Genomic DNA, 144179 nt, shown 5'->3' with positions numbered 1-144179 from the left:
ACTTCAAGGCAGAGTACAAAGTAAATCCTTCCAAAGTGTACCACCTCACACTTCTCCGGGTTGAACTCCATCTGCCACTTCTTAGCCCACTTCTGCAACCTATCAATGTCTCTCTGCAATCTTTGACAATCCTCTACACTATCTACAACACCACCAACCTTTGTGTCATCTGCAAACTTGCCAACCCACCCTTCTACCCCCACATCCAGGTCCTTAATAAAAATCACAAAAAGTAGAGGTCCCAGAACCCATCCTTGTGGGACACCACTAGTCACAACCCTCCAATCCGAATGTACTCCCTCCACCACAACCCTCTGCCTTCTGCAGGCAAGCCAATTCTGAATCCACCTGGCCAAACTTCCCTGGATCCCATGCCTTCTGACTTTCTGAATAAGCTTACCGTGTGAAACCTTGTCAAATGCCTTACTAAAATCCATATAGATCACATCCACTGCACTACCCTTATCTATATACCTGGTCACCTCCTCAAAGAACTCTATCAGGCTCGTTAGACATGATCTGCCCTTTACAAAGCCATGCTGACTGTCCCTGATCAGACCATGATTCTCTAAATGCCCATATATCCTATCTCTAAGAATCTTTTCCAACAGCTTTCCCACCACAAATGTAAGGCTCACTGGTCTATAATTACCTGGACTATCCCTACTACTTTTGAACAAGGGGACAACATTCGCCTCCCTCCAATCCTCCGGTACCATTCCCGTAGACAACGAGGACATAAAGATCCTAGCCAGAGGCTCAGCAATCTCTTCCCTTGCCTCATGGAGCAGCCTGGGGAATATTCCATCAGGTCCCAGGGACTTGTCCGTCCTAATGTATTTTAACAACTCCAACACCTCCTCTTCCTTAATATCAACATGCTCCAGAACATCAACCTCACTCATATTGTCCTTGCCGTCACCAAGTTCCCTCTCAGTGGTGAATACCGAAGAGAAGTATTCATTGAGAACCTCGCTCACTTTCACAGCCTCCAGGCACATCTTCCCACCTTTATCTCTAATCGGTCCTACCTTCACTCTTGTCATCCTTTTGTTCTTCACATCACTGAAGAATGCCTTGGGGTTTTCCTTTACCCAACTCACCAATGCCTTCTCATGCCCCCTTCTTCCTCTTCTCAGCCCCTTCTTAAGTTCCTTTCTTGCTTCCCTATATTCCTCAATAGACCCACCTGATCCTTGCTTCCTAAACTTCATGTACGCTGCCTTCTTCCACCTGACTAGATTTTCCACCTCACTTGTCACCCATGGTTCCTTCACCCTACCATTCTCGGATCTTCCTCACTGGGACAAATTTATCCCTAACATCCTGCAAGAGATCTCTAAACATCAACCACATGTCCATAGTACATTTCCCTGCAAAAACATCATCCCATTTCACACCCGCAAGTTCTAGCCTTATAGCCTCATAATTTGCCCTTCCCCAATTAAAAATTTTCCTGTCCTCTCTAACTCTATCCTTTTCCATGATAATGCTGAAGGCCAGGGAGTGGTGGTCACTGTCCCCCAGATGTTCACCCACTGAGAGATCTGTGACCTGACCCCGTTCGTTACCTAATACTAGATCTAGTATGACAATCCCCCAGTCAGCCTGTCAACATACTGTGACAGGAATCCATCCTGGACACACTTAAGCTTTGCCCCGTCCAAACCTTTGGAACTAATCAGGTGCCAATCAATATTAGGGAAGTTAAATTCACCTATGATAACCACCCTGTTATTTTCACACCTTTCCAAAATCTGCCTCCCAATCTGCTCCTCGGTATCTCTGCTGCTACCAGGGGGCCTATAGAGTACTCCCAATAGAGTAACTGCTCCCTTCCTGTTCCTGACTTCCACCCATACTGACTCAAAAGAGGATCCTGGTACGTTACCCACCCTTTCTATAGCTGTATTAGTATCCCTGACCAGTAATGCCACCCCTCCTCCTCTTTCCCCCCTCTCTATCCCTTTTAAAGCACTGAAATCCAGGAATATTGAGAATCCATTTCTGCCCTGGTGCCAGCCAAGTCTCTGTAATGGCCACTACATCATAATTCCATGCATGTATCCAAGCTCTCAGTTCATCACCTTTGTTCCTGATGCTTCTTGCATCTTTACACACTTTACACACTTTAGCCCTTCTACATTCCTACCTTAACACCCTTTATTCTGCTTCTCTTTCCTCAAAGCCTCTCTATGTTAGATCTGGCTTTACTCCATGCACTTCTTTCACTGCTCTATCACTCCGGATTCCATCCCCCTTGCAAATTAGTTTAAACCCTCCAGAACCATGGTAGCAAACCTATTCAATATTTCATAATATATTTTGCTTACACGTCGCAGTGCATTGAACAGTGTCACTCATTTTTCACTTGCTGCTTCCAGACACCTGACATCTCTTGGCTTTAACCAGCCTGTCAACATCAGGGACCAGTTTCTGGGCAATTGTGATTTTCATGTCATTTAGAAGTCTGTGTGTCAGCTGCTAGTGCAGTTTGGATTTGTTAATGTTCATTATGGAGAATGCCTGCTCACAGAGATCTGTTGTCCCAAATATGCGAAGGATTTTTGAGGCAAAGTCTGTCATCTTGGGGTACATCAGTCCCAAGTATTGATAGAATGAGTCTAGGCCCACAGTCTCAAATTTATATTTCAAAGCCGAGTTACACTGAATTTCAATTAGTTCCATTTGGAATTCCTCTGGCACAACTGATGCTGCGTTGATGGCAAAGGCGAGCAAAATAGTGAGAATTCCTTCTCGAGATGAGTGAATACTTGGAAACGATTCTGAAACTCACTCTTCAGCCATGATATTTTGTCCTCGTACCTGTCCATGTTGTCACTATTCCCATGAGCGACACGCACAGACTGCAAAGAGGGGAAATGAGCTGGGTTGCTCTGGGATAGTTGCATCTCCCACAAGCCTAATTTAATTTGAAAGGCACGAGTGCTGTCGTAGTATTCCGAAACAATTTTGTTGCGGCCTTGCATGTTAACATTAAGCACATTTAAGTGCTCTGTTGTATCCACCAAAAATGCAAGATTATGAAGCCAGTCTGGGTAATCCAACTCTGCCACTGGCTTCCCTTTCTCGTTCATGAGTAGTCCAATTTCCGCACGTAATTGAAAAAAACGTTTGAACACAACCCCTCTGCTCAACCAGCGGACTTCAGTGTGGTAGGGCAGGCCGTGTCCGGTATTACTTTCAGACAAAAGAGTGTCAAATTGCCAATGGTTGAGTCCCTTGGCTCTAATAAAATTAACTGTTTTGATTACTACATCCATGACATTGTCTATTTTCAGGCTCCTGCTACATAACGCCTCTTGGTGTATTATACAATGAAAATTCCAGAACTTCTGCTCTGGATTCTCCATCTGAACTTTCTCTCGGAGTTTCACAACAACACCTGCCTTTTTCCCGACCATGGGCGGTGCGCCGTCTGTTGCCACGCTGACAGCGTGGATCCAGTCAACCCCCAGTCTGTCCAAGGCCTCGATGAGGCTGGAGAAAACGTCGTTCGCTGTTGTGGTGTTTGTCATGGGCACCATCTCCACAAACTCCTCGGTGACGGCCACAGATGCATCAACACCATGAATAAATACTCCCAATTGAGCTACATCAGCCACGTTGGTGCTCTCATCAATTGCAATAGAGAAGGCAATATATGACTTCACTTTGTCTTTTAGTTGACTGTTCAAATCTCCTGCAAGGTCCCAGATTCTCTCTGCCACAGTATTTCTTGACAAGCTGATATTACCAAAAGCCTGTCTCTTCTCAGGGCATACCAGCTCAGCCGCCGTCAGCATGCATGCTTTGATGAATTCCCCCTCTGAGTATGGCTTCAACGCAGCAGCTATTTTGTTGGCAATAATATAGCTGGCCCTGACAGCTCCATCACGAGTCTCTCGACTTTTGGTGAACACTGATTGCTGTTTATTCAGAGCTGTTTCAAGCTCGTTTAACTTTTGCGTTCTGAACCGTCCTGCGTACTTGTCATATTTTTCTCCGTGTGACATCTCATAGTGTCATCTGATATTACACTCTTTTGCCACAGCCACTTGTTGCGAGCATATCAGACACAAAGGTTTGCCGTTGACCTCAGAAGAAAAAACGATCTTTCCAATTATCGTTGAATATCCGACCCTCGATATCAACTTTTCTTGGAAAGCATTTTGAACCACAGCAGCAAACAGCCTCAGCCTTGCTACAGGTGTTACTTACCTGAGTACTCTGTGCGTTTATACTGTGTCTGATGATGTAAGTGGAGCCCTAGTGGTCTTCAGTGCAGGGTGGTAGGTGCTTATGCACAGCAGGTGGTTAACTGCCCCCTATTGTTTTCTAAGTACACACAACAAGCTGCCGGCGCAGCAGGCGGCACAGACAGCGGTGGGAGAGAGAGCGGCTGCCATACAGATACATAGTAAATGGTCGTGAATATACTTTTCTCCCCTCCCCCCCACCAAATCATCCCACAGGCCAGTAATTTGACACCCCTGCTTTACGTGAAATAAAAAGTCTACATCAATTCATTGGGATAGCATACAAAGCCATTTTTAAAAATATAAAATACTAGCATATTCTGGACTTTTTTGTGTATATTTCTTCAAGAGTACAGTAGTCTTACTTTCTCATCTTTTTACATGTAATTACTGAACCATGATTTAATTAAAACATCAAGGACAACAACACTACTTTTAACAACTGATCTACATAATTTACCTTGGTTAATTCAACTGAGGAATTAATAGACTAAATGTGCATCTTCATAAATTATAGTTTTGGTATATGAAAAGTTAAAAAGAATTAATTGGAAACGAAATACAATCATGCCACTGAGAGACTACATTTACAAATCAGTCAATGCATTACTTGTTTTTGTAATCAATATATCAAACATTATTTTAAAAACAAATCACTGATTTATGACAACTCAGAAGAAAAATCAAATGGATTAATTTGATTTGGAACTAAAAATAAAGTTAAAGTTAACAATACACTGAGAAGGTGTTGATTTTTTTTTATTTCATTGCCCAAGTACTTATTATTACTAATAAAAAAATCAATTTATTATGGTTAAATTTGAAACTGTTTCATCTTGATATGGTCTACTGGTTGCTTTTCAAAAAGCAATCAAACTGCAGTCAGCATAGACATACACTGATTAAATATCAAATGAGCAACCTCAGTCTAGGTAAAAATAACTTCAGTGCTTATGTCAAACCCAAAATTACTCATCTCTGTATTTGTCACAAGTCAATGGTGTTCTTCCAGCTTATGATAACAGACAAATGAATCACGAGGGTTCACCACTCTGTAGCTGGTGAACGTGTGATATTGAGACATTAAGTCATGGGTCCCAGCACCCCATTCCTGCTCATATAATATGGACTGAGAGTTGAAAATTAAACACCTGTTCATTTCGAGGGGAAAAATAATGTACTGACATAGCAAGTTTCACAACATGTGTGTAATTCAATGCATGATACTTTTGTTGGCTCTTACTGCTTTAGCTAATTCTCTGGCTTACAAATCCACATACTTGTTCTACTGCCATTCAGTCTATTCCTTGAATCTGATTACATCTAGACGCAGGTTGGGCCATTTGTAGTTTCAAATATCTAACTTGATTGTTGCTATCTCCGCCAATCTAACATCTGAAACTTACCCCTCATCCTGCCCCAACTACATCTTGTCCATCAATTCCCTTTCAAAGCAATACTTTAGCCCACCTATTAATTTCCCTAGTTTGCACCACTTCAGGAGGATCGAGGGTTAAGATAATCTGCAACTGCTTTTGTCACAATTAAATTTGTTCAATTTCATTTCCCGCCTACTCCATTGTAACCTCTTAAATGATCAGTTCAGATGCATTTCAAAGACTGAGACCATTCATGCACAATTTCTTGTTCTTTTTTGCAGCTCCAGTATTCCAACCACTATTCCCAATCCCTAGTCACACCAGTTTTGCTCCCTCCCCTCCCCAACCTTTAAAAAAAATCCATTTCTTGCTTGTAGATATTCCTATTTAACTCTAGGCTACTCAATTATCACTTAAGCACTAACAAAACACAAAGTACAACTATATCACAAGGTGCATCAAGAGAACTACAATTTTACTTGCTCTAGCTCCTAATTTTGAAGACTTCATCCAGACTTTTGATACTTCCATTCAATTTCTTCACTATTATAGTTAGTCTTAGAACTCTTTCCTCAAAGCATTATTTTCTCTCCTGTTTTTAATTCAAATTGCTCATTAGATATCTTAAATACTGCCATGATTACTTCTACAAATTCCAACAGTCTTACATCTTGTCCTGTAATGATCAGTCTTCCAATTTTGTGTACTCCCACCAAACGTTATGCAACTGACAATTGTCACTAGCCACCTTAACTTCATTTCTAACTGATCCCCCAAAACCTTCCTGCTCAATGTTGTCCATCTTCAAGTTACCACATCAGTCACTGCTCTCTTAAAACTCTCACTTTTCTACGCTTTCTGGACATTTTCTACATTAAATTCATATTAGCAAAAACAAGAAATACCTTTAAACAGGCTACTTTTTAGAATAGAGTGAGGTGGTGTCTTCTCAGTGCTATATACATGGGAGAGCAGAGAACTTAAAGTACAGTACTAATCATTTAATATTTTTAATGCTAGCTCAGGACTTGGAGCTCAGAATGCAAGTAGGAAATAGACAGAAAAATTTGGCACTTAATCAAATGATAATGAATATCGTCCATGACATGGCAGCTGATCAATACAAATTTCATTTCAGGGCATGTCCAGTATAAAGATGGGTGTTTGTATTATGTGCAAAGGCAACACGTACTATTATAAAATCTGAATGCAAGGCTTGCTAAATTTATGTTCAGGTTTCCCTTGAGATACACACAGGCTGCACTCGAGTTATGAATGTCCGACTTAAAGAAAACCCCATATACGAACAAGCTCCCATAATATTATTAAACTGAGAAGTCCAAAGTATATACATGTTTGTTTCAATAGAATGAGAAAACTAGTTTCCAAACCCTTACCCACGGATTGCACTCTCTCTGCAGCTATTATGCTTTATTCTATGCTATTGGAAGATAAATTCTACATTATATGAGGGATTGGAGCAGGGGGCAGGGATTCAGATTTCTGGATCATTGGGACATCTTTTAGGGCAGGAGTGATCTGTACAAAAAGGATGAGTTGCACTTGAATCCCAGGGGGACCAATATCCTGGCAGGGAGGTTTGCTAAGGCTATTGGGGAGAGGTTAAACTAGGATTGCTGGGGGGTGGGAACCAAACTGAAGAGACAGAGGAAGAGGCATTTGGCTCACAAATAGAGAAAGCTTGGTGACAGTGCGAGGGGGAGGATAGGGAGGTGATAGAGAAGGGATACGCTCAGATCGATGGTTTGAGATGCGTCTATTTTAATGCAAGGAGTATTATGAATAAATTGGATAAGCTTAAGAGCGTGGATCAGTACTTCGAGCTAAGATGATGTGGCCATTACAGAGACTTGGATGCCTCAGGGGCAGGAATGGTTACTTCAAGTGTCAGGCTTTAGATGTTTCAGAAAGGACAGGGAGGGAGGCAAAAGAAGTGGGGGCATGGCACTGCTGATCAGAGATAGTGTCATGGCTGCAGAAAAGGAGGAAGTCATGGAGGGATTATCTATGGAGTCTCTGTGGGTGGAAGTTAGAAACAGGAAGGAGTCAATAACTCTACTGGGAGTTGTCTTTTTTATAGACCACCCAATAGTAACAAGGACATCAAGGAACAGATAGGAAGACAGATCTGGAAAGGTGTAATGATAACAGGGTTGTCGTGGTGGGAGATTTTAATTTCCCCAAATATCGACTAGAGCGAGTGGTTTAGATGGCGTGGAGATTGTTAGGTGTGTTCAGAAAGGTTTCTTGACACAACAGATAGATAAGCCTACAAGAAGAGAGGCTGTACTTGATCTGGTATTGGGAAATGAACCTGGTCAGGTATCAGATCTCTCAGTGGGAGAGCATTTTGGAGATAGTGATCACAATTCTATTTCCTTTACCGTAGCATTGGAGAGGGATAGCAACAGACAAGTTTGGAAAGCGTTTAACTGGAGTAAGGGGAAATAGGAGGCTATCAGGCAGGAACTTGGAAGCATAAATTGGGAACAGATGTTCTCAGGGAAATGTACTTAAGAAATGTGGCAAATGTTCAGGGGATATTTGCATGGAGTTCTGCATAGGTATGTTCCAATGAGACAGGGAAAGTATGGTAGGGTACAAGAACCATGGTGTACAAAGGCTGTTGTAAATCTAGTCAAGAAGAAGAGCTTACGAAAGGTTCAGAAAACTAGGTAATGATAGAGATCTAGAAGGTTACAAGGCTAGCAGGAAGGAGCTTAAGAAAGAAATTAGGAGAGCCAGAAAGGGCTGTGAGAAGGCCTTGGCGGATAGGGATAAGGAAAACTCCAAGGCATTCTACAAGTATGTGAAGAACAAGAGGATAAGACGTGAGAGAATAGGACCAATCAAGTGTGACAGTGGGAAAGTGTGTATGGAACCGGAGGAGACAGCAGAGGTACTTAATGAATACTTTGTTTCAGTATTCACTAAGGAAAAGGATCTTGGCGATTGTAGGGATGACTTACAGTGGACTGAAAAGCTTGAGCATATAGATATTAAGAAAGAGGATGCACTTGGAGCTTTCGGAAAGCATCAAGTTGGATAAATCAAAAGCAGCGGACGTGATGTACCCCAGGCTACTTTGGGAGGCGAGGGAGGAGATTGTTGAGCCTCTGGCTATAATCTCTGCATTATCAATGGGGACGGGAGAGGTTCCCAAGGATTGGAGGGTTGCGGATGTTGTTCCATTATTCAAGAAAGGGAGTAGAGATAGCTCAGGAAATTATAGACCAGTGGGTCTTACTTCAGTAGTTGGTAAGTTGATGCAGAAGATACTGAGACACAGGATTTCTGAACATTTGGACAGGCATAATATGATTAGGAATAGTCAGCATGGCTTTGTCAAAAGCAGGTCATGCCTTATGAGCATGATTAAATTTTTTGAGGATGTGACTTAGCACATTGGTGGAGATAGAGCAGTAGATGTAGCGTATATGGACTTCAGCAAGGCATTTGACAAGGTACCCAATGCAAGGCTTATTGAGGAACTAAGGAGGCATGGGATCCAAGGGGACATTGCTTTGTGGATCCAGAACTGGCTTGCCCACAGAAGGCAAAGAGTGGTTGTAGACGAGTCATATTCTGCATGGAGGTCGGTCACCAGTGGTGTGCCTCAGGGATCTGTTCTGGGACCCCCACTATTTGTGATTTTTATAAATGACCTGGATGAGGAAGTGGAGGGATGGGTTAGTAAATCTGTTGATGACACAAAAGGTTGCGGGTGTTGTGGATAGTGTGGAGGGCTGTCAGAGGTTACAGCGGGACACTGACAGGAAGCAAAACTGGGCTGAGAAGTGGCAGATGGAGTCCAAACCAGATAAGTGTGAGGTGGTTCATTTTAGTAGGTCAAATATGTTGGTAGAATATCTTATTAATGGTAAGACTCTTGGCAGTGTGAAGGATCAGAGGGATCTTGGGGTCCGAGTCCATAGGACACTCAAAGCTGCTGCGCAGGTTGACTCTGTGGTTAAGAAAGCATGCAGTGCATTGGCCTTCATTAATCGTGGGACTGAGTTTAGAAGCCAAGAGGTAATGTTGCAGCTATATAGGACCCTTGTCAGACCCCACTTGGAGTACTGTGCTCAGTTCTGGTCACCTCACCACAGGAAGGATGTGGATGAGAGGTGACTTGATGGAGGTGTGTGTGTAAGATGACAAGAGGCATTGATCGCATGGATAGTCAGAGGCTTTTTCCCAGGGCTGAAATGGCTAGCATGAGGGGGCACAGTTTTAAGGTACTTGGAAGTAGGTACAGAAGAGATGTCAGGGGTAAGTTTAAAAAAAAACGCAGAGAGTGGCGAGTGCGTGGAATGGACTGCCGGTGACAGTGGTGGAGGCGGATATGATTGGGTCTTTTAAGAGACTCCTGGATAGGGTACATGGAGCTCAGAAAAATAGAGGGCTATGGGTAACCCTTGGAAATTTCTAAGGTAAGGACATGGTCGGCACAGCTTTGTGGGCCGAAGGGCCTGTACTGTGCTGTAGGGTTTCTGTGTTTCTATTATTTTATCTTGCTTGATCTGAATGTACTGTGTAATGATCTGATCTGTATACAAGACAAGCTTTTCACTGTACTTTAGCATATATGACAATAATAAACCAGTTCCAATATTTAGCAATTGTTCTTTCTTGAATTTTTAAATAAATGGCATAACACTGTGGAGGTATTGTTAGTATATTAAATGGCACTACAGACAAAATTGATGCCTGTGGAAAAAAAAGCTCAGTTGTCACCAGAATATGGACTGTAATTGTCACACTTGCAAATAAAATCCGCACAAAAATAGTCATGGCAAGCAATATCTTGGGGCCTAATTAGTTAACAGTATTAAAACTTGCAAGCTCAATATTCATTTCAAACATTTTTTTTTAAACATGTACTCCATATTCTAATAAATTCTTAATTGTATTCCATGATTAAGAAAGGATAAACATTTGTTGAATGCCTCATTTTCTTGAGAACAGTTGATAATTCTTGACTGTTTTAGGAGTCTCAACCTGGAAGATAGCCTCACTTGATTGTTGCTCTTTTAAGTAACTAAATCTGAAATACTATACTCCTTAAAGTTAGCAATGAAGTCTCATAAAGTCCACAATCTATTTGAATTCAAGCATATTTTCTCTAATTTCTTTGCTGAACCTTTGTCATAATAAAGGGACAATGCTAGATGGCTCTTTTTCTGATTGCAGCTCTGTCTCCTGTGGCATTTCACACAGATCAGTGCTGGTTCCTCTGTTGTCTAGAATATACATGTTAATGGTTTGGTGAAAATGTCAGTGATCTGATTACTTTGCAGATCACGCCAGTAAATGGAGTTGTGGACAGTGAGGAATGCTGTCTAAGGGTACAGCAGAGATATAGAATGGAAACTTGACTGGAGAAATGGCAGTTTGAACTTAAGATATCACCATCAGGCTCTTCAACCAAAGGGGATAACTTCACTCAACTTTACTTGGTCCATCATTGAAAGATTCCCCACAAATTATGGACTCACTTTCAAAGACTCTTCATCTCATGTTCTCAATATTTATTGCTTTCCTATTATTATTCTTTCTTTTAGTACTTGCACAGTTTGTTGCCTTTTGCATTCTAGTTGAACACCCAAATTGGCGTAGATTTTCATCAGTTCTGTTATAGTTATTATGCTATAGATTTGAGTATGCCCGCAAGGAAATGAATCTCAAGTGTTGTATATGCTGACATATGGTTCAATGGTATACAGTATACACCTGAAATTCTTACTCTTTGCAAACAGCCCAAAGAATGGACAACAGAAGAACATTCGAACTTCAAAGACCCCCCACCCCCTCCCACGCACAAGCATCAATCCTTCCTCTTCTCCCTCTACTCACTTATTCTAGCAGGAAGCATCAGTGCCCACCACTCAAGTAAGCAATAGCAAAGCCCCCAAAGAACCCATGATCTGCAGTCCAAAAAAAACTAACCCAGCACTTCGACATGCTTTGATAATACATTTACCTTGAACAAGCATTGCTGTTGCCTTTTTGGGAAGTCAAATGCAAGAGGAAAATATCAAGTACGTGGCAGGACCCTTAGGAGCAGCATTGATCTACAATCCAGCTTTGGAACTCCAGTTCATAGCAAGAGTGGGTAGGGTAGTAAAGGTGGCTATAGCATATTTGCTTTCATTCGAGATACTGGGTATAAAAGTTGGGAATTCATGCTGCAGCTGCATGAAACTTTGATCAGGCCACACTTGGAGTATCATGTGCAGTTCTAGTTCCCACACTACAGGGAGAATGTGGTGGTTTTAAAGGGTGCAGAAGTAGATATGGCCTAAATCGGAAAGTATTAACTAGAATGAGCAGCCAGATAAACTTGGATTGTTTCTCCTGCAGTGGCTGAGGGGTTGATCTAATAGCAGCATATAAAAATTGAGAGGCATAGGTAGGATAGATACCCAGAGTCTTTTTACAAGTGTGGAAATATCATATATGAAAGGGCATAGGTTTAAGATGAGGGGAAAAGTTAATGATTTGTAAGGCAAGCTTTTTTTAAAAAAAAGCACAAAAAGGTTGGTGCTTGGAAGATATTGCCGGATGAGATAGCAGAAGAAGATGCAATAGTAATGATCAAGAGACATTTAGACGTACATATGAACAGTCAGGGAATAGACAGATAAGCACCATGTGCAGGCAGATGGGATTAGTTTAGATTGGCATCATGGTTAGCCCAAACATGGTGGAATGAAGGACCAGCTCAGGTTCTGAACTGTATACATGAAGCTAAGCAATTATACAAATTCTAGAACAATTTGATTGATAGAAATCCTCATCCAATTTAAAGCTGAGTTGTGCACTGAGAGCCTTGACTAAATAGTAGAAGAGTTTAAACAGGTACTAAAATAAGAGAGGAACTTCAGATGCATAAAGTCTTCACCTGCTAGTATTGTTTGACACAAATTTAAGACCATTATTTCTTTAAAAAAACTAGCATGTTTAAACTACTCTTACAAGATTGCTTTTTATAGTGGATCTCAGTTTCAATAGTCTTCCCAACTCCTCCGACACAGATTTTAAGGTGCATTCCTAAAGTATTTTGAGTCTGAAAATCGTAGCACGAGTGTACATTATTTCCCATTACTTCACATAAGTAAACTGATTGTTTAATTTCACGTTTTTTCTGCTTTATTTTGACAGAAATATTCAGAAATCTTTTAAATGGAGAGACAAACAAGGGTATAACAATTAAGTACATTTTTGAATCAAATGAATCAAAAAAATATGTTCACTGATGTTCTAAGCTAGTGTTTAGAACCTCAGTCACACCAGGATCATTTCTTCAGACAATAATAAAGGGGTTGCTGGTCTTTTCTTATTAGAATCATTTTTATATGGATGTAAGAATTTTCACTAGAAGTTGCATATAAATGGAAGGATAAAACAAGAAACATACTAGCAACTAAATCTTGGTCCATTAAAAACAGACCAGCCGACATTGATGCATGAGGAATTCAAAATAATACTGAATTTTACAACCACACCGAGTTATGTGTGTAATATTACACTGACTTGTCTTTGTCTTTCACCAACACCCAAGCCTGTTCTGCTTTGTTAGGTATTCATGACTCCCCTCAAATCAACAAACTGCTTGAAATGGTCACAAATGTGCTGGGTCTTGCATATGATCTACCACCCCCACTGCTGCCATTTCTCTTAACAGTATCAACTCCATTTATTAACCATTGTATATTCTGCATTTGAAGGCTGAGTTTTTTTATATATGTAATCACATCTTTCCTTGTTCTGTTGCTTATAAGCTACTTGTCTACACTTTCAACTTTACCAAAAGTTTGGTCTGTGGAGGTTTGGAGTTCAACAGAGGTTAAACAAATGTCATGTGCATAAAGTTTTGTTCACCTGAGAAAATTACTTGAAAGAGATATGGGAGTAGGTGTCAAGGGCTAGAGACAATAGTTTCAGTGTTCAACTGAAAAATAAAACAATATTGCATCAGTTTAGCAGTCTAAAGATACATTTAGCAGAGGAAAAGTGGAGTTCAATGACTTGTTTATATACGTTAATGCTGACTTCCCTTCACTTTTCCTCCTTCAGTCTCTAAATACATCCAAAATGAAAAAATGTAGATGGAAGAGCAAGAAATAGCTTATTGGGATCTTGAGGCTACAAATGAGACAAAAGGGGAACAAAAAGGGTAATCCAACAGAGTTATATTATAGACAAAACTCACTGAGAAAGAATGATGTGGCCAGCAATGTCTAGGGATTCAGACAGACTACAAACAAAGAACTGTGTCATTTGTAAAACTATTTAGGGACAATTCAGAGAAGCAGCAGAAACATATGGGGAGATAAAAAAAGAGGCAGTGTGGTGAAACTGCTTGAAAAAGTATTTGCAAGCATAAAGTACAGGAGAAAGAACTTTGTTGGTCAGGTTAGGAACAAATGAGATCAAGGGAGAATGAGCTGGCTTAAAAAGACAATAGGACATGAGCAGGCACAAGGAGGAAAATGGAAGAACCTAAACCTAAGAAAGATGCACATTTGAAATAATTTTGTCATGATGAGCTAGGGGAAGGGCATGGGTAAAAATGGATAGGAAACAGCATCACATTTACAAACATTAAGTTTTGGGCAGTTTTTGGCGGGAAGGTTGAAAGGGGAAGAATATCTCAAATACTTAGGTGAATTTGCGAGTGCTAAATACAATCAGAGTTATAAAGTGACAGAAATTATATGGTACAATAGATCACCATTCACCATTAGCAGATAATTTTTATTTTTATTAATGTATATAAATAACATTCTCCTGCAAATAAAGATGACAAATCTTTGTTAAAAACAAGATCTTTAAATGGCAGCTGCAACTTATCACACCCACCCTACACAGTAAACCGCCTAACCGCACAATATTGTGGGTATTTTAGATAGCATATTATAACTCACATTGAAAATTTTCATCTGTAACACAATCTTGTTGCTTACATTAAAGCAATGCTCAATAAGTTGCCATCTCTGTGCTGTGAACATTATGTTTTGGTGACATGGTACACAAACTGTAAATGGAATTTGAGAAGTTCCTGGAAAACAGCTAATGTTATTACTGAAAAGAGGTGGTGTTAAATGGAGAAGAACCCATATATAGAAGAAACACAGACAGGAATGTGTAAACCAATTCAAATTGGCTGAAACCTTTCACTTACTCTCACAATTGTACTCAAGAGCTGGAAAACAGTCACTCAAAACTGGACTGCCTCAGGAAAAAACTAGAATTGTAACTTTGAAAATCCATTTATGCAAGAATTCAAAAAGTTTTATTAAGCAAAAGAAAAAAAAATTTAAAAGAGTGCACGTCATCAATTTTACCATGTGGTGATTATTCTAGTTTGAATATTGAAAATTAAGTATTTAACAAATTCAATATACAAGTACTTGCTATTAACGAAAATAAAGTAATAAATGAAAAAGGACAATTAACCCAATAACAAGTATAGCAGTAGGGATCAGGTGAAGAGTGAGGCAGAATTCAATGCCATAATTAAACTTGTACTTGCTTTCAGACTATTGCAGCCATCAAGAAAATAAAAAACAAAGATGGGAAGATGATGACAGTGCAAGGTTCCCTGCCCCCATTCTAACATCTTGCCAAAGGGGTGAGAACGTCTTGTCTGGCTACATCATTGTGTGGTATGGAAGCTGCAAGTCATCGAACCACATGACTATACAGATGAAAGTAAAAAACTCTTCTCCCCCCCTATTTATGACATTTACCAGGAGCATTGTATATGAAGGGCCAGAAGCATTATTGAGGATCCCTACCACCCTACCCACAATCTTCTTCACCCATTACTGTCAGAAAGGAAGTACAGAAGCATCAGGACTTGGACTGTCAAACTGATCAACAGCTTCTTCCTCACCACTGAGGTCTCATTACTAGGACAGTGAGCTGTTCAGTGTTTACCTGTACTGCACACTTCACATGCATTTTGAATTAAATTTTATTAATTTATTTGTAGTAATAAATATGTGCTGTGTGTGATATATGTATTGTGGGTGCACCGTGGTCTGGAGGAACAATGTTTTGTTTGGTTGTACATATGCCAATCAATGTCTGTAACGCCATTGGTGTTTAGGGGAGCAATGATGGTCCTCTATCTCTGTTTGTACTATCGTACAGATATAGGATTCTTTGCTGCTGTTTCCATTACAATTTTTTTTGACCAGTCAGGGCTGTTAGCCTCGAGCTGAACCCCCAAACCTGGAGGACCAGCGGACCACTCTTAGTCTGGCCCCTACCCATTGATCTGTTTGGCATACATGTAGTCAGATTATAATAAACTTGAAAAAGTTGCCTTCTCATCAAAACTTTACACTGGCCATTTTAAAACTTTGTTAATGCATTTAGTGAACTGCCAATTAGTGAATTGGCTAACTGCAAATTAGTGAAAGGCTATTTCATGAAAGGAGCATTACTCTGTCAACTGTTTATTCATTTCCATAGATGCTGCCTGACCTGCTGAGTTCCTCCACCATTTTGTGTGTGTTTCCCTGGATATCCATCATCTGCAGTCTCTTGTATTTATGCATTACACTATTATTCCACAATTAAAGTTGGTCTTATACTTCAGTATTCTAGCCTGATTACAAAAGTAACCTACTTACCAATTGAAGAAAGATGCCAGAACAAAAGTCAACCAACACAGCAGAAAGACAAGTCGAGAACTGAACTGCAATGAAGTGAAATATACCGAACTTCAGTCACTACTTGCAACAAAGTATTGAACATGGATCTGATTTATTTTGGTAACTTTTACAGGATTAAAGCATTTAAAATTCTACCTAAGTTGTGCAACTGAAGTCCAATGCTCATCTATTTAAAGCAGGTATATATAAAAAAAATGAAACATCAAATGCTTCGAACTACAAGGCTTGAAAGAAAACTACACTCATGGGATTCACTACTAGATCAGAAGAAACATAAATGAAACTTTAGGCATAAAGCATATTAGAATTATGCAAAGTGGTAACTAATTGCAGGCAAGAATAATGTGGACTAAACCTTTTATTGTTCTCAAAAGATTCTATTAGTTTTTTGAGAATAAAATAATGAGAACAAATAAGGTTTAACCTTTTAAGGTGGCAGAATTACGTGGAGTTCAAACCCTTTCCCAAAACCAAAGCAGGTAACTTAGATTGTTGCTTCAATGCTGCACTGATAAAAGCTGTAATATCAGAGGCACTGTCTTTTTGACACACAACTTAAACCAAGCCTTGCTTGCCTCAGACAGAGAAAACAACCAACTTGTAAGGCCACTGTGGACAGGATTTTTCCCGTCTCACAACAATCAAAACCAATAATTCATTTAGATTGTTTTATGGGTTGGATTCTGCTGCACCAAATGTTATTTAGCTCCCTATGAGTGTGAGAGTGACTGTATTACCAGAGTTTCTTTTAAAGCAAGTGACACTAACTGGTTCTTCTTGTACTTTATGTTCTTTCCACAGCACATGCTATCCTACAAAGTGAATGTTAAAACTCAACAAAGATACTTAACACTTTTGTCATTCATAGGCATAAACTGCCCATTTAGTTTGGCTGCATTCTGCTACCAAATACCACTAAAATGTACAATTTTTTGGAAGTCAATTATTCTAGTATTTATTTAGGTCAAATCAGAATGACCTGCATAAATAAGAGCTTAAAAAGGCTAGCACGAGGAAATCTGCAGATGCTGGAACTTCAAGCAACACACATAAAAACTGCTGGTGAATGCAGCAGGCCAGGGAGCATCTATAGGAAGAGGTACAGTCGACATTAATCTCTTAGTAAATCTCATACTATCTCTTCCTTCAGTTAGTCCTGACAAAGGATCTCGAACTGAAACGTCGACTGTACCTCTTCCTATAGATGCTGCCTGGCCTGCTGCGTTCACCAGGAATTTTTGTGTGTGTTGCTTAAAAAGGCTAGTGCACATTTTAGAGTAAGAGAAAGATGGTGGGCTTAGACTAAGGAAACAGTGCAAAGGAGGGTACATATGAAAGAGAATATTTGTCTACATGTTAGAACTACAAGGTAGGGTCTACATGAAAGAATAGAATCTCTGGAATGAGCACATGTAGCATTTGAGAAGATGCCCAATGTAAACGCAAGAATAAGACAAAATATTCCATGACCAAAAATGCTCAAAAGCATCAAAAGAAGAAGATAAAAACTGATGAAGTGTGTAGAGGAGAAATGAAGACACTTTTACAAAGGCAGAGCTAAAAAAACACAAATATTAAGTCAGCTACTTGTTCTGCTTTCAGACGGTTAACAGCAACCTAAGTTTCCAAAAATTTAATACAACAATAGGTCTCACTAACATCACAAAATCACCCCAATAATCATTTAAAGTTCGGAGTTTATTTTAAACTGCTAGTAAATGAAGTACTGAATAGTGCAGCTATTAGAATAAGCATCTTTCACATTTAATTATAGTTTAGATTAAGAAAGCATCACCTTAAAAGTATGATTAAAATTGGAATTACACAGTATTATCGAAATTATTCTAATGCATAATTTATCAGGGATCTGTTAGCAATATTAGAAGTTTACTCATGCAATTAGAGCCCATCACATTTCCTCCATATTTCATGTGTGTAATACAAGGTGAAAACTATACAATTATAATCGTTAGCTCAAATTTTGTTTACAGAATTTAACAAATAACAATTTAACAGGTGGGATCTGAACCAAATGAACCTCTAAGGGTTTATGTAAACAAATCGTTAAATACTGCTTGAGAAATAGGAAAGGAAAGGTACGTCGCAACCGGAGTTTCTCCAGCTAGCGGACGATTTTCCTCCACGCCTCTCTGATGTAGTGGGGAATCGCGTACGAGGCAAGTTACAGCAGTGGTTTGCCATTGCCGTCTGCCAGGTGAGTTTCCAAAGAGATCACCAGCTCGTAACCCAGCAAGGATGGAAAGCATGCAGGGGAGCTGGCTGGCTGGATTCGAACCTGGGACCCTTCATCCCGAAGTCTGACGCTGATGCCACTATGCCACCATGAGAAATAAACCAATTAAATTATTCAACGTCTCGTTTCTCCAATATTACATTAGCTGAAAGTATACCAAGAAAGTGTAAAAATGTAACATACACATAGCAGAAAGCTAAATAACTCAAAAGGAAAAACCTTCAGGTTTTATACAATACAGTACTATTCCTCTCAGATACATGCCATTAATGGCTAGCTCCAGTGTATGTCAGTATGTTCCCGACATCTGTGCCTGTGTATTGCACGGAGGTCAAATCAGGTACTGAAAATATTGCTCTGCCCTGAGCTCAATCAGACCAAATGTCTGTAAACTACTGAACTGAAAGGAGACACACACAGCATGTCTGTATTTCAGCTTTATACCACATCTAGAACAGCCCTATTCTTTTGAGTGTGGTGGTAGACATTCACTGAATAGCTAAGATGATCATCTTTTTTTTAAATCGCCAAGATTTAAAGTAATATCTAATATGCAAATAATTTTGAGCTGCCTATTCATTTCTGAGTTAACTGACTGGAAACAAGTCATTACTACTTAAGATTGGCTATCCTATAGATGAGGGAAAAAGTGAAGGGTACCGGGAGGAGACATGGAGCAGGATGTGACAGTTGTTAGTTCACAGCTACTTCCATCTGTGAACAGCAGCACAATAGCAGTGAGACTTTTAATACAGGTGTGCGCCGCTTAATGTCCATTTGGACAACCTCCGATTGCATATACATCCATAGTCCCGATCGGAGAACGTGACATAGCGGACGTAACCAATCTCGTGCATCACGCGTCTCGAGTGTAGTAGTGTTATGTGTAAGTGTACAGTATACAGTTTTAGTGTAAGTTCTTGGCTATTTAGTCAATACAGGTATATTACAGTACTCCATATAGGTTTGCTAAGTTTTTAATATGGTGTTTGCACAACATCCAAATCACATAACATCCGATTTCACAGAACGTATCGTGGACGTTAAGCAATGCATACCTGTATATTAAAATGGCTGGCATGGAATTTATGAAGGATAAAAACGATAGCCCAGCAGCAACTCATTAAATCGTACGATTCATAACTTTCAGCAGAAAATTATTCTTATTTAAAAAAAACAAAGATTATAAATCACAAGTTATTGATCCAGTTTTCAATGGCAAGTAATTAACAGAAACATTGTTGACTTCATCTCTTACAAAATAATACAGGGAAATGACATCTAAGTTAAGATGAACCATGGGAAGACGTGCTCTATCCAATTTTCCAGTTGGTCATACTTCAGTAGGAAATGAGCACAAATGCTTCAAAATATGCAAAAACATCTTTTTAAAGTGTTATTTACAAGTGTAAAGCAAGGTGTGATTGGGTCCAGTTTCAAGTCAATTGCATTCATTCCAAATGTGGCATAATGAAAATAGTAAATAATTACAGCCCATTATTAATGATCTGCTAAAGTCAGTGCCACCACATTAAAACTTATTGCCAGTGGAGCTTCACTTACCAGAACTCCAGTCTAAAAAGCACACACTAATACCACGTGTATTTTGGCAGAAACGTGAAATTACACAGGATTAAATCTTTTCCCTAGAAAGAAAGAACACAAGGAGTTTAGTTAGTCTTGTACCTTTTGTAAAATTTATAATTATTTGAACCTTCTGACTAAAGTCCTAAATAGTATCAAATTTTATAACTGCAAAATGTACAAAACCATATTTTCACTGGGCTAAAATATTGAATGCATTCACTTAATGCGCAAAATAGAGTAAGCGACATCAAATGAAATGGGGGTCATTCTGATGGAGCAGGTTCTGGTTTTAAATAGCGAATTTCCAAGTGCACACACCAAAATTGATAAAATAGTAATGCAGATGCTCAGGCCCTACTGACTTACTAAACTTTGATTGGAGAGCCAGAATTCTAAGTGTTCACATGATCCCTGATTATAACCTTGCCTGCTTTTTTGGATCAGATCTTTACACCTTCACCTCAATAGCAAATAGAATATTGGAAAATACTAAGTTTTTTTTTCTTGTAATAAAATAATAGCCCAAAAGAAATTTGTCTCAAGTTCCCAGCACTAAATAGCTGTCGAGGTTATCTGCCAAAGTTAACAGAACTGAATACCAGGAAGGCAGTATAACTGAGCACTTGATACTCAAGTGATGGAAGATGATCGACCTGGAAGAGCTTTCTCCATAAATGCTGCTTGCCCTGCTGAGTATTTCCAGCAATTTTGATTTCTTTATTTCAGATTTCCAACTTTGGACAGCTTTTGCTCTCATAGCAAAAGGATTTTGTATTGCTGAGACTTTATAAGGCACTGGTCTGTCCATTTTTGAAATACAGTGAGCAGTTTTGGGCCCCATATCTCAGAAAGGACGTTGGAGAGGGTCCAGAGAAGTTCACAAGAAAGATCTCAGGAATGAAGGGTTAACTTATGAGGAGTACTTAATGGTTCTAGCTTGTACTTGCTGGTGTTTAGGAGAATGAGGGGGGGGATCTTAGTGAAAGATATCAAATATTGAAAGGCCTAGACTGGGGGTTCCGAACCTGGGATCCACAGATCCCTTTCTTAATGGTATTGGTCCATGGCATAAAAAAGTTGGGAACCCCTGGTCGAATGGAATGTGGAAAGGGCGTTTCCTAGGGCGGGGGAGTCAAAGACTAGACAGCATCCAAGGACATCACTTTAGAACAGATCAGAAGGAATTTCTTTGGCCAGAGGGAGGTGAATCTGTGGAATCCATTGCCACAGACAGCTGTGGAAGTCAAGTCATTGGATATATTTAAAGCAGAAGTTGATGGGCTCCTGATTTATAAGGGTGTCAAAGGTTACAGAGAGAAGGCAGGAGAATAGGGTTGGGGGGATAATAAATCAACATAACAGAATGGCAGAGCAGTCTCGATGTGCTGAGTGGCCCAATTCCGCTTCTATATCTAACGCTTTCAAGGCAAGTAAGATATTTGGAATCAGTTGCTAATAGGTTAGGGATTGACAATCAAAAACAAGCAGTATGTAATAAATAATGAGCTAAACAAGCAGCTTCTGACCAAATGATCAAAAAGCAAACATAGTATAAACATAGACTAAACGGGAATGGCATCACCAGCTGCCAAGTGACCTTTATACATCCTTAAAAACTGCAACATAACAATAACTTTGATTAAGTGCATTGCTTGAAGGAACATTGCTATTTGATGGTCATGTGCAATATGGTGGAATAATTGTATATTCCATCAAAAGGCAGTAAGGTATAAAGACTAAACCCCAACTACTACACTCACTGCTAATGAATCACACAAGTAATTGATTAACCCTCCTCCGGCCATAAAACTTAATACCAGGAATGCATCTGTATGTGTGACTTAAAGTAGGTGATGTCGCAGCTGCTAATAAACTGCATGTTATCATTTTACAAGTGAGGAGTGACTGTCTTTTTCCCCATTAAAGTTTTGCAAGATCCCTCACCAATGCAATTTAGTCTCGAATCATTGTTCATATTGAAATCAGACAAATCTCAATTTCTAACAACCAAAGCAGCTATTTTTAACATACGTTCTTGTTAAATATCAAAATAATTATCACATGATATTTTAAATCAATGATTTACTTATTATTGTTTTGCTTTTAGTAACACTGCATTGACTAATCTATTGCTTTAACGTGCAGTGGGGGAAAATAAGTATCCCAAGCAAGGATTTTTATGCAAATTTATAAAGGTCAAAGGAACAGACCCACAAGAAAAGCAAGTTTCAAATATTCTAGAACTTTATTTTCCTCACAAACCCTACACAAATTTTCAGGAATGGCCAAAGTTTTCCCCAGAGGACCAAAGGCAGTTTTATAAGCCCTAGTGCCACTCTAAGCAACAAACATCAAAGGTGATTTGGAAAAATTTAAGGATTTCATATGTCATCTAGTCACTGAATCTTTAAGGGCATCTCTTGTTAAAAAAATCTCAAGGTGGTGACAACAGAGCAAGAGATAGTGGGAAATGTGCTATGGAATTCTTTGCTGTTGAGCTCAAATTTCCTCAGACCCAGATCAAAATGGGATTTATAATACCAAGTTCCACAGGTGTAGGGGCCTGTGATATGAAAGAGAACATGGATTTCTGAATCATGGAATCACTAATGATACTACACTTTCAGCAGTCAGAACTATAGTTAATGGCATGCCTGTACCTTTGATTACTTGCATATATAAATGAATAAATTCAGGAGACCAGATGAATCAGTTTTCAAAAGGGCTTTTGAATGAAACTGCAGAAGACTTGGGCCAAAGTTATTGTCCCTTAGCTGTGTCTTTTCATGACATATTGCTAAAGTTTTGTGAGTTTTAATAAAAATATAGAATATGAATAGGCCAATCAGCTCCCCTCTATCATTTAACATGATCATGGTACCCTGTTTCAAACTTCTCCCTATACTAATGAATATAGGTACCTCCTTGAACATAGTTAATAACTTGGCCTTCAATGGTTGAGAATTCTATAGGTACAGCACTTTGGGGGAAAAAAAATCTCTATTCTAAGCGGCATTCCCCAAGTACTGAAGCTGTAACACCTGATTCTGGGCTCGCCAGCAATTGGAAATCTCCCCTTTGCATCTACTCTATCTAATCCCATCAGATTTTTTTTATGTGTGTTGCTTGAAATTCCAGCGTCTGCAGATCTCCTCGTGTTTGAGATTTTTTTTTCTATGAGCTCCCCTCTCACTCTACTACAGTGTATATAGGCATAAATAACCCAAATATCAATTTTGTAATTCCAAGGATCAGTCAGTGTGGCAAAACTCCATAATATTTTTGCCAAGGAAAGAACACACTCAAGTAATGAGATCAAAATAATGCACAAAATTCCAGATGGGTTCTCATGAAGACCCTAATACTCCAAGTCATCCTTGTTCAATTCCTTCTGAAATAAATGCCAATATTCCATTTGCCTTTCCAACTACTTGCTGCATCAAGGAGGCTTGTTTTTAAAGGACTGGAGTCTAGTAGCACTTTTCCATTCCCTAACCTATCATCATTCAGATAATTTCTTTCTGCTTTTAGAACCAAGGTGAATAACTTCATCCATGTTAAGCTGCAACTGCCACACATTTGCCTACTCACCCAATTTATATAGATCACCAGAGTCTTCTTGCATCCTCTCACAGCTCACATTCCACCCAGCTCTGTGCCATTCACATACTTGGAAATATCACATTAAATTCGCTCATCCAAATAACTGATACATCCTTTTGACAGGTGGGCCCCAAGCATTGATCCCTACATGTCTCCACAATGACTGACTACCACCCAGAAAAGAGATCTGTATTCCCTAGAAGCTTCTTTCCCTCTGCCATCCAATTTCAGAAAGGTGAGCGATTAGTGATGATGAGGTGAGCAATTTTGCTTTGCTTATGAGTTATTGATCAGCCACCCATTTTCACAAGAGATTCTTCAGATGCTTGACACATAGAAAATGCTGGAGGAACTCAGCAGGTCAGGCAGCATCTATGGAAATGAATAAACAGCTGGTGTTTCCGGTTGAGACCCTTCTTCAGGACAGGAAACAAACAGGGAAGACGCCAGAATAAAAAGGTGGGGGGCAAGGGAAGGAAGACTAGCTAGGAAGGTGGCAGGTGAAGCCAGGTAGCTGGGGAAGGTAAAGGGCTGGAGAAAAACAGATCTGATAGGAGAGGAGAGAAAGGGAAGAAGGAAGGGCACCAGGAGGTGAAGAGAAGGTGTAAAAGCTGGAGTGGAGACTAGAAGGGGTAAAGGGGAAAAAAATACTGGAAGGAGGAATTGATGCTCATGACATCAGGTTGGAGACTACCTAGACAAAATATGAGGCATTGCTGCTCCGCTCTGACAGAGTGACCTCATCGTGGCGAAAGAGAGGGCCATGGATAGACATGTCGGAATGGGAATGGGGACAGGAATTAAAATGGTTGGCCACTTTCAAAGGAAAGCCTCATCCTGAGAACAGATGAGGCAGAGACAAAGGAACTGAGAAAAAGGAATAGCATTTTTTTAAATCAGGAGACAGGGTGGAAAGAGGTCTAGTCAAAATAGCTATGGGAACCAATAGTTTTATAAATGATGTTGGTAGGCAGTTTGTCTTCAGAGATGGAGATAGATCAAAAAAGGGGTTAAGGGTGTCAGAAATAGACTGCAAATTTGAGGGCAGGGTGGAAGTTAGAGGAAAAGTTGTTGAAATTGACGAGCTCAGCATGGGAGCACAAAGCAGCACCAGTGCAGTTGTCAATGTAGCACAGGAAGAGCTGGGGAGCATTATCAGGGAAAGCTTGGAACACGGACTGTTCTATGTAGCCAATGAAACATAGGCAAGTGGGGAGCTTTAAGGCCTTCTTGATGGGGGATAAAAGTATGCGGGTACTGGACATTCATGGTGAAAATCAGGCAGTCAAGGCCAGGAAACTGCAAACTGTTGAGGAGATGGACAGCATGTGAACTGTTGCTGATTCATTTTGTACTTTTTAAAAAAAGGATTTGATGTATGTCAAAATTGGATACTCCAAAAAAGATATACTGGCTACATTCAGTTGAATAAATGATCTAATTTTTTTTTATTCTGCATGTCCTAGAGATTTTCCTGCTTGTAAACAGAAAATGATATTTTTTTCCACAAGCAAAATAAATCAGAGATCAATCACCTGTTATAGGCATGGGAAGACAAATCATTCATGCAATTATGCTACTGATTTCACACATGCTGCAAATGGTAGAAAAACAGTGAAGGGCCAAACCAATCTGAAGAATTAAATCAATCGATCTCAAACAAGTGACATCAAGGATTTTAGTTTACCCAATTGCGGGCGGGTGGGGAGAAAAGTAGAATTAATGGTTGAAATTCAGTATCTAAAGCCGCAGTGGCAAGTGGGGACGATCTCCTCCATCTGATGTCTTCAATAGAACCACAGAACCCAGTTTACTGTAACAATATTTTCGTGTCGGCTCATTAAAAAGACGCACGTTAACATTGGTGGGGTGCGGCTACACAATAGGCTGGAGAGGGGCGCCGGCGGCTGACAAACTTTTTATTTATCGGAGAAGGGGAAGCTGCCTGGAAGGCCGCGTATTCCAACGCCCTCCTCTCCCACTCCTCATCCCCACCCCCATGTGGCGGGGACCGACCGAGAAAGACGTGCGGACAGGATGCGACGCCACACACTGACCCCTAGCGCCCAGCCCGACGACCCCAGCCCACCGCCACGCAAATCCCAGGCAGTTTTCATCCCGACACGGCCCGGGAGGACAACCACACCTCCAGCAGTCGGCCGGCCGCCAACCGAGACCGTTATCTTCCGACGTCTCCTCCCCAGCAGGGCACATCAAACCACCGGCTAACCGTTGCGCCACTCCTCACCCCTCCCCCTCCCCGATCAAAGGCCCGAGGGCTGACAGGCGGGCGCTGAGCGCCGCCGCCGCCGGGCCTGGCTCCTCCCGCCCCCCTCGCTCGCTCATTCACCAGCAGTGCCGCGGCTCCCACTCTCTCGGCCTCGCCGCTCCCTCCGGCTCGTGTCCGTTTCGAACGCGCGGATCCGTGAATCGTGCAGCACGGCTGGGGGGAATCGTCTGGCACCACACGTCACAATGCACTGGACTCCTCAGCCAACAGAACGGCGCGGTGAGACTGCCGGACGACCCACCCACCCCGTGAACATTCCAGCGGGCGAGGCACGTGAGGGGCGGCAGCTCGGTTTGCGGGAGAGTCGCAGGTCGCCGGGGCTAATTCCCCTATACCCCAGGACAAAGGGACAGCAATTGAACACCCCCACCTTTTACACGGGATATATTACAACTCAAAATTTCAGATGGTTTGTGCACTGGTTTCTCAGCAGTGTACTATATGTATGCTACGAAGGAACGAACACGTTTGATGATTTAATTTTACATCGAATGCAATAAATTTAATTCATCATAACTATTTTAGAAAGAAGGGGATTTAGAGAAAAAAACAAGTTACTGCAGATTACTCAAATCAACTTTCTACAAAACGACAATAAAATTCCACTTAAAATAATACAACTTAAGATGTAATTGTATAATATCCAATATTTACTCTCGGGTACATAAAGTTAATATCTCAATTTAGGGTAATTAGTTTAAAAAAACCGCAGTTACTGGAAATCTAAAATAGGTTCTGGATGTATTCAATAGGGCAGAGAAACAACGCTAATATTTCAGTTTGACACATCAGGATGATTTGTTGTACTTTCCAAACATTTTCACGGTAATTACTTAGCCCTCTTCATCATTACAACCACAATCAAGCCATTCAATCAGTTCTGATATCACTGGCATATGTGGTAAAACTAGTTGTTTTGCCGCAGTAGTGCAGTGTAATACATAAATACTAAAAATTACAGTCTGATTGTGGAGGCAAAGAAGCAGTTCCTGAATGTGTGTCTTTACACTCCTATAGACCCTCCAGGACGTTAGCAATGAGAAGAGGGCATGTTCTGGATGATGAGGGTCCTTAATGATGAATGCTGTCTTTCTGAGGCGTCGACTTTTGAAAACGTCCTAAATGCTGGGGAGCGCCTACGATAGAGCTGACTGAGCTTTTTCCGATCTTGTGCAGTGACCCCTCCGAACCAGACGGTGATGCAACTAGTTTAGATGCTCTACACAGTACATCCGTAGAAATTTGCTAGAGTCTTTAGTGACATATCAAATCTCCTCAACCTCTGAATGAAGTATAGCTGCTATCGCATCTTCTTTGTAATTAGACCATAAGACATAGGAGCAGAATTAGGCTATTCAGCCCCAGCCCATCGAGTCTGCTCCACTCATGATGATCCCGGATCTCACTCAACCCCATACACCTGCCTTCTTGCCTTATATTCTTTGATGCCCTGCCTGATCAGGAAACTACCAAGTTCCACCTTAAGCATACCCGTGTACTTGGCCTCCACCGCAGTCTGTGGCAGAGCATTCCGCAAATTCACCACTCTCTGGCTAAAAAAATCTTCCTAACCTCTATTCTAAAAGTTCACCCCTCTGGTTCTGGATACCCCCAGCACAGGAAATATCCTCTCCAGATCTACCCTATCTAGTCCTTTCAACATTCAGTAGGTTTCAATGAGATGGCCTGGCATTCTAAATTCCAGTGAGTACAGGCCCAAAACTGCCAAACGCTCCTCATATATTAACCCCTTCATTCCCGGAAACATCCTCGTGAACCTCCTCTGGACTCTCCCCAAAGACAACAGATCTTTTCTGAGATATGGGGCTCAAAACTATTGACAATACTCCAAGTGCAGCCTGACTAGTGTCTTATAAAATCTCAGCATTATCTCCTTGCTTTTATATTCTATTCACCTTGAAATAAAGGCCAACATTGCATTTGCTTTCTACACCACAGACTCAACCTGTAAATTAACCTTCTGGGAGTCTTGCACGATGACTCTTAAGTTCTTCTGCATCTCTGGTGTTTGAACCTTCTCCCCATTTAGATAATAGTCTGCACTATTGTTCCTTTCATCAAAATGCATTATCAAACATTTCCCAACGCTGTATTCCAACTGCCAGTTTTTTTGCACATTCTTCCATGTTGTCTAAGTCCTGCTGCAATCAAATTGCTTCATCACCACTTCCTATCCCTCCACCTATCATCGTATCATCCGCAAACATTGCCACAAAGCTAACACTTCCATTATCTAAATCATTGACAATATGAAAAGTAACGGTTCCAATACTGACCCCTGAGAAACACCACGAGCCACTGGCAGCCACCCACTCACTGCCTCCTTCCTGTCAGCCATTCGTCTATCCATGCCAGTATCTTTTCTGTAATGCCACAGGATTTTATCTTGTTAAGCAGCCTCATGTGTGGCACCTTATCAAATGCCTTCTGAAAATCCAAGTAAGTGACATCTACTACCTTTCCTTTGTCCACTCCATTTGCTACTTCCTCAAAGAATTCTAACAGATATGTCAGACATGATTTCTCTTCACAGAAACCATGATGAATTTGACTTATTTTGTCATTAGTCTCCAAGTATCCCAAAACCTCACCCTTCATAATAGATTCCAACACATTGCCAACTGCTGAGATTAGGCTAATTTATAATTTCCATTATTTTGCCTTCCTCCCTTCTTAAATAGTGTAGTGACATTTACAATCTTCCAGTCCTCTGGAACCATGCCAGAATCAAGTGATTCTTGAAAGATCATGACCAATGCATCCATTATCTCTTCAGCAACCTCTCTCAGGACTCTGGATGTAGTCCATCCGGTCCAGGTGACTTATCCACCTTAAGACCTTTGAGTTTGCCTACCACTTTTTCCTTTGTAATAGCAATGGCATTCATTTCTGCTCCCTGACACTCACAGACATTGATGAGTTTCTGGAGTTACAAGCATAACAGTGGTGATGAGTAAGCTTCAGAATTGAACCTGAGATGACTACCTACCTATTGAAGTGCAACATGTGTTTCTTTGGAAGGGGAGAAAAGAGTCGAGTTAAAGAAAAGGCAGAAAACAGTCAAAAGTAACAAGCAACATGTATGGGCACAGTTTGTAAAAAGTGAGTGTTAATAATTACAAATTTAAAAAGAGCAGAAATGGTTGGCTACATCATGGCCTGGCAAGGAAACACCAATGCCTTTAAATGGAAAATCTTACAAAAGGTAGTGGATTCGGCCCAGTATGTCATGGGTAAAGCCTTTCCAACCATTGAGCACATCTATATGAAATGCAGTTGTAGGAAAGCACCATCCATTATCATAGATCACCACCACCCAGGCCATGCTCTTTTCTCGCTGATGTTATCAGGTGTAAGGTACAGGAGCCTCAGGACTTGCACCACCAGCTTCAAGAACAGTTACTACCTCTCAACTATCAGGCTCTTGAACAAAAGGGGATAACTACACTCACTTGCCTATCCATTGAGATGTTCCCATAACCGATCTCAATGATCTCTGAGAATTCTTTATCTCATATTCTCATTATATATTGCTATTTATTTAGATTTGCGTTTGCAGTTTGTTGTCCTCTGCACTCTGATAGAACTTTCATTGATCCTGTTATAGTTACTATCCTATAGACGTGCTGAGTATGATAGCAGGAAAATGAATCTCAGCAACTCACACAAAATGCTGGAGGAACTCAGTAGGCCGGGGAGCATCTATGGAAAAAAGTACAGCCGACGTTTCAAGCCGAAACCCTTCAGCAGGAGTGAAGAGAAAAAAGCTGAAGTGTAGAGTTGAAAGCTGAAGGGAGGGGAGAAAGAAACACCAGGCGATAGGTGAAACTTGGAGGGGGAGGGATGAAGCAAAGAGCTAGGAAGTTAATTGGTGAAAGAGACAGACAGCCATGGAAGAAAGAAGAAAGGGGGAGGAGCACCAGTGGGAGGCAATGGGCCGGCAAGGAGATAACATGAGAGAGGGACAAGGGGATGGGAAATGGTGAAGGGGTGGGGGAGATAGAGGCATTACTGGAAGTCTGAGAAATCGATGGTCATGACATCAGTTTGGAGGCTACCCAAACAGAATATAAGGTGTTGTTCCTCCAACCTAAGTGTGGCGTTATCCCGGTACAGGAGGAGGCCATGGATGGGTATATCAGGATGGGAATGGGAAGTGGAATTAAAATGGGTGGCCGCTGGGAGATCTGGCTTGTTCTGGCGGACGGAGCACAGAAACTCGGCAAAGCAGTCTCCCAATCTACGTCGGGTCTCTACCGATATACGAAAGGCCACACGGGGAACACCTAACACAGTATGTGACTGCAACAGACTCACAGGTGAAGTGTCACCAAACAGTCCTTCCAGATGAGGTGAGATTTCAGCTGTGAGTCTGTTGGGGTCATATACTGGTTCAGTGCTCCAAGTGTGGCCTCTTGTATATTGGTGAGATCTGACATAGATTCATATATATATGAATTGAGATGGAGTTTATTCTATATTGAGTTGGAGTTTATTTCTAAGCAAGGAGGAGAGCAGTGTATATAATATTTCAGTAATATTTTAAATATATTGTTTGATTAAATATTCTTGTTTGTTTACATAATTCTATATGGACAATATGTAAGAAGTACGTGGATGATATATATCACAGTGACTGGCATTTCAATATATCTCACTACCTTGTTGTGCTGTATACATATTTGCTTCTATTACTCTACAGGAAAGAGTTCCACATTCTCACCACTCAATAGCTAATGTTTCTTAGCGATCCTGGTTCCATTCACATCAGTTTAAAAAAATGCTGCCATTGTAACTACTGTTCAAATGTTTTAAAGATAATTTATTCAAGAACCTTTCAATCTCTGCTTTAAATATAACCAATGACTTGGTCTCCACAGCCATCTGTGGGAATAAATTCCAATGATACCAAAAATTTACCACATTCTGGCTTAAGAAATTCCTCTTCATTTTTGTTCTAAAGAAATGTCCTTCTAGTCTGAGACTGTCCTAATGGTTCTAGACACTGCCACTATTGGAAACATCCTCTCCATGTCCATTCTATCTAGGCCTTTCAATATTCAGTAGGATTCAATGAGAAATGTGACAGAAAGCTAATCACTAATGGTGAGAGCCAGTGTTCATGTATGCCCAATTACATGGGATCAGAAATAAGAATGCCGATCCATTTATCATAACTGAATTTAAACAGGGGTTGGAAATTACATGCTACTATTAACCTAATCAATGTCAGCACAAACCAAGAAGTAAACTGGTGATTTGCTCAATAATAGACCTTTTACCATTATCTAGGATAACCTTCACCTGAACAGAAATGAATTAAACCCCAGCATTTAATTGTGTTTAGCTGGAGAACATTGTAACAGTGGAAAGCAACTAGAGATGTCATGGAATTGACCAAGGGGTCATCAGTGTACATGTGCAACCTGGTGTGTTTTTGGGTAATGGACTTTCATCTGTTCTGGACGTAACCTCAATTCAAGGATTCTCTCTTTCTTGCCATGAGAATATTCAGCCCACAGAGTCAATTATGGCTCTCACATTAATCCCATTCTCCCACACTTCCTTGTAATCTATTCTTTCTCACATGTTCATCAACTCCACCTTGATTTTACCCAATATCCACCAGTTAACCAATTAACCTACCAACCAGCATCTTTGTGGTATGGGAGTGCACCAGAGTATCTCTTGAAAATGCAGATTTTCACAGGATGTATGCACAAATTCCACAGTGACAGCATCAGAAGTCAGGATCGAACCTAGTTTGCTGGATTCACGCACAACAGCAGGGCCTGTTGCACCAGTATCACTTACATTTTCAACTAAACTTTGATTATCAGTCGTAATAACACCATGGAATTCATGGTCAAACCTTGTCTGATCACACTCTTAAATGTTAAGCATGCCATATTGCTGCTATTATTAATGGTTTTATAATCATTAATAAAATCAAACTCTCTGGTCCAGTTCAACAACTTTACCTGTGTGACCACTTTGCTTCTGGTGGGAATTTGATGAATGATGTGCCCCTTGTTTTGCCTTCATCCAATCCAATCTCCTTCCAACTATAAACTGCACCAGATTTGACTTCAATGCGCCCAATCCAATTGACAATAGTTTCTCGATCGTTCCATTTACTTTCTTAAATCCTAGTATTGTATTGGTGGAAGATATACAGCTTGTAGATCCAGTGATTCATGGTGCCTAACAACAAGCAAGTGGTAAATTACATCCCACTAGATTCCAATTCAGATTCAACTCAATATTTCCATAGCAATTTAGGTGGGATCAATGGAATGTGCTGCTTGAAAATTAAAGCTATCAGTGATTTATCTCAGTAAGACAATTTTTGCAATACCCAATGCAGTTAGCAATTTAGTTGCAGTTCACAAGGACTCCCATATAAATTTCGACTTTACAGTAATTTACTATTATTGCCTTCTACTTTTGCTCTCCCTTCTCATCTCTATTCTATTATATCGACACAGTGCTCCACCTGGTGCATGCTTTAGAAATAGCAAAAACTTTGAAATTAAACTCAAATATTTCAGACTGAGGTATTTCTTCGGATCAAGGATCAACTTTATTCACCATATATGTTTACATGTATGGGGAATCTATTATTTACTTATTTTATTTAGAAATTCAGTGTGGCAAAGTCCCTTCCGCCTAGCAACCCATCTATTTAACCCTTACTGGACTTGATGAGGTTTTTGGCGCGAAGTGCAACAAACAGCAATAAGATTCAAAAATTATAAAGAAAGAAGAATTATATAAAAATAAACAGAGGTTAAAGTATCAATATGGAATAAAATGTGTATAAATAGCAGCATTCATTTACAATGTAAGCGGCATTATAAAAAGTGGCTTAAAATGTTTATTGCAGTGCACTGCTCTGAAATAATAGATAGAGGAGGGTGAAGAGGGGCTAACTAGAATAAGCATTAGGTTGGAGGGAGATATTTGCTGTTCACTCATTTCTAATTGATAATTGGTACAGTGAAGATTTGGGACTGGGAAAAACTAGTAGTGGAATTTTTCCTTGTGGACAATGTTTTATATCAAAGCCATTAATTTCAGCTTATTATCTGAAAAGAATGTAGAAGAACCAGAATCAGATTTATTATCACTGATTTACTTGATATATTGCTTTGTGGCAGCAACAGTGAAGTAACTTTATTGAAATCGTCAAGATCCTGAGGAGATATTGACAGGATAGACAGAGATGGATCATGGGAAAAACTTGAATTACCAATTAAGATGGGGGTGAGGTGAGTTTTCTTTCCTCTCATAGAGTCATAAGTCTTTGAAATTCTTCTTCAAAGGGCAATACAAGCAGATTTGTTGTATAATGCACAAGTAGATAGTGTTTTGAGAAGCAAGGGAGTGAAAAGTTATAAAGATAGGGTGTATTTGTGTTTGAAATTACATTCAGATTGTCACGTACACAGTGACGGGGATAAAGAAACCAGCAGAAATAGAAACCACTTTGGAATCTAGTATTGCTATAAACTAATTACATTTATTAATAACTGCGCAATACAGTAAATATCAATGTAAATAAATCAAACAGGTTAGCAATGATTATATACATAAGTAAGTAAATCAGTAAGTGTGGAAATAGATATATGAAAAACCAAGCTTCGTTAAGTCTAGGGGTAAAAAGATACAGTCTTACGATGTTGAGTAAAGTTCAGTTCAGTTCAGTTTGTGGTATGTTCTTGAATAGCGATGGAGAGAGAGAGAGTGAGTTGAGTCTTCAGCTGAGCTGTTGCTGTCGATTTTCTCGTTGTCCTCCGAAATCCTTCACAAGTCACCGACTGTGACTTTAACCAGGGAGACTGGTTTTTCTGTGGTGGAGTTATCACTCCAGCAAGGGTTGACACATAGACAACTCCCCACCAGTCAACCCCTTCTCCTTTACTGGAAGAGCAATTTGGATCGATCCGCCTGATCGATCCTACAAAACCCACTTTCTCTGCAGGCACAACAATGCTCATTCAGTGTCCAGATCATGTGTCTGAGGTCTGTATCATCTGACCTCCTATTTATTTCACCAGGCTGAGCATTACCTGTCATTCAAAGAGTCTCTCCTTCCTTTGTCTGTAAAGGAATGCAAGCAGGCAACAAGTCCTTGGAAGTAACATCAATAATGTCCTGTTGGTCACTATAGCAACCTTCGAGCTGCTCAATTTTTGTCTGCAAAGTAAAACTCCAAAGTTAATTCCCGTGTCAGTTCAACCGTCAATCTTCGTCTCTCTCTCCTTTCCAAACAAACCATCAATGATGAATCTCTCTCTCTGTCTCTCTTCAAACAGTTAATAGGGGCACTCCTGGATCCCCTCACAAGATAGTGAAAGATAGTTCGTGATTAAGTCAACTCAAGTCTGTCATGTACACAAGTATACAGTGCCTTGAAAAAATATTCAGCTCCCAACTCTTTGTTCACATAAATTATTATTACAACCAGGGATTTTGATCAATTTAATTTATTTATGAATCACATGCTCCTTTTTTCACAGTAGAGCCCAACAAAAAAATGGAAAATTGTAAAGCATGAAAAACTAAAAATCCAAAAAAATGAAATGTCAGCGTTTCGAAAGTATTCATTTCCCTTTGCTCAGTACTTAGTTGAATAACCTTTTGCAGCTATTACAGCTATTATTTTTGGATAAGTTTCTATTAACTTTGCACAATGTAATGGAAAAGATTTGCCCATTCCTCCTTGGAAAGTTGCTCAAGCTGTGCCAAGTTAGTTGGGGAGCAGCAGGGACAGCAATCTTGAGGACATGCCAAAGATGTTCTATCAGGTTAAGGTGAGGACTCTGACTGGGCCACTCAAGGACATCAATTTTCTTCATTTGAAGCCACTCCATAGTTGCTCCAACAGTGTGCTATTGGTCATTGTCTTGCTGAAGGATGAACTTCCTCCCCAGATTAAGCTTTCTGGCAGAGGCTAACAGGTTTTTCTCCAGGATCTCTCTGTATTTAGCAGCAATCATTTTCCCTTCAATATTGATCAGATTTCCAGTCCCTTCTGATGAAAAACATTCCCACAGCATGATGATACCTCCACCACACTTTACAGTAGAAATGGTGTTACCTGACTAAAGCGCTGTATTAGATTTATGCCACTGCTAAAAAAAAAAGCATATCCTTGCTCATAAAAAACTTTGTAAAGTGTCGCTTAGAAGATACTGTAAAGATGTGGAAGGAGATCTTGTGGTCAGATGAAACGAAAGTGGAACATTTTGGGCTCAATACTAAGCAGTGCATGTGGTATAAATCTAATACTGCACATCAGCCAGGTAATACCATCCCTACTGTAAAGTATGGTGGAGGTAGATTCATGCTATTTGCCAGAAAGTTTGAAGTGTGGAGCAAGTTCGACTTTCAGCAGGACAAAATGACCTAAAGCACATTGCCAGAGCAACCATGGAGTGGCTTCAAATGAGGAGAAGTTGATGTCCTTAAGTGGCCCAGTCAGAGTCCTCACCTTAACCCGATCGATCATCTCTGGCAAGACCTCAAGATTGCTGTCCACCACTGTTCCTCAAATAACCTGGCACAGCTTGAGCGATTTTGCAAGGGGGAATAGGCAAATCTTGCTCCATGACATTGTGCAAAGTTAGTATAGACTTATCCAAAATGACTATTGGCTGTAATAGCTGTGAGAAGTGGTTCAACTAGGTACTCGGTATCCTTGCATGAGCATTGTTCAGGTTTATGCACAATATATTGAACAAATCACACTCCCTGTTAGTGAAATCTATGAAATTGTATGATGTCACAGTAAACATCACTGTTCAGTTGGCCAAACTGAAGAAAAATGAATACTTTTAGGAGTACAGTACATGCTTATTGTAGTCTTGAAGATTATTTGCTTTTAATTAATGTTGCCCTTAAAACTTGCCTATAATTTATGTTAATATACTGAGGAAAGGGAGATGAATACTTCTGAACTGCTGAAATTTCAGGTTTTGAATTTTTAGTTTTTCATGCTTTACAATTTCCCTATGTTTTTTGGCTCCACTGTGAAAAAACAGAACAAATGATTCATAAATAAAAATTCTCAGTTAAATTGATCAAAATTCCTGGTTGTGGTATTTATGTGAGTAAAGTGTTGGGAGCTGAATACTTTTTCAAAGCACAGGAGCAATGAACTTGCAACAGCACCACAGACGTTATAACATCATATAAGCAGCATTCAAAAGTAAAACAAATTGAACATAAATTATAAAAAAGTTTTACAGGCAACATTAATTAAAAGCAAATAATCTACCTTTCTTCAATTTGGCCAATTGAGAAGTGATGTCTACTGTGACATCTTACAATTTCATTGATTTCACAAACAGGGCATATTCTACAATTTGTTCAATTTATTATGCATAAATCTGAGCAATACTTGAGCAAGGATACCAAGATGCTGCTTTCCAATACTAATTAGCATGTGCAGTGTGCCACTAAATAAACTGTGATTCTATCTGAGCAACCGTGATGCAAATAAAGACCCAAATATCAAGTGAAACAATGCAATAAAAAATTGTATTTCCTGGAAAAGCACCAGTCTTTTGCTGCTCATTAGTATAACATGTATTTCACCCTGCCTACCAAATTGGTGCATTTCTGACTACTAAATCCAAGTAGTAATTTTCTGTGGATCTGGACTGTTGGAGTAAAGCTTTTAGCCTGGCTGGTATTCAAAGAAAAAACTTATTCAATTCACGATAGATACAGGAACCAGATGCACGTCAGCTCTGGCCCGGTTTGCATGATATAAAACTACATCTGTGTGAATTCCTGCAGCATCTGGTCACTCTGTGATCTCTGTTGCAGAGGTCAAGTTTATCACATCTTTCAAGAAAGTGTATCTCCACAAGGCGTCAGGTCCTGATGGTGTACCTAGTGGGGCTCTAAAAGTCTGTGCCAACCAACTGACTGGAGTGCTTAGGGACATCTTCAATTTCTCACTGCTGCAGCCAGAGGTTCCCAAGTTTTTCAAAGGGGTGACAATAATACGAGTCTCCTAGGAGAGCTGTGTCAGCTGCCTCAATGACTGGCGCCCAGTGGCACTCACATCTACTGTGATGAAGTGATTTGAGAGGTTGGTATGGCTAGAATCAACTCCTGCCTAAGAAGCAAGGACCTGAACCTGTTGCGGTTTCCCTATCAGCACAGTAAGTCTACAGCAGATGCAATCTCACTTGGCCTTAGTAATACCTACGTCAGGCTGTGGTTTATTGACAACAATTTAGCGTTCAACACAATCATATCCTCAGTTCTAATCAACAAGTTCCAAAACCTGGGCCTCTGCACCTCCCTCTGCAACTTCCTCACTGGGAAACCACAGTCTGTGCAGATCGGAAATAATATTTCCTCCTTGCTGACAGTCAACACTGGTCTGCCTCAAGGATGCATGCTTAGTCCACTGCTCTACTCTCTCTACGGCCACGATTGTATGGCCGGGTACAGCTCAAATGTCATCTATAAATTTGCTGCTGACACAAGTATTGTCGGCAAAATTTCAGACGGTGATGAAGATGTGTACAGGAGCAAGATAGATCAGTTGGCTGAGTGGTATCGCAGCAAAAAAACTTGCACTCAAGGTCAGTTAGGCCACATACCAGTCCTCATTGAGGGGTCAGAAGTGGAAAGGGTGAGCAGTTTCAACTTCCTGAGGACCAATATTTCTGAGGAGCTACCTTGGGCCCAACCTACTGATGTAATTACAAAGCATGACAACAGCTATATTTCATTAGGAGTTTGAGGAGAATTGGTATGTCACCAAAGGCACTCACAAACTTCTACAGATGTACCATGGAGAGCATTGTAACTAATTGTATCACCATGTGGAATGGAGGGGTCACTGCATAGGATTGCAAAAAGCTTCAGAAAGCACCATCATGGGCACTAGTCTCTCCAGCATCCAGGACAGCTTCAAAAGTCGATGCCTCAAAAGTCAGCAGTCGTCATTAAGGATTCCATCATCCAGGACATTGCCCTCTTCTCATTGCTACCATCAAGGAAGAGCTACAGGAGCCTGAAGACACACACTCAACATTTCAGGAACAGCCTCTTCCCCTTCACCATCAGATTTCTGAATGGACAGTGAACTCATGAACACTACCTCAGTATTCTTTCCTCTTTTTTTGCACTATTTAATTTATACCTTTAAATATGCTTATTGTAATTTAGCTTTTTATTATGTACTGCTACCACAAAACAGCAAATTTCACAACATATGCCAGTGATATTAAACCTGAGTCTGATCCTAGTGTAAATATTATTGATCTGAAAAATCTGACAGCAATAGTGAATAATTAGTTATGTTTCAATTCTGCATCAGTTCTTTATAACAGGTTGAGATATAGAACTAATTATGTTTCTTCTAATCAGAAAAGTTGGATGCTGAGTATCTTAATGGTTACCAGAATTAAAATATTGAACACATTATATATAAATAAATATAAGTAATACTTTAACATCATTGTTTCATATTCTCACTTAAAATCTAATGAAGTAAACCTGGTCCAGGTTGTGTTAAGATAGCTGTCCTGTCAGGATGTGCTTTATTCTGATTGTCAAAAGTTGCTTCGGTTGTGATTGGTTAGTTTAGCAGTTGCAGCTGCTTTTCTCATTGGATAGATGCCTGATGTCCAGTATCAAATACCCTGGGTATATAAAATTGCAAGTGGAAGGGACTCTCTCTCTTCTTCCTTTGTTTAAGTGAGACCATTGGGAAGGTAGGCTCTCTCTGTGCGCACTTTTAACTAAGTATAACCATATAACAATTACAGCATGGAAACAGGCCATCTCGGCCCTTCTAGTCTGTGCCGAACTCTTATCCTCACCTAGTCTCATCGACCTGCACTCAGCCCACAACTCTCCATTCCTTTCCTGTCCATATATCTATCCAATTTAACTTTAAATGACAACATCGAACCTGCCTCAACCACTTCTTCTGGAAGCTCGTTCCACACAGCTACCACTCTCTAAGTAAAGAAGTTCCCCTTCATGTTACCCCTAAACTTTTGCCGTTTAACTCTCAACTCATGTCCTCTTGTTTGAATCTCCCCCACTTTCAATGGAAAAAGCCTATCCATGTCAACTCTATCTATCCCCCTCATAATTTTAAATACCTCTATCAAGTCCCCCCTCAACCTTCTATGCTCCAAAGAATAAAGACCCAACTTGTTCAACCTTTTTCTGTAACTTAGGAGATGAAACCCAGGCAACATTCTAGTAAATCTCCTCTGTACTCTCTCAATTTTGTTGACATCTTTCCTATAATTCGGTGACCAGAACTGTACACAATATTCCAAATTTGGCCTTACCAATGCCTTGTACAATTTCAACATTCCATCCCAACTTCTATACTCAACTCTCTGATTTATAAAGGCCAGCATACCAAAAGCTTTCTTCACCACCCTATTCACATGAGATTCCACCTTCAGGGAACTATGCACCATTACTCCTAGATCCTTCTGTGCTACTGCATTCTTCAATGCCCTACCATTTACCATGTATGTCCTATTTTGATTACTCCTACCAAAATGTAGCACCTCACATTTATCAGCATTAAACTCCATCTGCCATCTTTCAGCCCACTCTTCTTAGTGGTCTAAATCTCTCTGCAAGCTTTGAAAACCTACTTCATTATCCACAACTCCACCTATCTTAGTATCATCTGCATACTTACTAATCCAATTTACAATCCCATCATCCAGATCATTAATATATATGACAAACAACATTGGACCCAGTACAGATCCCTGAGGCACACCACTAGACACTGTCCTCCAATCTGACAAACAGTTATCCACCACTACTCTCTGGCATCTCCCATCCAGCCACTGCTGAATCCATTTTACTACTTTGATATTAATATCTGACAATTGAACCTTCCTAACTAACCTTCCATGTGGAACCTTGTCAAGGGCCTTACTGAAGTCCATATAGACAACATCCACCGCTTTACCCTTGTCAACTTTCCTAGTAACCTCATCAAAAAATTCAATAAGATTTGTCAAACATGACCTTCCACGCACAAATCCATGTTGACTGTTCCTAATCAGACCCTGTCTATCCAGATAATTGTATATATATCTCTAAGAATACTTTCCGTCAATTTACCCACCATTGACGTCAAACTCACATGCCAATAATTGCTAGGTTTACTCTTAGGACCCTTTTTAAACAATGGAACAACATGAGCAATACGCCAATCCTCTGGCACCATCCCCGTTTGTAATGACATTTGAAATATTTCTGTCAGAGCCCCAGCTATTTCCACACTAACTTCACTCAAGGTCCCTAGGGAATATCCTGTCCGGACCCAGAGACTTATCCACTTTTATATTCCTTAAAAGCACCAGTACTTCCTCTTCTTTAATCATCATATTTTCCATAACTACCCTTCTTGTTTCCCATACCTTACACAATTCAATATCCTTCTACTTAGTGAATATCAAAGAAAAGAAATTGTTCAAAATCTCCCCCATCTCTTTTGGCTCCGCACATAGCTGTCCACTCTGATTCTCTAAGGAACCAATTTTATCCCTCACTATCCTTTTGCTATTAATATAACTGTAGAAACCCTTTGGATTTATTTTCACCTTACTTGCCAATGCAGCCTCATATCTTCTTTTAGCTTTTCTAATTTCTTTCTTAAGATTCTTTTTACATTCTTTATATTCCTCGAGCACCTCATTTACTCCAAGCTGCCTATATTTATTGTAGATTCCTCTCTTTTTCCGAACCAAGTTTCCAATATCCCTTGAAAACCATGGCTCTCTCAAACTCTTAACCTTTCCTTTCAACCTAACAGGAACATAAAGATTCTGTACCCTCAAAATTTCACCTTTAAATGACCTCCATTTCTCTATTACATCCTTCCCATAAAACAAATTGTCCCAATCCACTCCTTCTAAATCCTTTCGCATCTCCTCAAAGTTAGCCTTTCTCCAATCAAAAATCTCAACCCTGGGTCCAGTCCTATCCTTCTCCATAATTATATTGAAACTAATGGTATTGTGATCACCGGACCCGAATTGCTCCCCGACACATACCTCTGTCACCTGCCTATCTCATTCCCTAACAGGAGATCCAATACTGCCCCTTCTCTAGTTGGTACCTCTATGTATTGCTGCAAAAAACTATTCCGCACACATTTTACAAACTGCAAACCATCCATCCCTTTTACAGAATGGGCTTCCCAGTCAATGTGTGGAAAATTAAAATCTCCCACAATCACAACCTTGTGCTTACTACAAATACCTGCTATCTCCTTACAAATTTGCTCCTCGAATTCTCGCTCCCCATTAGGTGGTCTATAATACATCCCTATAAGCGTCACTACACCTTTCCCATTCCTCAATTCCACCCAAATAGCTTCCCTAGACGAGTCCTTTAATCTATCCTGCCAAAGCACTGCTGTTATATTTTCTCTGACAAGCAATGCAACACCTCTCCCTCTTGCCCCTCCGATTCTATCACACCTGAAGCAACGAAATCCAGGAATATTTAGTTGCCAATCACACCCCTCCTGCTACCATGTTTCACTAATAGCTACAACATCATATTTCCATGTTATCAATCCATACTCTAAGCTCATCCACCTTTCTTACAATGCTCCTAGCATTAAAATAGATGCACTTAAGAAACTCTCCACCTCTTGCTCTCTGTTTATCCCTAATGGACAAACTCCAAGGCAGAGTACAAAGTAAATGGCAGGATACTTGGCAGTGTGGAGAAGCAGAGGGATCTTGGGGTACATGTCCACAGATCCCTGAAAGTTGCCTCACATGTGGATAGCGTAGTTAAGAAAGCTTATGGGGTGTTAGCTTTCGTAAGTCGAGGGATAGAGTTTAAGAGTCGTGATGTAATGATGCAGTTCTATAAAACTCTGGTTAGGCCACACTTGGAGTATTGTGTCCAGTTCTGGTCACCTCACTATAGGAAGGATGTGGAAGCATTGTAAAGGGTACAGAGGAGATTTACCAGGATGCTGCCTGGTTTAGAGAGTATGGATTATTATCATAGATTAAGGGAGCTAGGGCTTTACTCTTTGGAGAGAAGGAGGATGAGAGGAGACATGATAGAGGTGTACAAGATAATAAGAGGAATAGATAGAGTGGATAGCCAGCGCCTCATCCCCAGGGCACCATTGCTCAATACAAGAGGACATGGCTTTAAGGTAAGGGGTGGGAAGTTCAAGGGGGATATTAGAGGAAGGTTTTTTACTTTGTGGTTGGAGTGGTTGGTGCGTGGAATGCACTGCCTGAGTCAGTGGTGGAGGCAGATACACTAGTGAAGTTTAAGAGACTACTAGACAGGTATATGGAGGAATCTAAGGTGGGGGCTTATATGGGAGGCAGGGTTTGAGGTTCAGCACAACATTGTGGGCCGAAAGGCCTGTACTGTGCTGTACTATTCTATGTTCTATGTTCTAATGGAGCAAACAACTTTATCTTTTTCTTCCTTCTCCCCTACATCTTCAGTCTGAGTGCTCCCGTTCTGTCCCCTACCTATCCTCCCTCACACACTGTCTACTAGCTTTCTCTATTTGTGAACTAACCTCCTCTCTCCTAGTCTCTTCAATTTGATTCCCATCCCCCAACCATTCTAGTGTAAAGTCTCCTCAGTAGCCTTCGCAAATCTCCCCGCTATGTTTGTTGAAAGTACACGTTTGTTTAATAGTCAGCTTTGTAGCGTCTGTAAGCTGGGGAACATGAATGTTTGGCAAACTTTTATTGTTTGTAAATAAATGACTAATATATCTATTCAAAGTCATTGCATTTCCTGTCTCACTTGCCAGACCAGCGAACCTGATTCAACAGTACATTTGGTGCTGTGAGCAGAGTATGGCTGCTTGAGGAGAAATGCATTTCTTTAAGAGGTTATTTAAAAGTGAGGACCCTCAGTATGAGAGATGCAGAGCCCCAGGTTGGACAGATAGTAGTGCGGGCTTTGGAAATCTCGCTAACTTACTGATGGGTTATGGGATGCCAGTAGATTGGTCAGGCCAGTTAGATTTCACTGGAGTTGAAATAGGACATCACATTGCTTCTATAATTAAATATTTCCCAAAAGAAAAGATAGCTGGCCGGGGAAGGGGGGGGGGGTGGTGGTATGCTTTCTGGCTTTTTTGCAGCAATTGTGAGACATCAGTATAAAATGATAGTGAGTCTTAAGAATGATTCTGAGCAAATCACTATTGGTAGCTGAGTAGGGCTACGAAGTTAGAAGATACGAATATATAGATAGCCTGTTGGCTAATGAAAGTACAGAATTTAAAGGCAGCTCGAAAGTCTAATTGGGAACCTAATCCCATTAAGGTTTGAGCCATGCTGAGACAGGGCGATGATCCCACTGCGGGGCGTTGGGAGATAGGGACATCTGGTTGGATGATGAAAATGAGGGAGAGAGAGTAGAGTAGAGTAGAGTAGACTCCTCAGTTTAATCTTTGAAATGAACGGTCTCTCCCTTGTGTATCCGAAACAGTACGGGCCAGGCCAGAAATTACGAGTTCCCACCGCCATGGGGGGAGGGGGGATCTATCCACAGTTTCTTCTTCTCGGGGGTGGGGGCGTGGGGAAGATGTTCAGGAATGTGTGGGGGATGGTGTAATGGACATCTTCAACACAACAGAGCTCAGAGAATTCTCGAAGGAATTAGCGAGTTTAGGGGTAGGTACAGACAGAAGGCTGGGGAGCTTTTGACCGCATGGTTATGGGATGAGAGGGTACTAGAGTGAGCCTATTAGAGAGGTGGCTACCTTAGGGAGCTTATTGTCCCAACACATGATCAATAACGCCTTGCTTCCCCTGAGCACAATGCATCACTATGAATTTGGGTAATGGCAGCAGTTAAACTGAGGCATCCCACTCTTGCTGAATGGAATTTTAGACCCCAAGTGGAATGGAGCACAATAGAGAAGGGTTCTAAAGTTCTACGCCGGTGGGCTCTTAGAATCAGAATCAGAATCGGGTTTATCATCACCGGCAGGTGACGTGAAATTTGTTAGCTTAGCAGCAGCAGTTCAATACAATACATAATCCAGCAGAGACAGAAAAAGATAGTAATAATAAATAAAACATAATAAAAAAAACAATAGATTATTAAAAATGTGTAAAAACAGAAATACTGTATATTAAAAAAGTGAGGTAGTGTCCAAAGCTTCAAAGTCCATTCAGGAATCGGATGGCAGAGGGGAAGAAGCTGTTCCTGTGTGCCTTCAGTCTTCTGTATCTCCTACCTGATGGTAACAGTGAGAAAAGGGCATGCCCTTGGTGCTGGAGGCCCTTAATAATGGACGCTGCTCTTCTGAGACACCGCTCCCCAAAGATGTCCTGGATACCTTGTAGGTTAGTGCCCAAGATGGAGATGACTAGATTTACAACCTTCTGCAGCTTCTTTCCGTCCTGTACAGTAGCCCCTCCGTACCACAGGGGTCCCCAACGTTTTTTGCACTGCGGACCGGTTTAATATCGACAATATGCTTGCGGACCGGCCGACCGGGGAGTAGGGGTGTTCAAGTAGGGTTAAACTCACCTTAACATGTCTTTTAGTTAGGGTTGCCAACTTTCTCATTCCCAAATAAGGGACAAAAGTAGCAGTCAAATCCCGGACACTTTACCCCAAAAAGACTACCATGACCATGAAGCCTTGCGCGGGCATCTGTGTGCGCATGCGTAACGTGCCGCGCGTACGTGCCGGTTTTTCTCCCAGAAATCGGTTTTGCCTTCATCTTCCCGATTATAGTGTACATACATTATTTCTACTTCATATAGGCTGTGTATTTATCATATAATTCCTGCTTTTACTATATGTTAGTTATTTATTTTCGGTTTTTTGTATGATATGTTAGGTTATTTTTGGGTCTGGGAACGCTCAAAAAATTTTCCCATATAAATTAATGGTAACTGCTTCTTCGCTTCATGCCACTTCGGCACGAAAGGTTTCATAGGAACGCTCTACCTTAGCGGGGAAAATACGGACAAACCAGTTTAGCCCAATATTCAGGATGTCCCGGCAAATACGGGGCAGTTGGCAACCCCATGTTCAAGTTCAACAGTGTGTGACAGGGAATGAGGAAAGGTGCAGCTGACTCATATCGTTTTCTCACGGCCCAGTAGCATATGCTTTGCGGCCAGGTGGTTGGGGACCGCTGCCATACCAGACAGTGATGCAGCTTGTCAGAAATGTTCTCCATGGTACAACTATAGAAATATACCACAATGGAGGTAGCCCACGAGAGAATGTTGAATAAACTTCTGGAATGGTGGGACACATGTTACAGGGGCAGTTTTCCCAATAAAAGGGGCAGTGCTGTCTTTAATAGCACCGAGTACATTAATTCAATTATTACAAGGCTTAGAGTATGTATATAGGCTGTGTAACCAAGTTAGATAAGCAGACAGGGAGTGGGGGATCCCTCATGTGTTGTAAAGATGTTCTTAGCATTGTTTAAAGCTGGGGTTCCAGGGGAGCAAGTAAATGTAGTTCCTATCCCCATCCTCTATACAATGTGGAGATACTGTCAGGAGGAGCAAGAAAAGGAGGCTGTTGAGGGGAATGGTCATTCTTCAAGTCCTCTGCAAGATAAGGGTTCCTTTTGGCCTCCGCCAGATTCTTCACATTCCATTCAGGGTTCCCTGCAAAGGATATCGGCTAACATTTGCCAGCAGTGGGAATCGGGGTGGTTAGTCTGTCATTGTTGTAGGGAAGGGTCATTCCACCTGCACCCATCTTGCCTGTAAATAGAGTGTGAATGATTTGAATATGGAAAATTGTAAGGTGTGGCCACAAGCGTCAGTTTGCTTTTATGTGTTTCTGGCAACGTTGCCTTTGAAAGATCCTGTGAATGTGTTGGCTCCCACTCAGTTGCTTTTTCCTCATTAGTTCTCTGAAAAGGACTGTTTCTCTGTGAGAAATTAACTGTTTTAAGTTTTTGCAGTTCCATAGGAAGTTTTAAAGAAGAGGAATACAACCTGGGCTTTGTGATTTGTGTATTGTGTTCTAATCTGTTACGTGCTTGTTGTGTTACTTGTTTCCCCATGGTTTTTGTAATTGGTTTTAGGGATGACTAATTTTTCATAGTGGCCATATGAAAGTTAAGTTGAAATTTGGGCAACTTTATTCCAGATATGAAATGCCCACATTTCAGAGGGAATTGAGCATTTGGGGGGCAATTCGTGTAACTCTGTTGTTTTTGTGTTTTCTAAATATCCAGTGATTGATCAGGAGCAAGTGCATTTGTATCTCCCTGCATTACAGAATGACAAAGTGGTGGATGCTAATTTCCTGTTATACATTCCTGTGGATGGCATTTGAATTTGCACATTGAACTAACGATTGCTGAATTTGTATGAATACTCCTTACTACATCACAGAAGGGATGCCACTGATATCAATCCTTTTGACGTCAAAGAAAGACTGTTGGGGGAAATTATCTGGCCTCTTAGGTTATGGCATTCTGTTTTGGGGGAGCTAGGAAGGGGTAGTCTATTCCAGCCAAACTCAACCCAGAGTATGGTAACAGACTCAAGGGACTTGAGCCTTAATAGCCCTGGTGGAGTGAGTACTTTAAGGGCTGATATTTTCCTATGCACCATTTGTCCTGACTCTTAAAGTGATTCCCCCACCTGACAGAGTGTTGGTGTAGGTGGTATGTTGAGTACAGGTAACAAGATGCAAGGCGGATGGTAAGTGTGAGCAGGAGCAATATTCATGGGACCACTGTGTCTATGGTGGTGTTATGAAGCTGGGCACTTACAAGATATGCAGTTCCTAGGCCTATAAATTGTTCCCACAGGGTTGTGTAGTTGATATGTAGTGCTATATGTATGCCACCCCAGTGCCCTGGATGAGCATCTTGCCCACACTGTTTGGTAAGAGGGCTATTACAGAGGAAGGATGTTTTAAATGATAGCTTTTCTCAGTATGGTGCAGCCAGACTGTCCCAAGAACTGATGCCTTGGATTACCTGCTCACAAAGGAAGGTGGCACTTGTACTGTTATCAGTGAAGAATGCTGCACCTACATTCCTGATGGGTTGGTGAACTTCACGCCACGGGTTGATTCCATCTTAGAGTCAGTGTATAAAATTAAGTGGGAGACCAGCTCATAGGCTATTACAGTCCCTTTTGGAGCATAGGGAGACTGGTGGACTACTATAGTATACTGGGAGGTGACTATTGGGTTTACAGTACTGGGTATTTTACTCGTGTTTTATGTATAGCTTAACTGTGGGTTTATGAGAGTCATATTAGTCTAAGGGTTGGATCAACATGTTTGCAGCTTTTGAGGGGTGGATTGTCCTGTGGGGTGTGCCTTATTCTGATAATCAAAAGCTGCTTCCGTTGTGATTGGGTAGTTTAGAAACTGCAGTTGCTTTTTCCATTGGATAGATGCCTGGTGTCCAGTTTCAAATATCCTGGGTATATAAAATTGCACATGGAAGGGATTTTCTCTCTTCTTCCTTTGTTTAAGGTGAGACCATTGGGAAGGTATGCTCTGCGCACACTTTTAACTAAGTATGTTTGTTGAATGTATGTTTTTTGAGTAGTCAGCTTTGTAATGTCTGTAAATTGGGGAACACAAACGTTTGGTTGAGTTTTTACTATTGGTAAATATATGACTAATATACCTGATCAAAGTCAGTGCATTTCCTGTCTCACTTGCCAGACCCGTGAACCTGACTCAACATTACAATAGCTACAGTTGATGTCACTAGCTATGAATTTAAGAATATTGCATATTTTGTTGCACATGAATAGATGACATCTACGGGGTGTCACCATTGTTAAGTAGATGTATGTACATCAGCAAAAAAGATACACGTCTAATGGAAGTGGTTACAGGATAACTACAAGAAATCAATGCCACTGTAAGTGGAAAGACTGTAACAAAGAATGAGGCTAGGTCATATTAGCGAAACCACCACGTTTTGAAATAAAGTATAAGTGGCATAATACAAGCTTGTAAATAAAAGTCAATAGATTTCAAATTCCAAAAGATCTTTGTACATAAATTGGATGTGATCTTTTCTTCCTCTTGGTCTTTTGGGATTGTTTTTAAATAAATTGTTGCTCATCATTGATATTCTATGTTCTAATAAGCAATCAGTATTCACAAGTGTAGATTACACCTTACAAGTGCAGGATAAAATTGACAAAAAATATGGCCAAGTTTTGTAAGCAAACTTAAATATTTTACATCTCTATGGCTTATCAAGATGAACAGAGCCTTTTTTTGGCCAGGCCACCAATGTTGGTATTAAGCATGTTGCTATTACACAAGATACTACAGGATATTACTTCTCTTCCCCAAACTGAGACGTTAGGTTTCTACTATCAGCCATTTAACTTGGTTGGAATCTTTTTGGAGCAGTAGGACAGTTACGGGACAGTTGTGCTGTAGGTGCATATCTATTCCAAATTTGATTCATGGCTGTACAGATTCAGTTGTGGACAGAATTTGAACTGAAGATCCGATTTCATCGGTGATCATGTCTAATTCTTTGCCCAACAACCCTCATCCTATTCTTTACTTTTTAGATCTACTGTATGCTTTTAACTATTATGGGATAGCTAATAATGCCCCAGATGCAAATATAGTTTGAGCTGATATGTAGTTGCTGAAGCATTTGAGTAGCAAAATTACAAATCATTTTAAACCATATTTATATGTTAATAAGTCTTAGCATGAAATGTTAGATGTATATAAAAAAGGAACATGTTCTAATAGTTAGAATTAGACCTGGAGCCACTTGTGACAAGAAAAAATTGTCTCACATCATTTGAGAATAGGGACATGGATGAATACACAAACTGAATGATGAATTCAGAAACTGAAGGTGAAGAGACTGTAGTGTAGAGGTCAGCTGGAGGAAGACCATAAGATGATTAAAACACAAAAATGACTCATATTTGTGGCTTTGGAAACTAGAAACCAAAATAAATCAGATGAATATGGATGACTTTGTGGGACAGGAAAGAAGCTGCAATATTTGAGGTAGTACAGAATTATCGTGTTGTTAATAAGAGGCTGCAATTGCCATTTTATTCTACATTACTGAATGAATTTCACTCAACCAATGGAAAATCAGTTGCTCTGCACAGTTCATTAACATCTTCATTTGGAGATCATCAAAGATTCTATAGAAAGATAATAGTTAAATCAGTGGCACACATGAAAAAGGGTTGTTCCAAAAAAAACTGCTGTGTTTTAGTGCATGAACAAATGAATAGCTGAAGCACAATCAAAGAGGATAACAATCACTTCTACTTCATTAGCATTATCAGGCCAAAACAAATTTTGACATGGACAACTGCAGTCATTTCATTTTTATATCGAAGTTTTCTTCATTTACAACATCTGTGTAAAATGGATGACAGCACCATTAGTATTTGACGTGTGTTTTGACAAATAATTTCACACAAAAACTGTATTATCTTTTCTTGAAGTTTCACTTTGTTTTATTTTCCAGTTTCATCTAAATAATACTTTCATTGATTGAAAGATTGCAAAGACAATATACTTTTTGTATTAAAATTGTACTATAATCACGACATAATCTTAAAAATCCTGAAGGCATTAAATATCTAGGAATGTAAAATATTTTAAAGAATGTGCTTGTACTGCAACATTGTAGGCTTATTGCACATGCCAATGAAATCATTAAAGCCATTATCATCTTCTGAACAGAGATATCAAGTTCCATATTATTTCAAGTATTTAGTCCTTTATACTCAATCTGGAGTTTAAAATTTATTCAAGTGGCAGAGGCTCAGACAGTACATAATTTAGCTTACGGAAAATTACCTTCTGATCTTTTCACATACAGCCCTGAAACATAAATTTGAAGTGAAATGTTTATGCTAATTTCTAATACAATTATATTTGCATAACATTTTGACTAGTTACAAGATCTATTTTCTGTTCTAATCTAATTAGTAAATGTTAACACTTGGTATAACCACAAACACAGTACAAACACTAACAGGATGAATATAGTTGTAGTAAATGAGCAATGTAGTAATGTTTTGTGTCATGTCAGTTGATTGAGGTTGACACTGGTATAAGTTATTTTAGAAACAGACAACATAAATGCAGACAGCACAAACTGTTGCCTTTTTGAAACAGTCTTATCTGAAACTACTATCAACCATTATTAATTTAGATTAGTATTCTTAGATTATTAAATAAGGTTTCTGAAAAAAACTATGTAAAAGTACAAATGGGTTAAGACAAAAACACAGTTTTTAAAATTCTGTCACATTGAACTCACTACAAACTGGATTGCTTGGTGCTTTTCTTCAATCATTTTGTGCTTTTACAATCCTTTGTTGAAGTAAACACATTCCAGTCCATGGCTGGTCTCCTTAACTTTTTCTTGAATATCATGCTCAAGATGGCTCACAGACATAGAGCTGTAAGAAATTAAAGACATCCTTAGACAGTTACAGTTTATAATTTCCATAGAATGCCAAAATGTCAATGAACAGCCAGGTATGTAAATTTTCATTCAGCATCATCTTGCTTTACACCCTTTCCTCCATCACTCAGCTAGTTGGAACAACAAATCCAATTCTTTTCGTTTCTATCCAGCCATAGTACCCAGATCACCTCAAGTACTTTATACCCTTTCACTCCCATGCTACTGTGTCAGTCTTGTCAAAACAACCCATTGCTGGTTCTTTCCTCTGTCTGTATTTACCAGCCTTCAGCAATCTCATTCAAAAACAGGATGGTGGTTTCCACTTGTGTGATACCCATATGACTTAATGACTACTACAACTATCACTTATCTTGTTATCGTCAACTTTCAGACTGCTTTCCAAAATCCATCACTGAATGAACAGAAAATTTCTTTACCCAAACACTGACAAGAACAAATTCATTTTCTTTGGCCTTCATCACAAACTCTCATTTGTAGCAGCTGACTATGCCTGTCCATAGTAACAGAAGCTGTAAAGGCAGTCTGTAGCCTTTGTGTTGAATTTGATCTTGGAATGAGCTTGCAATCACAAAACCAATGCCTTCTCCAGATTTACTTCCTGCCCTGTTTCACACTTACTTCAGCTGTTGTACTGAAACCCTTATCCATACTTCCAGAACCAATTATTTCAGTGAACTTCTGGCCAGTTTCTCAAGTTCTAGTCTTCATTTACTTGAAGATACCCAAAACTTTGCTGCTTGCATCCTAGTTTACATGAAGTTCTGCTGACCCATTATATTGTTGTTTAATGTTGGCTCCCATGACTAAAGACTTAGGCTATGTCCACACTACGCCGGATAATTTTGAAAACGAAGCCTTTTCTCTTCGTTTTGACCCTCTGTCCACACTAAAGCAGCGTTTTCATCCCCTGAAAACGGAGATTTTCAGAAACGGTCTCCAGAGTGAATACATCTGAAAACGCCTAATATCTGTTGTAGTGTGTAAGGGGTAAATGGAAAGATTTAAAAATGTTGTTATGACAATACCACAACAATAATGCTTTTTCTGCTTCTGCTTGGTACTGCGCAAGCACTGCCGTACGGCTGTTATAACGCACAGTTGGTGTGAACGGCGTGAGAGTTAAATTGTAAAGTGAGCTTTTTTGACTATTTAGAAACGCTGTCATGACGTGCTGGAACAGATGGCCGCAGCGCAGCATTTCGTTGTTTTCTTGAACGCAACCCTCCACATAACCTAACAATTTCAGAACAGACAGCAAAGAGACGAAGCCAGAAGAGTTAGAAATGTACTCACCAAATACTTTGACCCATTGCTTACTGAATGAATAAGTATACTCACTTTGCCCTGTTTTCTGTCCTTGCTTGTATGAAGGTGGCTTACCTACTTATGCAAGTACTTCTCTGACAATAGATGTGTAACAGCCTGATGTAACATTGTATGGAAATACAAGATAACACTGCTTTATTAACAAGGTGCTTTATTAATGCAACAGAGTTAGTCAATTTTTCAATGTTCGTCATCAGCCAGGTCATACTGTCTGTGAACTCCCTGTCAGTTGCCTCCATACGCTCCAGTATTTGTTTTTTTTTAGTTTTAAGTCCTCCTGCGTGAGAGCCAAGAGCAATCCCTTTAAAGTTTTTCTACTCTGTAACTGGACAAACGCGCACCAAGTATACCGTTTCCTCTTCGTTTGTTTTCTGTGTGTCCTGCGCATGCCCAGTAGGAGCAGATTCGCCCAAATATCCGACTAATGTGGACGGAGATATTTTGAAAAACACTTAGTGTGGACGCCTGTCGTTTTTACTCGAAACCGGTGTTTTCAAAATTATCCGGCGTAGTGTAGACGTAGCCTCAATTATAAAATTATTATTTTCTGATTTCTCCATAACTTTGGCCATGATTTTTCTACATTTGCTTTCTTCAGAATACAGTTTCATTGTCTTCACTACCGTGTTGATAATGTTATATTCTACTACTGAGAAGGCATTCCTTTCTGCTCAGATGGCATATAAATCTATGATTACTTATTAGGGAATTCACAGACTCAACAGTGGTGTTGATATTTAAGGTTATTACACTGGGAGACAAGGCTGGGCTTTCCCCTGTTCAAGATGCTTATTACCTTGCATTTCAGTCCTGACATTTGTCCAGAATTGAAGATAGCTGACTTGATCTGTTTTATTAACAAAAGATTTGTATATAGAGCTCAATGTTAGAAGCAATAAATTGTTCACTGTTTTATCAGGCCACCGGTGGAAAAAACTGTTGTTAGATACGTAATTGCAGATGTAAGACCCTAAGACAAAGGAGCAGAATTAGGCTATTCAGCCCACAGTGGCTAACTTATTATCCCCCTCAACCCCATTCTCCTGCCTTCTCCCTGTAAACTTTCATATCTGAATAATCAAGAACCTATCAACCTCTGCCTTATATATACCCAATCCTCAGGAACTCCTGCAGTGATGTATTGGAGCCATGATGGTTTTAATTGCCACAACCATCTTTATATCATATATGATTACAGCCTCTGGAGGAGTTATCTTTTGATCTTCTTTACTATGTAGTCAAATACAGTATAGGCTCTCAATCCTGACCTGAAGCGTACAAACTGTTTTGCCAGAATCTGAGCTTTGGAGTAGATTATTTGTGAATATTTAACACAACTGAAATACTGATAGTTAATTCATGGTCAGTATGTTCAAATATGGAAAATTACATCCAGAATTTTAAAACTGGAGATAAAGGAGAATTATTTTTTTTTAAAGAAGTACTTTTATGGAGCCTCGTGGTTGTTCCTCTCCGCGCCAAGTGGCACATCGGGTGGCAATCTTGCTGTTTCTTTAGCATTTGTCTGCTTTTTACAAGGCCAAGTTGCTAGCTTGATGGTCAACCCAGCACGGATGTAAACTGTGCAAGGAGCCAGCCAGATTCAAACCCCCAGGACCATTCACCCCGAAGTCCAGTGTGGATGCCACAACACTATTGGCTGGCGTTATAGAGCCATGACATGCAAGTTAAGACAACCATGGCTAAAGTAAATTAAATAAAGCATTAAATATTTTTTGACAAATAAGTGACACCAAAACAGAATTAAATTAAATAAAGTTGAGATTGTAATCTATTTTAAATTACTTTTTCCTGGTCATTTTGGTCTGGTTAAAATCTCAGGTTGTGCCCTGGGCAAGCCAATTCTCTGTATGAATTGAAAGCTTTATCTGAACAATTCCAGGTAATTGACAAAGGCAGAGATCAAAAGAATGCTAATGTATCAGATTAATAGAGAGTCTCTTTACCTCTTGATTAAAAGTAACAGTTAACTCAGAGGTGGACCACTGTAAAAATTTGCCAGGTATTACATAGGATAAAGGAACAGAATAACATGATGCAGATGAAACTTAATTAGAAAAATAAGTTTAAGGGTAATGTACACAAAAAATGCTGGTGAACGCAGCAGGCCAGGCAGCATCTATAGGAAGAGGTACAGTCGATGTTTCGGGCCGAGACCCTCCGTCAGGACTAACGGAAAGAAGAGATAGAAAGAGGTTTGAAAGTGGGAGGGGGAAGGGGGAGATCTAAAATGATAGACAACAGGAGGGGGAGGGATGGAGCTAAGAGCTGGAAAGTAGATTGGCAAAAGGGATAGGAGGCTGGAGAAGGGAGAGGATCATGGGACGGGAGGCCTAGGAAGAAAGAAAGGGGGAGAGGGGAAGCCCAGAGGATGGGCAAGGAGTATAGTGAGAAGAACAGAGGGAGGAGAGGGAGAGGGAGAGTATATCAATTAAAATGTGTGGCCACTGGTATACTGCGTCCGGTGCTCCCGATGTGGCCTTTTATATATTGGCAAGACCCGACGCAGACTGGGAGACCGCTTTGCTGAACATCCACGCTCTGTCCGCCAGAGAAAGCAGGATCTCCCAGTGGCCACACATTTTAATTCCACATCCCATTCCCATTCTGACATGTCTATCCACAGCCTCCTCTACTGTAAAGATGAAGCCACACTCAGGTTGGAGGAACAACACCTTATATTCCGTCTGGGTAGCCTCCAACCTGATGGCATGAACATCGACTTCTCTAACTTCCGCTAAGGCCCCACCTCCCCCTGGTACTCCATCTGTTACTTATTTTTATGCACACATTCTTTCTCTCACTCTCCTTTTTCTCCCTATGTCCCTCTGAATATACCTCTTGCCCATCCTCTGGGCCCCCCCCCCCCCGTCTTTCTTCCCGGACCTCCTGTCCCATGATCCTCTCGTATCTCCTTTTGCCCATCACCTGTCCAGCTCTTGGCTCTATCCCTCCCCCTCCTGTCTTCTCCTATCATTTTTGATCTCCCCCTCCCCCTCCAACTTTCAAATCCCTTACTCACTCTTCCTTCAGTTAGTCCTGACGAAGGGTCTCGGCCTGAAACGTCGACTGCACCTCTTCCTACAGATGCTGCCTGGCCTGCTGCGTTCACCAGCAACTTTGATGTGTGTTGCTTGAATTTCCAGCATCTGCAGAATTCCTGTTGTTTCCATAGATTCACCATTCCCTGGCCAAAGAAATTCCTCATGCTTTTCTAAATAGACGTCTCTCTATTCTGAGGCTGTGCCTTCAGGTCCTAGACTCTCCCACTATAGGAAATTCCTCTCCACATCTACTCTATATACATATTTCAATATTCAATAGGTTTCAATGAGATCCCCTCTCATTCTTCCAAACTCCAGTAAATACACACCCACAGACATCAAGTGCGCATTTGTTAACCCTTTCATTCCTGGAATCAATCTTATAAACCTCTGGACCCTCTCCAATGCCAGTATATCTTTTCTTAGATATGGGGCCCACAATAACCCCAGTGCAATCTGACCAATGCCTGACAAAGCCTCAGCATCATATTCTTATTTTGATATTCTAGGCTTCTTGAAATGAATGCTAACATTGCATTTGCCTTCCTTACCACTGACTCAGTCTGCAAGTTAACCTTTAGAAAATTCTGCACGAGTCCCTAGTCCACTTGTACCTCTGATATTTGAATTTTCTTCCCGTTTAGAAAAGTGTAGGCCTTTTTTTCCTTTTACTAAAGTTCAAGGCCATAGACTTATTTGACTATTCTCCTAATATGCTTACAACACCGTGTGTCCGACAGAGTGATCAGCAGCACTGGGGCTCCACAGGGGACTGTCTTGTCTCCCTTTCTCTTCACCATTTACACCTCGGACTTCAACTACTGCACAGAGTCTTGTCATCTTCAGAAGTTTTCTGATGACTCTGCTATAGTTGGATGCATCAGCAAGGGAGATGAGGCTGAGTACAGGGCTACGATAGGAAACTTTGTCACATGGTGTGGGCAGAATTATCTGCAGCTTAATATGAAAAAGACTAAGGAGCTGGTGGTAGACCTGAAGAGAGCTAAGGTACCGGTGACCCCTGTTTCCATCCAGGGGTCAGGGTGGACATGGTGGAGGATTACAAATCCCTGGGGATACGAATTGACAATAAACTGGACTGGTCAAAGAACACTGAGGCTGTCTACAAGAAGGGTCAGAACTGTCTCTATTTCCTGAGGAAACTGAGGTCCTTTAACATCTGCCGGACAATGCTGAGGATGTTCTACGAGTCTGCGGTGGCCAGTGCTATCATGTTTGCTGTTGTGTGCTGGGGCAGCAGGCTGAGGGTAGCAGACACCAACAGAATCAACAAACTCATTTGTAAGGCCAGTGATGTTGTAGGGATGGAACTGGACTCTCTGATGGTGGTGTCTGAAAAGAGGATGCTGTCCAAGTTGCATGCCATCTTGGACAATGTTTCCCATCCACTACATAATGCACTAGTTGGGCACAGGAGTACATTCAGCCAGAGACTCATTCCACCGAGGTGCAACACAGAGCGTCATAGGAAGTCATTCCTGCCTGTGGCCATCAAACTTTACAACTCCTCCCTTGGAGGGTCAGAAACCCTGAGCCAATAGGCTTGTCCTGGACTTACTTACTGGCATAATTTACATATTACTATTTAACTATTTATGGTTTTATTACTATTTATTATTTATGGTGCAACTGTAACGAAAACCAATATCCCCCGGGATCAATAAAGTATGACTATGACTATGAATATGTCCAAGTCATCATGCAGACTCCCCGCTTCCTCAACATTACCTGACCCTCCACCTATCTTTGTATTGTCTACAAATTTGATCACAAAGTCATCAATTCTGTCATCCAAATCATTAAAATTTAACATGAAAAGAGGTGGTCCCAACACTGACCCCGATGGAACACAAAACTACACCTGTGTGAATCCCTGATGCATCTGGTGACTGTGATCTCTGTCTTGGAGGCAGATGTCAGAACACCTTTCAAGAGGGCAAACACTCACAAGGCATGAGGCCCTGATGGTGTACCTGGCAGGGCTCTGATAATCTGTGCCAACCAATTTGCAGGAGTGTTCAAATACATCTTCAATCTCTCACTGTTGCAGTTGGAATTTCCCACCCCCTTCAAAAGGACAATTGCACCAGTGCCCAAGAACAGCAGGGTGAGTGGCCTCAACGACGATCACCCAGTGGGATTCACATCTGCTGTGCTGATGTCTTTTGAGAGGTTGATCATGGCTAGAATTAACTGCTGCCTAAGCAAGGACCTGGACCTGGACCTGGACCTGCTGTAATTTGCCTTTCACCACAATAGGTCTATGGCGGAAGCAAACTTGGCTTTGGATCACCTGGGTAATAGTAATAACTAAGCCAGGCTGCTGTTTTTTGACTCATTGCTTCCACGAAGGAGGAGCCTGAAGACACACACTCAACATTTCTGGAATAGCTCTTTCCCCATCACTAGCAGATTTTTGAATGACAATGAATCCATGAACACTCCGTCAGTATTTTTTTCCCTCTTTTTGCACTACTTATTTATTTTTTATATATACTTATTGTAATTTTTTGTTTTTTTACTATGTATGCAATGTACTACTACCAGAAAACAACAAATTTCATGACATATGTCAGTGATATTATATCTGATGCAACATAGACAAAATGCTGGAGGAATTCAGCAAGTTAGGCAGCATCAATGGAAGTGAATTAACAGTTGACGTTTCAGGCCGAGACTCTTCTTCAGGACTGAAGGGGAAAATGGCAGAATAAAAAGGTGAGGGGAGGGACATGAGGATAGCTAGAAGGTGATAGGTGAAGCCAGGTGGGTAGGAAACAAAGAACTGGAGATGGAGAGGAGAGTGAAGTATAGGAGAAAGGGAAGGAGGTGGAGCACCCACACGGCAGGTGAGAAATCAATATTCATGCCATCTGGTTGCAGGCTACCCAGATGGAATCTAAGGTGTTGTTCCTCCCCCCAGAGGGTGGCTTCATTGTGGCACAAGAAGAGGCCACGGACCAACATGTTGGAATGAGAATGGGAATAGGAATTAAAATGTTGGGCCACCGGGATGTCCCGTTTTTGGTGGATGGTGCTGAGGTGCTCCATGAAGCGGTCCCCCCCAATTTATGACGGGTCTCACCAATGTAGAAGAAGCCATTTCGGGAGCACCAGATACAACAGATGACCCCAGCAGATTCACAGGTGATGTTTTGCCTCACATGGAAAGACTGCTTGGGATCTTGAATGGAGCTGAGGGAGGAGGTGAATGGGCAGGTGCAGCACTTTGGCTACTTACAGGGATAAGTTCTGGGAAGGAGATTAGTGGGGAAGGATGAATAGATGTGTTTAATGGTAGGATCCCTTTGGACAAGGAGAAAGCTGTTCAATATGATGTGTCGGATCTGGAGGCTCATGGGTATAGTTTATATGGACAAGAGAAGCTCTATGTTAAGGCGGGAGGAAGATGGAGTGAGTGCAGATGTGTAGAAAATGGAGGAGATGCGGGTGAGAGCAGCAACAAAGGTGTGAGGGAGGGAAACCCGAAACCCCACTTTTGAAGAAGGAGGACCTGTCCTGGAATTTGGCCCATCGAGTCTGCTCCGCCATTTCATCACTTCCCTCTGAGCCCCAATCTCCTGATTTCTCCCTGTATCCCTTCATGCCCTGATTAATCAAAAATCTATCAATCTTTGCCTTGAATATACTCAATGACATGGCCTCCTGTGGCAACGAATTCCACAGATTCACCACCCTCTGGCTAAAAAAATTCCTCCTCATCTCCATTGTAGATAGATGCCCTGCCATTTGTGAGAGTAAGAGTTCGGCATGGACTAGAAGGGCCGAGATGGCCTGTTTCCGTGCTGCAATTGTTATATGGTTACGTGAAAGCCTCATCCTGGGAGCAGATACAGTGGAGACAAAGGAACTGAGAAAAGGGAATAAAATGGTTTTTTTTACAGGGGACAGGATGAGAAGAGGTATAGTCAAGATAGCCATGGGATTCGGTAGGTTTCTCAAGCATATCGGTCAACAGTTTGTCGCCAGAGACAGATTCCTCACGATCACAGTTATTAGTTATTAAATTGTTCTGAAGTGTAGCTACTTTGTAATGTAGGATCATAAAACCAGTCAGTTTATAATGAATGTAGGTAGCATTTGTTCGCATTAAAATGATAGATGTAGAATCCACTATTTCATCCCCTGACATGGTAAATATTAAGGTTCTAAAAACTGGGGGAACAGTCATTCGGAATTAAAGAAAATGGAGAAAGTACAAAAGACAAAGAAGCCAATTTAACAAAATTAAATTGAGAATTAGCTGTAAAATACATGTCAAAAGTTATGTGTAGACTGTACCTGTGTCAAGTTTTAACTGGTCTGGTGCAAGCCTACTAATGGCTAAATATATTGAATTCATTTTCTCATGTTTCCATGGTGGATCTCTGGACCACTAATCTAATGACATTACTACAATAATGGGCCTAACCAAGCTGGCCTCGCCTCATTGTTTGGATTTGCTACTCAAAGACCCTGCCTACTGTACTTGCCAGGTTTGGATATGAAGAGTCATATGAGCTGACACTCTGCCGCTGGGTGGCAAGTGCTCAATCAGCTTATAGCTGAGGCCCTGTTCTGAGAATGAGCTGCTACCTTTGACAAGGCTGGGAATGGAACTTCTCCATCCTATCACTTTATTATAATAGTTTTTAAATGTATGATAATCAGTGACATTTAGAAGTCAGTAATAACAGATCAAGAGATATATGTTTAATTATTTCTTCAACCTCCAGATCTGGAATCCCCATTAAAATGAATGGTGATTTATATCCTATGCCAGCTCTGTCTGGCCTAGGTTGTGGAGAAGGATTTCTGAGTATGGTGCCAGGGAATCACAGCACAAATGGGCTCTATGGTTTGATTCCAGATGAACAATACATGTACTTGTCAGTTTAACCCTGACTTAATAAGTGCAAGTCTAGGAATCACCTGCCTGGCAGCAGCTAAATGCTGGTGGATCCCATTGGAACTGCCATTTACAGCCAGCACAATTCTACATAGTTGGAACTCCAGTGTGCATGTTATGTTTACTAAATACAAGTTGCTATGGTTATAACTCCCCTATACTTAAATGACATTTTCCTAGCCCCAAATACTGCACACCATTTTATCAGTCCATTGATCAATGTGTTTCATACTTCTCTGGTGTATTTTAATCAGCTTGTTAGGTATTAATAATTCTGAAAAGCAAAACAGAGCTCCACCAAAACTTTTGATACCTTCACCAGAAAGCCAGAAGTTAAAACAAAATGGAGCAGAACCTAAGGAGAAAGTGACTCAGTCATGCAGCTGGTAGAGCATCTCTGCCTCACTGCTCTAGCGATCTGACCATGATTTTTATTGCTTCTACTGTACATTACTGAGACTTACCGACAGTCTTGGTAACCTGTCCATCCTTGTCAAACCCCACGTCAAAAACCTTGGTGTAATATTTGATTCCGCCTTTAAGTTTGACAAGCAAGTTAATGCAGTAGTGAAAGCCAGTTTTTTCCAGCTTTGTACTATTGCCAAAATCAAGTCCTTTCTCTCTTTCAAAGAACTCGAGAAAGTCATCCCCGCCCTTATATCCTCCCGCTTGGACTACTCCAACTTCCTGTATACTGGGATTAGTCAGTCATCCCTGTCACGCCTGCAACTGGTCCAGAAGGCCACAGCCAGGCTCCTAACAGGTGCCCGGAAGAGGGACCATATTACTTCTATCCTGGCCTCGCTCCACTGGCTACCAGTACAGTTTAGAATTGATTTTAAGGTTCTCCTCTTTGTTTTTAAAGCCCTAAATGGGCTGGCCCCCTCCTATATCGCAGACCTTCTAACCCTTTATTCTACTTCCAGGTCCCTCAGGTCGGCTGACTTGGGGTTCCTGGCTGTCCCATGATCTAAATTTAAGTTCGGGGTGACCGCGCCTTTGCTGTTGTAGCCCCTAGACATTCCCCTCCCTATCAGATCTGCCCCCTCCATTGAATCTTTTAAGTCCAGGCTCAAAACTTACTTTTATTCATTGGCATTTCAATCTTCCAGATGTGGCTGATCTTTGGCTTGTGCTTAGGCTCATGTGTTTTTTATTTTATGCCTATAAGCTGTGTGCCTTGTTGCTTATATCTGTGTTTCTTGTATTTGTGATTTTAGCTACCTGTTATGGTTTGTACAGCACTTTGGTCAACATGGGTTGTTTTCAAATGTGCTTTATAAATAAATTTGACTTGACTTGCAGATTGGTAAATTAACTGGCCAATGTAAGTTGCACCCAATGTATAGGTGAGTACAGTAAAATTTCAATAACCCCCTATCCAGCTGTTTACAAATTCTGATGGTTTGGCATCTAACTTACTGGGGCCTGAATTCCTGCATTCTCTGTCCAATTACCAATGTTCCATTTCCAAGCTTCCTTTAATCTTACTAGTTCCATTGTGAAATTTGTTATAATGATGTGCAAAAATATATTGAGGAATTCATCAAATCACATTTGATAATGTGGAAAATCTACTAGTCTGGCACTAAAGTCCTGAGCATGCTGGATTATTAAGTTTTATCTGTGTAGTGTTGATGGGAATAAGGGGAGAGTAAATTATAGGGTTAGTGTAACTGAACACTATTATCAACATGAACATGATGGGTTAAAAAGCTGTAAGATTTGAACTTCAACTCCTTACATTCATATAAAGATAAAATATCTATAACAGTTCTTAAGATGCAAAACCTTACCAAGCATGATACACACGAACTGGTTTCTTACCTTTTCTGTGGGAACAATGCACAACAAAGAGGCGTAGCAAATACTAAGCTGTAATAAGAAAGATAAACAAAAATTAAAATGGATAAAAAAACCTAAATATTTTGTACATATATTTCATGCACAATTAGCTTAACACTAATTCTACCTCAAAAAAAATTGGTTAAGATTTTTGATTACAATTGTATTTTTGAACATATTATTTAAATTTTTCAGAAAATGTTGTAACTATTGGGGCAAGATTTTACACAGGCACACTTACCACTACTACTTTAATGCTAACTTCAGAAATTGTTTTGCCATTTTATGGGAAGCTGGTCTGGCTGGGAAGTTCACCAAATGGCAACGTAAGAGAGGATACGACAGCAGTGGAGCGGATGAAAAAACAATCTAAAAGATAATCAACGGAGCTTTGTAGAAACCAGCAGAGGGCCAATCCATCACGGGTAAAGCCCTCTCCATTACTGAGCACCTCTACACAGAGGGCTGTCGCAGGAAAGCAGCATCCATCATCAAGAACCACCACCACCCAGGCCATGCTCTCATCTTACTGCTGCCACCAGGAAGGTGGTACAGGAGCCTCAGGTCCCACATCACCAGGTTCAGGAACAGTTATTACCCTGAACCTTTGGGCTCCTAAACCAGAGCAGATAACTTAACTCACCTCATCACTGAGCTGATTCCACAACATATGGACTCAACTTCAAGGGCTCTTCATCTCATGTTCTTGATAATTATTGCTTACTTCTCTACTTAGTTATTTATTTTCTGTTGTATTTGCACAGTTCTTTGTCTCTTGCACATTGATTGTTTGTCTGTCCTATTTGTGTGTGATCTTTTATTAGTTCTATTGTTTCTTGGATTTACTGTGTATGCCCGCAAGAAAACAAATTTTGGGCGCACACGATGACACATATGCATGTACTTTGATAATAAATTTACCTTGTACTTGTACTTTGAAATTGAGGAGACTGTCAAATGCATTGCTCAAAGGGTGGGTAATTGGAAATAAGGCTTTGATTTTTGGACTAACAGCATAAGTACTAGTTAATGAGGGAAGTACTCCATTAGGAAGAGCTCTGTTTAAATCAGGAGGTAATCAATACGTGTAGGGGTTTAAACTAAAAAGGTGGGTCTGGTAACATGATGGCAGGGTGGGAATTTGGAAGTAGCAATTGCTGCATTGATAGATGCAGGAAAAGTTTTAGACAAGGTGAAATCAAAAAATTTAACAAGTCAACGATATTGAACAGTATAGTTAAAGCACAGAAAAAAACCTTGCCAACCTGTTTAATGATCTGGGCAATACTAGGCAAGATACAATGTCAAAGTTATGACTCTTTATTTGTTATTATGCATTAATGAAAGAAGACCAAATTATGAGGGAAAATTGTAAAATGGTAATAATATAGGCAATTTACTGGAAGCACTTACATAACAATAGGCACATTAGGAGCACAAAATGTAGTCAAGGAGTTTGAGCTAACCAATTCTAAAGAAGAAATATTGCAGAGTCTTTGATATTTCAAAGATAGAAATCAAATGCAAAAGGGGGCAGCACTGCCAGAAAGAGCAGCATAAAAATGCTGTTAATGAAGGATATCACTCAGAACATCAGTAAGTGGGATTGATATGGAAGGGAAAAAGAATGATAAAGAACAGAAACATGCTGGAGTGGAGCTGTTGGGGAAATCTGTACAATAATATTATGTCCAAGAACACAGTCAAGAAACTAGGTGCCTGCTAAGAGTCATGAAATAGCACTTACTAAGCAACTCAAGGTATTCAGCAATTAAAAACATACAGTGAACATTTGTTTAATCTAATATACAGTTCAGTGATAGGATACTGGCTAAGATGGAGAAAAACTTCCAAGCTTGTCCTTGCTAGGGATGTCAAAGACAATTCTATAATTCTCTTTTCTCATCCCATTCAAGTTGAAGATGGTTAAGCAACCATTGAAATTGTGAGCAGCTGCAGGATATAAAAGTACATTTTATAGAATATGTGTCCTCAAGTTATTTAGAGAAATAGTCAGATTATTTAGTTTCAATTGGGTAGATATAAAAGTTTGAGAACACATACCACCATCATTATAAAACTCTTGAAAGGACCTCATACACTGAAGGTCAAGCCCTGATCTCTCAATTTACCTCAAGGACCACAATCAAGTTTAATATCACTGGCATATGTTATAAGATTTGTTGCTTTGCGGCAGCAGTATGTAACAATAAAAACTATAAATTACAATAAGTATATATAATAAAGTAAATAAAATTAGTACAAAAGAGAGGAAAAAATTACTGAGGTAGTGTTGGGTTCATTGTCCATTCAGAGATCTGATGGTGGAGGGGAAGAAGCTGTTCTTGAAACGTTGAGTCTGTGCCTTCAGGCTCTGTACCTCCTCCTTGATGGTATCAAATAGAAGAGGGCATGTACTGGGTGCTATGGGTCCTTCATGACGGATGCCAGATTTTTGAAGGATTGGAAGTGTCCTGGAAGCTGGAAAGGTTAGTGCCCATGATGGAGCCAGCTGAGGATCAGAAGCCTTTTCTGATCCTGTGCAGTGGCCCCTCCATGCCATAGTGATGCAACCCATTAGACTGCTCTCCACAGTATTTCAGTAAAAATTTGTGAATGTCTGGTGACATACCAATTCTCCTCAAACTCCTAATGGAATTTAGCTGCTGTAGTGCCTTCTTTGTAATTGCATCAATATGCTGGGCCGAGGATAGATCCTCAGAGATGCTGACATCCAGGTACTCGAAACTGCTCACCCTTTCCACTTCTGATCCCATGAGGAGGACTGGTGCATGTTCCCTTGACTTCATGTTGAGTGCAAGGTTAGTGCTGTGACACCACTCAACCAGTTGATCTATCTCATTCTTGTACACCTCCACATCACCATCTGAAGTTCTACCAACAATAGTTGTGTTGTTGTGTCACGTGATCGGCAACAATGAATTATTAATTGAGGCAGGTTTTATAAAAACACTTATTAAACTCTGCTCAACAATAGCGAAAAAATATTCAAATGACTAACTTAACTGGAAGTTAACTACTATACGGCAACTCTGGAACAGTTCTCGAAGGCACACACTCATGCATACAGGTCTTGATAAAGTCAATGACAACTATAGCGTATTCATTCTGACTCAGAGATGAATCCCTGAATAATGTCCAGTCCACCGCCTCAAAGCAGTCCTGCAAGCGTTCCCCTACCTCCCTTGATCGTACCTTCATGGTCCTCACTACTGATGCTGGCAATCTTTAATCTCTGCCTATACACTGGGAGTAGAAGTGCAGCCAGTTGATTGGACTTTCTGAAGTACGAGTGTGGGATGGCACAGTAAGCGTTTTTGATGGTGGTATAAGTGTGTTGGCTCCTCTGGCTCCACAGGTGATATGTTGGTGGTAGTTAAAACAAGAACATAAGAAATAGGAGCTGGAGTAGGCCATCTGGCCCATCCAGTCTGCTTGGCCATTCGATAAGATCATGGCAGATCGGACCATGGACTCATCTCCACCTACCTGTCTTTCCCCCCCAACCCTTAATTCCCCTACCATGCAAAAATCTATCCAAACTTGTCTTAAAAATATTTACTGAGGTGGCATCCACTGCTTCACTAGGCAGAGAATTCCGCAGCTTCACGATTCTTTGGGAAAAGCAGTTTCTCTTTATCTGTCCTAAATTTACTCCCTTGAATCTTCAGGCTACATCCCCTAAGTTCTAGTTTCACCTACCAGTGGAAACAACTATCCTGCCTCTATCTTATCTATCCTTTTCATAATTTTATATGTTTCTATACAACCTCCTCTCATTTTTCCGAATTCCAGCGAGTACCGTCTCAAGCGACTCAACTTCTCCTTATAGTCTAACCCCCTCATCTTTGGAATCAACCTGGCAAACTTCCTCTGCACCAACTCCAAATCCAGTATATCCTTCTTCAAGTAAGGGGACCAGAACTGCATGTAGTACTCTAGATGCTGCCTCACCCTGTACATTTATTTTTTAATCTCCCTACTCTTAAATTCAATCCCTGTAGCAATGAAGGCCAACATTCCATTTGTCTTCTTGATAGCCTGCTGCACCTGTAAACCAACCTTTTGTGATTCACGCACAAGCACTCCCAAGTCCCTCTGCACAGTAGCATGCTGCAATCTTTTACCATGAAATTCTGTTTTTCCTTCCAAAGTGGATGACCTCACATCTACCAACGTTGTACTCCATCTGCCAGACCCCCGCCCACTCACTTAACCTATCTGTATCTCTTTGCAGACTCTCTGTATCCTCTGCACAATTTGTTTTTTTCACTCAATTTAGTTTCATCAGCAAACTTAGATATACTACACTTTTCCAGATCATTAATGTATATCATGAACAAATGCAGGCCCAGCACAGACCCCTGTGGCACACCGCTCACCGCTGATCTTAGAAACGATGTGCTGAAACTGGAGATGGCTCAAAGGAGGTTCACAAAAATGATTCTAGGATTGAATGGCTTGTCATATGAAGAGCATTTGTGGCTCTGGGCCTGTATTCATTGGAATTCAGAAAAATGAGGTGTGACCTAATTGAAACCTATTGAATGATGAAAAGCCTTGATAGAGTGGATGTGGACAGGATGTTTCCTATGGGGAGAGAGTCTAAAACCAGAGGAAACAGCCTCAGAATAGAGAGGCATCCTTTTAAAATGGAGATGAGGAGGAATTTCTCTGGAAAGAGAGTGCTGGATCTGTGGAAATCATTGCCACAGGCAGCTGTGGAGGCCAACTCTTTATGTATACAGGTGTCCCCCGCTTTTCGAACATTTGCTTTACGAAACCTCACTGTTACACCCTGTTTTCGCTTTCAGAAGGTGTTTTCACTGTTACGAAAAAAATTAGCGCGCGATAAAAAATCAGCACGCAAAAAAATCAGCGTGTGATAAAAGGCAGCGCGTGCCCCGAGCAGCTGCTCTCTCCCGGATTTGGAACGACATTCTTGCTGGCATTGCTTAAACACATGCCTGTGAGCAGTCGTTTGCAAGATGAGTTCTATGGTATTGGCAAAGCCTAAAAGAGCTCGTAAGGGCGTTACACTTAGCGTAAAACTAGACATAATTAAGCATTTCGATCGTGGTGAACGAAGTAAGGACAAAATGAGTTTGGCTTGTGGAAGCTGACGAACATGATGTTGAAGAGGTTTTGGCGTCCCATCACCAAGAACTGACAGATGAAGAGCTGATGCAATTGGAAGAAAAAAGGATAACAATCGAAACCGAATGAGTCATGATAAAGTACGACTTTAATTTTGAAAGGGTACGTCGGTTTAGGGGATATTTGCAGGATGGTTTGAGTCCTTACAAAAAACTGTGTAATAGAAAAATGCGTGAGCCTCAGTAGTCAAGCAAGCCTTCCACATCAGCCACAGCAGACGACGAACCTCGACCTTCGACATCGAAGCGGGCAGAGATTTAAGATGACCTGCCTGCCCTAATGGAAACAGATGATGATGAGATGACACCCCAGTGTCCCACCACCCCAGCCCCCAGGCCACGGACAGATACCGATTCGCAGAGAATGCAACGGTAGCCGGGACGCACCCAGCATATCTTTAAGAAAAAAGCCGAAATAAACATGCTAATTAATTGCCACCGACATGTAATTGTCGGCCCAGATCAGAGACGACGCAATCGGAAATCGGCACTGATCTGGGCCGACAATTACGTGCTGGGCGGCACCTAATTAATTAGCATGTTTGTTTCGGCTTTTTTCTTAAAGACGTGCTGTGTGCCTCCCAGCTACCGCTGCACCCCTGCATGTTTTGCGGCAATGTATCGCTCGGCGGCCTGGAGAGTGGGGGCCATTGCACCACCCAAACTCCGACTCAGCCTAACACACCATCATCAGTGTGCTCGGCGCTGTCTTCCCAATTCTGGTAAGTGATACTACACTGTACATATATTATTTCTACTTTATATAGGCTGTGTATTTTTATGTGTTATTTGGTATGATTTGGCAGCTTCATAGCTTAAAGGTTACTGGAGAGTGCTTGCGCCGTGTTTTTGCCAACAGCGCTTGTGTGAGATTTTCTGCCGACGGCGCTTGTGTGAGATTTTCGCTCCAGAGAACAGTTCAGTAATGATTGTGGAAAAGTATTTCTACTTTATATAGGCTGTGTATTTATCATATCATTCCTGCTTTTACTATATGTTACTGTTATTTTAGGTTTTATGTGTTATTTGGCATGATTTGGTAGGTTATTTTTGGGTCTGCGAACGCTCAAAATTTCCCCATATAAATAAATAGTAATTGCTTCTTCGCTTTACGACATTTCAGCTTACGAACCATTTCATAGGAACGCTCTACCTTTGGATGGTGGGGGAAACCTGTATTTAAGGCAGAAGTTGATAGATTCTTGATTGGTCAGGGCATGAAGAGATACGGGGAGAAGGCATGAGATTGGGGCAAAGGGAAAAATTGGATCAGCCATGGTGAAATGGTAGAACAGACTCAATGGACCAAATGGCCTAATTCAACGCCTATATCTTATGGTCTTATGTACATCGTAACATTGAGACAAAATGAAATGCATCATTTTGCATCAGAGGATTGTACTGGGGGCAACCTGCAAGTGTCACCATGCTTCTGGCACAACACAGCACGCTCACAACTCACTATCTCTAACTTGTATGTCGTTGGAATGGGAGAGGAAATTAGAGCACCTGGAGGAAACCCAGGGGGTCATGGGGAGAACTTATATCTCCTTACAGACAGTGCAAGAATTGAACCCGTCTGTAGGGCATAACTTGATGACCCACTGCTTCCTGGAGTCCAGTAGTATGGTCTGGGGCAGGGGTTCTCAACCTGGGGTCAATGGACCCCTCGGTTAATGGTAAGGGCCCATGGCTTAAAAAGAGTTTGGTAACCCTGGTCTAGAGGCAGATGGACTTCAGGTGATGCACTAAGATAACCCTGCCATTATACCCTCCAAACAGGAATATGACTGTTGGGAAAGCTGAAGGATGGGGTTTTGTTGGTTGTAAAATCTGTTATTGCTCTCAATAGTCTTTTTGTCTTTGAATCTGGAAACACAAGAACTATTAAAATATGAAATGAGTTTCGGGTTATTTTAAAAGTATTAACAACAAACTAAAGCAAAATTGTTACCCTATAATTCCCCTTAAAACCAACAGGATCCTAGACATAGAATCCAGGAAGTGATTCAAAAGCATTATGCCGGGAAATCCCAGCAAGACTGGGCAATGGAGCAAACTGGAAGATTCATTTCAGAATTGCTATATTCTATAGAAATTGACTATCCTATAGATTTTAGTATGCCTGCAGGAAAATAAATCTCTAAGTTGTATATGGTGACATACAGGTACTTCAATAATGGAATTTACTTGAACTTAATACAAAACTTATTGTTCAAAATTTATTTTCATTTAGATTGGTGATGAGCCATGTAAAGTGGAAATGTTCTATTAAAAACTACTAATTGGTAAGGTTGGTCTTTATCTGCCTTCACTTTAGAACTAATACAGTTAGATATATAAAAGAGAGAGATTTTAGGATTCTTCTACTCACCAGATTCCTACCAAACCCACTTGAATTGGTGCACTCATCCAGGGGAATCGCTACAAAAATGAAGGGAACAAAAATCTTATAAATATTCAGACTGCAAATCCATTTAATTACCAATAATAGAAGAACAAGGTTGCTAACTTTTGTATTGTTGACATACTGTAGAATCAGAAAGAACAAGCATAAAATTATTACTGTTAAGATCACTTTTGAATTAACTGGTCAGTTAAAACAATATATGTAAATATACCGAGCAACACACATAAAAGTTGCTGGTGAATGCAACAGGCTAGGCAGCATCTCTAGGAAGAGGTACAGTCGACGTTTCGGGCCAAGACCTTTCATCAGGACTAACTGAAAGAAGAGCTAGCAAGAGATTTGGAAGTAGGAGGGGGAGGGGGAAGATCCAAAATGATAGGAGAAGACAGGAGGGGGGGGGGATGGAGCCAAGAGCTGGACAGTTGATTGGATATAAGAGGATCATGGGATGGGAGGCCTAAGGAGAAAGAAAGGGGGAGAGGGGAAGCCCAGAGGATGGGCAAGAAGTAGAGTGAGTGGGATCCCGTTGGAGGTGGCGGAAGTTACGGAGAATTATATGTTGGACCTGGAGGCTGGTGGGGTGGTAGGTGAGATATAAATATACCACTGCAGCCAAAGGGAAAGATTTTCTGAAATGCTTAATCTATCTTTTTCTTCATGTTCTCCCCTACCCTGAGGAAACTGTTGTTTCTTTCTTCAAGTATGATTAAAGGTCCCTATTTTATTCTGAGTATGTGTGTAAATATTTAGACAAATGGGCAGACTAATAAAATATGTTTCATGTGTATTTCACAACTCGGAAAAGATTTTTACAGAACTAGAAAAATGGAAAATCAAAAGAATCATGCTTTCCTTGGCTTTCTCATATGCAGACCAAGCATAGCATGATCATGCGACACACACAAAATGCTGGTGGAACGCAACAGGCCAGGCAGCATCTATAGGAAGAAGTACAGTCGACGTTTCGGGCCGAGACCCTTCGTCAGGACTAACTGAAAGAAGAGATAGTAAGAGATTTGGAAGTGGGAGGGGGAGGGGGAGATCCAAAATGATAGGAGAAGACAGGAAGGGGAGGGATGAAGCTAAGAGATGGAAAGTTGATTGACAAAAGGGATACAAGACTGGAGAAGGGAGAGGATCATGGGATGGGAGGCCTAGAGAGAAAGAAAGAGGGAGGGGAACACCAGAGGAAGATGGAGAGCAGGCAAGGAGTTACTGTGAGAGGGACAGAGAGAAAAAAGAGAGAGAGAAAAAAAGGGGGGGGGGGGTAAATAAATAAATAATAAGGGATGGGGTGAGAATGGGAGGAGGGGCATTAACAGAAGTTAGCGAAGTCAATGTTCATGCCATCAGGCTGGAGGCTACCCAGACGGAATATAAGGTGTTGTTCCTCCAACCTGAGTGTGGCTATATCTTGACAGTAGAGGAGGCCATGGATAGACATATCAAAATGAGAATGGGACGTGGAATTAAAATGTGTGGCAACTGGCATGATCATTTTGGCTGTCACAATATATGTTTTAATGGCTAGAAAATAATCTTAGGAAAAACAAAAAAATTATTGCTTCCAGTAATTGTATCTTTTATTGAAAAATCACCATTTTCTAACAAGCTAGGTCTGCATCATTGAGATGTAGCCACATTTCTCAATTGCCATGAAACTAACATGCTCTCTGCATCACAGAGTCATTATTTTGCTTCTTGATATGCTTCCTCCAAAGAAAACAAGAACTTCGCGGGCATTAGGCCATTGTGCGGGGCCTATCAGCAGCAGCAACTGAGCTCGACGAAGGAATGCTCCTTGCAGGTCAGATGCAGTTATTTAAAACGAGAGCTTCGCAGGTGTTAGTCCATTGTGCGGGGCCTATCAGCGGTGGCAACTGAGCTCGACAAACTAAATAGAAGTACAGAAGGGATAAGCAGCGCAGCCATCGTCGGGAGTAGGCCAGTAAGCAAGAGCAGAAGCGAAAGGCTTTGACTCATTAAGGCTTCAGTGAAAGTGGGCTTCGGCGAGGTAAGTGGGTAGGTAGTTTTTGGTTTTCCTTTGCATTTTTTTTGAGGAATAGAGAGCATGTTGGTAGGGTTAGTATTTTGCTCTGGGTGTCAGATACTTTATACTTTATTGTCGCCAAACAATTGATACTAGAGCGTACAATCATCATAGTGATATTTGATTCAGCTCCTCGTGCTCCCTGGAGTACAAATCAATAATAAATATTAAAAATTTAAATGATAAATCATAAATAGAAAAGGGAAAGTAAGGTAATGCAAAAAACTGAGAGGCAGGTCTGGATATTTGGAGGGTATGGCCCAGATCCGGGTCAGATGTGGGAATCCTGGGAATCTTCCAGTATCCCAGATGGCCACATCTGCACCAATGGCACCGAGATGTAGCTCCTGAGAGACCGTGTTAGGGATCTGGAGCTGTGGCTTGATGTCCTACAGCTTATTAGGGAGAGTGAACAGGAGATACAGAGGAGCTACAGGGAGTTAGTCACCTCAAGGCAGCAGGAGTTAGATAAGTGGATGATGGTCAGGGAAGTGAAGGGAAGAGCTCAAATAGTAGAGAACACCTCTGTGGCCACTCCCCCTCAGTAATCGTTATCTCATTTTGGATGCAGTTCGGGGGAATGACCAGATAGAAGACAACCATGGAGATTGGGTCTCTGGCACTGGGCCTGGTTCCATGGTGCAGAAAGGAAAGAGGAAGATGAGAAATGCAGTAATCATAAGGGATTCCATAGTGAGGGGAACAGACAGGAGGTTCTATCAGCCTGATAGTGATACCCGCATGGTGTGTTGCCTCCCAGGTGCCAGGGTTCGGGATGTCTCGGATCGGGTGCAGAGTATTCTTAAGAGAGAGGGTGAACAGCCAGAAGTCCTGGTACATGTTGGTACCAATGACATAGGTAGAAAAAGGGAGGAGGTCCTGAAGAGGGAACTCAGGAAGTTAGGTAGGAAGCTGAAAAGCAGGACCTCCAGGGTAGTAATCTCAGGATTGCTGCCTGTGCCACATTCTAGCGAGTGCAAGAATAGCATGATCAGGCATATTAATGTGTGGCTGAGAGACTGGTGTAGGGGGCAGGACTTCAGATTCCTGGGTCATTGGGGGAGGTACAACCTGTACAAAAAGGATGGGTTACACTTGAACCCAAAGGGGTCTAATATCCTAGCAGGCAGGCATAATAGAGCTGTTAGGGAGGGTTTAAACTAATTTGGCAGGGAGATGGGAACTGGAGTGATAGGGTTGAGGAAGGGGAAAACAGAACTAATTCAAAGATAGCCTGCAACAGAGATTATAGAAAGAACAGGTAGGAGATGAGGCATAATCACAGCCAGTAGCATGAGTTACAGAGCAATAGAGGTGTGGTGCTGTTAAAACAGAAAGCAACAAATACTGGACTGAAAGTGTTATACTTGAATGCATGCAGCATAAGGAATAGAATGGACAATCTCGAAATTCAGTTACAGATTGGCAAATATGATGTTGTGGCCATCTCTGAAACTTGGCTAAAGGATGGCTGCCATTGGGAGCTGAACGTCCAAGGACATACGGTGTTTCTGAAAGATAGGTTAGTAGGCAGAGGGGGTGTTGTGGCTCTGTGTATAAGAAATAATATTAAATCATTAGAAAGAGATGACATAAGATTGGAAGGTATAGAGTCACTATGGCTTGAGTTAAGAACTGGCAAGGGTAAAAGGACCCTAATGGCAGTTGTATACAGGCCTCCAAACAGCAGCCGGGATGTGGATTACAAATTATAGCAGGAGATAGAAAAGGCAGATCAGAAAGGCAATGTCATGATAATAGTCGGGGAGTTTAGCATGAAAGTGGATTGGGAAAACCAGGTCAGTACTGGACCTCTAGAAAGAGAGAATTTGTAGAATGTCTAAGGGATGGCTTTTTAGAACATCTTGTTGTTGAGCCCACTAGGGGATCAGCTGTGCTGGATTGGGTGTTGTGCAATGACCTGGAGGTGATAAGAGAGCTTAAGGTTAAGGAACCCTTAGGGAACAATAATCACAATAATGATCGAGTTCACATTGAAATTTGAGAGGGCAAAGATAAAATCCAATGTGTCAGTATTTCAGTGGAACAAAGGAAATTACAATGGCATGAGAGGGGAACTGGCCAAAGTTGACTGGAAAGGGACATTTGCAGGAAGGACAGCAGAGCAGCAATGGTTAGAGTTTCTGTGAAAAATAAGGGAAGTGCAAGACAGATATATTCCAAATAAGAAGAAATTTTCAAAAGGGAAGAAGGACACTAGAAGTCAGAGCCAGAGTAAAAGCAAAGAAGAGGGCATGCAAGGAAGCCAGAGCTAGTGGGAAGATAGAGGATTGGGAAGCTTTTAAAAACTTGCAGAAGGAAACTAAGAAGGTCATTAGGAAGGAAAAGATAAATTATGAAAGGAAGCTGGTGACTAATATCCAAGAAGATACTAAAAGCTTTTTTAAATATATAAAGGGTAAAAGAGAGTCGAGGGTAGATACAGGACCAACAGAAAATGACGCTGGAGATATTGTAATGAGAGATGCAGAAATCTTAACAGTGGAAGACATTTGCAGTGTACCAGACATTCAAGAGTGTCAGGGAAGTGAAGTTTGTGCAGTGAAAATTACAACTGAGAAGGTGCTCAGGAAGCTTAATGGTCTGAGGGTGGGCAAATCTCCTGGACCTGATGGAATGCACCCTCGGGTTCTGAAGGAAGGAGCTGGAGAGATTGCAGAGGCATTAATGATGATCTTTCAAGAATTGATAGATTCTGGCATTGTAGCGGATGACTAAAAAATTGAAGATGTTACTCTGCTATTTCAGAAGGGTGGGAGGCAGCAGAAAGGAAACTATAAACCTGTTTGCCTGACATCAGTGGTTGGGAAGTTGTTGGAATCGATTGTTAGGGATGAGATCATGGAGTACCTGGAGGCACATGATAAGATAGGCCAAAGCCATCATGGTTTCCTGAAAAGAAAATCCTGCCTGACAAACCTACTGCAATTCTTTGAGGAAATTATAAACAGGGTAGACAAAGGAGATGCAGTAGACATGGTGCACTTGGATTTTCAGAAGGCCTTTGACAAGGTGCCGTATATGAGGCTGCTTAGTAGCATGGGTGGAGTACTGGCTGGTCAGCAGAAAACAAGAGAATGGGAATAAAGGGATCCTATTCTGGCTGGCTGGCTGGCTGCTGGCTACCAGTGGAGTTCCACAGGGGATGGTGTTGGGACCACTGCTTTTTATTATGTATGTCAATGATTTGGACTATGGTATTAATGGATTTGTGGCTAAATTTGCCAATGACACAAAGATAGGTGGAGGAGTGGGTAGTGTTGAGGAAACAGGAAGCCTGCAGAGAGATTTAAATAGTTTAGAGGAATGAGCAAAGAAGTGGCAAATGAAATACAATATTGGAAAGTGTATAGTGATGCACTTTGGTGGAAGAAATAAACGGGTAGACTATTATTTAGATAGGGAGAGAATTCAAAATGAAGAGATGCAAAGGGACTTGGGAGTCCTTGTGCAAGATACCCTAAAGGTTAACCTCTAGGTTGAGTCAGTGATGAAAAAGGTAAGTGCAATGTTGGCATTCATTTCTGGAGGTAAAGAAGATAAGAGCAAGGATGTGATGTTGAGGCTCTATAAGGCAGTCATGAGACCATACTTGGAGTATTGTATGCAGTTTTGGGCTCCTTGTTTTAGAAAGGATATACTGACATTGGAGAGGGTTCAGAGAAGGTTCACAAGAATGATTCCAGGAATGAAAGGGTTACTGTATGAGGAACATCTGGCAGCTCTTGGGCTATATTCCCTGGAGTTCAGGAGGATGAGGGGGGAATCTCGTAGAAACATTCCGAATATTAAAAGGCCTGAACAGACTAGATATGGCAAAGTTATTTCCCATGGTAGGAGATTCTAGGACAAGAGGGCACGGCTTTAGGATTGAAGGACGTCCATTTAGAACAGAGAGGCGGAGAAATTACTTCAGTCCAAGGGTGGCAAATCTGTGGAATTTGTTGCCATGAGCGGCTGTGGAGGCCAAGTCATTGGGTTTATTTAAGGCAGAGATAGATAGGTTCTTGATTAGCCAGGGCATCAAAGGGTGAAGGCAGGGGAGTGGGGATGACTGGAAGAACTGGATCAGCCCATGATTGAATGGTGGAGCAGATTCAATGGGCCAAATGGCCTACTTCTGCTCCTATATCTTATGGTCTAAGATAATGCATTGCTAGCTGACTGCATAATTACATCAATGTGCACAGATCTGAATTTCCTTCAGCATGTATTTTTATCCTGCTCTTCTGTATCAATAAAATATGGACTTTTATCTCTCCCTTCAGAAGACCACCAATTTAGAGTTAAGCAAAACAAGAATTACAATTACATTAATTTAATCCATTGTATTGCATATCATCATGCTAGTAAAACATCTTTCTTTTCTCATTTTCATTTGGAAGTTGGGTTTTTAGGCACTCTAGGTTTAATTAGGCTCATAGTACCAGGTTCTAATAATTTTAAATTTATTTTCAAAATGGTTTCATCTGCATTGTACACACGATGGATTACATGAAACTTTTTTTAAAAAGATTTTAATTCATTATAAAATACTTCATGCATCTCCAGAGTAAAAAGCTAGTCTTGTATTGCGTAATGATTGATTCTTTCAAAGTAGCAGCAAACTAAATATTGATGAACATTGTAGAATGATAAATAGTAGTAAAGACAACTTCAAAAGAAACCTACCTTTAAAAAGGCTTTCCTTTCCAATGTATTCATTATAAATGGAGGGATAGCTAAAAATAATAATTAAAGAAAAGTCCATACACTACATTGTTCACAGTTTAAGACAGAACAAGCATTAAGTTTTAGCAACAACATGATTCAATATTATTTTGGATTTAAGTTTAACACAATAGTTGCGTATAAATGGTATGTAGCATTTCCAGCAAGTTGTTTGGCATGCTAAAAATAATTAGATTTTGTAGAATTTTACAACTGTTAAATATTTATGAAATGTAATAGTATGGTCAGGATAGCATTTGTTTTCCAGTGTTCACTTACCAGCTGAAAGCATTCATACCCTCATATTCCAACCATTAGGATGGGCTGAATCACAATAGCTCGCAAAACTATGTTAGGATGGGTATTTTGTTGATACTGTATATGCAGACTGCCAAGGGTAGATAAATTACCACTAACAATGAGCAAATGCAAAAGTAAAAACCGTATAGATTTAGGTCACTTGTTTCTTCATTCTCCCAAGTATCTTTGTAAATCTGTACGTGTGAGGCAACTTTCTGAATCAAGATGAATTAACCTCTCACTCAACGTCAGCAAAACTGAAGAGCTGAGTATTGACTATAGGAGGAGGAAACTCAAGTTAACAAAGCTCATGTCACATGCTGGTGATAATAAACCTGATTCTGATGGTCCATGAGCCAGTACTCATCAGGGGATCAGAGGTGGAGAGGGTCAGTAACTTTAAATTCCTTGGTATTATAATTTCAAAGGACCTGTTCTGAATCCAGCAATTTACAAAGAAAGCACGACAGTGCTTCTAATTTCTTAGAAGTCTGTGAAGATTCAGGATGTCATCCAGAACATTTACAAATTTCTATTTGCATTATTTTTATTTAGTGATACATGGCCTTTCGAGCCATGCCGCCCCAGCAATCCCAGCAAACCTGATTAACCCTGATCTAACCACAGGGCAATTTACAATGATTAATTAACCTACCCCCTCCAAGAGAGCAACGTTGGCTGGAATCAGGGTCCTATTGTTTGGCTTTTGATATGGTCACCATGCCAAACAGGCCAAATGGTAGAGGATAGACTAACAGTGGTCCACTAGTCCTCCAGATTTGGGGGTTCAGCTCAGGGCTAACAATCCTGACTGGTAAAACAAATTGTTACGGAAACAACAATGAAGAATCCTTCTACATCTGAGTGCAACAGTATTCCTGAGTGACAACCCGGGACTTGCATAATTTATAGCAGTGAAAATCGAGAGGAAGCCTCTGATATGATGAAGGAACACCGCCAGAGATGGAGGACCTTCATTGCTGCCCTGAACAATAGCGGTATAACAGAAAGTAAATAATTAACATTCCCAGTATATCTTTGGGAGAAAACTGGAGCACCTGGGAAAACCCACACATTCCACAGGACGGACATGCAGAGACTCCTTACAGAATGGCACCAGAATTGAACTCCAGGATGTCCCAAGTTGTAATAGCATTGTACTAATTGCTACACTAAATGCACTAAACTGGTCACAGCACCCAAGTGCCATTACTTAAAAAAGCACGGCAGTGCCTCTGTTTCCTTAGAAGATTGTGAAGATCTGGTACAACATCTAAAACTTTGACAAAATTCTATAGATGCACAGTGGAGAGTATCTGACTGCATGCATCATGGCTTGGTATGGAACATCAATGCATCTGAATGGAAAAGCCTATAAAAAGTAGGGGTTATGGCCCAGTCTATCACAAGTAAAGCACTCCCCACCATTGAATACATCTACAAAGAGTGCTATCGCAGGAAAACTGCATTTATTATCGACAACTCCCACTAGCCAGGCCATGCTCTCTTCTCACTGCTGCTATCAAGAAGGAAGTATTGGAGCTTTAGGTCCCACAACACCAAGTTCATGAACAGTTATTATCCCTCAACTATCAGGCTCCTGAACCAGAGTGGGATAGCTTCATGCATCCCAACACTGAACTGATTCCACAACCTATGGACTCACTTTCAAAGACTCTACATCTCATGTTCTCAATATTATTTTGTTTTTCAACTTTTGTATTTGCACAATTTGTTGTATTTTGTTAATGGGCTGTTTGATCATCTTTGTGTGCAGGTTTTCATTGACCCTAATGTGTTTCTTTGTATTTGCTGCAAATGTCCAAAAGAAAACGAACGTCAGAGTAGTACAAGGTGACATAAACAGCATGTACTTGGGTAATAAAATTTATTTTGAATCAATAATTATTCTTTTACTTTAACTGAATCTAACTCATGCTTAAATTGTGTCCTTCATTTTTGTGCAAATCTAGTGGTGCAATTGGAAAATAAACTTTTCTGAAAAGGGTTAAGATCTGGAAAGAAATACAAGACATACAATGGGAAGATAGATAACTAGCACTGCATTTTTCTTTGTAAGTTCTCGAAAGCTTAGATTCAAAATTTCATTAACTTTCCTTCCTAATTCCTTGGCCAGCTGGAGGCTGAGCTATGATTGACTCAATAGTTTCTGCTAATGCTTGACCAATCACTTTGTTAGTTTACATATTTCATTCTGATCGCTGATAAACCATTGTTTAACTGCTTTTATTTTACATTTATAGGCATCTCTGGGAAGTCATCCAGAAGTACATAATGTTAACGTTGTTTGATAATGCTCCCATGATGTACCTTATTATATTTTGCCATTTTATAAGTTATTCTTTGTTGTTATAATGGAGGCTAGACCCTACTGAGAGATTTTACTCTTATGCAAGATTAGATTTTTAAAACTGATTTATCAAACAGAACCACTAAGATATAACAACAGAATATACTGGAGTTTGAAAGACACACAAAGCTTGACCTCTTGAGTTGCAGCTGATTATAGTACTGTTCAGCCATTAGGAAATATTAAATCTATCAATGACCACTAAATATAATGGTGAGCAACATTTGAAAATATGAAATCCAGAAAAAACAAACAAGACTGAAAAATTCATTAACTTAAAATGTTGCTACTATTGGAAAAGAATTATACCATTAACTTCCAAATCAACACCTAATCCATATTTACCAGTGGGTTAAGTTACTATGACGTTTACTCACAATGCAAGTGAGGTATATTTCAAATAACAAACCATAACACTAAATATAAATACGTATCCTCATTGCCACAACACTGTGCAAATAACTAATAATAACAGAAAAAAAACAAAAATGTGTAGACCAGAGAACTCAAGAAGTCAGATTGTTAAAATTAATTGGTTTTAGTACTACTGACCCATGCCAGGAGCAGCCATAAGAATCCTAGAGATGATTACTTGTACGATAGCTTGTTGAGCAGCTTTTGCTGATTCTCCCAGTCGGTTGCCATTCTCATCTGTTATTGGTATTCCATGTTTTAATTCTCTATGGAATAAAAATACATTACTGCAATTTCCAGAATGTTCAGACTTTGTATTTCAAAATTTTAAAACAGCATTTATCTCCAAATGAGAGCTTTGTTTTGTTTTGCAACATAGTACCTAGTTTATCATTTATGTTTAAGAACCTATAGTGCAAATATAAAGCTTACACAAGTGCTTTTTCGCTGATGTCTCAACCTACAGTGCCTTGAAAAGTATTCAGCCCTCCCAACTATTTTCATATTTTACTCCCATTTTCTAAACTTAAGTTACATTGAAGTAGAATTTTTGAGCTAACATAAAAAAAATCAAGCATCATGTCAAGTTAAAAGAAAAATTCCAAAGCCTGTCAACAACTTACTAAAAATTAAAAACTGAAATGGTTTGAAAAAGTATTCATCCCCTTTTTAATTACTACACTAACCTTCCTCAGGTACAATACTTCATATCACCTTACCAACTCACCCAATTTGTTTTCAATGAATTCATAAGAATAAATCCACCCTCTCCCTGTAAGGTCCAACAGTATGGTAGATTTTCAATAGACCAAATCAAAATTAAGACAAAAAAGTATTCAAGACAAGTCATGGAAATGATAATAGTGAAGCATAAATCTGGGGACGGGTATGAAACCATCTTAAAGGCACAGAGCCCAGTGCAGTCCATCATGAAAAAGTGGAAAGAATATGAAAACATAGCCACACTGCCGAGGTCAAGCTGCCCCTCTAAACTTAGTCACCAGAGAACAATGACCTTTGTAAGAGGCTACTGTGATGCCAGAAGTCACTCTGTGTGAGCTGCAGAAGTCAGTAGCTGCAACTGGAGATAAAGTTCCTGGCTCCACCATCTCTAAGGCTTTGCAGAAAAAGGGTATTTATGGAAGTGTGGCAAGGAAGATGCCTGGCTAAAAAAAACACACACACACACACACACACCCTTGCCCGTAAAGACTTTGCAAAGCATCACTTAGAAGATACTGAAAAGATATGGAAAAAGGTCTTGTAACCGGATGAGACTAAAATGTAACTTTTTGGCCTCATTGCTAAGTGGTACATGTGGTGTAAACCTAATACTGCACATCAGCCAGATAACACCAGCCCTACTGTTAAGTAAGGTGGAGGCAGCATCATGCCATGGGGATGCTTTTCAGCAGCCAGGGCTGGAAATCTGGTCAAGATTGATGGGAAGATGAACGTTGCTAAATATGGAGAGATCCTGGATAAAACCCGTTAGCCTCTGCCACAGAGCTTAAACTGGGGAAGAAGTTAGTCTTTCAGCAGGACAGTGATCCAAAGCACACTGCCAGAGCAAACACAAAGTGGCTTCACATGAAGAAAATTGATGTCCTTGACTTTAACCCAATTGAACACCTCTGGCAAGACCTCAAGATTGCTGTCCACTGCCACTCTCCAACTAACCTGGCACAGCTTGAGCAATTTTGCTCCATCACATTATGCAAACCTATTACACAGACTTATCCAAAAAGCTGTAATAGCTGTGAGAGGTGGTTCAACTAAGAACGGAGCAAAGGGGGTGAATACTTTTGAACTGCTGACATTTGTGTTTTTGAATTTTTAGCTTTTCATGTTTTACAATTTTCACTTTTTTTGGCTCTACTGTGAAAAATGGAGCATGTGATTCATAAATAAAAATTCTCAGTTAAATTGATCAATATTCCTGGTTGTAATGATCACTTATGTGAACAAAGGGTTGGGGGGCAGGGGCTGAATACTTTATCAAAGCACTGTATTACCTGTATCTTTACTTACTGGAAATAGCTTATTTTTCAGCAATAAAAACCTATATAAACTTTTGTAACTTTTCAAAAATATCTAATTTTAATAATTTAGATTTTGAAAATTTACTACTCAATACTATACTTGTATCATTGCTTAAAATTAACCCCATAATCAGTATGTGGCCAAGATGGATTTTGGTAAATCAAACAATGCTTACAAGGTGCTGAAAAGTGCTTTCAGTATCTTAAATCACATTCATTTGAAAAATATATTTCCCTCCCACTTGTAAGGTAAATAAAGCTACACAATAAACAGGATGCAAGTATTTATTTTACAAAGGGGAAATACAGGTTTGAAACTTCACCCTTCCATCACATGGCCAACAACTGGAGGCTTAAAAGGGGCAAACATTAATTACAGAAGATCCTCCATGGATATCCCTCCTTCCCAGGGAACAGGCCTATTCTAAACAAAGGCCAGATTACTATTTACAAAATCTAATCTTTTGTAACATTCGCATTCTTTTACAGTATCAAAGGAGTCTTTGTCATTTTCTTTAACTTTTATTTTTCATTGGTTCTCCAGACACAAAATTACAAAAAGGTGAGTTAATTGCTCGGCTCCCATTATTCTGCTATTTCCTTATAAAAGTCGAGGAACTGTCCACAATTACTTAGACCATAAGACCGTTAAGACTCAGGAGCAGAATTTGGCCATTTAGCCCAGGCGAGTCTGCTCCACCATTCAATCATGGCTGATCCTTTTTGCCCCTCCTCAGTCCCACTCCCTGTAACCTTTTATGCCATGTCTAATCAAGAACCTATAAAGCTCTGCCTTAAATACACCCAACGACCTGGCCTCCTCAGCTGCCTGTGGCAATAAATTCCACAAATTCACCACCCACTGGCTAGAGAAATATCTCCACATCTCATTGAAATGCAACACCTGTGCTAACTGTCTACCACTGCAACAAAGCTGGGACTGAACACCATGTTGGATTAGAGTCTCAACTGTTATTCTGCTTTAAGGTTAGCTTTCTCTATGCTTGTTTAAACTTCTATATAATCGACTATTTACGTGTAATTATTCAGTGAAGTTTCAGTAATAATATAGTTGATTTGGTATTTTTCTAGAAGCTTCTCTGCAGCTTGTGTCATGCCACTGGACGTGATTATTTCATGGGTTACCTCTTATCAATGGAATGTCCTTCATCCCTTTAGTCTGAGCTAGTTTTTAAAATGTGAAATGACCACAACTTATTGTTATCTGTCTTTGTTGGTTCTTATAACACCTAATAAAATGGCTGTAACCACCAGGATTATGTCTGATTTTTGACTTCCAAAGAATCTCACGATCATAACATCACCAGATCCAACAACTATAATGATGCATTATGCTGTGCCACCACCAGAATGATTTCAATTTTAAATGTGTGCTTACAACTATAGAAAACCTTACCTCTGTCTCATCAAAGGAATGTTTATACAGTTGGCAGCAGCTACTGCAGCAAATGGAACAAAGCGTCCTATTAGAGGTGTCACACGCTGCACAGAATAAAAGGATTTTAATTATTTCTTTCACAAGAAAATCTACAGAGGTATCATTCCAAATCTTTAATAATTACATCTAAGTAAATATTACAAAAGTACCCCATATAAATAATTGTTACTAAATAACTGAATCTTCATCTCCTGAATAATTTTCCTCAGTTTTTTTAAACCACTCATTAAAAGATTAATTACTAAAGAAAACATATCCAGAACCCTGGAAGTCTTTATTTTCATATGGTAGTGATGAAAGGCTGAACTACATTAAGTCTTGCTGTGCAGTAGCACTAAATATTCTATCATGCAAACTATCGTCAGATTTTAGTAATTAATCTGAATCTACAGAGCCACAACAACCTTCTATTACATGTAAACACGAGGAATTCTGCAGATGCTGGAAATTCAAGCAACACACATCAAAGTTGCTGGTGAACGCAGCAGGCCAGGCAGCATCTCTTTTTTAAAAATAAGAAGTAGGCTTGGAGACGGAGAAGAAGAGTTCCGCATCATGGCAAACGCGGAACTCGCTGAGGTGTGGGCGAAGGGGGACAAAGGTGAGGCCCTGCGTTCACCAGCAACTTTGATGTGTGTTGCTTCTATTACATGTCATTAGTTCTAAGTAACCCAGATCTGAAATGCTTATATTAAGAGTTAAACAATTCTAAGAACTAAAGGAACAGAATGGATTTTACACTAATATTGTTTCTTGCATTGATACTCATGTGGTTAGAATGCAAATAAGACATGACAAGCATACTCTTTCCAGAGTAAAGGTCATCAATAGCATAGCCAATAGTTATTGACCACCCATACAGCAGTGGTGTACAGTTTCTGAATTTTCAAAATCTGGAGGACTGCAATCTTAAAGTTCCACAAATCAGGCTAGTGTGCATCTTGGAAGTTAATTTGACAAAGGTAGAATCCATTGCACCTGTTGGTTCTTTCTATCAAGATAGCAAATGTCATAGACTTGTGAGATGTAAAGAAGTGCACTATTGCAGCCACTGAATTCTGGTGGGGGAGCAAGTGAATGATTAAACTGTTGTTTTTAATATTTAGAGCAGACGAATTAGGAACCAATATAATAGCAGACTGTTTTTATTAGATTAATTCAAAGTCTGAATGATATTGGAGTGCCTTTCTTCAGAAGTGGAGATATTTCCATAATGCTTTTGAATTTCACCTGAAGAGGCTTTTGGGAGTTGGTAACCATCCCGCAACCATCCTTTAACGTGTTTTTGTAACTATAACATTTACGTGACCGGTTAAGTTTTTCATTGAGTGACAAGATTTTCATGACAAAATTCAGTGATAGCAATGCCTTTGAAAATAATGGGAGAAGCTAGGTTCCTTTGTAATTGACATGGTGGCTGGCACTTGTATGTCATTTACAATTCTCGCCTGTGTCTAGACTTCGCAGCATGCAGGCAGGAACTGTTTAATGTTGTGAATGTGTGAATGCAATCATTAGTGAATAGCCCTATTTCTGACATGAAGGGAAGATCAACGATGAAGCAGCTGGTTCATTTAGCATTGGACATCACCCTCAGGTGATGACAACCCGTGAATAAAATGAGGTATCTATCATAACCACCAATTGCTCCTTGTGCTTTGTATAACACCTATCATGATGATGTAGCTCTGCCAGTTCTAATAACTTCACTTCACTGTCTGAGGCTCCTAGGTACCACAATCGAATGTTTACTAATGCCAAAGAAAGTCACTTTACCTCTTGAAATTAGCTGATGGGGATGGAAGAGAGAGAGTGAATTGGATGTATAACATTTGTATTTCTTTCGTGCATAGAACATATCCAAGTTATTTTTCAATTGTTGGACACCTTTCAACATTTTAGTTACATTTCTACACCCCGTATAGTGGAAAACCAACTATAGAGTATGTCTTCATTACAAATGAATATTTTCAGCTGTTTTTCAAAATCTTTAGTCTATTTCGATCACCCCATAAAGCCTGAATTCTGTTAGCGCTTCAGTCTGAAGATTGTTTCAAATGTTTTAATGCTGACTTTTGCACTCAAGTCATTGTGAATAGGGAAATACAAAACAGCTTTCTCTAGTAGCTGTATAATTGCATAGGACCATTTACAAACCTTTGCAACAAGATTTCAGAACTTTAAATCAGTTAATTTTCCCATGACTGTGCTATCTATCAAGGAGAAACTTACATCTTTACAACAAGCACATTGTCCATCATGCATCATACGAGCTTCTCACTAAAGCAAAACTATTCTGCAGGGCTAAGGGGAAATTGTTCAATTAACATAATTTACAGTTCAGACTCAAGATCACCCCAACTTCAGTCATCAAGTTAATGACATGATACTGGAAAACCTGGACCACTTCCCGCACCTGTGGAGTCACCTCTGAACAAAGGGAAACATTTATAAACTAATTCACCATTGTCTTCAGTGTACCAGCACAGATCAAGACCACAAACCTGGCACAAAGCTCAGTCTACAATGGTCCTTACCATCACTTCAGTTTCTAGAAAGCAGGGACCTCAGAGCACTAGAGGAACACCATCAACATTGTCCCCACAAAATCCTTCCAATTTACTGGCAGTCCTTTGTTATCAACACTTGAATTCTGTGTGTTCTGAGGTGACTGATGGATTCACTGTGACTCACAGAATTTAGTACTCCTGCAACAGGTAGGTAGATAATTTGGAAAATGCTGCATTCCTTTATATACTGAACTTTTGTGTGCTCCTGATCTTCACATTTGATGTTTTCAATGTGATGCTGATTGCACCTTCTCCACTTCGAATGTGATGAATTAGTGATTCCCAAAAGTCCAAGGGAATATTGCATGTTTCCAGGAGACTTTGAGAACGTTCAATCTTGGAATTGTGCGTCTGTATCAGATATCTAATCCATACGACACTGCATAAAAATGACTGAATATTTATTAGGGATCAACAGTTGGGGCTTTAGCTTGGGATATGACATTGATCTTGTACCATTTATCCTGCCAGTGGATTCAGAAGATTTTGCAGAAATATCATTGATACATCTCTAGCGTGTATTCGTGCAAGGACTCCAAGGCTCAGAAACATAGGGATCACTGCTGTTTTGCAGACTATGAATTTTGTACTCTGCTTGAAATCTTGATCTTCATACACCTTTTTCCTCAGTTGACCTAGGTTCTGTTGGCACACTGGAGATGGTAATGAATTTCATCTCTGCCCTTTCTGAGAAGCAGCTTTCAAGATACAGAAAGTGGTCCACACTTTCCGGAGGCTTAAGATGGACCATTTAATTATTGGAGATATTGGAGATTCTTGTGATTGGAGTAAAAACCCATTATAAATGGAGGAAAGAGCACATTACCTGCTAAACACCCAATGTCCCCATCTAAGCAAGTGCTTCCAACCCCATCTGAGAGAAAATCTGCAGCCCTGCAATGATCTCATCATTAGTCTCGGAAGCCTTTAAGGGAATCAGTACCACAGTCACCTTACAGGACAACAATTCCAGAACTTGATTATGTAAAGTCAGTCCAATGATCATTGATTATGTACCTAATGACAGACTCCCAAAATAGACAAAGTATTCCGATCTTTGTCACAGCACATGATAAATGGGTAGAGAGAGTCAATGTTTCAATTATGTTCTCAAAGGCTCCTTGGAAAAACGTAACAGTCCCACTGACATCTGAAAATCCCCGGTCCATCACTGCTCAAATTCAAAAATATGAATTCATGAAGGACTTGAGGTTCAGTCACTGACCACATACAGAAGCCGAATGTGAGCAACATAAACAATGCATAACATCCCAAACTACCTATCATCCTCCAGCACCATCAGACACCTCCTACCGCACCTGTGGCAGAGTCCGTAGCACCCACAATGGCCTCATCAGCCACTTCAGAATGCACAGAACTGGATCAGAAGCAAGTCATCCTCGATCCAGAGAGACTGCCTGAGAAGACCACCAAGTAAACCTAGGATCATATTAGATATGATCAGCCAGCCAATGCTTTTATATCCTGAGTAGGTGATTTATCCCTTTGAAATCTATTATAGTTTTGAATATTAGTGTAAGAATTTTTATTCATTTATTTCAACTCTCCTTAAGGATGATGGTAATAATGCCCAGATTATTAAATGTCCAGTCATTTGCTGAGCTGGAGAAATGAAGGATATAGAGAGTGGTGGGCGACATAGAAAAGGGAGAGTACGGATGGTAAAAGGCAAAGGGAGTTTTGAGGGGTTCTCCGCCCAGCACCACCCCCTCGGGTAGTGCTTTATCATATCTTCACAAAAAATCAAGGAAAAGTGTTCACTACCATTTCAATATCCAATAATGAATAAAACATGCACGAATTCAAGTTAGTGATACCTTAGTTAGTGAATTAAGGCCAAGAGCTGTTGCTACTGCACCTGTTGTAGCAGAGACATAGGCTGCACCAAGCTGGCTGTAATTGAAGGAAGAATTAAAATAAGAACTAAATTTAAAGATTTTGAAAATAATAAAATTTAAGCACCATTAGCTGTGACAAAATACAGTTTTTAACATCAGCAATAATAAATTAATATGTTTTTACATATTACCTATAAATATGTATAAAGCTCATTTTTCTTTTTTTTAAAATTTTAATCAGCCAAAGCAATAACTTGGGATATCGGTAAATACTGAAACTGAAGCAAATCTGAGTGCAGTTATCACTTACCCTCCAGTTATTGGCGCATCTCCACTTCTGTTCGTATAGTTCACTATAGCATTAAAGGATTGATTAATCCACTGCCAGAATACCACTGCTGGAGTAGTCCTGAAGTCAAATTAGGTGAAAACATTTTATTACTGTTATCAGTAAATGTAACTGCCACAGTTTAGAAGCTTATCAAGTGCAGATCTTTCGATACCAATTTTAGTAGGATTACAATATTTTCTAAGCTATTTATAGTAAGTTTAAGTATTGATGCAAGTTTGATATACAATGTGAATAGCCAAAGGCTTTGGTTCTGGGAGGCAGCAGGAAGATGACTTAAATCAGAGACAGGATTTCTTCAAGCCTGAGAAAAGCACAATGGAATACTCCGAGAAAATGAGTTTTATAATCAGAACAAAACCTCAGAAAAGGAGTTGGACTGAAAGATGGGAAAATATATAGAAAATAGAAGGCGACTATAAGATAGTGAAAATCTAGTTTAGATAGAACAAAATCAGCAAAGGTGAAAATACACTGATGGAGACAGCAAATTATACATAAAGCTTCCCAGATCTGTAGGGTACTTTATGTACCAACCAGCCGCTCCTCATGTTCTATATACTTATATAAGGTCTGGAGCATAGTTTAGCATGTCTGTAATTTGCCTGTAGTAATTTGGTACAGTCTACCTGTTTTGAAATATTTCAATATTTCAAGAAGCCTATGTTTGACAGACTAAAAGATTTTGGTCATTTTATTACTTATTAAAAAAAGGAATCTTGCAAAACACTTATAATGTTTTTCTTTTACACCAACAGCCCAATTTGCAGCGTAATACTATAGAGAATTGGAAAGATTGTATTACAAGTATAAAGTCAATGATATTACTATCTCCCTTCAAAGCAAATGCTCCTTTTTAAAATGAGAACCTGAAACCCTCTAGTTAAAAGTCCAATCTCCAAGTTAAAACTCTTTAAAACTTCTTTACTTTCAAAATCTATAAGCTTTCCTCTCATTGTGGCAAATCAAATGAAAAAAAAAAGTACTCTGACTTTTTCTTAACAATCCATCTGATCACAGTCAACAGTAATATTTTGTGTACCAGTCTCTTCCTTCTGATATCCCCTTCATGCTTTTAAAATGGTTGCCTATTTATCCTCATTGACAGAAGGGACCAACAACTGCTTCAAAATTTATATTGGAACCAAACGATGGCAGTAAACATTGATGATAATATAAGCAGTTGGACTAAAATTCAAAGAGGAGTTAGACAGGGATGCGTTGCCTCACTGGAATTGTTTAATATCTATAGTGAAATGATTCTCAGAGAAATAGACCAAAATGGGATAAAAATTGGAGGTGTTAACATCAACAATACAAGATATGCAAACAATACCACCCTAATAGCAAGTGCTACAGAAGACCTACAAATCCTCCTAGACAAAGTAGTACAAACAAGTGCAGATTTTGGTCTAACCATCAATTGTAAAAAAAAACAAATGTACAGTAATATCAAAACATCAGGATACTCCCAACTGACAATTGTACATCGGTAACCAAGAGATTGAACAAAAGACCAGCTTTAATTACCTTGGTAGCTTTATATCACAAGATGCTGGAAGTAAAGTAGAAATAAAAAGAAGAATTGCCATTGCCAAAACCAACTTCCAAAAAATGAAACCCATTTTTACCAACAGACATATTTCTATGACAGCAAGGCTGAGGCTACTAAAATGTTACATCTGGTCAATCTTGCTGTAACACCCTTCCCCTATCCCAGTTTCACTCTGCCCCCTCCCCCACCCCTTTATCTTTCCCCTTACTGGTTCTTTACCTGGAACCTTCCAGCCTTCTCCTTCCCACCCTCCCCCCACCTTCTTTATAGGGCCTCTGCCCTTTCCCTCTTCAGTTCTGATGAAGGGTTCCGGCCCGAAACATTGACCGATCGTTTCCACGGATACTGCCCGACCTGCTGAGTTCCTCCAGCTTGTTGTGAGTGTTGCTTTGACTATAACACCAGAACTCCAAAGAAACTGAGAAGCAACAGAAATGTGGTTTCTTAGAAGAATGCTGAAAATATCATATAGATATAGGGTAACTAATGAGACAGTACTCCAACGTGCCCATGCAAAAAGATCTTTAATGAGAACATTAAATGAGAGGAAACTTAAATTCCTGGGCCATGTCATCAGAAAGGGAGAAATAGAATGCCTTACCTTACAAGGCCGTATACCTGGGAAACGTGGAAGAGGAAGGCAAAGAAGAAAATGTATGGACACTGAAAAGAAGTAACAGATCTAAGTGTGCGAGATATCATTGACGCTGCATGGGATCGTTCAATGTGGAAAGCCATGATTGCCCAAGCGTGTAACGCACAAGGCACACAAAGAAGATGATTTATCCTCAATTGCTCCTCCTGGTCCCAATTCCATTTCCTACCTGTCCCATGTAGATAGTATAACTCCTGTGATGGCTTCTCTTTCCTTGGATTCTGAAGATTAGTCATAAACCTGACATATTGATCCTACTTTCCTCTCTCCACAGATGTTCCAGACTGTTTCCAGCATTCTGTGATGTTAATTGGTTTAGCAGACATATTTCATAGTTGATAGGGTAGAGTATATGAATTATTACACATTTTTAAATCACAAGTTTAGGAAGTATAAAATACAAGGGCTTAACTAATTTGAGGACCTTTAAATCTACATGCTTTGGTAGTACTATTTACTTATTCTATAACATCCTATCTGTCGCGTTAAAAATTGCTAGGCCTTTCTTCCATGCAGGCTGTTGCTGCCCGATCAGATTCAAACACTAGAGTATCCACTTCAAAGTCTAGTGCTGATGCCACTACACCATTGGCTAGCCCTTTCACATTTTACTGCCTCATTTTCTAAATTTAAAATATATTGAAGAAGGATTTTTTGAGCTATTTTACAAAACATTGAGCATCATGCCAAATCAGAAGAAAAATTCCAAAACCTGTCAACAGTTTACTAAAAATTGAAAACCAAAATTGTGAGGCTGAAAGTGTATTAATTCGCTTCGTAATTACAATGCTAACTTTCCTCAGGTGCACTATATGTATTACCTTACCAACTCACCCAATTCGTTGATGTCAAAAATTGGAGAAAACCCTAACCCTAACCTTCCCCCCCCCCCACCCCCAATGAATTCATAATAAATACCCCCTCTCTCTTTAAGATCCAACAGTATGGTAAATTTTTAACAGACCAAACCAATATGAAAACAAAAGAATATTCAGGACAAGTCAGGGAAATGATATTGGAGAAGCACAAATCTGGATAAGGGAACAAGACCATCTCAAAGGCACTGAACATACCTCAGAGTTCAGTGTAGTTCATTTTGAAAAAGTGGAAAAAATATGAAACTACAGGCAGACTGCCCTTCTAAACTTAGTTGCTGAAGAATGGCATTTGAAAGAGGACACTGTGACACCACCAGTCACTCTGAGTAAGCTGCAGAAGTCAGTGACTGCAACTGGAGAATAAGTTTATGACTCCACAATCTCTAAGGATATTTATGGAAGAGTGGCAGGGAAGTAGTCCTGGCAAAAAAGCATATCCTTGCATATAAAGACTTTGGAAAGTGTCACTTGGAAGATACTGTAAAGATGTGGAAGGTGGTCTCCCTTCTTCTAAAGTGAAACATTTTGGCCTCAACAGTAAGCGGTACACCTGGCGCAAATCTAATACTGTACATCAGCCAGGTAACACCATCCCTACTGTATAGTGGAGATAGCATGATGCTACGGGGATGCTTTTCAGCAGCAGGGGCTGGAAACCTGGTCAGGATTGATGGGAAATGAATGCTGTTAAATACAGAAACGTCCTGGATAAAAACCTGCTCGTCTCTGCCAGAAAGCTTAAACTGGGGAGGAACTTCATCTCTCAGCAGGTCAAATACCCAAAGCACACTACCAGAGCAACCATGTGGTGCCCAGTCAGTCCTGACCTTAACCCAATTGAACATCTCTGGCAAGACCTCAAGATTGCTGTCCCCCACTGCTCCTCAGCTAACCTGACAAAGCTTAAGCAATTTTGCCAGGAGGAATGGGCAAATCATACTCCATCACGTTGTGCAGATCTAATAGGGACTTATCCAAAAAGACTACTGGCCATAATAGCTGTGAGAGGATGTTCAACTAAATACTGACCAAAGGGAGATGAATACTTTTGAAATGATGACATTTAAATTTTTGAATTTTTAGTTTTTAATGCTTCACAATTTTCACTTTTTTCTGGGCTCTATTGTGGAAAAAAGGAGGATATGATTCACAAATAAAAATGCTTAAGTTAAATTGATCACAATCCTTGATTGTAATACTCATTTATGTGAACAAAGGGTTGGGGGCTGAATACTTTTACAGGGCACTGTATATGCAGATATTAAAAATTACACAAATTATAATACCTCGCTCATGATCTTAACTCAGTTTCACTTGCACTTCACCTCCCTAGTCATTCAAGCTACTACAGAAATCCCATGTATTCAGAACCATCTTGCTTTCTTATGATTAATCTGGCCCTGGTGACTGTCTTCACTGGTTTCCGCATATCCTACTTCTCCCAGTGTGTTGAGCTTAAAATTCTCATGCATGTTCATCATTGGTTTCATTTCGCTTTAGTCTATTAAAAACCCAGATAACTTTCATTCTTCTCTGATCCTTGTCTTCAGTCCATTTACCATGTTTTTGAATTAACCATTATCACAAAATCCCTACAGAGTGACATTCATAATCCTGTCTCAGTCTCTTTACCTGTTCAATCATTACTCAGTAACACACCCTGAAATTCTGCTCAGGTATCACAAGCTTGTGATATTGCTTGCCTTGGAATATTTCCATATATAGAACTGTAAAATGTTCTGCCAAGACAAGAATAATATTATGACTTTAATAATATTATTCTATCCATTTGGTAAGATGTTTCCCCTCCATGCTATATCCATGGCACTTGGAGGTCATGCTATCTGTCACACTTATGAATTTAATTTTACACAGTAAATTGTGAGCAATAGTTACCTTTCAGTGCTTATTGCAACATAGAAATTGAAATTCAGTGAAAGAAAAATGCAACAAAAGACTGTAAAGTTAACCAGTCTATGCTGGTCTTTACTTTCCAAACAAGCTGTAATTTAGATCTTACATGATTGCCTAATTCCTCCTTCATATTCCTAAATATGGACACTAAGTTACACTGTGATTCTTCAAGGAACACCAATTCCTTATTTGGTAGTGTCCTTTATTGCCCTGTCTAACACCATACAACTATAGTTTCAGGTGTTCTCTTTAACCTCACCAAAGATGTGACCCTGCCTTTATCCAATTTCGCTGGACCAGTTACCTAAAATATTTAAGGCAAGGTTGACAAGTGACGAAAGGAATATTAGTTTCATAGACGTGAGATGGATGACACAAAGTCGGAACACAGGTTTACTAGATGGTCTAAAATATCAACTCTGCTTCTCTTCCAACAAATGCAACCAGACCTTTATTTATGTTATTATTTCTTTAATTAGAGTTACAGCCAGTAACAGGCCCTTTCAGCCAAATGAGCCTGCGCCACCCAATTACACCCATGTGACCAATTAACTTACTAACTTGTACGTCTTTGGAATATGGGGTGAAACTGGAGCAGACGGAGGAAACCCATGCAGTCATGGGGTGAACCTGTAAACTCCTTATAGGTAGCGGTGAGAAATGAACCCAGGTCTCTGGTGCTGTAATAGCATTTTGCTAACTGCTATGCTACCATGCTGCCCAATGCTAGTGATACTCACCTGGTAAGCATTTACAGCATCTCAAATTTTTGATAGTCAAATCCTTAATGATACTTGCTACTGTCACCCAGCTCAGCAATCCTGTCTGACCTCCGCTCAACAGAAACAGAGTAGGGAGAATGAAAAAGCCAACAAAAAGCAGAAAAGTATTCAAACAGTATAAAATGGAGGAGAACCTTTTGAGTAAAATGACCTTTTTGGAAAGATACTATACAATATAAGTGACAAACTATTTCCAGCACACTAATATGAAAAACATTATGGGAATTCCATGACTATTTGGAAAAAAGATTTGGAAAAAAGAGTACCCAAAGATTCCACTCTCCATGACATTTTAGAAAAGAAATTCACATTATTTATTTAAAATTTCCAAGAAATTTTAATGCCCATTTCTTTTTAAAAAACTCAATTGTAAACAGTCCAAAAGTACATTACTACAGAGGCATTAACTTGTTTGTTTAATCAATTGATTATGGACTTGTTTTTCCGCCACAGTTAATATTTCTCCAAATTAAATTGGCATGTTTTAGGCAACACACACAAAATGCTGGAGGAACTCAGCAGGCGGCCAGACAGCATCTATGGAAAAGAGTACAGCTGACTTTTCGGGCAGAGACCCTTTGTTAGGACTGTAAAAAAAAAAGATAAGGAGCATCTATCCTCTGTCCACCAAAAAAAGTGGGATCTCCCAGTGGCCACCTACTTTAATTCCACTTCCCATTCCGATATTCCAGTCCATGGCCTCTTCTACTGTTGCGATTAGGCCACTCAGGCTGGAGGAGGAGCAATATCTTGCATTCCGTCTGAGTAGCCTCCAACCTGATGGTGTGAATGTCAATTTACCAAACTTCCGATAATAACCCCCACCCCCACCTTCAGCATTTCCCATCCCCTTTTCGCTCTCTCACCTTATGTCCTTACTGGCCTACTACCTCCCTTTGGCGCACCTCCTCCTCTTCTTTCTTCCATGGACTTCTGTCCTCTACTATCAGATTCCCCCTTCTCCAGCCCTGCATCTATTTCACCAATCAGCTACCCAGCTCTTTGCTTCACTTCTCCCCCACAACCACCCCCCCGATTTAACCTATCACCTAATGATTCTTCCTCCCCTTCCCCAACTTTCATACTCTGACTCATCCTTTTTTTTTCTCCAGTCCTGATGAAGTGTCTCAGCCTGAAATGTCAACTGTACTCTTTTCTATAGATGCTGCCTAGCCTGCTGAGTTCCTCCAGCATTTTGTGTGCGTGTTGCTTGGACTTCCAGCATCTGCAGATTTTCTCGTGATTGTGAAAAAAACTGATTCCCGAGTCTGTCATGTTATCACATGCCTTCCCAAAAAAGAGGATTAAATAGCAAGAGGACAGGGAAATACATCTTTCCCAGATGCAAGCTGGTGGCAGTAAATGGCTTTCAGCAGTTGTGAAAAAAATGTAAGTCCTTAAATGTGAAGTCTTTTACTCACTTATAGAAAGTCATCATACATCCGGTAATTGTCATGTTCATTGGTACTTGAGCTGACATTCTACCGATAAGAATCATCTTTTCTCCCGTATCTGGATGAAATGCAGAATCGTAGATATACTTTGCTTTCCAAAGTTCATCTTCTGTAAGCCCAGGAGCTAAGATACCTTGTCTAACACAATATATTTAATGAATAAAATCTGCTTAAAATCATCCAAAGTAAACTCTCAAAAAATTACAAAAATATAGCTGAACATGATTTAGATGCCAAATGAAGCAGATACTCTTTTCTGTTTCCATGGTTCTAATTTTTTTTAAAGAGTAGTGACTAGAGCTGAAAAGTATTTTTTTTAAATTAACTACTGACATTTTCTAGTACCCTGAAAATAGCATGTAGTTTTTTTTTTCCAAACCATTGCACTTCATTGACTCCAGCTCAGTATTTAACATTATCATCCCCTCTAAACTAATTATTAAGCTCTAAAACCTTGGCCTCAATACCTCCTTGTGCAATTGGATTCTCTATTTCCTTACCCAGCCAGTTTGGATTGGCAACATCTTCCCCACAATCACCATCAGCAGAGGTGTACCACAAGGCTGTATGGTTAGCCCCCTGCTCTACTCACTTTATACTTATGGCAGTGATGCTAAGTACAGCTCCACTGCCACATTTAAGTTTTCTGATGACACCATTGTTATTGGCCGAAATCAATGGTGGTGATGAATCAGCATACAGCAGGGTGATTGAAAATCTTGTTGAAAGGTGCCAGAACAAAAAACTCTCACTCAATGCCAACAAAACCAAAGAACTGACGATTGACTACAGGAGGAAAAAAAATCAGGTGTCCTCATTTAGGGGATTGGAGGGTGTCAATAACTTTAAATTCCTTGGTGCTATCATATCAAAGGATCTGCCCTGATACCAGCATTATAAAGAAGGCATAGAAGTACCTCTATTTTCTTGGATTTAGTGTAGATTTGGCATGTCATCTACTGTAAAATTTTGACAAACTTCTATAGATGCACAGTGGGAGTATCCTTACTGGTTGCATCATGGACTGGTGTAAAAAAACACCAATGCCCAAGAATGGAAAAGCCTACAAAAAATGTTGGATGTTACAACCTATGGACTCACTTTCAAGGATTCTACAACTCCTGTTCTCAGTATTACCCATATGTTCACTAATATTAATCGTACTTTTTTGTATTTTCAGTTTGTCTTCTTCTGCACATCAGTTGTGCATCAGTCTTTGTTTTTGTGCAGTTTTAAAATTAATATTATTGTATTTCTTTATTCTTCTGTGAATGCCTGCAAGAAAATGAATCTCAGGGTGGTATATGGTGACATATTTGTACTTTGATAATAAATATACTTTGAACCACTCATCCTGACTTCAAGTTAAAATGGAGGTTGAGCAGTAATGTTCTTTGTTAGGTGGCAAAAGATTCTTAAGGCAATATATGTAAAATCAGAGGAAAGTTGAGAATTAGGAACTAGAATATACTGATTAAAAGTAATGTAAACAAATTCATGTATCATTTTAAAAAGGGAATTGTATATGTATTTGAAAAGGCAAACTTTTCAGGATTTGAGAAATAACAGAAGGGGAGTAATGAAATAAGTCCTTTAGAGCTAACTCTTGAAAGATGGCTTTGTGGCCAAGTTTGCGAATGATATGAAAATATGTGTAAGGGTAGGTAATACTGAGGAACACTCACAACACGCTGGAGGAACTCAGCAGGTTGGGCAGCATCAGTGGAAATGATCGGTCGACGTTTTGAGCCGGAACCCTTTGTCCTGATGAAGGGTTCCGGCCTGAAACATCAACTGATCTTTTCCACTGATGCTGCCCGACCTGCTGAGGTCCTCCAGCGTGTTGTGAGTGTTGCTTTGACCCCAGCATCTGCAGATTATTTTGTGTTTAGTATTGAGGAAGCAGATTAGGGTAATGAGCAGAGAAGTGGCAGTTGGAATAGTGTTGGGAAGTGCATAGTCACTTACTTCCGCAGAAGGAATAAAAGCATAGACTATTCTCTAAACGGAGAAGATTCAAAAATCCGAGGTGCAATAAACTTGGGAGTCCTCGTGCAGGATTCTATAAAGGTTAATCTGCAGGTTGAGTCCATGGTGAGGAAGGCATATGCAATGTGAGCATTCATTTCGAGAGGACCAGAATATAAAAGCAAGGATGTAATGCTGAGGCTTTATAAAGCACTGGTGAGGCCTCATTTAGAGTATTGTGGGCAGTTTTGGGCCCCTTATCCAAGAAAGGATGTGCTGGCATTGGAGAGGGTTCAGAGGAGGTTCACGAAAATGATTCTGGGATTGAAAGGCTTATCATATGAGGAGTGTATGAATGGCCTTTGGACCTGTACTTACTGGAATTTAGAAGAATGAAGGGAATATCTCATTGAAACCCTTCTAATGGTGAAAGGCCATTAGAGTGGATGTGGAGAGGATGTTTCCTGGTGGGGGACTCTAGGACCACAGAGCACAACGTGAAAATAGACAGATGTTCCTTTAGAATGGAGATGAGGAGGTATTTCTTTAGCCAGACGATGGTGGCGGTGGCTCTGGAAGCCAGGTCATTGGGTGTATTTAAGGCAGAGGTTAATAGGTTCTTGAATAATCAGGGCATGAAAAGTTACGGGGAGAAGGCAGGGATATGGGGTTGAGAGGGAAGTGGATCAGCCATGATGAAATGGTACTGCAGACTCAATGGGCCGATTGGCCTAATTCTGCTCCTACATCTTATAGTCTGACACTTGACTTTGCCGAACCTCTGAATTACTATCAAAAATCACAAGAGACTGAGCTTGCTACCATCTTCAACATAACATAAATTTATTAGTCTGCACATCAACTCAGAAAGCTTTTCAACGAGATTCAACACAAGATTATAATATTCTTTTGTTTGGTATGTCATTTTGATTGAGAGTTTTTCCAGTCACTAGTTAAGAAATACTGGAATTATATCTGGTGATTTATCAAGTCCAGGAATCAGAGATGACCTGCCCACAGACACACCTCAAAAAACCATCAATTGATTTGCTCTGGAAATACACTTCATGCTTGTTTTGCTGGAATTATACCTCCATTGTTAAGGAATGGATATTCAAATATGCCTGCCTGGGAAATCCACTTAGTGACTTTCAACCTTGCTCCTAACTGGGTATTGATCCCATTTGTTTTTAAATAAGGTACTAATAACTGATAGTGATGTCAATAGCTTTTACAGGTAAATAACTAATTACCTGGAAGTTTGAACTTAGAAATTCTTCCCCAGCTTTGTGGCTTGCTTATTTCATAAAATTTGCTGTATTCGGAGATAGCTTGTTCCCTAATATGTTTGTTTCCATGATTCGGAATACCAGCTACATTAAATGTTCTATTAAAAAGCATTTGGCATATAACAAACTGTTACAACATTGTTTAATTTTTAAATAAACAAAGTGAGATTGCAGGAATAATGAAAAAAAGCAGAATGCCATACCAAAACTCTGCTGTACAATACCTATAATCATGTATTATCTTTCTAGCATTCTCCAGACGGGTATTTGATAGGAGAATGTTCCTGGGGTCAGTAACTGTGAAGAAATGGTTTGCTCTCCCAGTAAAAGTACTCTGGTCCCATCGTGGTTCTTTAATATTGATATCCAATGGCAGTTTTTCAGTCATTTTACAACCTTTACAAAGGAAGCAACAAAGTTACTAGCTGGATATTTTTTTTCTTCAAACCAACTATATTTCAGTTCAACTACCAATATATGAAATGTCATTTTCTTTTAGAAATAATGCTCATCACATTACAATTTAATCTTGCAATTATACAACTAGGTGAAAACCACTTTAGTCCAGCTAATCCATGATCACGAATTTCCTGAGTGTGAGAAGTGCACTGATAGCTGGTTCAGAATGTTCTAAGGTTTAACATCTGTCAAAATTGTCAAATATTTTTATTTTACCTAGGTCTCTGATATTCAAACATCTGAAGTTAAAAATTACATTACTGAACAATTAGATTAAAACAGTAGAAGACTCAAAAGCAATTAAATTAAATTAACGTACAGTTGTCCCCCTCCTTCACAATAGTTCCTCTCTATTGAAATAAACTCCAATCACTTACTCCTGAGATGAGGCCATTAAGGTTTTATTCCTTGGGATGCAGACAGTATAGAATTTATCCAATTTATTTATTAATGAATTTATTTAATATTTATTCCTTTAAATATGGTTATACAATTTGTAAATTTCTCTTCAAATGTGTTCTCTTAATCCCTTTCCCCTGATAAATACTGAAAAAACAGGTTCTTTTAAGTGTTTGCTGCCAGGAATTTTTATCATGACCATCCAATTTTGAGCAGATTCAAATACTGACTTTCCTTCCATAATATATATACATCCTTGTAGAATAAATCAGTATTTTATTTGTTTCTCTTTGGCATCTGAAGCTTTTGAATCCTTTCCTAATCCTTGTATTCTTCCTCATCTTCCCCTCTTTTACATGTACTTAAGTATTCTTTTCCTTACTATGAACTCCCCCATAACACTATAGCCCCCATGTTCATCCATATACAAAATCCCACTTCCTTTTAGCTTGTACTGAAACTATGACAAAAAGATTGTACATTTTTTAAAACTAGGCTTTGCTAACATATTGTAAATGCTGTTCTTTGCTTTATTGTCCCAGGTTGCATTCTTATGCCCTCCCCCAAAATAAAATCAGCTTTAAGGCTCTTATCCTTATAATTTATCTTACTAAACCATGTTACTTTACAGTTCTTACATAATCCAACTTCATGTGGAAGCCTTTTGAGTCAACTCCTTATCAGAATACTATTAATGAACTGAAACTCAAATCACAGCTTATGGAGATCAAAGATGACCTGGGACTGAGGTCAGCTGGTGTTTACAGGATTCTCCGTGAATGCAGAGCAGTATACATCGACTAGATGGACACTCGGTAGAAACCCACATCATGGAGCACAGGAGGTATATCTGTTTGGGTTACCCATAGAAATCAGCAGTAGCTGAACATTGCATTCGCAATGCGCATAGGATTGACTTTGATGGCACTAAATTACTATGCCATGTCAATGGTTTTTGGGATTGCCTTGAAGAAGAAACCATTGAAATTAAACTAGAGGAAAAGAATTTTAACAAAGATGAAGGTCTTGTTCCAAGTAAGAACTGGAATTCGATTGTAAACAAGGTGGGAGAGTGAAAACTTGATTGGATGAGGTTGAACCTATCAGGATGGATGGAATACCACCAGAGTAGACATGCCCAGGAATCATCCCTGATGAAGATGGCGGAGTCTGACATCAAAACGTTGGTTATAATCGATACCTATACCCGATTGGATGCCTGAGAAGAGTTTATTTGTTATTGATCATACTTCCTACACATATCTATCTATAACAGAACGAGTTCCAGCACTGATTCATGTGGCATACTACTGGCCATAGCATTTCAATCATATTTACTTTTGCTTACTATGATAACAGTGTCCTCTTCAATTTTGCACTTTGAACAATATATATCTGCAGTGGTATGCAAAAGTTTGGGCACTCCTGGTCAAAATTTCTGTTACTGTGAATGGTTAAATGAGTAGTAGATGAACTGATCTCCAAAAGTCATAAAGTTAAAGATGAAACATTCTTTTCAACATTTTAAGCAAGATTAATGTATTATTTTTGTTTTGTTCAATTTTAGAGTGAAAGAAGGAGCACCATGCAAAAGATAGGGCCCCCAGGAGATCTGAGCTCTCAGATAACTTTTACCAAGGTCTCAGACCTTAATTAGCTTGTTAGGGCTATGGCTTGTTCACAGTCATCGTTAAGAAAGGCCAGGTGATGCAAATTTCAAAGCTTTATAAATACCCTGACTCCTCAAACCTTGTCCCGACAGTCAGCAGCCATGGGGTCCTCTAAGCAGCTGTCTAGCACTCTGAAAATTAAAATAAATGATGCCCACAAAGCAGGAGAAGGCTATAAAAAGATAGCAAAGCGGTTTCAGGTAGCCGTTTCCTAGTTCATAATGTAATTAAGAAATGGCAGTTAACAGGAACGGTAGAGGTCAAATTGAGGTGTGGAAGACCAAGAAAACTTTCCGAGAGAACTGCTCATAGGATTGCTAGAAAGGCAAATCAAAACCCCTGTTTGACTGCAAGAGACCTTCAGGAAGATTTAGCAGACTCTGGAGTGGTGGTGCTCTGTTCAACTGTGCAGTGACACCTGCACAAATACGACCTACATGGAAGAGTCATCAGAAGAAAACCTTTCCTGCGTCCTCACCACAAAATTCAGCGTCAGAAGTTGCAAAGGAACATCTAAACAAGCCTGATGCCTTTTAGAAACAAGTCCTTTGGACTGATGAAGTTAAAATAGAAATTTTTGGCCACAATAAGCAAAGGTATGTTTTGGGGAAAAAAGGGTGCACAATTTCATGAAAAGAACACCTCCCTAAATGTTAAGCACAGGGGTGGATCAATCATCCTTTGGGCTTGTGTTGCAGCCAGTGGCATGGGGAAGATTTCACTGGTAGAGGGAAGAATGAATTCAATTAAATACCAGCAAATTCTGGAAGCAAACATCACATCATCTGTAAAAAAGCTGAAGATGAAAAGAGGATGGCTTTTACAACAGGATAATGATCCTAAACACACCTCAAAATCCACAATGGACTACCTCAAGAGGCGCAAGCTGAAGGTTTTGCCGTGACCCTCACAGTCCCCTGACCTAAACATCATCGAAAATCTGTGGATAGACCTCAGAAGAGCAGTGCATGCAAGACGGCCCAAGAATCTCACAGAACCGGAAGCCTTTTGCAAGGAAGAATGGGCGAAAATCCCCCAAACAAGAATTGAAAGACTTTTAGCTGGCTACAGAAAGTGTTTACAAGCTGTGATACTTGCCAAAGGGGGGTGTTACTAAGTACTGACCATGCAGGGTGCTCAAACTTTTGCTTCGGGCCCTTATCCTTTTTTGTTATTTTGAAACTGTAAAAGATGGAAATAAAGAAGTGATCTTGCTTAAAGAAATGTGTCATCTTTAACTTTATGCCTTTTGGAAATCAGGTCATCTTTTACTCGCTTAGCTATTCACAGTAACAGAAATTTTGATCAGGGGTGCCCGAACTTTTGCATGCCACTGTATATTCTCCAGAAATATTTTAATGCACTTTTCAGATTACGTGCCCAAAAGAATCAGCAACAGAATGGTGCTGTGGAGCACTGCACTGAGTTATAAAGCAACTCACACACACAAATTATTTTTTAAGGTATTATGCACATTTTCATGTGGGTAGAAGGAAACCTAATGACATAGTTGATTAGAAATTTTGTTTAGATCCCTCTCTATACCTGATTTTGTTTCTTAATCTTCAAAGTAAGAAGGAAATTATCCCTAAACGGAATTAAGAATAGGAAATCTGGAGTTCCTAAGTTAAGAATTCCATACCCTGAACTGGCTGATCTTGAAAGGAAATGATGACGATGAACTGGTCTTAGTGAATTAGAGAAGAAATATCTAACATGAACTGTATCACACCTGGAAGAAATACAGCTCAGTTAAATTTGTAGATTGCACTAACAACAATCAATAATTGTGAAATTTCCTTTCAAGAGTGACTGAAGCACATACTTGATGCTTGGTCATCTGGACACATGTTGCACACTCAAAGTGACTACATCAATTAAAACAGCCATCTCTTGTAAAGCGTGCAATGTATTTTACTGTATGAGAACTACATTATTATTGGTACATCAAACCAATGGTGAGACAACTTCAGATCAATTGAATAAGGACTCAACAATTGGTGCTAAGGAATTAGGCACTAGAATGCACAATTTGCAGTTAACAATCACACACCAACTGGATGCCAGAGTCTTTTAGTTATGGCACATCTTAAGAGATGGCACCTGAAAAACAAGGTGCATGAATCTGATAGCCCTGAAGCATAGGGTAAACTCTGTCAAGTGAATATTCTCCCTTATGCATCACGGATAGCAGAAGAGCTCCAGCCTAGGAGTCCAACACACAAAACCTCATGGACATGATCATCTTGACTCTCATTGGCAATACAGTCCTTTCCCTGCTTCATGTATGTAGTTGGAAAAGGGGACACAGCTCACACAGGATATTCTTATTTCGTGTAAGTTCATATACAAAAAAATATTGTTCCTTAGTGAGGTTCAAAAGGAAGAATTAATCTTTGAACATTCTGGGCAGAAACTGCTTACTGCTTATTCTTCTCCTTGTCGTGGTGGAGAAGCTTGTGTGGTCCTGTGATCCCGAGAGCAATGCCGTCTGGCGCTATGCTCCTGGTAGGGTCACCCATGGCGGTAAGGTCGAGGGTGAGGTCCCTGACAAAGAACAATCCAACCAAGACCTCAACGGTGGAACAGGCGGACGAAGTTACTTTGAGCTCAACGGCTGTGAAGGGGGATGACGGATGCAACAAATCCATCAGCTCCAATCGTCGTGGTTTCCATGCCATTGGAATCAGCTGGTTGATTTGTGAAGTATCATGTGCTTCTTGGAGTGCAACATCAAGTACACATTAAACAAATACACGCACAGGCGTCTTCACTCTGTGGGCCATTTCTTCAGAACGAAGATCATCATCCTTGACCTCGAGGGATGGCCACGATGACAACTGCTTATTACACTGGACAACAAAGATTTTGCTTTCTGCAACACACACAGAATGCTAGAGGAACTCAGTAGGCTAGGCAGCAAATATGAAAAAAAGTACAGTCGACATTTCCAGCCGAGATGCTTCGGCAGGACTGGAGAAAAAATTATCACCATGAAATTTCCCTATCATGCATCATTGAAAATAAATCGCCTATATTTGTTATTTTAATTCATAATTCAAGTCAATTTGTAGGTCCACTAATCAAACAGGTTATCAATGACGGGTCATTCAAAGAACTTCTTGTGAGACCAGAGAAAATTGCATAGAAGGCATTCAAGGATGTTGTTGAAAAATTTTTGGCAACTAGAGCACCAAACTATGTGCAATTGGTTGACAACATGCTTTAAGCATACAAAACCATGACGTGCAACATGTCACTATGGACTCAATTTCTGCATTTCCTTTTAGACTTCTTCCTTACAAATCTTGGTGCTGGCAGTGACGAGTATAGTGAAAGGTTTCACTAGGACATTGTGGTCATGGAGAAATGGTATCAGGGCAATTGGAATCCATCAATGCTGGCTGATTATTGTCGTACATTTAATTGAGAAGCCTCAGCAGTGAGTACAAATGAACATTAACAAAATATTTTGAGCTTACCTGAACTATTGCAAAGCATCAGCACCGTTATGCAATTAAATACATTGTATTCAACAAAGGTTAATTTGTCCAAGTTCCTACGTGATACAAATAGTCTGAAATTATATCTGTGTTCAGCTTCAAGCTATCATAGACAAAAAATTTTGAGGAAGCAACAATTTCAAAAAAAAAATTGTCACCTGTTATTCTTGTGTCCATCACAGTCATAGAGCACTGTAACACAGAAGCAGGCCCTTCAGCCCATCTAATTCGTGCCAAATTATAAACCTGAGTAGTCCCATTGACCTGCATCTGGACTATAGCCCTCCCTACCTCTCCCATCCATGCACTTATCCAAACTTCTCTCCACTTCCAATCTTGGTGTCATCTGCAAACTTGCTGATTCATTTGTCCACAGTATCATCAAGGTCATTGACAAAGATGTGAAACAACAATGGATCCAGCACCGAACCCTGTAGCTCAACACTAGTCAACATGCCCTGTTTTTCAGGTCTGCATGTTTTCAGTACACGTGTTAAAAGAATTCAGTGGATAGACCAGCATCTGTTGTGTGTAGCCCAGGGATATAAGCACTACTGCTGTTCTCACTGAGGAAAGAAAAGCAGCTAGGCCAATTATGGTGGAATTTACCCAAAGTATAGATGGAAAAACAATATAAAAAAGATGATTTCTTGTGAAACAAGTTTAAAGGACGTTTGTTTTTGAAGCTATTTGTAGACAATTTTGAGGGAAAATCTAAGAAATAACCATATTCCACTTGCTGAATATTTAACATATACACCTTCCCTTTTTTTTTAAATATAATTTTAAAGTCAATGTGTAAACAAGGGTAAGGGATGATCATGTAAGTCAAGCACTGAGATGATCAGAGCCTAATGAGCATCAACAATGTTCTCTTTTTAATACTCTTAAAGAGGAAATGTACAAAGAATTCTTGTTTTCCTTTTAATTAACAAATACCAAAAAGCTTGTTATTTGACAACTGCAAACAATAAGATGCAGTGCTATGTGACTAACTGCAAATCTTTTCATAATTTCTATGCAGGATTTGGAATCAAAGTATGAAGTGATCTACAGCATTAAACTCTACATAAAACCATGTGGACAACATGTGCAACAAAAATTTACTGACCCAACTAGGATAAAAAATAAAACAATGCATATTTTTCATGTCAGAAATAGCAAAATAGGAAAGAGAAGTTTTAGAAAAAAATACAAATTTAGTTTTCCCTTCCAAAAAAATCTGATAATAATATACAGTGGATTTGGGCTAATTGGGACACATCAGGACCAGTAACTTGGCTCAATTAAGCAGCTGCCCCAATTAAACATTGTTTCATGGAAAGTTAAAAAGCTACATAAAAAAAAACAAACTATCTAACGAGTTTATTAGGTAGTTTACTGAGTAATTAATTAACTAGCTTAACTGAGTAAAAATTATGTATTAAACAAAATAATATCAAACTAGAACATTACCAATTTTACTACAGTACTATGAAACTGTGTATTAGTTCCTAATAGCAATCAGAGGATGTCATCCAGTGTAGACTACCGTGTTCTTTTGATTGATTGTAAACAAACACGTAGTGCAGGTAGTGGACTGCCCATCATACAATGGTTTCGATGATTGTATTCTCCAAGTCTTCATTTTTATCGTAACATTCAAGATGATTGTTGATACCTTCAAATTCTTCGTAGTTGCTAAACTGCTGAAGAAGTGGAATTATTTCATTTTCACTCCTGGCTGTTTCTGGCATCTCCAAGCCTGCATGCTTGAAACCACAGTGAGCAAAACAGCCCTGAATCCTCCCACTGTTTATTTCTTGCGAACGAACAGTGACAATAATCACTGCTTTCTGAACACAAGCACATGCAACTATGCTATTTTAAAAACTCTTCACTCTAAGCACAGTGTACTGTCTAACAGCCACACAAATGCACGCAACTGCTGCTAGTTAGAAACTGTTTGGCAACAGTCTCCTGTCCCAAATAAGTGGCTGCCGATTAATCGATGGTCCGATTAACTAGATCCTACTATACATCTCAAACTGGCTGTACTTTGTACAGCTGACCAAAAACAAGCTTTTTTTATCCTTCCAATAACTAACTGCTGGAAATAAGTTGCAAGAAACCCAAGTGCCTCACAAAAATGTTTTCATGCAATCAGCTACAATAAAGTCAGAATGTGTAATCTGAAGAGACACATCAATTACTTCCTTTTCTGTTTCATTGCAACATTTCCTTGTATTTGAACCACTAGGTCTTTTTACTTCTACATATGCTGCCTGACCTGCTGTTTCTTTGTTTTTATTTCCATTGTCTGTAGTTTTTTGCATCAACCAAATATCGATAATGCTTTTCGTGGTATCGGTTGAGGGAAAAAAAAATGTCAGACATATCTCTAAGGAACCTTGCGTACTTCTTCACAGTAATATCATAGAAACTTTTACATTATGTCAAACAAGAAAATAGTGCGCATTTTCAGAAGCAGTGCCCTAGTATAAAAAGTTTAGGATCAATCTACATTGCTTGTTCAAGTTCTAGAATAAAAGATAGGCAGAGAACATGTCAATCCTTATATGCAGAACTAAAGGCACAACTGGCCAAATAAAAAGACAGTAAAGTGTGTTTCAGAAATATTTAAAATATAATATACAAAACTGTTATTTTGGAATTTTATTTTAATATAATCAGTTCTTCTGGAATAACAAGCAACCTGTGGGTGACAATGACAATCATTAACTAACCTCATGACTATAATTGAACTTTTCTTTTATTGTCTTTCCTGAAAACAGTTTCAGCATTTCAGAAGGATTTACAATGCTTGAAAAAGTATTCAATCTCCAACCTGTTGGTCACATAACAGAGTATTACAAATAGGGTTTTGATCAATTTAACTGAGAATTTTTATTTGCGACTTGCGTGCTCCTTTTTTTCACTAAAGAGTACAAAAAAAGGTAAATTGTAAAGCATAAAAACTAAAAATTCAAAAACTGTAATGTTAGCAGTTCAGAAGTATTCATCTCCCTTTGCTCAGTGCTTAGTTGAATCATCTCTCACAAATGAAGAAAATTGATGTCCTTGAGTGGCCCAATCAATGTCCTGACCTTAACCCAATAGAACACATTACGTGGGAATACATCAAGATTGCTGTCCACCACTGCTCCCCAACTAACCTGGCACAGCTTGAGCAATTTTGCAAGGAGGAATGGGCAAATATTGTTCCATCACATTGTGCAAAGCTAATAGAGACTTATCCAAAAAGACTTCTGGTTGCAATAGTTGCAAGAGGTGCTTCAACTATGCTTCTTAGCAAAGGGGGATGAATAATTTTGAACTGCTGACCTTCCAGTTTTTTGAATTTTTAGTTTTTCATGCTTTACAATTTTCCCTGTTTTTTTGTGCTCTACTGTGAAAAAAGGGAGTACAGGTGAGGCAACTCGTCAAGAGGAAGAAGGAAGCATACGTTAGATATAAGAAGCAGGAGGGGCTCATGAGAAATATAGGGTAGCCAGGAAGGAGCTTAGGAAAGGATTTAGGAGAGCTCGAAGGGGGCATGAGAAGGCCTTGGCATGTAGGATTAAGGAGAACCTCAAGGTGTTCTATGTGTACATGAAGAACAGAAGGATGACAAGAATGAAGGTGGGGCCGCTAAAGGATAAAGAAGGCAACATGTGCCTGGCGGCGGAGGAGGTTGGGGAGGTTCTAAATAAATACAGTACTTTGCTTCAGTATTCACAAGTGAAAAGGATCTTGATCAGGGTGAGGTCAAAATAGAACAGGTTTGTCTGCTGAACAATGTGGAGGTTAAGGAAGAAGAAGTGTTGGATCTTCTTAAAAACATCAAGATTGATAAGGCCCTAGGGCCGCACGTGATATACCCCAGGTTGCTGTGGGAAGTGGGAGAAGAGATTGCTGGAGCAGTAGCTATGATCTTTGAATCCTTTTTGGCTGCAGGGAAGGTGCCGGAGGATTGGAGAATGGCAAGTGTAGTTCCCTTGTTTAAAAAAGGTAATAGGGAGAATCCTGGGAACTACAGACCGGTGAGTCTTACGTCGGTGGTCTGCAAACTATTGGAAAGGATTAAGGATAGGATCTACGAACATTTGGAGAAGTACAGTCTACTCAAGGATAGTCAACATGGCTTTGTGACAGGAAGGTCATGCCTCACGAGCCTAATTGAGCTTTTTTAAGAGGTAACAAAAGAAATTGATAAGGTGATTAAGGTGGTAGATGTGGTCTACATGGATTTTAGCAAGGCATTTGACAAGGTCCCCCATGAGAAACTCATCCAGAAAGTCATGAGGCATGGGATCAGTGGAACCTTGGCTGTTTGGATAAAAAAAATGGCTTACAGGAAGAAAGCAGAGGGTAGTAGTGGAAGGAAAGTATTCTGCCTGGAGGTCGGTGACTAGTGGAGTGCCGCAAGGATCTGTCCTGGGACCCCTGCTCTTTGTGATTTTTATAAATGACCTGGATGAAGAGGCGGAAGGATGGGTGAGTAAGTTTGCGGTTGACACGGAGATTAGAGGAGTTGTGGATGGAGCTATAGGTTGTCAAAGGTTACAAGAGGGTATAGACAGGATGCAGAGTTGGGCAGAAAAGTGGCAGTTGGAATTCAATCCGGTTAAGTGTGAGCTGATGCATTTTGGAAGGACAAACCAGAAGGCTGAGTACAGGGTTAATGGTCGGTTACTTAAAGAGTGTGGATGAACAAAGGGACCTTGGGGTTCAAATCCATACATCCCTCAAGGTCACCGCACAGGTTGATAGGATAGTTAAGAAGGCCTATGGGATGCTACGCTTCATTAATAGGGGGATTGAGTTCAAGAGTAGAGAGGTCATGTTGCAACTCTACAAATCTCTGGTGAGAATACACTCAAGAGTATTGTGTTCAGTTCTGGTCACCTCATTATAGGAAGGATGTGGAAGCTATGGAGAGTGCAGAGGAGATTTACCAGGATGTTGCCTGGATTGGAAAACAAGTCTTATGAGGCAAGGTTAGCAGAGCTGGGACTTTTCTCTTTGGAGCGTAGAAGGATGAGAGGGGACTTGATAGAGGTCTACAAGATTATGAGAGGCATAGATAGGGTGGATAGCCAGTACCTGTTTCCCCCGGCATGAATAGCAAATACTAGAGGGCATATGTACACAGTTAAGGGAGGGAAGTTTAGGGGAGACATCAGGGGTAAGTTTTTTTGCACAGAGGGTTGTGGGTGCCTGGAATGATTTGCCAGGGATGGTGTTGGAGGCTAAAACATTAGGGGTATTTAAGAGCCTCTTGGGCAGGCACATGGATGAAAGAAAATAGAGGGTTACAGGGTAGTGTGGGTTTAGTACTTTTTTTAAAGGAATATAGGGGTCGGCACAACATCAAGGGCCAAAGGACCTGTACTGTGCTGTAGTATTCTAGTGTCTAGTGTCTTCTAGGTGTCCCTCGCTTTATGAAAGTTCACTTTACGCCACTTCTCTTTGATGAAAGACCTACATTAGTACCTGTTTTTGCTAACCGAAAGAAATCCGAAGAAGATTTTCACTTTTACAAAAAAAGGCAAAAAGCGAAAATAGCATTCAGCGTTTGTTTTGCAGCACGCACCCCGAGCAGTGCCACCAAGCTCCTTCCCCAGGAACTACACTCAGCATCAAGCTGCCATAGCTTAGAAACATGTCTGTGAGCATCTGTGCTTATCTCGATTTACTTTGTGCATCCATTAACAAGATGTGTCCTAAGGTATCAGAAAAGCCTAAGAGAACTCATAAGGGTGTTACGCTTAGCGTAAAACTGGACGTTATTAACTGTTTCTATCGTGGTGAATGAAATAAAGACATTGTGCATGCGTTGAACTTGCCTGCGTCCGCCATTCGTACTATTTACACGCATAGAGAAAGAATCTTGAAAGCTGCCAATGTTACTATTGGTTCTGCTAGTAGCAAAGTGGTCTCTTTTAGTTGGCATCCAGTAATGGATAAAATGGAAAGTCTATTGCTTGAGTGGATTGATGGGTGTACAAAGCGTGGTGTTCTGTTATCTTATATTTAAGGAGAAATCTGTCAGTCTTTTTAATAAGCTGAAACAGAAAGCACTGCACGATGGTGATGAAAGTGTTGCGAAAGTGGAAGTTAAAGATAGTCATGGGTGGTTTGATCGGCTTTTGAGGCGAGGGCTGCTTCATAGTTTAACGTTTACTGGAGAGAATGCTTCCGCTGTACTGAAGCTGCCGAAAAGTTCCCAGAAGAACTGAAGAAAATAATTACAGAAGGTGGTTATTTGTATAAGTAAGTGTTTAACTCTGATGAAACTGCAATTTATTGGAAAAAATTGCTGAGCAAGACATTTATTTCGACAGAAGAAAAGCAGGCTAAGGGACACAAGGTATCGAAGGACAGGTTTACCCTAATGCCTATTATTAACACCACTGGTGATGCTGGTCTTAGGCCTCTAGGAGTGTACCATTCAGAAAATCCGAAGGCACTTAAAGGTGTTGATAAGAATACACTTCCTGTTGTGTTTCGTTCACGTCCAAGCAGTTGGAATACCCAAGTGCTTTTTTCTGAGTATGAGTGGATGCGTTAGTCCATTTGTTGAAAAATACTGTAGAGAAAATAACCTCGATAATAGGTGTCTTGTGATTGTCGATAATTGTGCTGCTCATCCACCTGGCATTACCGAGTATGGCAGTAATATTCGTGTTGTGTTCTTACCGCCGAATACGCCGTCGTTGCTGCAACCATGTGACCAAGGCCTAATAGCCACAATTAAGGCTTACTATACCCAAAATGTGATGTATTTTATTGTAAGTGCCATTGACAGAGGGGGCAACTCCGAAGCATCTTTGCGAGAGATCGGGAAAGACTACAATCGCCAACCTTGGAGATGCTCTCAATACGCTAACAGTCTTGATGAGAAATGGCTTTTGGAGGAAACTGTGTCTCGAAGCTGTCTGTCTATAGTCATAGTCATACATTACTGATCCCGGGGGAAATTGGATTTTCGTTACAGTTGCTTCATAACTAATAAATAGTAATAAAACCATAAATAGTTAAATAGTAATATGTAAATTATGCCTGGAAATAAGTCCAGAACCAGCCTATTGGCTCAGGGTGTCTGACCCTCCAAGGGAGGAGTTGTAAAGTTTGATGGCCACAGGCAGGAATGACTTCCTATGACGCTCTGTGTTGCATCTCGGTGGAATGAGTCTCTGGCTGAATGTACTCCTGTGCCCACCCAGTCCATTATGTAGTGGATGGGAGACATTGTCCAAGATGGCACGCAACTTGGACAGCATCCTCTTTTCAGACACCGCCGTCAGAGAGTCCAGTTCCATCCCCACAACATCACTGGCCTTACGAATGAGTTTGTTGATTCTGTTGGTGTCTGCTACCCTCAGCCTGCTGCCCCAGCACACAACAGCAAACATGATAGCACTGGCCACCACAGACTCGTAGAACATCCTCAGCATCGTCCGGCAGATGTTAAAGGACCTCAGTCTCCTCAGGAAATAGAGACGGCTAGGTACCATATCCGATGCCGACTTTGGTGACCATGGTTTTCCATATAGATCTATCCTTCGTTTTTTGGATGACTTCCATTTCCTCGACGTGTAGTCACCTGGCTATGCTTTTGATGTACATAAGCTGAGGTCTTCCTCTAGGTTTACTCCCCTCAATCTTTCCAGAGGGTATGAGTTTTTCTAGTTCATCTTTCCGTATGATGTGTCCTAGGAATCTGAGTTGTCATTCTCTTATTGTTGGTATGAGTGATCAAACGGCTTGGGCTCTTCTGAGGACTTCATTTGATGTGTGTGTGGTCCATGATATTTTTAACATTCTCCTGTAGAACCATAATTCAGCTGCTTCTAGTCTCTTTTCCATTGCTGGAGAAATGGTCCAGTATTCACTTCCATAAGTCAGGATAGAATAAATATAGCACTGTAGTATTCTGTTTTTAGTGTACGTACTCATCTTTCTGTCTGTTAATATGTTCTTTATTTTTTGGAAAGCTTCTTTTGCCATTGCTATTCTGTATTTGATATCTGTGTCGCACCTGCCATTACTTGTTATTAGGCTGCCAAGATATTTGAATTTGTCGACTTGTTTAATGTTTGTATTTCCAATCTTGACCACACATTGTGGGATGTTTGTCTTTCTGAAGATGACCATGCTTTCTGTCTTCTTGGTGTTGATTGAGAGGCCTCTGTGATTACTTTCTGCTGCCACTATAGTGAGTAGTTCTTGAAGTTTTGTTTCTGAGTCAGCTATTAGTATGATGTCATCAGCATATATGATGTTATTTACATTATGGCCTCCAATTGTGAATCCTTTGATGTCTTTGATACTTCTCAAGATATTTTCACTATACAGATTGAATATGTCTGGTGAAAAGACACAACCTTGCCTGACTCCTCTCATGATATTCACATACTCATTCACTTCTCCTTCTATTCTGATGGATGCTGTCTGGTCTCAGTACAAGTTTCTTAAGAAATGTACATCTTTCCCATCTATGTCAAGATCTTGAAGCATTTCCAGAAGATCTTGCTGTCTGACAGTGTCAAAAGTTTTTGTATAGTCAATGAAACATAGGTAGATGTCTTTTTGTACCTGGATGGTTCGTTCACAGATCACCCGTAGCATGAAAATTGCATTTCTGGTTCCAGTGTTTCCCACAAAGGCGCATTGTTCTTTACTGATTTCTGGTTTTATACAGCGTCTTGCTCTCATCATGATTACTCTGAGAAAAATTTTTGCCATGTGGCTCATCAGACTTATCATACGATGTCTCGAAGCAGTGAACGATTTTAAAGGCTTTGAACCAATAACAATAAATACGGCAATAGTGACTTTGGCTAAGGAGGCTGGGTTTGTGGAAGTTGTCGAAGATGATGTTGAAGAGGTTGCAGAAAGGTATGACTTTAATTTTGAAAGGGCACGTAGGTTTAAGGCAGATTTGCAGGATGTTTTGAGTGCTTACAAAGAACTGTCTGATAGAAAAATGCATGAGGCTAAGCAGTCAAGCATACTGTTGTATTCCAAGCCTTCCACATCAGCTACAGCAAACGACGAACCTCGATCTTCGACATCGAGGCAGGCAGACATAGAAGAAGGTGTCGACATTACTGACCTGCCTACCCTGATGGATTCAGGCGAAGATGAGATGTTAATAGATGACCCTCTTCCTCTCTCTCCTACGCCCCAGTCTTCTGTACCTCCCAGCACCCCAACCTCTGACAGCTCAGCCTAACACGCCATCATCAGTGTGCTCGCTGTCTTCCCGATTCTGGTAAGTGAAACTAAACTATATGTTAGTGTTATTTTAGGTTTTGTGTGTTATTTGGTATGATTTGGTAGGTTATTTTTCGGGTCTGGGAATGCTCAAAAATTTCTCCCATATAAATTAATGGTAATTGCTTCTTCGCTTTACACCATTTCGGCACAAAAGGTTTCATAGGAATGCTCTACTTTCGGATAGCGGGGGAAAGCTGTATGAGAATCACAAATAAAAATTCTCAGTTAAATTGATTAAAATCCCTGGTTATAATGCTTATTTTTGTGAACAAAGGATTGGTGGCTGAATACCCTTTCAAAGTACTGTATAAAAGAATTTGGCTCATTTACTAATATCACATGAGTGCATAAAATCTATTCTTTAAACAGAATAGAATGAAACAAAGCAGAATGCAAGACTATTTTCACATAGCAGATTATTTCAAAGCGATTCACAAACACAGATCAGTAAAATTGAAATATTTGTTGGATTAACAAATAAAAAAGTCAATTAATGTTTTGATTCTGGCTTAAGCCTGTAGATTTAGTAATAATTTTGATTACCATGAAATATGAGGTTACTCTCATTTTCTCTGAAAAGATTGTCTTTCGTGAAAAGCAATACAGCAACACTGCCACTGAACAATAAACGTTGAACCAGATTTGGAGCTATGTTATTGTTGATATTAATTCTTTGATTTATTCTTTCTAGCTGCTTAGTCAGAGTCTGACATATTAAACACATTACTACTTTCAATAAACCTACACAAATTTAATCAGTGATAATTCTCTTTTTTTAGTAGCCACCAGATTATTTTAGAATACATGCATTACCTTAAGAATATCCCCATAAAAAGTTAAGTTTCATAAGAGATTAGATTCTAAAAATGTTTAAATTATAATAAAATAATTGTAATTTAAATGAAATAATTATAATTTATGAACACATTTCACATTTAAAGATAATATCACATTACCTATAGCAACATCAGATTCTCCAAAATCCTAATAATGTCATTAGGAAGGGCAGCACTGGGGCACAACCAGCTAAACTTCTGCCTCACAGGTCTGGTGACCCAGGTTCAGTCCTGACCTCTAGTGCTGCTCAATGTTCAAAGTTCAAACCAAATTTATTAACAAAGTACATACTGTATATGGTCACCATATACAACCCTGAAATTAATTTTCTTGCTGGCATACTCAATACATCCATAATAGAATAAACAAAAGACTGCACTAATTAGGGTGTTCAACCAGTGTGCAAAATACAACAAATTGTGCAAATATGAAAAGAAGGAAATAACAACAATAATTAAATAAGCAATAAATATTGAGAACACAAGTCCATAGGTTGTAGACATTTCTCAAAGTGAACTTACAGGCTGAGGTTTGTAGTATAACAGCGCCTCTTTCACCTCAAACAGTTGAAGAAGTTTGGTATGGACCACCAAATCCTAAGAACTTTCTATAGGGGCACAATTGAGAGCATCCTGACTGGTGCATCACTACCTGGTATGGGAACTGTACTTTCCTCAATCACAGGACTCTGCAGAGAGTGGTGTGGACAACCCAGCACATCTGTAGATGTGAACTGCCCACTATTCAGGACATAACAAAGATAGGTGTGTAAAAAGGGCCCGAAGGATTATTGGAGATCCAAGTCACCCCAACCACAAACCTTTCCAGTTGCTACCATTCGGGAACTGTACTTCAGCATAAAAGCCAGGACCAACAGGCTCCGGAACAGCTTCTTCCACTAGGCCATCAGACTGTTTAATTCATGACACAATTGTATTTCTATGTGATATTGACTGTCCTGTTGTAGATACTAGTTATTATAAATTAGTATAAATTGCACATTTAGACAGAGATATAACAAAGATTTTTACTCCTTTTGTATATGAAGGATGTAAGTAATAAAGTCAATTCAATTCAATTGCAGTTCTGAAGAAATGTATCTAGTAACTTTGTGAGCTGCAGGCAAAACATTGCCATCTTTCCAGCACCACCTTGGAAAGTATATCTGATATACTTTAATCCATATATCTCTGTCCCAAATAGCCAAGGTTTCATGGAAATAATTAAAATGGTATAAAAAATACAAGCTACTGTTTAATTGAATAACAAATTGTGTATTTAAATTAAATACAGAACAAATTAGAATATTACCAATACTACTGGTGGCTGTCCGTCGTATCTGATGATGACAGGAAACCTGCATAGGAGAGTTTAAAAAGTGGATAAGACTGGGGCAGTCTGTCGACATTGGAAGTTCGGGTCCAGTGGGTCAAGTAGACGTCATAATAGTGTTCTCCCTGTTTGCAGTAGATGACAATGACTTCTGTGCCTCGTCATGCCCTTGGCTCTCCACATACTATTACAGAATCGCCTGCTAGCCGTTGGATCTCACTCACCCAGTCTGCCAGAGCTGACCGCATGCTAGGACAGGCTTGTCCCTACCTCAATGGGTTTTGAGACCCACTGGCTATCCTCACCTGGTTTAGCCTGCTTGCTGAAGCAGTGTACTGGGGTGTGGCCACTGACTGATGCGAACAGCTACTAGGGAGCCACAGGTGAGAGCTGAGTGTCCAGTGGGGTACAAGGGTAATATTCAAAATGATCATCAATACTTTCAAATTCTTTGCTGAGGTAGTGAAATCATTTCATTTTCACTCCTGGACATTTCTGATTTTTCCAAGTCAGAATGGTTGAAACTGCAGTGAGCAAAACAGTCCCAAATTGTCTTATTGTTTATTTCTCATCAACTATCAGTGACTAAAATCACTGCTTTTTGAACACAAACACACACAACTGATGCTATTTAAAAACTGTTTACTCTAAGCATGGTGTAGAATCTAATGGCAACAGGATGTGCACATGACTGCTGACAGTTAGAAAATGCTTGGCAGCAGTTTCCTGTCCCAATTCAGTGAGCTCATAATTGTCCCAAATAAACAAGGAATCCTGGCTCTTTTCTTGATTTAATTTTTGTTCAAGAGTTGGTCCAAATAAGCAGCTGCCCTGATTAACTGATGGCCAAATTAACCAGAATCTTTTGCACATTGATTGCTTGTTGGTCAGGTTGGGTGCAGTCTTTCATTAATTCTATTGTGTTTCTTGAATTTACTGTGCATGCTTGCAAAAAAATTGAACCTTATGGTTGTATATGGTGACATATTGATAATAAATTTACTTTGAAGCCTTTGAAGATGAATGCCATAATTATCAGGAGGAAAGTCTTTCCAGAGATATTTTTATATTGATTAGATTGATATAGTTTGATATATTTAAAAGCTAAAGATTATCTTAGGGCAAATATCTTCATCACACAAAGCTCTATATACCAACATGTCAACATTTAGCTAAGAACAACATGTATTTTGTTAAATTGGCAGTCAGGATTCAGAGTCACTTACTACATTCCCACAAAATTAAAGATACTTTGCAGCTTCATGACTTATTGAAGACACACAACTAAGCAATAAATTGCAGATCATCTTTGAAATTCTGGGCAGAATGCCATGAATACTAAATCCTAATTTATTGTTGCATCTGCTGAAACCTGGACCAAATGTCACTCAAAGCAAAAATACTCACTTACATAAACTTCCATCATTAAGCACCTGCATGCTAAAATAAACTGACAAAAAAAATTACATTAATGCTTATTACGTAGAAACCGTAAATAACTACATGTGGAATAGTATAATTAATTTTGCCATTTTACGTTCCTCCCTGATTTCTGCTCATTTCCATCCTCATGACTCTGGGTTTCATACTCCTTCACAATTTATGTTAAGGTCTGCCCAACAGAAGCTTTTTGCATGGTTTTAATTGCTAATAGAGATAATGAAAGATGCAAATCTGAACAGTTCCTCTGTTGACAGGATAACTAGATAAAAAAAAATTCCATAGTGGAATTAAAAGAATGAAGGCAAAAACAAAAGCAAGTAACTACAGGTCGACCTTCACTAACCTGGCACCACTGGGGCCTGAGAAGTGCCGGATTAGTGAAAATGCTGAATTACAGAAGGATCACATTAAGCATAATCAGTGCCAGATTATCGAAGGAACTGGATTACAGGTAGTCGGATTAGTGAAAGTTGACCTGTATCATGGAAATTCCACATCATAGCTTTTAGTACTCTGCCACACAAGTGCTTTAAATATAATATAAAATGATGCAGCAGGCATAAATAGAAAATTTTCTTGATACAGTACTGCTTCAGAGAAATCCAAATATACTGTAAGTATATCAAAAATGAAAGAAAGTTTCCTTGCCTAAAACCATAAAAACTTGTTTTATAGAGGTCTTCTATATTCAGAAAGGTGAATAGAGCTACTATATGTTACATAACCTTCCTTCAAGCTAGGCATAATCTGGCGTTAAAGTTGGTAAAACTGCAATAATGAATGATGAGATGGGTTTCCCAAAATACCAAGCCAACTGAAATATTAATGTTTGGAGATTAAATAATTCAAAAGAAGACCATGAAAATCAACCAGATGGAAGATAATTACGTGTGAAACCAAGTGCTGAAAGGGAGAGACAATAAGGTTTTCACAGCAGTTGAAAATTTTGTAGCTAGCACTTTGAATACAAGGTGATGAAAGATTTCTTATTCAATGCATTTAGGATGAATTAGAACACAAATGTCACACAAAACAGGTAAGTGAATATTGCATACAAAAGGCACTTATATCAGTGACGATCAGCATGCCGGCAAATAGATGGAGAAACATTTGTAGGGAACTAACGTTTCAGATGAGCACACTTTGTCAAACACCTTCACTCCATCTGCAACAAACAGGATTTTCCAGTGGCCAATCATTTTAACTCCAGTGCCCACTCTCATTTCAACATGTCGGTCCATGGCCTCCTCTACTGGTACAATGAGGTCACTCTCAGGTTGGAAGAGCAACACCTCATATTCTGTCTGAGTAGCTTCCACCCTGAATATCGATTTCTCTAACTTCCAGTTTTCTTTCTCCTCTCCCTTCCCCCTTCTTCCATTCTTCACTCTGGTTCCCTTCTAGCCTCTTCTCCTCACCTGCCTATCACCATTCCCTAGTGCTTTTCTCCTCCTTTTTAGCCCTTTATCTTTTCCATCTATCACCCCCTCCCCCCAGCTTCTCACTTCGTCACTCCTCCCCACCCTCCTGGCTTCTCCCATCACCTACTTACTTGCGCTCCGCCCCCCCCCCCAAAGTTATTCAGGCCTTTTCCCCAATCCTTTCCAGTCTCGTTAAAGGGTCTTGGCCCAAAACATCGACTGTTTATTCCTCTCCATTGAAACTGCCTAACTAGCTGAATTCGTCCAGCATTTTGTATGTATTACTCTGGATTTCCAACATCTGCAGAATCTCTTCTGTTTAAGGTTTCAGTGTTAATGTTGCAGAAGGAGATGGATATATTTGATGACTGAACTCATCACCTCCTTGAACAAAATTCTGGGGAGTGGGAAGTTGTTAAAGAAAGATTTGTTGGGTATTTGGTGGAATTTCAAAGAGATTGCTTTGTTCTCTCCAAAAGTTCAATTCCACTAAACATCACTATCATTTATTTCATATTGAGCTAACTTAACTTATTCATTTTTTTGGGATCTGGCCAAAAAAAAAAACATGTTGGTGCAAGATAAACTGGCACTGAAAAAAATGCTGGAAACGGTAACATATAATGTTAGCACAATAGCCAATAAATTACTTACACTTGTAGCAAGGTCTTTGAATAAAAGATGAAGGAAGATCTCATGTGAAATATCTGTTTCAATGCACTTTGGGATGAAATGGTAAAAAAAATGCTGCATCCTCATCTGCAACATTAGCACCAAAATCTTTTTGTCTATTCCTTCCAGACATTACTTCTCTAAAATTCTCATTAATAGCATGCTGATCGTCATTGCTATTAAATCTAATTCATGCAAGACCTCATTGGCATGGCCAACATTTAGTGACCATATTTAGATATCCTTGAAAAAGTGGTGGTGAGCTACTGCAGTCCTCCTGGGAAAGACGCTCCTACAGTCCTTCTTGGAGAGATACTCCTACAGTCATGTTCGATAGTGATTTTCAAGATTTAAACCCAATGACCACGAAGGACTAGCAGAATACTTTTTAAATTGTTGAGCATGACTTTGTGTAGCAGCATTTTTATGCTACTGCTCCCTTTTCCCTCTAGGTGGTTGAGGTTTTAGGTTTAAGAAGTGCTGTCAAGTAGCCCAACCAAACGACTGTGGGCAGTTTGTAGACTTTATTGATAATTGAGAGTAGACATATTGGATTTATCTTTTTTTAATGAATCAGATCATACCTAGGAAATTTATCCTGAAACTTCTGCTACATACAACACCATAAGCATTGCATCATTGACAAGATCATACTCAAATGGGTAACTTCCAGATACCAGCACCGTGGCAACTAATGGGGTATTGGTGAATCAGAAATCAATATGGTGTGATGATGCACAATATATGGACTCTGTTGGGATGAAGTGAACTAATAATTTTAGGAAGATCAGGAGGAGGAATATTATCCAGGACAGCAGCAGAATAAGTATTACTGTTAATATGAATAAGTACTTCAGCAGAATAAGATTAAGTCAAAGTACGTTTTGTTATGATAAAGGGAATATGGCTGCTTAGCTCATGGTGAGAGAGAATGCAAACGGTGAAGTTAAGTTCAATGAAATGGGTTGGAATTAATGGCTAAAAAGTGGGATTTGCTGAGCAGTAAGGAAGTGCACCCCAGTCAGGACTATACATCGGACAAGCTGGCTGACAACAGAGACAATGGGGGTATTAGTGAGGCAAAGCTGGCTGACATAAGCACACTTGTGGAAATTCACAACTTGCTTTTGGATGATATCACTAAAACACAACAGCACAAACAGGAGATATTTATATAGTACATTGATTTGGAAAATTTAGATTTGAGAAAGTAGTCGATGCCTTGGATTCTCTGGCCATTTAGATAGGCAAATTGGAAATGCATAATTGAGCTCAATATATCTAAATAACAAAAGAGGTGCAGTGTAGGAATGTGTAGTCGAACTTGTCAAACGATACAGTGTAATGGAAAGGAGTATAGAATCTCATTTTTAGGTTTGATCAGGATATTTTCAGTGTAGTATTATGCGGAAACTTGATTGGAAAAGATTAAATTTAAAGCTACAGTAAATATTTAATGGATATTGGAAGATAAAATTATGCTCATGATTGTGAATTGAAAGGCTGTAATCTGGCTAACAGTTTGCTATGAGAGCAGGAAGCAAGTGTAACTTGCTGATGCATGAAATGAATGAGTGAACCAGATAGCACTAACACATTTCATTGGTAGGATAAGAGATAATTAAAGGAGATGGATGGAACTCATCATCATGACATTGAATTCACTAAAACTTAAAAATCTTTCAGGGGTTGCAGTTTCAGAATAAATATTGTACAGGAGAAGAAAAAAATGTCTTAATTTAGAGAGCAATGTATCTCTGAAATTCTCTACCCTGAACACTGGAGATTCAGTCAAATTTATCCAGAACAGATATCATTATATTTCTGGATATTTAGGAAAACAGTAAGTCCATGGATACTGCAGGAAATGAAGTTGGAGGTAATCAACCACAACGTTGCTGAACAGCACAGCAAGCTGAAAGAGTCAAATGGTCTACCTCTGCATTGTATGCACACTGTGTGGTGTAAGTAGTCATATCGTGTGCATGTACAGGTGTTCCCCACTTTTTGAACGTTCGCTTTACCAAACTTCACTGTTACGAAAGACCTACATTAGTATCCTGTTTTCGCTTTCAGAAGGTGTTTTCACTGTTACGAAGAAAGCGCGCGATAAAAGGCAGCACGCACCCCGAGCAGCCGCTCTGCCCCGGATTCGGAACGGCATTGCTTAAACACGTTGCATTGAGCAGCAGTTAGCAAGATGAGTTCTAAGGTGTCGGAAAAGCCTGAAAGAGTAAGGGTGTTACACTTAGCGTAAAACTAGACATAATTAAGCATTTCAATCGTGGTGAACGAAGCAAGGACAAAGTGAGTTTGGCTTGTGGAAGTTGACAAAGAAGATGTTGAAGACGTTTTGGCATCCCATGACCAAGAACTGATAGATGAACAGCTGATGCAATTGGAAGAGGAAAGGATAACAATCGAAACCGACTGCAGAAAGTGAAGCAAATGCGTGAAATTTTCCCTGCAATGATAAAGTACGACTTTAATTTTAAAAGGGTATGTAGGTTTAGGGGATATTTGCAGGATGGTTTGAGTGCTTACAAACAACTGTATGATAGAAAAATGCACGAGGCTCAGCAGTCAAGCAAGCCTTCCACATCAGCCACAGCAGACGATGAACCTCGACCTTCGACATCGAGGCAGGCAGTCATAGGAGAAGATGAGCTGCCTGCCCTGATCGACTATGAGATGACACCCCCGTGTCCCACCACCCCAGCACCCGGGCCCCGGACAGATACTGTACTGATTCGCGAAGAACGCAGTGGCAGCTGGGAAGCACACAGCACATCTTTAAGAAAAAAGCCGATATAAACATGTTAATTAATTAGGTGCCGCCTAGCACGTAATTAATTAGCATGCTTATTTCGGCTTTTTTCTTAACGATGTGCTATGTGCCTCCTGGCTACCGCTGCGTTTTTCGCGGCAATGTATCGGGTCGGCGGCCCAGAGGGTGGGGGCTACTGCACCACCCAGCCTGTGATGACTCAGTCTAACACACCATCATCAGTGTGCTCAGCGCTGTTTTCCCAATTCCGGTAAGTGATACTACACTGTACATACATTATTTCTACTTTATATCGGCTGTGTATTTTTATGTGTTATTTGGTAGATTTGGCAGCTTCATAGTTTAAAGGTTACTGGAGAGCGCGTTTATGCCAACAGCACTTGCGTGAGATTTTCTGCCAAGAGCGCTTGTGTGAGATTTTTGCTACGAAGATCTGTGCAGGCAATCGTTGTAGAGAAGTATTTATCGTTGTAGAGAAGTATTTCTACTTTATATAGACTGTGTATTGATCATATCATTCCTGCTTTTACTATATGTTACTGTTATTTTAGGTTTTATGTGTTATTTGGCATGAGGTGGTAGGTTATATTTGGGTCTGCAAATGCTCACAAAATGTTCCCATATAAATAAATGGTAATTGCTTCTTCGCTTTACGACCTTTCGGCTTACAAACGATTTCATAGAAACGCTCTACCTTCGGATGGCGGGGGAAACCTGTATTGCTTTATACTATTTGGGCAAATCGGTCTGTTAGAGTGCCATAAGTTCTATATACCAATTATTTGATTTATGGTAGTGTAAAATTAAATCAAAGTAAACAGTCTTATTTTTTCCCCAGTATCAATTTGTGGCTTCAGATTAACAAATCAATATTCAAACCAATGTAAAGTGATTATCTTTAAAACATCCCAATGTTGAAGTTTAAAATCAAGGCAGACATGTTTAATCACTAGGAAAATACTGATTTTATCATAACCACAGTATATACCTCAATTTTCAAAAAAATACTGGCAGCTCCACAGGAAGTCTGAACACAGACAAAACTATAAGTCCCAAACTTCGTTACAGGTAACCACTGGGGTTTCAACAAATAGCCTCTGTGGATACAGGGAAGAAAGCACTGACTTTAGAGATCTTACACAGGGAATTCAACACCCAACCTGCACCAGGTTAGTTTCATCAACTCTGTGCATTGCAAAGGACAGATTACAGAAAACAAACTGAATATTTTAGGTTCCAGAACAGTTTATAAACCTATGAATATTATTCCTTCTTTCTCACTTTATTTTGTAATTTGTAGTAATTTTTATCTTTACATTGCACTGCAGCTGCAAAGCAGCAAATTTCACCTCACCTAAATCAGTGATAATTAATCTGATTTGGGATTAGAAAGCCACTTGAACCTTCAAGCCTGTTCTTCCGTTAATACAATTACAGATGATTATCCCATTCCTGCTTTTATTTTATATCTCTTAATCTCTTTAGTCAGAATTATATCTTATTCTGCAGTGTTCAGGGAGGGGTAGCACCTCTGTTGAAGGGGGTGGTCATGTCCATTTTGGGCCAGCCCACTCATCCTTGGTCCCCACTGAACACTCGGCTCTCATCCGTGGCTCTTAACTAGCTGTTTGCAAGTGACAGCAGCCACATCCCAGTACACTGCTTCAACAGGCAGTCTAAACCAGGAAAGGGTAACTTGTGGGCCTCTTACCCCAGTGAGATATGGACATGTCTGTCCAAGCATGTGAAGTCGGATCCGGTTGACTGGGCAGATGAGATCAGCAGTTAGATTCAACAGCCAGGAAGGTGATTCTACAATGCTTCGTGGATAGCAAAGAGCATGACAAGGTACAACAGTAGTCATGGTCATCTACTGCAACCAAGGAAGACCCTAGTTGTGATGACTACTTGTACCACTGGACCCAGACTTCTGAGGTTGAGAGTGGAACCACCCCTGTGTAACGGCTTCCACTTTAACACTCTCCCACAAAGGTTTCCTCATATAGTTCATATCATCTGAAGAACTGCACAAATCTAACTTGCATTGTCAGATACAATGGACAACCAGTCATATCTAATTCCAATCAGTATATTTAATCAGCATACAGGAGGGAGACTAAAAATCTGGTTGAATGCGACAACAACATCCTCTCACTCAACGTCAGCAAAATCAAAGAGCTCATTATTGAATACAGGAGAAAGGAGCCAGAGATAGTGAGCCAGTCCTCATTAGAGGAACAGAGGTGGAGCGGGTCAGTAGCTTTAAATTCCTTGTTGTCAACATATCAGAGGATCTGTCTTGGGACCAGCAGGCAAATATCATCACAAAGAAGACTCGACAGTGCCTCTACTTTCTTAGACTTTGTGTAGATTTGGCATGTCACCAAAACCTTGACAAGCTTCCATAGATGCGTAGTGGAGGGTATCCCAATTGGTTGCATCAGCCTGGTATGGAAACAGCAATGCTTAGGAATGGAAAAGATTACAGAAAAGTTGTGGATACAGCCCAGTCCATCACAGGCAAAACCATCTCCACCACTGAGTATACATTTATGTGGAGCGCTGCCACAAGAAAGCAGCATCCATCATTAAAGACTCCTACCATCCAGGCCATGCTCACTTTTTTCTACTACCACTGGGCAGGAGATAAAGAAGCCTTGGCTCCCACATCACCAGGTTCAGGAACAGTTATTACCCTACAGCAATCAGGTTCCTGAACAGGCATGGGTAACTGCAACATCACCACTCAGAACTGATTCCAGAATCCACAGACTCACTTTCAAGGATTCTTTACAACTCATGTTCTCAATATTTGTTTGTATTTGCAAAGTTTGTCAATCAACCCATTGGCAAAAGAAGGGCAGGTGGCATCTCTAGGAAGAGGTACAGTCGACGTTTCGGGCCGGGACCCTTCGTCCTGCTGAAGGGTCCCGGCCTGAAACGTCGACTGTACCTCTTCCTAGAGATGCTGCCTGGCCTGCTGCGTTTACCACAACTTTGATGTGTGTTGCTTGAATTTCCAGCATCTGCAGAATTCCTCGTGTTGGCAAAAGAAGGGTCTTTGTCTGTTTATATGTAGTTTTCCATAAATTTTATTGTATTTAGTTCTTTCTTGTAAATGCTTGCAAGAAAATGAATCTTAAGGTAGTAAAAGGTAACATATCCATATTCATACTTTGAAATTATAAACATATTTAATGATTTGGACTCAGCCTTCTGTGATACGGAGTTTACCATTTTTGGTGAGGAAATTCTTCAAAAGTTTAAAGTAAATTGATTATCAAAGTACATATATGTCACCATATACAACCCTGAGATTCATTTTCTTGCCGACATTCACAGCAAATCAATTCAAGACTACACCCAACAGGACGAACAAACAACCAAAGTGCAAAAGACAACAAACTATGCAAATATAGTAGTAACAACAACAACAACAAATAAATAAGCAATAAATCGAGAATATGAGATGAAGAGTCATTGAAGATGAGTCCAGTTCAGTGGGATTAGTTTCCCTATAGTGAAGTTATCCCTATTGTTCAAGAGCTTGATGGCTGTTCCTGAACCTGGTGGTGAGTCCTGGGATTCCGGTACATTCTTCCTGATGGCAGCAGCACAAAGAGCGATTGGCCTGGGCAGTGGGCGTCCTTGATGAAAGCTGCTGCTTTCCTGCAACAGCACTCCACATAGATGTGCTCAAAGCTGTGGTGGGATTTATTTGTGATGGAGTGGGCTGTTTCCATTACTGTTTGTAGGATTGTCTGCTCAAAGGCATTGGTGTTTCCATACTAGGCTATGATGCAACCAGTCAATATACTCTCCATCACACATCTATAGATGAATGTCAAAGTTTTAGATGTCATGCTGAATCTTAGCAAACCTCTAAGGAAGTAGAGGCATTGCTGTGCTTTCTTTGCAATGGCATTTACGTGCTAGGCCCAGGATAGATGCTCTGAAATGACAACACCAAGGAATTTTAAGATTCTAACTCTCTCCACCTCTAATCCTCCGATGATGACTGGCTCATGGAGTCAATAATCAGTTCCTTGGCCTTGTTGACATTGAGTAAGGTTGTTGTTGCAGCATACTCCACCAGATTTTCAATTCCCTCTTATATGCTGATACATTATCACCTTTGGTGTCACCACAGTGGTGTCATCAGCAAACTTGAATATGGCATTGGAGCTGTGCTTAGCCACACAATCATTAGTGAAGAGTGAGTAGAGCAGGGTGCTAAGCACACAGCCTTGTGTTGCACCTGTATTGATGGAGATTGTGAGGAGATGTTGTTGCAAATCCAAACTGACCTGGGTCTGTAGTGACAAAATCGAGGATCTGATTGCACAGGGAGGCATTGAGGCCATGGTCTAGAAGCTTATTGATTTGTTTTGATGGGATGATAGTATTGAATGCCAAGTTGTAGTTGATAAAGAGCATCCTGATGTACGTACCTTTGTTATCCAGAAGTTTCAGGGTTGAGTGAAGAGCCAATGAAATGGCATCTGCTGTGGACCTGATAAGAGAATAGCCAAATGATTAGATTTCCCAAAATGCAGTCTAGCCATGGAATGGTAGGCATTCTTAATCGTAGTATCGCAGTGGTTGAATGTGTTCAGACCTCTGGTGCTGCTGATGATAATTGGGCAAAGATTCCATCAAACAAACCTGACTGAATTCCTGACTATGATTTGAAATGTATTGGGGTGGGCTGTTCCTTGTTTGGTAATGGCAGCACTCAATATCTTGAGTGCCTGATTAACATTGGCTTTTGGCAGTATGTAAACTGCGGTCAGGACCATGGAGGAGAACTCTTTTGTTTAGTACAACAGTTGGCACTTGATCATTATATGTTTGAGATTGGGGAAACAAGAGTGCAACAAGATCACTATGTCCGAACACCACGAGCAGCTTATCATGAATCACAGACTCCTCCTTCTGCTTGCTCTTAGTCAACAGTCTAGTCCGTCCTGTGTGTTGAGAAGCCTTTGGGTCTTTTAGACATATCTGGCATGTCCAGGGTGAGCCATGTCTCAGTGAAATAGAGAGCAATCTCTCATTTCCACCCGATAAAGCAATCTTGAACATAGGTCCGCAGGCTTATTTTTCAGCAACTTGTTAACAAGTTGCTGGGCAGAGGAACTTTCATTCTTTGGCATTTCAACCTCACTTGGAGTCCTCCCCTCCTCCCTCTCTTCTGGCCATGAAGATGTAGTTTTGGTTCACTTAAAGGTACTCTACCTGCATGATTGAGAGTTAAATCTGACAAATTCATCAGAAGATTGTGAAATCTCCAATTCGTTATGACGGTTCAAAAGCTTGTTGCTTAAAGGGAAATTACAGGCCGCAGATTGCAGTGAGAGTAATTCAGAAGAGGTATATTTAGAAATTTTGTAAGCAGCGCACAATACATCACCATAGTTCACCAGCGCCAGGCCATCTTGATCATTCCTGTCCTAAACAGCTTGTTCTATTTTGTTTACTTTTGCCCTCAATTCTGGACTTACTCCTGATTGTGAACATTCTTCCTGCATCAAGTCTGTTCACTACCATCAGGAATTTGTGTGTTTCAACAAGGTCATCTTTCATTCTACTAAACTCCAGTAAACAGAAACTGAGTAATTTCAATCTCATTTCATATACTAGTTCTGACATCCCAGAAGTCAGCCTGGTGAACTTTTGTTTCACTCTTTCCATAGTAGGAACATCCTTTCTCAGGTAAGGATGTCAAATCTATACACAATACTCACCAAAAACCAATACATGAATGTACTAAGACAACCTCCTCCTGAACGCAAATCTCTCACCATGAAGACCGATAGACATTTGCTAACCACCTGGGTTACAAGAACATCCATATCCTCATTGCAACTCTCTCATCCCTAGTCCTTAGCCATGCATATAATCAACTTCCCTCCTGTTTTTTTTGCCAAAGTGGATACCTTCACAATTATTCACATGACATATTATCTTCCAGGTATTTCCCCACTCACTTGACCTGTTTAAACTGGAGCTTCTCAGCTCAAAATCCATCCCAGCTTTGTCATCCACAGATATCCACATTATTACATTTATTTCACTTATCTTGAAGATTTATACACAATTTAAATAACAGAGGTCCAAGTACGAAACCCTACAATAGCCAATGAGTCATTTTCTGTCACTTATAATAGATTTCTTTTCCCACTACACTGTTAATCTGCTAATCAACATGTTAGCCACAGTAGTATGTTCCCCCAATTCCATGCGCTTTAAGTTTACACAGTTTTTAAAAAATTATCTGGAACCTTACTGAAAGCTTTCTGGAAGTTCAAATACACTACATCCACTGATTCTTGTCCATCCACATTCTTCCACTAGTACAGTTCCTAGAGTGTCCAACCCGAGGAGCTGTGCTATAGATGGAATGCAAAAGCTTCAAGAATGCTGAAAAGATTAACTAGTTCCAGAAATTATGGCTCAAGTCATACAACAAATTTAGAGCAGAGTCCTAACCTATTCAATCTTCCCCTATAACTCAGGTCCTCCACACCTGGCAACATCCTTGTAAATTTTCTCTGCAATCTTTCAACCTTGTTTACATCATTCCTATAGGTAGGCGACCAAAATGACACATAATACTGCAAATTAGGCCCCACCAACATCTTATACAACTTCAATATAACATCCCATCTTTCAATGAATTATGTATCTGTATTCCCAGATCCCTTTGTTCTACCACACTCCTCAGTGTCCTACCATTCACTGTGTAAGACCTACCCTGGCTGGTCCTACCGACGTGCAAAACCTCACAATTGTCTGCATTAAATTCTATCTGTCATTTTCCAGCCCATTTTTCCAGGTGATGCAGATCTCTCTGCAAGCCATTATAGCCTTTATGACTGTCCACTACATTGCCAATCTTGGTGTCATTTGCAAATTTGCTGATCCAGTTAACCACATTATCATCCAAATCATTGATACAGATGGCAAACAACAAAGGACCCAATACCAATCCTTGCGGCACATCACTAGTCACAGGCCTCCAGTCAGAGAGGCAACCCTCTACTACTACTCTCTGGGTTCTCCCACAAAGACAATGTCTAAACCAATTTAATACAGGTTTCCCCCGCCATCCGAAGGTAGAGTGTTCCTATGAAACGGTTCGTAACCCGAAATGTCGTAAAGCGAAGAAGCAATTACCATTTATTTATATGGGAAAATTTTGTGAGCGTTCGCAGACCCAAAAGTAACCTACCAAATCATGCCAAATAACACAAAGCCTAAAATAACAGTAACATATATTAAAAGCAGGAATGATACGATAAATACACAGCCTATATAAAGTAGAAATACTGTACTTCTCTGCAACGATTGCCTGCACAGATCTCCGTAGCGAAAATCTCATGCAAGCACTCTCGGCAGAAAATCTCACGCAAGCGCTGTTGGTATAAACGCGCTCTCCAGTACCCTTTAAACTATGAAGCTACCAAATCTACCAAATAACACGTAAAAATACACAGCCTATATAAAGTAGAAATAATGTATGTACAGTGTAGTATCACTTACTAGAATTGGGAAAACAGCGCTGAGCACACTGATGATGGTGTGTCAGGCTGAGTCATCGCAGGCAGGGTGGTGCAGTGGTCCCCACCCTCCAGGCCGCCGACCCGATAAATTGCTATGAAGAACGCAGCGGTAGCCGGGAGGCACACAGCACATCGTTAAGAAAAATGCTGAAATAAACATGCTAATTAATTAGGTGCTCTCGGCACGTAAATGTCAGCGCAGATCAGAGGCGATTGCATCGCCTCTGATCTGGGCCGACAATTACGTGCTAGGTGGCACTTAATTAATTAGCATGTTTATTTCGCTTTTTTCTTAAAGGGTGCTGTGTGCCTCCCGGCTACCGCTGCGTTCTTTGCGAATCGGTACAGTATCTGTCTGGGGCCTGGGTGTTGGGGTGGTGGGACACGCATTTTTCTATCATACAGTTGTTTGTAAGCACTCAAACCATCCTGCAAATATCCCCTAAACCTATGTACCCTTTCAAAATTAAAGTCGTACTTTATCATTGCAGCGAAAATCTCACGCATTTGCTTCACTTTCTGCATTCAGTTGCATTCGGTTTCGATTGTTATCCTTTCCTCTTCCAATCGCATCAGCTCTTCATCTATCAGTTCCTGGTCATGGGATGCCAAAATCTCTTCAACATCAACTTCGTCAACTTCCACAAGCCAAACTCACTTTGTCCTTGCTTCGTTCACCACGATCGAAATGCTTAATTATGTCCAGTTTTACGCTAAGTGTAACACCCTTACTCTTTCAGGCTTTTCCGACACCTTAGAACTCATCTTGCTAACTGCTGCTGAATGCAACGTGTTAAAGCAATGCCGTTCCGAATCCGGGGGAGAGCGGCTGCTCGGGGTGCACGCCGCCTTTTATCATGCGCTGCCTTTCTTCGTAACAGTGAAAACACCTTCTGAAAGCGAAAACAGGTCCTATGTAGGTCCTATGTAACAGTGAGGTTTCGTAAAGCGAACGTTCAAAAAGCGGAGGACACCTGTACCTCATTCTGAATGCTGAGAGACTGAACATTCTTAACCAGCCTCCCATGCAGCACCTTTTCAAATGCCTTACCAACATCCATGTTGACAACAGCCACTGCTTTGCTTTCATCCATTTTCCTGGCAAGTTCCTCGAAAAAATGCTGAAGGAACTCAGCAGACCAGGCAGCACTTATGGAAAAGAGTGCAGTCAATGCTTTGGGCTGAAATTCTTCAGCAGGACTGGAGAAAAAAAAGTTGAGTAGAATTAAAAGGTGGGGGGAGGAGAGAGGGAGAAACACAAGGTGATAGGTGAAACCTGAAGGGGGAGAGATGAAGTAAAGAGCTGGGAAGTTGACTGGTGAAAGAGACTGAAGGCCATGGTAGAAAGAGGGGAGGAGCACCAGAGGGAGGCAATGGGCAGGCAAGGAGATAAGGTGAGAGAGGGAAAAGGGGATGGAAAATAGCAAAGAAGAAGGGGTGTTTGAGAAATTGATGTTCATGCCATCAGGTTGCAGGCTACCCAAATGGAATACAAGGTGTTGCTCCTCTAACCCAAGTGTGGCCTTTTCATGACAGTGGAGGAGACCATGAATAGACATCAGAATGGGAAGAATTAAAATGGGTGGCCACTGGGAGATTCTGCTTTTTCTGGCGGACAGAGCGTAGGTGCTTGGGGAAGCGGTCTTCCATTCTACGTCTGGTCTCACCGATATACGAGAGGCTACACTGGGAGCACCAGACACAGTATATGACCCCAACAGACTCACATGTGAAGTGTTGCCTCATCTGGACAGACTGTTCAGGCCTGAATGACAGTGAGAGAGGAGGTGTAGGGACAAGTGTAGCACTTGTTCCGCTTTCCCTTGGATACGTGCCAGGAGGGAGATCAGTGCAGAAGGAGGAATTGACAGGAATTTGTACTGCTTGTTTACAAAGAAAATCTTAGGTATGGATGGAAGAGGGGCGCTTCCCAACCCCTGTAAAAAATGTTATACTAGAACTATAGATAATTTCTCTTAACACAAATCTACCTCATTCAGACCATACTTTAAGCATTAAATTTTCACTTTACACCAACAAACATTTCTTTCCAACTTAAAAAATAATTTTGAATTGATCAAAAATAGTCCAAGGACACAAGCAGGAGTATGCCAAAATGACCAAATGTGCCTATTCCACCTTTCAATCGATTCAAAGGTAATCTAACCTTGACCTCAACATCACCTTTGTCTTTCCCATTATCACTTCAGTCATTGAAATAGATTGTCAGTGTCTGCCCTGATTTTCTTGACAGTGAAGTAACATTTATAATTTTCTAATCTTCTGACATCTCTACAGAATATAAAGAATTGTGACAGATTATAACCGCTGCATCCACTATCACTGCAGCCATTTATTTTGCCTAGCATGTTTCCCAGTAATATAGATTTTTACATTCTGAACGGACAATTAAATAATAAAACATTTGTGAAACACTGCAAGCTTTAACCTAAGATAACGAGTTGATAGTTAATATTTAATATGATATTGGCTGTAGATGAAACAAATATGAAGTAAGCAGTTTACACTACAGCATATAAAACTACAGCGATCAAAAATAATCTTTTACATTTAGCTACGAACAGAAAATATCATTTAGAATGTAAATGTCTATACCAACCAGAGATGCGTGCTAGAACTGAAATCAACAAAAATTAAACCAATTATTGCAAAGGCAGCTTACTGAGTTAATTTTATTTTTATGTAACATGCCCTCATTGATAGATCAATTCCAGAGCTTCATTTTCATCTCAGATGCAAGCTTCTTTGGTGCAACTCAGGAAACCATTCTATCAGAAATACTGAAGCCTGTACATCACTATAATAGTTAAACGGAGCTCCAAGGGATTAAAATAGGAGGTCAGCAAAAATTCCTGCGACACGTAAGCAACGTGAACACGATTCCTAGTAATCCACAATACACGGCTCAATTGCATACAATCAATCAAAACTGACTGGCGTGGAGAAATTAAAATAAGCCCATTTGCTATACCGCGCATAATTGTATTGTACAAACATACATTGTAGTAGCTTCAAGCGAACAAGCTAAACCAAATGAGCGAGGAATCCTTGCAACGGTGAGGCCGCTCATGTGATTTATTTACTGAGCGCTGAGCTCTACCAGTGGCTATCGGAATCCCGGCTGCCAACGCCTGGGACAGGAATCCCCGATCACCAAGTGATTGAAGGGGCTGAGGGTCCTGAGGGGCGGCGGTAGCTACTGTCTCGGTCCTGCTCAACTGGGTGGACACCCTGCACCCCCCCACCCCCACTAAAAACCCCCGGGGAAATCCATTCCGTCACCTCACGACGGGAAACGGCAATCTCCAATCTATCACGGACATTAACGACCGCCGGCTTACCGTTCGCCGCTCCCGCTGCCACTTTCCACACACTACCGCAAATCGGTGAAGCGCTTCACCCGGAAGTGCTGCTGCTGACAGCGCGCGAGCCCAACCGAACGGACACGTGCATGGGGAAAACGGACACGTTCGTGAGGGAGGGGGTGGGTTCAGTTTGCTGGGGTCTCCCGACACGCGGATAAGGGGCGTGAAAGCGCGTGAGCCGGGCCGAGACCCTGGCGTGGAGACGGTGACAGGTGAATGAACATCAGCACGAATGCTTGTGATGGAAATGGGAGGAGCGGGGGGGGGGGTGGATAGGGGCAGTTCGTCCCGGTGCCGGATCCAACATCTGGCCTTTCCAGTCTGCGCCAGTCATTAAATCAAAGGCTGCTGTTCTACCTCAGACCAATGCATTATGGCTTATTGCAGAAGATGAGACTTAATTTCCCCGCACTATCCCCCTGTCCTTCAATTATCTTAATCTTGCGAAATCTATTAACTGAACTAATTCTCCACAGCCCTCTAAGATAGAGATTTTCATAGATTCATCACCATCAGAACGAAGAAATTTTGTCTTGGTTAGTGTCAATAACCTATCTCATCTGAGAAAGTGACCCCTATTTTTAGATTCCTTAGGGGAAACATTATCCCCACATCCATGTGATAGAGCACTTTTAGGAATTCAGTATGTTGCAACGTCTCTCATAACATCTTTCCCAACCTCAATGAGTAGCTTCAGCCTGTATTCTGATTTGTTGCTCACCAATCTAAACAGCAGCATACAGAATGTTTATTCAATCATACTGTGCCCCAAGAACCATTCTGATTAATCTTTGATGCATTCCTATGGCAAGGATATCCTTTTAGGGAAATAAAACAGTAGACAATATTCCAGGTGTTTTCTCAGTAAGGCCCTTTCTAAGAGCAATAAGACATTTTTATTCCTATGCACAAATCCTCTTGTAACCTCTCAAAATTATAGATCCATAAAACCATGTGTTTTTCACTTTTTAGTTCTTTGCACATTTCTGAGTAAATAAACTAATATTTTGACAGCAACACACATCAAAGTTGCTGGTGAATGCAGCAGGCCAGGCAGCATCTCTAGGAAGAGGTATAGTCGATGTTTCAGGCCGAGACCCTTCGTCAGTCCTGTACCTCTTCCTAGAGATGCTGCCTGGCCTGCTGCGTTCACCAGCAACTTTGATGTGTGTTGCTTGAATTTCCAGCATCTGCAGAATTCCTGTTGTTTAATATTTTGACAGACAAGGTAGGTTTGAACATTAATTAACACATTATACAACCACTCCATATCACCATAAAGCACTTCACAGTTAATCAAGTTTGAAGTCCAATTGCTGCATCAGCAAAATAGCAGCCAATTTACTTGGCAAGATATCCAAAATCAGCAAGATAAATGATCAGTTATTTTTGTTGCATAATCAATGGCAATGTTTTACACTGTAAGGATTATATACATTGATCGTGTACGAAACATTGCTTAAATCCAGAACATTTGGAAAATGACGCAAATGCATTCATGCCCCAATGGGTTGTACTCACAGCATTCAGATGGACTTTATTCACATCTTAAAATCTGAAACATGCCTTTTGGTCACCAACGACCAATTAATTATTGTATATGCTTGGGAATGCAGATGATTATAAGCAGCTGCCTTTGGTTTTTGGCTAGTTGTTAGCTTCAGTGTAATGTTACATAATGTGATACCATCATCAAAAGAATATATTAAAAAAACAGAATTTCAACATCTTTGAGTCACCTGGCAAGGATACAATATATTGCAAGCTTTTCAGAGATGCAGTGAGAACGAAGTGAAGGCTCTGGCCTTTATCAGAACTAGAGGACTGGGAGATTGAAAAGTAATTTGACAAGAGTAGGCCAATCAAAAACAAGAGAAGATCTGCAGATGCTGGAAGTCTAAGCAACACACACAAAACGCTGGAGCAGCTCAGCAGGCCAGGCAGCATCTATGGAAAAGAATACAACCGATGTTTTGGGCCGAAACCCTTCAGCAGGCCTGAAATGTTGACTGTACTCCTTTCCATAGATGTTGCCTGGCCTGCAGAGTTCCTCCAGCTTTTATGTGTATGGACTGAATAAGCACAGGAAATAGGAAAGGTTTGTGAAGGGTGGTAACCAAAGTTAGTTTTTTTCCCCCTAGTATGGGAAGACCACATGTATTGGGTATCCAGAAAGTTCGTTGTAAGGTTCTTTGTTTTTCATTGTATATATGAATGAATTTTCCTAATGGAAAGGGGTCATATTTAAAAGTTTACAGATGATGCCAACATTGTCAGTTTGGAATATACAAAAAGTTACACTGGGCATTAGTTACAATGACCACAAAATTACTCGATTGTCCTAAAAACTAACCTACTCATGCTTTTTAGTGCCATAGAAGTGGGGTGGGGTGGGGTGGGGTGGGGTGGGGTGGGGTGGGGAGTAGAATCTGCTGTCTTTACTGTTTGGGCTGTTTGACTCCAGAACTATCTGGGAAGTTGTTCTTAAATTAAGCACCATCTGAAAAGTACTAACAAACTGTATCATCTCTAGCTGTAACATTAGAAACTATGTTGACATGAAGAATGATTAAAATGGACGTCCTGGCATTGACCTTGGCACAGAATTTGGATGGTGCATCGTGGTTTCATGCCTAACCTACTCTGCAAAGTCTTCTTTACAAACATCTGGGTTTTGATATGTAGGAAAGTTACCTCATAAAGAAATCCAGCAATAGCCTGATTGTTATTCAAATGATGTGCCAGATTTCTCCATTATAATTGCTGGGTACATTCTATCTCACCAACAGTGGGATAGGGTCTATAGGTGTGAGAGCACATAAGTAGCTGGAGGAGCTCAGCAGGTCAGGCAGCATCTATGGAGGTAAATGGATAGTTAATATTTTGTGTCAGGCATCAGGTGAGAGTAAGTAGACTGGGGATCTTCAGTATTACATTCAGGCCCCATGAAGTCTCATACTGTTTTATCACCTCCTGATTACCATTTGCTGTCCTGTTCAATAGATGATTCAGTGCTGAATAACATCTGAAAGAAGAACTTCAGTGTGGCACTTTAGTGTCCACCATTAAAGGTGGGTTGGTGACACCATTGCTGGTCAAACCCTCACAGATAGATATGCCACATTGCAAAAGATAGTTGGGGGTGCCAATATGACACTTTCATCAATATATCTGTGGCAGATGCATCTTCCACATTAGTACATGTAGAGGTGACTTGCAAAAAGGAAAGTCCTTTCTTCACACCAAGAACAGCCTTCATCATGTTTGATGCTAAATGGGAATGACTTGGAACATCTCTAGGAGCTTAAAAAGAGGCAATAATGTGGACCATCAGCAGCAGTAGAAATGCACATCATCACAATCTGTAACCTCATTGTCTGGTATATCCCTCTCTCTGCCAATACTTTCAAGTCAGGGGATCAACCCAAGTTCAATGAAGAGTGCTATAGAGAATCAGAATCAGGTTTATTATCACCTGCATGTGTCATGAAATTTGTTAACTTAGCAGCAGCAGTTCAATACAATACCATGTAAGTTAACAAATTTCACGGTGATAGAAGGAAAATAAATCAATCAATCAATTAATCAATTACAGTATACGTATATTGAATAGATTAAAAATCGTGCAAAAACAGAAATAATATATATTTAAATAGTGAGGTAATGTTCACTTGTTCAATATCCATTTAGGAATTGAATGACAGAGGGGAAGAAGCTGTTGCTGAATTGCTGAGTGAATTCTGGCTTCTGTACATCCTACCTAATGGTAACGATCAGAAAAGGGCATGCCCTGGGTGCTGGGGGTCCGTAACTTTAATAATGGACGCTGCCTTTCTAAGACACCGCTCCTTGAAGATGTCGTGGGTACTTTGTCGGCTAGTACCCAAGATGGAGCCGACTAAATTTATGACCCTCTGGAGCTTTTTTCCGGTCCTGTGCAATAGCCCCGCCCCGCCCCGCCCCACGGTACATCTATAGAAGTTTTTGAGTGTTTTTGTTGACACACCAAATCTCTTCAAAATCCTAATGAAGTACTGTATAGCCACTGTCTTGCCTTCTTTATAACCGTATCGATATGCTGGGACCAGGTTAGGTCCTCAGAGATCTTGATACCCAGGAATTTGAAACTGCTCACTTTCGCCACTTCTGATCCCTCTCCGAGGATTGGTATGCATTCCCTTGTCTTTGTCATGATCCAGTCCGAAGTTTGCATTCTGGTTCACGGTCCGGCCCGCGGACTCTGGACTCCGGGTTTTCTGGCTGTCCCTTGTTTCAGTTGGACTTAACCATAAGCACCTGATGCTCATCTTAGGGCTGGGAATATAAGTGGCCCTGGGACGGAGTGTGGTGGTAGGGTTATCTGGTTAGTCTCTTCTTGGAGTAGCTCACTGTTGGAAGGCTAATGCAGTCACTAAGATATGGATTTGGCTGTTCTGCAGCCTGCTGAGGTTACTGGCTGCCTTGAGTCTTAGAGTCACCCTGGATTTAGCTCCCTTCCTGTCCCTTGCCTCTGTTGGGTAAGCCAAGGCTGATTGCTGTTACCCTGTGGTTGGGTCTATTCCTCCTTGTCCTTGCCTCTGTGGGGTGGGGTCCTGTGTCCTGCCCAGGAGTTGCCCTGAACTACCCTTGCCCTGTCATGTCCTTGTCTAGCCTCCAAGATCCTGAGCTTTGTCTTGTCTTTGCCTGGTTTTGGTGTCTGAACCCAAGTCAAGACCCAGGTTCTGGATCGGAGTCCATGCCCAGGCTCCTTGTTCCCAGTCCCTCATCCTGGTCCTGCTTCCCTAGCCTAGTCTGTGTTCCTGTCCCTACTCCTAGTCTGTGTCCTGTCATTCAGCTTCTGTTCCTAGTACTTCAGTGTCTGTGTCTTGCCTTTGGGTCTGTTCCCAATGCCCCCCATTATGACAGTCTTACCCTTCCTGAAGTCCACAATCAACACTTTTGTCTTACTGATATTGAGTGCAAGATTGTTGCTGTGACACCACTCCAGTAGTTGGTATATCTCATTCCTGAACTCCCTCACATTGCCCACACATCTCCATCTGAGATTTTACCAACAATGGTTGTATCATCAGCAAATTTATAGATGGTATTTGATCTATACCTAGCTGTACAGTCATGGGTATAAAAAGAGTAGAGCAGTAGATTAAGCACACATCCCTGAGGTGCACCAGTGTTGATTGTTAGTGGGGAGGAGATCTTATCACTAATTTGCACAGATTGTTGTCTTCTGGTTAGGAAGTTGAGGATCCAATTGCATATGGAGATACAGAGGCCCATGTTCTGTAACTTATCAATGAGATTGGGGGAATGATGGTTTTAAATGCTGATCTATAGTCAATGGACTGCATCCTAACATAGGTATTTGTATTGTCCAGGTAGTCTAAGGCCACGTGAAGATTCATTGAGATTGTGGCCTGCCATTGACCTATTGTGGTGATAGGCAAATTGCCATGGGTTCAGGTCCTTGCTGACACAGGAGTTTAGTCTAGTCATGACAAACCTCTCAAAGCATTTCATCTCTGTAGATGTAAGTGCTACTGGGTGATAGTCATGAAGGCAGCTCACATTATTCTCCTTAGACACAATGGTATAATTGTTGCCTTTTTGAAGCAAATGGGAACTTCCGCCTGTAGCAGTGAGAGGGTGAAAATGTCCTTGAATACACCTGCCAGTTGGTTGGCACAAGTTTTCAGAGACTTACCAGGTACTCCTGGTAAGCCTTCCACCTTGTGAGGGTTCACTCTCTTTAAAGACAGCCTAACATCAGCCAACGAGACAGAGATTATAGGGTCTCTGGATGCAGCAGGGATCTTCACAGCTGTAGTTGTATTCTCTCTTTCAAAGTGGGCATAGAAGGCATTGCATTCATCTGGTGGTGAAGCATTCCTCCCATTCATGCTATTGGGTTTCACTTTGTAGGAAGTAATGTCTTGCAAACCCTGTCAGAGTTGTAGTACATCCGATTTTGCCTCCAACCTCATACGAAATTGCCTCTTTGCCCTTGAAATAGCCCTATGCAAGTCATACCTGGTTTTCTGGTTTGCTAGCCTGGAATTCCACAGATCTAGCCATCAGCAGACAATGTACCACCTGGTTCATCCACAGCTTTTGGTTTGGGGATGTACAGCAGGTCTTTGTAGGCACACACTCGTCTACGCAGACTTTAATGAAGTTGGTAACAACTTGCAGGATACTCATCCAGATTCAAAGATGAATCCCTGAATACAGTCCAGACTACCGATTCAAAGCAGTCCTGTAAGTGTTCCTGTGCCTTCTTTGTCCATACCCTCTTCTCCTCACAACTGGTGCTGCAGTCTTCAGTCTCTGTCTATACTGTCTATACTCCAGGGAGTGTGAAGCACAGAATCAAATATCGCTGTGATAATTGTACGTTCTAGTACCAATTGTTTGGCAACTATAAAGTATAAAGTACTCTGGGAGTAGAAGTGCAGCCAAGTGATCAGACTTTCCAAAGTGAGGGTGCGGAATAGCACGGTAGGCGTTCTTGATGGTAGTGTAACAATGGTCCAGTGTGTTGTTTCTTCTAGAATTGCAAGTAATCTGTTGATGGTAATTGCTTACTGATTTTTTCAGATTGGCCTGGTTAAAATCCCTCAAAACGATGGTGAGGGCGTTGGCATGCGCTGTTTCGTGCATGTTGATCCCATTGCTTAGATTATATAAAGCCTGATTGATATTGACCTGAGGAGGAATGTAAACCACTACCAAAGTGATCACAGAAATCTCCTGTGATAGGTAAAATGGACGGCATTTAACTGCGAGATATTCCAGGTCTGGTGAGCAGAATTGGGAGAGCACTGATATATTTGTGCACCAGGAGGAGTTGATCATGAGGCATACTCCTCCACCTCTGCTTTTGAGAGACTCTATAGATCTATCCTGATGGTGTATAGTAAACCCTTCGACCTAATGGGTGTAGCACTGGTCTTGTCATGTTATTATTCCTCACTATCTTTTGAAGATGCAACACATGATTACATGAATATTAATTAACAAGGCCTGCATGTAAGAGCCAAGTGATCTCACAACCAACAGATGAGATCAAACCCCTGCAGTCTTACCACGTTTTGTGGTTAATTAAACTTTTCATGTACATTCCATTCTCAGAGATGGCAGGGGTCAGCAAGTAAGTACTAAAGATGTTGTATGATTCCTCTATTCAGCTTTAACGAGTCTTGTAGACTGTTTGACTATCAATTTTGCTTTTCTGACAGGTATGCATTTGAAATTCTGGAGAGAGCGAGAGAACTTTTGGCCGCTGATACTTTGATATCGGCCACTGCCATGTGCCACTTTCCAGAAACACTTGTTTCCTGGTCATTTTTGGAGTACTTTAAATATAATACCCTGAATGTCTAATGCTTGAAGATATAACATGTAATGTTATGACTCTAGAATCATCTGAGAGTGAATAAATATCCAAGAAGAAATTGCAATGGATTTGCACCAATTCACGTCAGCAAATGTTATTCCTGTTGCAACTTTAACCAGCTAAAAGGAAAGGAACTCAGTGCAACAACTTGTTTGAGTTAACAGTATGGATGAACTCCATGTCAACAGTGTAGAGTGAGTTTATGGAAAAGCATAAGGGTATATTATGGACTTGCATCAGTTCAAATTAAATTAATCATCTCCGTTGAGTGAAGAAGGCTAAGAGGGTCAATAGGGTCATTTAAAGAAGGAAGGTTAGTTAATAAATTGATTGTATTTCACTGACTGAGGAGAAAATTGTAAACACTATAAAACAATTGTCCAGCCAATAGCTTGGTTGAAAATTTTCTGTAAATGGATACAGTATTAGGCATTTGGAAATACAGTGTACCTAATCTGATCCCTCTTAAGCCCATCACCCCTACAGGGGCATTGGCCGCCAACAGCTGCACACAGGACTTCTCTGTTCCCTGGGTCAGTCTTTCAAGTGTTCCCAGGTGTAACCCATCTTCGAAGATCCTTTCCCTCCCAGGGATGAGGTCTTTGGAACTTTTGTGTAATTTCTGCAGCACTGGAATTTTACAGATGGTGATGCTAGCTCCATACCAACCCTCATCCTTTTGCAGCCGGGCTTGGGAACGTCCATGGCAGAGTTCACCTCATCTGATTATTGCAATAAAATTAATTAAAAAAAAGAAATCAGATCCTTCTTTTCTAAATCAGTCAGCTTATTGTTAAGAATATATTAATTTGAACAATAGGATCAAATTGTGCATGTGTGGTATTAATTTACATAGCAAAAGAATGATCAAATTTGGTAAATTGTTCTTTCATAATACTTTAGATATCCAGTAAAATTACCTAATTATGTTACTAATTTGCAAGTATTAGATCTTTTTAACAGATTGAATTTATTCCTTTGATATGCAAATAAATTATATATTGTTATTCATTTTAAACTTTTGTTGCTTTATGAGTTACTATGACAGAGTACATAAAATGTGTGGAATAATGTTAACACAATCTATAAATTTTAAATGACTAATAAATAAAAGATTATCATTTTTTATTCTGTCTGTTTCTCTCTAATATCACAGGGCTTTAATGTTTTAATATTTTTCTTTTTTTATTTTGGTTCAGTATGGGTGTGGTTTATTTTTTCACCAAAGTTCACTTAAATTAGATAATTTGGATTGCAAAAAAACCTTTGGTCAATTAGATGACTTGGATGCTATGGCCAAGAAAGCACACCATCTCCTCTACTTCCTCAGAAATATACAGAAATTTGCATGTCACCGATGACTCTTACCTATCTGCATGCACCACAGTTTTGTACGGTATCTGCTCTGCCCAAGACTGCGAGGAAATTGCAAAAAGTTCTGAGCACAGCCCAGGATATGATTCAAATAGCCTTCTCTCCACCAACTTCATCTACATCTCCCACTGCCTCATGAAAGTTGATAAAAATGAAGGGAGGTCCCTCCCATTCCCAACTTTCTCTCTTTGTCCTCTCTCATCAGTTAGAAGATACAAAAGTTTGAGAGCTAGTACCACTAAACTCAAGGACGGCTTTTATCCCACTGTTATCACACCCTTGAATGGACCTCTCATATGCTAAAAGATGAACTCGTGATATCCAAATCTCCCTCATCATGGCCCTTGTATTTTATTTGTTTACCTGCACTGCACTTTCACTGTAACTGCAACATGATATTTTGCATTCTATTTTCTTTTTACTATCTCAATGTAGTTATAGTATAATCTATTTGAGTGGCACATAAAGCAAAGGGTTTTCATTATATTTTAGTATATATGATAATAAACCAATACTAATAGGTGAATAAACCTAGTCTCAATGAACAGAATAACAAATGCATACTCAAATTTATATTAGATTATAAATTTTTATTTAATTCATTGGATTATCCTTTTTTTATTCTTACGATGTTACTTAAAATGTGTACAGAGTAATTAAAATAAAATGCATATGTTAAAATGTAAATATCAAATCTGAGGTTGAAGTGCCAATGTTGAATTTAAAATGAAGCTTCAGAAAAAGACAAATAGAATAAATCATGGCATACTTATTTGCAGATATTGACGCACTTCCTTTGCTGTCATCAATCACACAAATCTGAGAAAAGGAATCACATTTGAACAGGGTAGTGGCTTTGTTTACAACACCAAAAAACTGGCCATTGTGGAAACCGCTCTTTCCAGAATATTCTAACATCTTGATTTGTAGAGGCTAGAGTTAGAATATGTTATAAACTGATTTGGCAGTGCCTCTTCATCATGTAGGCATGTATAGAAACATATAGTGTGGGCACGTGGCCAAGTGGTTAAGGCATTCGACTAGCGACCTGAAGGTCGTGAGTTCGAGCCCTAGCGAGGCAACATGTTGTGTCCTTGAGCAAGGCATAGCACCAAGCTCTACTGGCCTTTGCCCTTCCCCTGGAAAACATTGGTGTCATGGAGAGGGGAGATTTGTTGCATAGGCAACTGCCGGTCTTCCATACAACCTTGCCCGGGCCTGCGCCCTGCAGAGTGAAGACTTTTCAGGCGCAGATCCATGGTCGTGCAAGACTAACGGATGCCTTATTAATTTATCATATACATGAAAGATAGTTTAAGTTTAATTTGTAATCTTCCAAGGTTTGGGAAATTTATTTCTTAAATATAAGGCCTATAACCTCTACAGTCATCCAAAGAACAGGTTCCAAATACTTTTTATGCCATGGACTGTTACCATTAACTGAAGGGTCTGTGGGTCCAGGTTGGGAACTCATGATCCAAAGGAACCTTTGCCCTGAAATTGCAGTGCCTGACCAAAGGGTCTTATTTAGCCTTGAAGTTTTCAAATAATAAACAGGAGAATAGAGTTAAAACATGTATCAAGTTTTTCCATTTACATTGAATGGTTGGAAGACTGGCAAGGTATAGATTTTCCATCTATAAACACTGAAATATTCTTCATATTATTGTTGAAATGCAATTTTAATTCTCATTCCCAGTATGGGATTTAGTTGATGAACAAGGGTTCTTTGATGTCCAGTGTCTTTTATTGACAAGAGATATGAAGCTCTTTGACTGGCAAACTGAAAAATATCTTTTTAATTCAGAACTGATCAATGGATGCATGTGACAGAGTTCTCATAGTAGGGACTCTTTTGCAAATTAGTTCTCCAAGTTGTTCCCATTTTTACAATGACCTGAACAATTTTTTGAGTGAGTTTGTCCTTTGCCTCATGCTTTCTTTTGCATCATGCTTTCTTTCAAGCAATTTCTGCTTGTGATATCAGTATTGATCTGGAATTTGGCATTGAATTGTTTGCATTTTACACATGAGGTACTGTATGTGTGCTCTGAAATCTGGCATGTACTTTTTGCGGGTAACCTAAGGTAAATAAGCTCTGTGACATTTGTAATTTGGTAATTTAGTAATTGAGTAAAGTCACCATTTTCTTCCTCTCAATTGCAGATTCTTGCTCATTACTGCTAGTATTTCCTCTCTCTAACATACTCTAACCAGCCTAATCCACAGTCAATTGAAATGGTCAGCAGTCCATTTAAGATTTTTGAAAGCCAAATATAGCATTCTGAAGAGAAATATAAATTCTGCATGGCTGTAATTTTTTGCTTACAGTTTTATTAGAAAAAACAAACAAATGTTTTCTCAAATAGATCTTCAGAATGTAGTTTATTTTTTTATTAGTTAATACTAGGTGGTGGGGTGGAGATTTGTCTCTATCAAAGGAGGTGCAAGGTGTTCTTTCTCCTGCTAACCTACAGGTTACACTTAGGCAAGGCGTAGCACCCCCCACCAATCAGGGTAACATAAAGCCATGGGATCGGGTGATGGATGGTCATATGAGTTCTGGTGCGTGTCACAAGTCCTGGGATGCAACCACTAATGCCAAACAGACAATCTCTGAAAAATATTGGTAATGGCTGGGGTCACCCATCTTTGCAATACATTGTCCAGAAGAAGGCAAGGTCAAACCACTTCTGCAGAAAAATTTGCCAAGAA

General features: G+C 40.2%; 2 protein-coding genes across 7 annotated transcripts in view; both read right to left on the bottom strand.

Moving 5' to 3' along the window:
* LOC140200417 (uncharacterized protein KIAA0232-like) overlaps positions 1–26306 on the bottom strand; it is a 56016-nt gene extending 29710 nt beyond the window's left edge. Inside the window, exons 1-4 of one of the 4 annotated variants that reach the window (XM_072263709.1) lie at positions 26142–26306; positions 20165–20247; positions 19660–19763; positions 16306–16370 (exon numbers count right to left, since the gene is read on the bottom strand). In XM_072263709.1, the coding sequence (XP_072119810.1) occupies positions 16306–16370; positions 19660–19725 (131 nt within the window). In that variant the 5' untranslated portion in view covers positions 19726–19763; positions 20165–20247; positions 26142–26306. The remainder of the gene's footprint in view (positions 1–16305; positions 16371–19659; positions 19764–20164; positions 20248–26141) is intronic. The other 3 variants (XM_072263711.1, XM_072263713.1, XM_072263710.1) reach the window with 3 other exon arrangements.
* A 23263-nt stretch (positions 26307–49569) lies between these two features.
* Positions 49570–132897, bottom strand: LOC140200809 (sideroflexin-1). 3 transcript variants are annotated; one of them, XM_072264430.1, is made up of 12 exons: positions 132674–132897; positions 126198–126259; positions 98183–98354; positions 94669–94839; positions 87425–87523; positions 87094–87169; positions 82644–82729; positions 79323–79450; positions 76061–76110; positions 69283–69332; positions 61714–61761; positions 49570–50536 (listed from the first exon to the last, which is right to left on the bottom strand). In XM_072264430.1, the coding sequence occupies exons 3-12, from the start codon at positions 98344–98346 to the stop codon at positions 50440–50442; spliced, it is 969 nt and encodes a 322-aa protein (XP_072120531.1). In that variant the 5' UTR covers positions 98347–98354; positions 126198–126259; positions 132674–132897; the 3' UTR covers positions 49570–50439. The 3 variants fall into 3 exon arrangements, with proteins under 3 accessions (XP_072120531.1, XP_072120532.1, XP_072120530.1); XM_072264431.1 differs by lacking the exon at positions 126198–126259 and having other exon boundaries at positions 49570–49952; positions 50395–50536; XM_072264429.1 differs by lacking the exon at positions 126198–126259.
* Positions 132898–144179: the final 11282 nt, after the last annotated feature.

The sequence above is a fragment of the Mobula birostris genome, chromosome 7 (genome assembly GCF_030028105.1).
Source record: "Mobula birostris isolate sMobBir1 chromosome 7, sMobBir1.hap1, whole genome shotgun sequence".
Lineage (NCBI taxonomy): Eukaryota > Metazoa > Chordata > Chondrichthyes > Myliobatiformes > Myliobatidae > Mobula > Mobula birostris.
Note: the sequence above shows the minus strand (reverse complement) of the source record. Positions and strands in the feature narration are given on the sequence as shown.

What these genes read in the sequence shown, in the direction of transcription:
- LOC140200809 (XM_072264430.1), bottom strand. Translation starts at nt 98,346, where the DNA reads ATGACTGAAAAACTGCCATTGGATATCAATATTAAAGAACCACGATGG. An exon ending in TGTATGATGACTTTCTATAA is followed by an intron (nt 87,524 to 94,668) that starts GTGAGTAAAAGA and finishes ATTTGACTTCAG; the next exon opens with GACTACTCCAGCAGTGGTAT. An exon ending in GTGGGTTTGGTAGGAATCTG is followed by an intron (nt 61,762 to 69,282) that starts GTGAGTAGAAGA and finishes TTCTTATTACAG; the next exon opens with CTTAGTATTTGCTACGCCTC.